The sequence below is a fragment of the Misgurnus anguillicaudatus genome, chromosome 20 (genome assembly GCF_027580225.2).
Source record: "Misgurnus anguillicaudatus chromosome 20, ASM2758022v2, whole genome shotgun sequence".
In the NCBI taxonomy this organism is placed as follows: domain Eukaryota; kingdom Metazoa; phylum Chordata; class Actinopteri; order Cypriniformes; family Cobitidae; genus Misgurnus; species Misgurnus anguillicaudatus.
This window is the reverse complement of record NC_073356.2, coordinates 10,179,116-10,323,294: the sequence shown is the minus strand read 5'-3', so window position 1 is coordinate 10,323,294 and position 144,179 is coordinate 10,179,116. Positions and strand designations below refer to the sequence as shown.

General features: G+C 38.4%; 3 protein-coding genes and 1 non-coding gene across 4 annotated transcripts; 2 read left to right on the top strand and 2 right to left on the bottom strand.

The window, feature by feature from the left end:
* Positions 1 to 4,121: 4,121 nt before the first annotated feature.
* trnap-agg (transfer RNA proline (anticodon AGG)) lies at positions 4,122 to 4,193 on the bottom strand. The gene has a single exon. It is a non-coding gene; the product is annotated as a tRNA-Pro (tRNA).
* Positions 4,194 to 30,085: 25,892 nt separating this feature from the next.
* On the top strand, positions 30,086 to 61,185 carry mfsd2ab (MFSD2 lysolipid transporter A, lysophospholipid b). Its single transcript, XM_073858086.1, has 14 exons — positions 30,086 to 30,356; positions 32,950 to 33,075; positions 34,446 to 34,570; positions 39,154 to 39,277; positions 39,374 to 39,452; positions 39,557 to 39,762; positions 39,845 to 39,935; positions 43,929 to 44,047; positions 44,163 to 44,248; positions 45,161 to 45,242; positions 45,354 to 45,466; positions 58,839 to 58,982; positions 59,287 to 59,463; positions 59,563 to 61,185. Exons 1-14 carry the CDS (start codon positions 30,267 to 30,269, stop codon positions 59,612 to 59,614), a joined length of 1,614 nt encoding a protein of 537 aa, XP_073714187.1. The 5' UTR covers positions 30,086 to 30,266; the 3' UTR covers positions 59,615 to 61,185.
* A 1,374-nt stretch (positions 61,186 to 62,559) lies between these two features.
* On the top strand, positions 62,560 to 72,413 carry yars1 (tyrosyl-tRNA synthetase 1). Its single transcript, XM_055219974.2, has 14 exons — positions 62,560 to 62,727; positions 63,055 to 63,125; positions 63,363 to 63,509; positions 64,994 to 65,169; positions 67,017 to 67,146; positions 67,261 to 67,341; positions 68,748 to 68,840; positions 68,927 to 69,062; positions 69,154 to 69,239; positions 70,617 to 70,752; positions 71,061 to 71,158; positions 71,267 to 71,460; positions 71,819 to 71,960; positions 72,045 to 72,413. Exons 2-14 carry the CDS (start codon positions 63,069 to 63,071, stop codon positions 72,153 to 72,155), a joined length of 1,587 nt encoding a protein of 528 aa, XP_055075949.2. The 5' UTR covers positions 62,560 to 62,727; positions 63,055 to 63,068; the 3' UTR covers positions 72,156 to 72,413.
* A 2,023-nt stretch (positions 72,414 to 74,436) lies between these two features.
* nhsl3 (NHS like 3) lies at positions 74,437 to 128,902 on the bottom strand. Its single transcript, XM_073858716.1, has 8 exons — positions 128,699 to 128,902; positions 126,467 to 126,762; positions 79,773 to 79,928; positions 79,650 to 79,690; positions 79,386 to 79,509; positions 78,969 to 79,127; positions 75,566 to 78,913; positions 74,437 to 75,477 (listed from the first exon to the last, which is right to left on the bottom strand). The coding sequence occupies exons 2-7, from the start codon at positions 126,702 to 126,704 to the stop codon at positions 75,597 to 75,599; spliced, it is 4,035 nt and encodes a 1,344-aa protein (XP_073714817.1). The 5' UTR covers positions 126,705 to 126,762; positions 128,699 to 128,902; the 3' UTR covers positions 74,437 to 75,477; positions 75,566 to 75,596.
* Positions 128,903 to 144,179: the final 15,277 nt, after the last annotated feature.

The window sequence follows — 144,179 nt, the reverse complement described above, 5'->3', positions numbered from 1 at the left end:
TTTGAACCTACTTCAAGTGTTTCAGCATTAGTGGGCACACGTACAACGTAAGCAATGACGTACATCCGAGTGAATGTGGGAAGTTAGGGAGGGAAGGTCATAAAAAAACAAACTGAAACGCAGGGTGAGTCTAGCGTGAAGTAATGCCAGCTTACCCCTGCATACCAGCTTACCCCTGCATGCCATGCCCCCAAGAGTAAAGTGTACCCTCTGTCCCAACCTGAAATCCGTGCTATGGAGGACTATATTTCTGAAGCTTTACAAAATTGATTTTTCCGATCATCTACCTCTCCTGCTGCAGGCGGTTTCTTTTTCGTAGAAAAGAAAGATGGAGGCCTGAGACCCTGCATTGATTATAGAGGTTTGAACAATATCACTGTGAAATTACCTTATCCTTTACCTCTTCTCCCTTCTGCCCCAGAACGGCTCCGAGAAGCAAAAATCTACACCAAGCTTGACTTACGCTGTGCCTATAACCTCAATCGAATCCGTGAAGGCGACAAATGGAAAACAGCATTCCACACCACTAGAGGGCACTATGAGTACCTTGTGATGCCGTATGGGCTATCTAACTCTCCCGCAGTATTCCAGTCCTTCATTAATGAAGTCTTCAGAGACCTCCTGAATCAGTACGTAATTGCATACATTGACGATATTCTCATTTACTCCAACAGTATAGAGGACCATGTCAGCCATGTAAAAGAAGTCCTGTCTCGTCTTCTACAGAACCAGTTGTACATCAAAGAGGAAAAGGGTGAGTTCCATGTTACTAAAACTGACTTTCTTGGCTCACAGGGAGTCGAAATGGACGAAAGTCAAGGCAGTCACTGAATGGCCCACACCCCGTACAGTCAAGGATCTACAAAGATTCCTAGGAGTTGCAAACTTCTACAGAAAATTAATACATAACTACAGCATGATAGCAGCACCTCTGACATCACTTTTGAAAGGCAAACCTAAGAAGCTATCCTGGAACCCCCAAGCAGAACAAGCATTCCAAAAGTTAAAAGTCCTCAGCCCCTATTCTGTTTTACCTCAGCCCCTATTCTGAAACACCCTGATCCAGAAAAGCAGTTCATAGTAGAAGTCGACGCATCTGACACAGGAATTGGGGCTGTTCTCGTCCAGCGTCACGAACCATCAAACAAGGTATACCCATGTACTTACTTCTCCAGAAAACTCACGTCGGCAGAACGCAACTATGATGTCGGAAACAAAGAACTCCTATCAATTAAGGCAGCCCTGGAAGAATGGAGACACTGGCTTGAGGGAGCTAAGCATCATTTCCTGATCCTAACTGATCATAAGAATTTGGAGTACGTAAAAGGAGCTAAACTACTCAACGCACGTCAAGCAAGATAGTCATTATTCTTTTTTTTTTACTTTTATTTTATTTCCTATTATCAAGTGCAAGATAGTCATTATTTTTTACCAGATTCAACTTCTCTATCACTTACAGACCCGGAAACAAGACTGGCAAGGCAGATGCACTATCCCGCTACCATGACCCTACACCCTCTGACCGCACCCCTGCACCCATAGTACCACCAGCCCACATCATCGCTCCTATTTCCTGGGATATCATGCAAGAAATCCAACTAGAACATCAACAAGACCCCATACCACCCGAATATGGGGTCTTGTTGATGTTCTAGTTGGATTTCTTGCATGATATCCGACGGGGATCGGCTCCAGTTTCTGGTTGATTGGGAGGGCAATGACCCTGAGGAAAGGTCCTGGGTAGCCTCAGACGACATTCTGGACCCCAACCTCATCTAGGAGTTTCACTGAGCCAGACCCGACCGACCTGCACCACATCCTCGAGGAAGACCCCGTAGAGTGCCAGGAGGCGCTCCAAGGGGGGATTCTGTAACATCAATACCGCCGCGCCACCAGAGGGAGCCCTCTCCGGAGTACTGACATGGCGCCGCCCTGTGCTTCTCTGATAATTTCCTGTCTTGCCTTACTTAAGCCTCAAGCTAGCCTAGGTCTAGCACGAAGTATTGCCAGCTTACCCCTGCATACCGAGCGTTATTCTAAGTGTTATTCTGACTCCCTGTTTATGACCATCTGCCTGTTTACTTGTTTTCTGCATTTGGATTATCCCTTGATATTGTTTGCCTGGATTGGACTGTCTATTGTTATTGACTTATCTGCCTGTCTCAGTTTACCCTGTCGTCTAATGTCTTGGATTTGTTTGCCAGATTGGTTTGTTTTAATAAACATCCGCAAAATGGACCCCGTTGTGTCTGCGTCTGCCTTACAATGGGTCATTTGTGTCGCCTTGCCTGGATAAAATAAGCGTCTGCTAAATAAATAATAGTAAATGTAAAATAAATGTACAGTCTTGTTCAAAATACTAGCAGTACAATGTGACTAACCAGAATAATCAAGGTTTTTAGTATATTTTTTTATTGCTACGTGGCAAACAAGTTACCAGTAGGTTCAGTAGATTCTCAGAAAACAAACAAGACCCAGCATTCATGATATGCACGCTCTTAAGGCTGTGCAATTGGGCAATTAGTTGAATTAGTTGAAAGGGGTGTGTTCAAAAAAATAGCAGTGTGGCATTCAATCACTGAGGTTATCAATTTTGTGAAGAAACAGGTGTGAATCAGGTGGCCCCTATTTAAGGATGAAGCCAACACTTGTTGAACATGCATTTGAAAGCTGAGGAAAATGGGTCGTTCAAGACATTGTTCAGAAGAACAGCGTACTTTGATTAAAAAGTTGATTGGAGAGGGGAAAAAGTATAAAGAGGTCCAAAAAATGATAGGCTGTTCAGCTAAAATGATCTCCAATGCCTTAAAATGGAGAGCAAAACCAGAGAGATGTGGAAGAAAACGGAAGACAACCATCAAAATGGATAGAAGAATAACCAGAATGGCAAAGGTTCAGCCAATTATCACCTCCAGGATGATCAAAGACAGTCTGGAGTTACCTGTAAGTACTGTGACAGTTAGAAGACGTCTGTGTGAAGCTAATCTATTTTCAAGAATCCCCCGCAAAGTCCCTCTGTTAAAAAAAAGGCATGTGCAGAAGAGGTTACAATTTGCCAAAGAACACATCAACTGGCCTAAAGAGAAATGGAGGAACATTTTGTGGACTGATGAGAGTAAAATTTTTCTTTTTGGGTCCAAGGGCCACAGGCAGTTTGTGAGACGACCCCCAAACTCTGAATTCAAGCCACAGTACACAGTGAAGACAGTGAAGCATGGAGGTGCAAGCATCATGATATGGGCATGTTTCTCCTACTATGGTGTTGAGCCTATTTATCGCATACCAGGGATCATGGATCAGTTTGCATATGTTAAAATACTTGAAGAGGTCATGTTGCCCTATGCTGAAGAGGACATGCCCTTGAAATGGCTGTTTCAACAAGACAATGACCCAAAACACACTAGTAAACGGGCAAAGTCTTGGTTCCAAACCAACAAAATTAATGTTATGGAGTGGCCAGCCCAATCTCCAGACCTTAATCCAATTGAGAACTTGTGGGGTGATATCAAAAATGCTGTTTCTGAAGCAAAACCAAGAAATGTGAATGAATTGTGGAATGTTGTTAAAGAATCATGGAGTAGAATAACAGCTGAGAGGTGCCACAAGTTGGTTGACTCCATGCCACACAGATGTCAAGCAGTTTTAAAAAACGGTGGTCATACAACTAAATATTAGTTTAGTGATTCACAGGATTGCTAAATCCCAGAAAAAAAAATGTTTGTACAAAATAGTTTTGAGTTTGTACAGTCAAAGGTAGACACTGCTATTTTTTTGAACACACCCCTTTCAACTAGTTGCCCAATTGCACGGCCTTAAGAGCATGCATATCATGAATGCTGGATCTTGTTTGTTTTCTGGGAATCTGCTGAGCCTACTGGTGGCTTGTTTGCCACGTAGCAATAGGGAATGTGCTAAGGACCTTGATTGTTCTGGTTGGTCACATTGTGCTGCTGTTATTTTGAACAAGACTGTATGTAATTAACTGATGGACCATTACACAGTTTCTATTATGTTTTTAGATAGTTACGAATCCGTTTGAATTGATCAATTATTCAGAATTAACTGGTAACTGCTGGTTTACTTAACCCAGATCTTTTTTAATATGCTTGCTAATGGTTAAAGGGCTCGTCCGGGATTTGAACCCGGGACCTCTCGCACCCTAAGCGAGAATCATACCCCTAGACCAACGAGCCACAAGTACAAATGCTGATTTTAATAGGCCTAGTACAATATTTGCTTTTATTAATCTTGTAACATTACTTGTTGGTTATTATTGTTGTTATTAATTCTTATTATTATTATTAATGAATCTTGACAAAATATACCAACTTCAATAACTTAGTTGAACCCATCAAATCACAAAACAAACAGTTTAGATCTGAGGTACTAGTTAATTATGTCCTATTTAAACAAGTACACTGGGTTCTTTATTTATTAGACTGTTCTCGTTAGCTTAGTGCACCACGACTTGACTTAGGAAGTTCACTAAAACTTACCCACACTCATATCCAGATAAATGCCAATGCCAATTGCATACACTAGATGGAAGCAAAATCTCACTCATTGCTGGACATTATAGTGTTTTTATGACGTCAATCTGTTTCAAGTGTGTTTTAGCTTCTAGTCCTGTTATACATAAATGTAAGTATGAAGAACATAGTCTTTGTTATTAATTTTAAAGACAGAACATTAACAAAAACAATAATTTTATATTATACTATTTAATTTTATATAATAATTTTATTTAATGTAAATATTTAAAATGTAATTCTCTGTATTTTTAAGCCTTACTTTGTTGGTTAAAAATGTGTTGTTTTTATTATAGACCACATGAACAGAATAGTCATGGGTTCCCATACTTTCATTTTCTCTTTTAAATTTAAAGCAACACTAAAGAGTTTTTGCTCTTTGCTCCCCCTGCAGGTTAGAAGCGTAATTGTTCATTACCATTGTCGTAAATACTGCAGCATAGCTGGCTCTGATTGGATTGTAGGTCTGCCGTAAAGCAAGTTTTTGTAGTTTTCACTCAAACTACAGAACCACGACCCGACGGTTGGAAACTTCTTTAGTGCGGTTTTGGCCGACAGAGTGTGAAAGTGCCGTTCACCCCGTTTCGAGTGGATGAACGACTGAATCTTTTTTGGAAACGTTATTTTAAGGTAAAAAAAAAACTCTTTGGTGTTGCTTTAAATTAATATCCTGAAATGTTGAAAGGTTTATCTACTTGTTGCATTACATTAATATTACATATCAGTAAAAATATGGTCATACACACTGTACACACCAGAAAGCAACACAAGGGACATTATGTAGGCCTTTTTATAAATAGATTAAAAGAACTGTGTATCAGGCTCAAAAATTTAAGGCTGATAGGAATTGAGCTGGGGGATTTTATCTCACAGTGTGTGCTTGTGAAAGACATTTAACCTCCTAAGACCTGGTGTCATATCATATGTTTTTGTTGTGTGCACCATAATACTAAATTCTGTGTAACTGGAACTGTTGTTGTACACCAACAAGGAGACTTACACTGCTTCATGTTCAAAGAAAAATATTTCTTAACAATTTGTCATTGGAGATGTACACTAAAATCAAGGAAAATTTTGATGTTTCATTTATAGTTTTATGTTATAAAGTTTTTCTTTTACCAGTTATTAACACAACAGCAAACTTTAACATGCAAATCAGGTTTGGTTATGACACCTTCAAACACAGGGTCAGGATGGAAAATAAATGACGGGGGGAATGATCATGGAGTTAAAATAGGGGAAGCTGTCAGTCAGACACAGATTTATGCACACACTCACCGCCATAAATCCAAACAGAGGGCGTTGTGGCTGATCCCAAATTTGAAAGAGATATTAATGACTTACTGTTAACTACTCCATATGATGATTCAGTGAATACAAATAGGTACTTGGTATTATATATTTAGGTGTGATATCAGATTTCAGCCTCAAACATTTTTAAGGTGTGGGTAAGTATACACCAGTGGTTTAAAATAAAGAACCCTAAATAGTCTCTACTTATCCAGTATGCATGCAGAGTGGACAAAATGCATTTATTTGTTTATAAATAAAAATACACATAAATAGTGTTGAATTGATTATAAGTATATTGTTATGGAATACCAGGGTACTAAATGCATACGTTGCAAGCTGACCCCAAAGGTCTCGAGGATAAGAGGTCTGCCATTAGGACCAAGATACAGCTCTGTAATGATGACCTTTGTTGTTGTTAAAAGATGACACGTCCCACATCTGTATTACCCAAGTCAGCCTGTACATTACAAAGGTCATGATATAAAGTCATATGGCATTAAGTAAACAAAACCAGCATGGCCAAATGTTTTGTATTTCGGACCAACAGCCACATAGACAGTTTTATTGGACTTTGATACCATTGGCAGAGATATTTTAATGGTGTATGTAGGTTAAGTCTGCCAAGGTTGCATTGCTCTTTGGCATCCTCTATCACACCCGAGTGTGAGATTAAAGCAGGCAAGATGTTGAACTTGAATGGTAGCCTGCATCTGAGAGGCCTGAGCAGGTGCGAAATCATTACAGAGCCTTTAGTACAGAACAAACTGCTTGTGTCATAACCAAATTTATGTGTTTTAATAGTACACGCTGTTAAATAGGTCTGCAGTTAAGCTCAAGATCAAAAAGATAACAGAATTAAGTGCCTTTTTGACTTATTTACCATATCACTGTTAAACTGTTTATTGTATGCGGTAACTCACTGGCAACGTGTTTAAAAAAACACTAGCCTCTTCTGTCACTCTCCCGACACTCCGAGGAGCGAAATCTTGGCGTCACTAGTGTTTTGAAGTCTTGAGGTCAAATTCAAATCTGATGGTCAAGCATTTATCCATAATCCCTTTCTTGTTTCTATCTACAATTCTCAATAAATTATTTTTACTGCTGAAAAACAATTCACATTTTGAAATTTGCTTCACTGCTAAAAGCATAACAAATAAAATGTATTTTATTTCATAGATATATTTTATTTTTCCATTTTATATGCTTTTATAACACTGTTTTTTCAACTACAGTAGCACTACTGCTGTTGTTTTACAGCAGTCTACCGCAAATTCAAAACATACAGTAAATCACTGTAAATTAAATTTTAATACCCATAATGCAATGCATATTACAGTAATGGACTGGAAAATAAAATGATGGTATTTTTCTGGGCATTTTGCGGTAAGTAACTGTAGAAATTACAGTTTCGTCTAACTGCATTTTTTTTTAGAAGTTAGGTCCTAATATTTACCATTAGGTACAGATATGGTACCAATATGTATGAGGTACTAATATGAACTCTTTGTGTCCAAAGCTGTACTCTTTGTCCGTGACAGCTGGGGTGAATACAGTATTTTATCAATTTTTTTCTGACAGTAAACTTAAAACATGCATGCAAACAAAGATGTATAGTTTCACTTTCAGTTTAGTTGTTTCTTTCTTAGTTACCCATTGATTTTGTTTCATGCGTATTGACTGGTATTGAATTGTGTATTACAATTATACAGTATGTGTCTTACTTGTTTTTCACTTTTTATTTAAAGGAACAGTATGAAACAAATTTATATCAATTAATCATAAATTTACCCTGATATGTCACTAGACATTAAGAAATCATTTTCATTTCAAATACTTATATTATTGACAACAGTGGTCTGGCCAGGATATTTAAAAAGTGGAGTTGCAGCCCTCAACTGATGTTTATGTTGTCATGTTGTGTATTGGCCACCAGTTGTGTGATTGCAGTACCAGTTTTAGCCACAAGTTTTGTGATTGCAGTACCAGTTTTGACCACAGTCCTACATACTGTTCCTTTAAGAAGAGCCTAATATTACTGTAATACAAGGCTATTCAAATCTTAATCAAACACACAAAAACTCCAACCATAATCAAACACACCTAAGCAAGCTAATCAAGGTCTTCATGATCACTAGACAATCACAGGTGGGTTTGTTTATGGTTGGAGCTAAACTCTGTAGTGCTCCGGCCCTCCAGGGTAAGATTTCAATAGCCCTGTATTACAGTAATATAATAGGCGCTTCTCAAATAAAAAAGTGAAAAACAAGTAAGACACATACTGTGTAAGTGTAATACACAATTCAATACCAGTCAATACACATTCCCCAAATAATAATGAATAGATCACACCCAGCAACCTGAAACAAATACATGAAACAAATCTCTTCAGGGTAAGAGTTGAATAGCCCTGCTGCAATACAAACATTCATGACTTCTGCTTTGTGATGTGTTTTATTATATCTGTAAGATGCTCTGAAGTAGGCCTATTGTCAAGTCTGCATACACATGCAGACACACCCACACCATAGATTTTCTTAGGAAAACCAAACAAAAATGTTGTACTAGTACAGTTGCAAGAAAAAGAACGTGAACCTCAATAAACTGGTTTCAGTGATTTGCCATAAAATGTGATTTGATCCTCATCCAGGTTGCAACAATAAACAATACAATGTGCATAAGCTGGCAACACACAAATAATTCTAATAAATAATAATACATTTCGTGTGTCTTTTTTGCAATGAAATCAAATGTATGTCAGAAGTGGGCAAACTGGATTGCTGTCCTTAAGAAGCATCAGCTCTTCCCAAGTTAAAAAGTAGTACACTTCCATAGTGTACTTAACGTGATTTATTTTCGCACACTAATTTTGTTCTTAAGATCATCTAAGTGTACTTCACTGTGCTATTTTTAGACTCCATAAATATGAGCTAAATGTGCTAAAAATGTATTTAAAAAATGTATTTAAGTACCACTTGTCTGAAAGTTGAGTTCAAGTTTAATACAAGTGCTAACTAAATACATTTTTTATTACAGAGATAGTATGTTAAAAGTGCATTTTGGTTCATATTCATGGTGTCTCGAAATGAAGAACAGTGAAGAACAATTAGATAATCTTAGGAAGTACTAAAGATGAATTTTTAGTTTATTAAGTACAAAATTAGTGTGCGAAAATAAAGCACTTTAAGTACACCATGGAAGTGTACTACTTTTTGACCTGGGTTATGAACTATGTCTCCCTAAAGATATCCAATTAAGGGCCAGATATACTAACAGCTTGCGCCAGCGCAACCATCATTTGTGGATAATTAGCTCCAGTGCTTTAAGTGGCCCAAAAGAGGTGCCAGTACTCTATTTTTTTTTTTTGCTAACTCGACTCCTATATTGAAGGGGTTTTATATTCAGCAGACAACCTTGTAAAAATTAATAAATCCTTTTATAAGTTTGTGGATTTGCTTGAGCTAGAAATAGCTACTGGACATAAATAAAATGTGCAAAAGGATTTTAAAAAATACCCTTAGAAAGAGCTAATGTAGAAACAGCCATTGAACATAAATAAAACATGCATTTTCAACGTGGTTAAATGCTAAAACTAGATAGAAAGAGCTTGAAAAAACTTTCAAATGACACCAAGACCATGTCTATGGGTTCAAGAATAACAAAATACTGGCCATTTGAAACTAGAAAGTCATCACTTTATTTTGTCCCATTGTTTTCCATTTTGCGGGTGGTAAAACTACTGTGCGCGTCGTTCAAATTCATTGAAATGTCGTTCACTGGTAGTTTAGCAATTAAACTAAATGTATATTACAATTTCAATAATGTTTTTACTCTGCACATCGCCTGAGGAAATCTGAAGTTGCGTCGAGGCGACAGCGGAGATTGTCACGTACCTACAAAAGGGTATTGGATAAAGATTGCGTCTGACCTGCAGCGATATCATTCTGACTTGGTGGGATTTCAGCCAGCGAGTCCTCTGATTCTGACCTTGTTCTTTTACTACTCAGAGTCTAAAGCCAGGAGGGCATGTATTTAAGTGTATTTAAGTGTTCATTGTATTTTCATTTTACCCGAGCAGCTTTGGTTGCGCGTTTCACACACAAACACACACCTCTCCAGACCACGTTGACACTGACTAACAGCAGCAAAAGCGAGGCATACACTTTTAACTTGTAAAACTCAAGGGTATATGGTAATGTAGTCTCTGGTGGGACAAATTAGGAGGCGTACATTGTGAAGGGTGCTCTGAAAAGCAGCAGCGCAGCCAAAGGATTAAATTAAACCTCTGATTTAAACAGATGTGCAAATGAGCGAGCGTTCAGGTAAGCTAAAAGCACATTCTGGGCGCACAGAGAGGTGGTGGTACACTCAAGAGCTATACTTGGAAGTGGCAGTACTGAGTAGGCCTACCGGCGCGTACCGGCCCACTTAAAGCACTGATTAGCTCTAAAAAGGCGTGGTCTAGTTATTTTTGTGACTGACTGACCTTATTGCATATGCGTTTTCCTTTTAGATGCAAAATTTAGGGGAGGAGAATATTTAAATATGATTCACGCAACGCAATTTACTAAGGTTTGCGTGTGTGATATATGACTGGTATTTGCACCATTATTTAACACCGAAAAAAGCATGTCTTAAATCATTTCGCCCTTGAAATGGCTGAAATTGTTGCTAAAAGAAGAAGCATCACATAGCACGCGGTACAAGGCAGATGATTGTTTTAACATGTAACAGTTTATTTGGAATGCCAGGGTAAAATATTATTCAAAAATATTGTTTGCCAAGCCATGTTATTTTTTATTTGCTGAAGTAAATAAATGAGTCACTAGGAGAAGTCACACAATACCAGACGTTTCAAAACTCTTTGTAAACTTTCCTTTTTTGCCCTCCGAGTCTTTTCAGTTCCATTGCTTCATTGGCTCAGATTACACACCCTGAATTTTCGCTGCAATATACTGTCAGGATCCTGCCGGAACCTTGTCTTATTTTAATGTTTAGTCCAGTATGGCAGGGTTCTGACAGTACAATGGTTTGTGTGGGGAATGCGTGGTCTGTATTGTAGATGCTAACCATGTATTTCCCGTGTCTTGTTACTTTTTACCCGATCCCTTACTTGTTATGATTTTCACCTGTTTCCCTCGTTAATTCTCCTTATTTAAAGTCCTTGTGTTTTCTGTTCATTACACGTTCGTTTTGTATCTTTGCTTGTGAGTATCCTGTCGAGTGCTTTTCTAGTGTAGTATATTGTATGTATTGGTAAAGTTTATTTTTTATTAATTTTATTTTTTTGTGTTTAGTCCTGGTTATATCTTGTTTTGTCCTGTTTACCCCTCGTGGGTTGTTGTTTTCTGTTTTTTGTCAAATAAAGTGTTCTTTGTGTGCCAAGAACGTCTGCGCTTGGGTTCATCTACCGGAATCCTAACAGAACGAACGTGTCTTACCTGAACCCAGCAGACTGTCCCATCATGCGGCGTGTGCAGGACCCCGAATGGTGGAAGTCAATCACCTCCCAGACCCTTGCGGGCAACAGCCCATGTCCATCCCAGGGGCAACTCTCCCTCCATGATTACGCTTTGGCCATTCAGAAGAGTAAGGGGAACTTTCCTGACTTTCTGGCCAGTGAATACCTGGTGGCCGGTCTCAAAAATCCTCCATCAGTTCCAGAACGGGAGTGCCTGGTTTCCCTGCCCTATTGGGAGATGGTGGACCGCCTCGCTCATCTGCAACAGTCCCGGGGTGAGAGGGTCTCACCTCAGACCAAAGTCAGCCCACTGCCTACCATTCCAGAGGGACTTGTTGTTGGAGTGTTGACTCAGGAGGGATCGGCGCCCTCTGTTTCAGCCCCCAAAGACTCTGTTCAAGTCATCAGCCTGCAGGGGAAACGCGAGCGGAGGGTTTCATGGGAGTCGACTTCTGAAGGGTCCTCCCCGGCCGCAGCATCCCCTGTCTCGGCTCTCCAGCCGGCGCAGCCTCTGCCTCAGCCTGCGCAGCCCCTGCCGTCTGCGCAGCCCACCGCAGCGCCCCCTGTCATGGTCCCTGTCTCGTCTCTGCTGCCGGCTGCAGCGCCCCCTGTCATGGTCCCTGTCTTGTCTCCGCTGCCAGCCGCAGCGCCCCCTGTCATGGTCCCTGTCTCATCTCCGCTGCCGGACGCAGCGCCCCCTGTCTTGGCTCCTGTCTCGCTCCGCTGCTAGCCGCAGCATCCCCTGTTTTGTCTTCATCGTCTGCCACACCCTCATCACCCTGCCCTTCCCCCTGGTCCTCAGCCACAATCTCACTGCCATCCAGCTGCTCATCTCCTGTCTCAAAGTGCTCCGGACCACCCTGTGTTTCCAGCTCACCCTCACCCTCACCTTTCCCATTTCCCCTCAACTTTCAAACTCTGCTCTGTTCCCCTCTGCCTGCCTACCCTCTGTTGCCCCCTCCAAGTCTCCCCGGTCTGCATGGACCCAGCCTTTGGCCACACCCCGGAAGCCAAGAATACCATCCAATTCTACCCGGCCTGGACCACCGTCTATTAACTCTGTTGTCCCCCCCCCCTTCCCTGTTATTTTTATTGTCACACCCCAACCCATTCGTTGTCTTTGCTTGCGTGCCTCTTTTGATTTTTTTAACGTTTTCATGGTTTTTGTTCAGTATGCAGTCTGTTTTTTCTTGTGTCTCTCCTTGAGGGTCACCAGGTGGCATCCCTTGAGGGGGGGTACTGTCAGGATCCTGCCGGAGCCTTGTCCTGTTTTAGTATTTAGTCCAGTATGGCAGGGTTCTGACAGTACAATGTTTTGTGTGGGGAATGCGTGGTCTGTATTGTAGATGCTAACCACGTATTTCCCGTGTCTTGTCACTTTTTACCCGATCCCTTACTTGTTATGATTTTCACCTGTTCCCCTCGTTAATTCTCCTTATTTAAAGTCCTTGTGTTTTCTGTTCATTACACGTTCGTTTTGTATCTTTGCTTGTGAGTATCCTGTCGAGTGCTTTTCTAGTGTAGTATATTGTATGTATTGGTAAAGTTTATTTTTTGTTTTTGTCAGTTCAATCTGTTTCTCAGTCTAGTAAGTGTTTAGTCCTGGTTATATCTTGTTTTGTGCTGTTTACCCCCTCGTGGGTTGTTGTGTTCTGTTTTTTGTCAAATAAAGTGTTCTTTGTGTGCCAAGAACGTCTGCGCTTGGGTTTATCTACCGAAATCCTAACATATACAAGGTGCTGAACTCAAGTGGTGTAGATTGCCGCACTTCATCGTCTCTGTTTATGTGCGACCCTGAACTAATTTGAGCTGCTCTTAGTAGATTGCGTTGGTCATTATGGAAATCAGCTGTTGCACCTGTGTTATTTAATTTGCGTTTTTTTATTACATAAACCCACAGATATTACCACTCCCATCAACGCTTTTTTGGAATTGCTCTCTCACACTAATTTGCCCCGTTAAGTAAATCTGGCCCCAAGAGTTATGGTTGAAATCCATAAGGCTGAAAAGTGATACAAAACAATCTTAAAATGTTTAGACATCTATCAGTCGACAGTTAGACAAATTGTCTAGATTTGGAGATAGTTTAATACTGTAGCTACCTTTCCTAGAAATGGGCACACAGCCAAGATGATGCCTAAAGCACAACGCAGAATACTCAATGCAGTAAAGAAGAACCCACAAGTATCAGCTAAAGGCTTAAAGACATCATTGGAACTGGCACACATCTCTGTTCATGAGTCTACCATACGTTAGTCTTTGAACAGGCATGGTGTCTATGACAGTACACCACGGAGGAAGCTGCTGCTCTCCCGAAAAACATTGCTGTGAGCCTGAAGTTTGCAAAAAAGGCACCTGAAACAAAAAGTTGAATTGTTCAGGAAGAACAAAAAGGGCACAGCTTAACAACAGAAAGCATAATCCCAACAGTGAAGTATGGTGGAGCGAACAGCATGATTTGGACATGCTTTGCTGCCTCAGGGCCTGGGCCACTTGCCATCATGACATCATGAATTCCCAAGTTTAACAAAATATCCAACAAGATAATGTCAGGGTGGCTGTCCACCAGTTTAAGCTCAGGAGTAGTTGGTTGGTGCAGCAGGACAATGACCATAAGCATTGAAGTAAATTCACCACAGACTGGCTTAAGAAACACAAAATGTGGCCTAGTCGAAGCCCATACCTTAACCTGTGGAATGACCTCAAGAGAGTGGTTCACACCAGACATCCTAAAAATGTTGAACCGGTTTTGTAAAGGGGAATGAGCAAAAATTCCTTCTGAATGATGTGCAGGTCTGATTCAGAGTTACTAAAAGTGCTTTCTTGAGCGGGGCACAAACTAACACAGGGTTAATTGTAACACGGCTACTTTACATATTTATACAGGGCCAAGCAATCTGTGCTTTTGTTCTTTTTTCTTACTGTCAGAAGATGATCTCCTGTGAATTTGTGAAAAAGTTTTAATGTGTTTTAGTTTAGATATTAAAAAAGAGTGTTTTGGAGGCATGAAAGGAAAATTCTTATGTTATCTTATGTTTTTTCAATTTCTGAGTTGGCTGTGTAAGTCACCAAATCCAACCTTATGTAAGGAATAATTGACAACGGCCCATTGAATTATAAGAAAATAATGCACAGCCAATGTGGTAATGCCTTGGGTATAATAACAAGATCAGTTAATTGAGAAAACAAACAATACACTTGTTCGGGAGTAGCTGTTACTGGCAGAGGATGATCTCACTTTAGAAAAAATTAAACTAGCTGCTAAATTAAACACAGCTAATGAATTATGTGGTGACATGATATAAGAATGCACACAAGTCCATGGGGCAGAGGCTGATGTAGATCACTGTTCAAGTGTGGACATACAGTATGCACAACCTTGAGTAAAATGAAAATGCTGTATTTGTGGTTCTGTTAGACATTCATCACGTGCCATTGACTGTCCAGCAAGGGGACAAACATGTCGACGCTTCCAAAAGCTGAATCACTTTGCAAAATGGTGTCTGTCTGCTTCAGTCCAAGCTCCTATACAACGAAACCCACAAGCCCTGCCATTATTCATTCAATCAATGCAAATTCAACAGGTTTTTCTACTTGTGACTCTTGTATTCCTCTGTTACTGGACACAGGGACTAAAGTCTCGCTACTCAATATGGCCACTTATGAACGTTTCCTGCCACACTTGCGCCTCCAACTGCCTTCTTTGAAACTGTTTGGAAGTTCTACAATTGACATTATTGGTCTCATACATGCACTTGTCCAGTATGGCAACAAGGCTCTGGGCAATTTCCCATTTCACTTTACACGTCATGGCAGCAACATCCTTGGACTTGACCTTTTTTGTACGACAATGAGGGGACTCAGATTCTCCAGCTGTATAACTTTACAATACAGTATACGTCAGGCAGGGACAACATAGTGGCCGACTTGCTGTCCCGTTCTCTATCATCACCTATTGCCTTCTGTAATGTGGCTGAGGACAAGGACCTTATTCAACTGGTGCATGCACTTCTTACAACTTCCGTGTCTTTGGAGGAACTCACTGCAGAGTCTGCTGCCAATCCCACCCCCTCTGGTGTCCGTAATATGCCTTTAATGGCTGGCCAGCTCAAATTACTCCCGATATCCAGCCAAATGCTTGATTGAAACATGAATTGTCATGCTGGAACGATACATGCCTGGCTTGCGGATACTGTGCCGTTATCCATGTTAAACTCATAGGGCGAGTGCTGGCTATGGCGCATGAGGACCATCTTGGCATAGTTCAACTAAAACAGCGTTGTAGGCATCTTGTATGATGGCCAGGGTTAGACAAAGACATTGAACAGCTTGTTCGGTACTGTACCCCATATCTTATAAGCGGGAAGACTGGCCCACCACCCACACGCCTGGGGTCCCTAACTTGGCCAACTCAACCTTGGCACCACATTCAGTTGGATATCTGTGGTGAACTCTATGATGTGCCCCATCATTTATGTTTCCTTGTAGTAGTTTATGATCTTCACTCAAAGTGGCCAGAGGTTGTACCTGTAGGCACTGTCAAGTCCGGTTCCATCATTGACTTTCTGGAGTTGCTCTTTGCCCCCTGGGGTTTGCCTAAGACTTTGACAACAGACAATGGCCCTCAACTAGTGTCTGCTGAGTTCACTTGTTACATTCAAAGCAAAGAAATCAAACACATACGAACCCATACAAAGATTCAATCAGTCACTGAAGATTGGGTTGAGAGCCCACTTTTGGACAAGGCTGCTCTTTTAATGAGGCTTTGTCTCAAACTCTTTTTCACTACAGAGCTGCTCAGCATGCCACCACTGGGGTATCACCAACAAAACTGATGCTGGGATGAGAGCTGGACTTACACTTCATAGAAAACAGCTCAAAGCACAGAACAGATACAATGTTAAGAAAAAGGCCATGATTCCAGTAATCTCTCCATTGGACTGGATGCAAGTCCAACAAAAACATCGGAAAAACAAGCTCTGCACTTTCTGGTCACAGCCTCAGCAAGTAAAAAAGCAGTTAGGTCCAGGTACTATGTTGGTTCTCGCTGGCATTGCCGGTTGGTTTAGGAAAGTACTGTGTCCTTCTGTGGTGGATCACCCTCAGGATGCTGTGCTTCCCTGCTCTTTGCTCAGTTCCTCATCCCATTTACTGTACCTCCAGCACTAAATCCAGTGACTCAGCAGGCAATGATCCAACCACCATCTGCAGTATAACAAGCCAAACCCACACAGCAGGAGACTCCTATGCAGATCCGCGTTCAAGTCGCCAAACCCGTGTGACTGTCACATTCGTTTTGGAGCCACACAGAGGATCAGCTCCGCCTCCGGCAGCGCCATAAATTCTACTGTCAAACAGCGGATCCTGAACGGACCCATGTCGGATCCTCGGACGCGCCTTTACTGAACGGTTAAACAATGCACACCTGTCAATCGAGACTTTCTTGCTGGGACTCGGTTCAGCTGAACCCTCTTTTGAGTAAGATTTATTGATATAATTGTGGCAGTAAACATTGTTTTTTAATCATCCTGTATGATTGGAATGACGTTGATATTAGGAAAACTTTAGCATGTTCACTCGTGGGTAATGGTTTAGCCCTAGCTGTGCATTATTAAGTTTACATGTTGGCAATTTTGGTGTAGTGTATCTGCCATCTTCTTTATAATGAAAATTAATATTTGGCAATTTAATCATTGTTTGACTCGGTTCAGACTCACGAGCCGTTTCTCAATGTCAAGGAAGGATCTTCGGAAGCTAGAATTTCGAGGATGCTACGTCATCGACGTCCGTCGAAGGACTGTTCCAATGTCGAGGATCCTCGAAATTTCAGCCAAGGACTGAGTCCTTCGTTCGAGAAATATCCCATATACAGGGAAGGATGCATATTTGTATCCTTCGCGCTCTTCACGCGCTGAAATCACCCACAATCCTATGCGCGCAGCACCGAAAGCACACCTTTCAATCACGCAATGACGTAATGACGTGCACTTGTTAGCCTGTTCCATTTAACGTGTTCTCCGAATGCTTAAAAGGAGCCTCGCCTAGCCTCTGAAGGAAGTGACTTGTAAGGACTAGTCCTGCCAAGGAAGTATCCTTGACATTGAGAAACGGCTACGGTCACACTGCAAGATGCCATGTGACCTAATCAGTGACTAAATGAATGCAGGTGTTAGTCAGAGCGACTGTGTGGTTGGTAAAGACAATCTTCTTGTCTGTTATTTTGAGCGTCTGTTAACAGGGTGATTTAACCAGAGGTGTGTAACAAATTCCATTTACAGTTTTGGGTAATTTACTCAAGCACATTTCTAGTGAAAAAAATTTAATTTTACTTCATTCGGTGGCGTTACTATGATAAGCATACTTGACTTTCATACCATAAACATAAACATCTGTCTGTTTGATTACAGGTGCTGTGTTCAACCTGGCAACAGATCGGGCAACGAGGAGACATGTAATGGGAGAAATGATTAAATAATAAAAAAACATTTTTGTTGTACAACTTGTCTTTCTCCAGTTATTCATTGTCAGATGTTTTAGCTGTGCATAGTATCACGGTGGATACCGTGTTCTGTGTTTGTATGTGTGCTGATTGTTCTCACCTGGACTCATCTGTTAATTACCCATCATTGCTGTTACACCTGTTACTCATTTAGCCTGCCTATTTAAGCATTAATTGTCTCTGGTCTTGTTTGTTGTTAGTTCATTGTCCTTGTTTGGCTGTCTTGGTTACACGTTTGAATTCCTGTTCCTGTTTTGACTTCCTGCCTGTCTTGCATTCCGTTTTGTGTTTATTTCATAAATCCTCTTTATTTGGTACTTGCACTTGTATCCTTTAAAATTACAGTCGTGACACACAGTGCAGCATTTCATTGAAGTTGTAGCCTAATAGATCAAGTATTTTATGTTTGCATTGACCTGGGCCTATAAAGCACTAAATTAGGTTTTGACCACAAAAATAATATTTTTTTTAACAAAAACAGAATATGCTATAACTGTCCATAAATGTAAATGGCAATTTTATATTTCCATTGAGTAGTAATTACTTTTGTACATTAAATTGATATCTTTTAGTGAAACTTTTCTGTTTGGCCTATTTACAATATTGTTAGGTTAAAAATACAAGACAATGCAGATTTAAGGTTCTATATTGCTGCAGTGGCCAGGCCTAGTGATAGTTTTGGTTTTATCCTTTAGTTTATCCTATTTTATCCTGCAGTAAGAACAAAAGGGTTTTTGAATTTGAAAGTAAGATAAACGGGTCCGGTCATGATAGCAATAAGCTCTGGGGCGGATCCGTAACGGAACCGCTCCGAAGTCAGTAGCTCCGGTCTGCATCCGTTGCGGATTCATCCCGGAGCTTGAGTCAGACTTTTAATGAGTCAGTTGCGGGTCCGTGGCGGATATATGAATCAATTTGCGCCACGGATCAACATTATCTGTCTGCACAAGCGGAGGCCGCAGTTTCAGGACTGCAGGTTTAGGACCCTTGTTTTTTTTAACAGCGCCATCTAGCGAAACTGTAGCCTCTGGTGGTGCAGGCAGATGCTACTCGAAAAAAGTGCCACCAATGCAGTATTTTCACCCAACTTAAACTACTTTTAAAGTTTTAGATGTTTTTAAAGGTTTATTACACCCAAATACTGCTTTCTTTATTGAAATTAAATCTGATTTTTAGGAATGTTAAGTAATTATTGGCTCTACGTTGCATTATTTAATAACTCATCGAGTAAAATAAACAAGAAATCGTGTACTTAAGCCTTTTTAGTCAATCACATATTCAAGTACAAAGGGAATACACAAGGATGACTCTGGGGGTAGATTTAAAATTTGTGTATTTATAAAATTATATATTGCAACAGTTGAATTTGAACACTTTACAATAAGGTTCATTAGTTAACATTAGTTACTGTATTAACTAACATATTAACTAACAAACCATAAGCAAAACATTTGTTACAGTATTTATTAATCTTTATTAAGCTAAATAAAGCTTTTAATTGTTTTTTCATGTTAGTTCACAATTCATTAACTAACTATCAAGTATTACTAATTGTTGAAATTAACATGAACAAATATTAATAAATGCTGTATAAGTGCAGTTTATCATTAGTCCATGCAACTAATGTAGTTAACTAATGTTAACTAATTAACCTTATTGTAAAGTGTTACCCAAATTTGTTCATGACGTGAACAACATAAGAACTGCATGAACAACGTCTTCACTGACTCCTAAGTGAGAGAAAGACAAAGAAATGAATGAAACCAGGAACATTTAGTTGAACGTTCAACAACTCTTTAATTTTTGATTTCAAACTTTAAAGATCTTAGTCACCACAGAGCACACACATTATATACGGTACAAAATTATATCAATCTTCATACCAAGTAATGTTCATATTTGCATACTGTTCATTACAGGATCAAAGGTTCTTGAAACATTCATGTCAATAAAGCACATCTGAGCAAATAATAATAGAGAGAGAGAGAGGTAAATAATATAAATATTAAATATTTAAAGCACACATTGTGATGTATGCAGCAGCAACTGGAAGCTCTCCCCTCTTTTTTTCAATTGTTTGTCTATGATTCGATTAAATTGCTCCACTTCACTGAAATAGTACATAAAGAACATAATCACTGATTAACAAAAATGCTGTTAAATAGTGGTACACAGTACAGTACAGTACAGTACACAGTACATGACACAATCTAACACGTGGTATTTTAACAGTCAATTATTATGATGGCCTACTGTTATGTCTGACTATAAAAATGTCACATGTCTCAGTCAACATAAAACCACATCTAAATGAAGAGGTACTCATAACATGTATTGTGTGGTAACGTCAAAAAGGCTGACTGTGAGCATGTGACAGTTAAAACATATTTATATTATTTTAACAAAAAAAACAAACAAAAAAAAACCGAGTTACTAACAAGTTTTTACAACCAGCATAATACAGTTTTCTTGTACTGTCACAACAAGCATTCATGCAACAGTTTAATTAAACGAATGTGCTAACAAGTCATTTACAGCATTAGGGGGCGTGCACACCAACGCTTTTATGCCCGCGGCCGGCGTATGTTTTCAATTGTTTCTAATGGAAGCTCTGCGTTTTTCAAATAAGCCAGCAGCTAGCGGGTTTTTTCGGCGCTGAAAAACGGCGCTCGGCGGTTTTTCCGCGCTCGGCGCTGAGCGTCCAGAGTTGAAAGAGATTCAACTTTGGGAGAAAAGCTCCGCTCATCAATGTCAGTTTTCACATGGCCGCCCAATCACAGTGCAGGAGGGGCAGGACATTACCACAGCAACCAACCAGCTCACAGCTGAAGTATCACAGCTACCAAAGCGCTCAGCTAAAAGTTTTGGTGTGTCCAGCCCCTTAGGGGGCGTGCACACCAACGCTTTTACGCCAGCGGCCGGCGCATGTTTTCAATTCATTTCAATGGAACCTCAGCGTTTTTCAAATAAGCCAGCAGCTAGCGTTTTTTTTCCGCGCTGAAAACCGGCGCAGAGAGTTGAGAAATGTTCAACTTTGGAAGAAAAGCTCCGCTCGTCAATGTCAGTTCTCACGCGGCCGTCCAATCACAGTGTAGGTGGGGCGGGACAAGTATCACAGCAACCAACCGTCTCACAGCTGACGTATCAGCACTACCAAAGCGATTAGCTGAGGAAAGCTGGCACTCAGCTGAAAAACAGCTGGCATTCGGCTTCCTCAAGGCGTTTTCAGCCGCGTTTAAAAGTTTTGGTGTGTCCAGCCCCTTATTCTATGTAAAGCACGTTGAATGACCTCTGTGTATGAAATGTGCTAACTTACACAAATAAACGTGCCTTGCCATATTATGTATGATGGATATGCATTCAAGACTATTTAGCAAATCACAATCACTTCGGCTACGTTAACTTTTCAATGAATTGCATCACGATTGTATTTAATTTTCAAATAAAAATTGATTCACATTTGATACTCACACTCTGCTTGTCATCCATCTTTGTTTGTCCTCTAGTTCGCTAGGTGGCGTTGTCACTAAAAACCTAGGGTCCTATAACTGCGGTCCTATGACTGCGGTCCCGAAACTGCAGCCTCCGCTTGTGCAGGCAGATGCTACTCCCACGGATGCGGAGCGGATGCAGCGCGAGGCCATGGCGGGTCCGCGATCCGCCTTCATTGCGGATCCGTCACTGCGCGCAAGTGGACGCCGACACGGGTCCGTTTCGCGGGTCCGTTCAGGTGTTGTATCGAACTCAGTTCCCCCTATGTTTCCCTTTAGTGTAGTGCTTTTATAGCGTTTTCATCACGTTACATTTAGAAAGATTAAAGATTTGAATTGGTTATACTAAAAAGGCATAATATCATGTATTTTATAATACAATTTATTAAATATTTCATACATTTGACAGTTTTCTATTAGGGTATTTTTTTTTTTTAAATATAGCCTGTCTTTTTCTTTTTTTTCCTTTACTGGTTGTTTTAAAAATGTAATGTTTGCATACATAATTAAATAAATATTATACATATAATATGATTCATACTGTAAAAATAATTGACTTACCAGTAAGAACAATACAGATACATTACAGAAATGCACACATATACATCTCAGTAGCCATTAAAACTTTAAATATATAAATAATAAAACCTATAACGTGATAAAAACACTACACTGAAGGGAAAAATAGGGGGAACATAGGGGGAACAGACTTCGACACAACACCTGAAGCCGCGATACCTCCGCGGCTGATCCGCCACGGAGTCCTTTTGCTGTGTGGGAACCTACCAGATCGCACACTTGGCCTTGGTGCTTTCAGCATTACTTAACTTGTTTTCATACTTAGTTCACCGGCAGGGGAAAGGAAATGTTATTATGGAAAAAGTTCACATTGGAAAAGTTCTAAACTGCAATAACCTTGTAGCCTCATCTATTTGGCACAAAATGATGATTTAAGAGCCTCTGGTAGATCTGGTGAGGAAAATTCAACAGCAGCTGGTGGATGTTTTCTGGTCGGGACAGCACCTGTACTATACCTGCCTATTCAGGAAAGAGGACAAGGACTTGTTGACATTAACTCTAGAATTAAACCATTTAGACTTCAGACTGCTCAGAGAATTTTATATGGGGAGGATGTATTCTGATCTAAAGTAGCATGTGTGCCCTTCTGAGGAGAGCTGATAACATGGGATTAGACCATCACCTGTGTCTCACTGTATCTCACACTAACTAGATGAATTTGACTGAAATAATTTGTTAAGAGCTTGGTCACCTTTCAAGATTTCTAGAGATTTTAATAGTGCACAGAGACTTAGGCTAAGGGAAGAACCACTGGTTTTTAACTCCACCATAGATATCCTTAGGTCAGAATCCCTCATTAAAGCTTTGTGGTCCGCTAAGATCGTTGGACATTTAATCAGTGAAGGAGGATGGATATCCACGGAAACCTTGGCCCTAAAACCGGACATGAGTGGCAGAGAAACTGGTAACTCAAACATGTGAGTCATCACCATAAGAGACTCCCTTTAGAAACCTTTAGACAGTTCTCACTTCTCAGAAATGACTCTCTCAGTTGGCACGAGAGAATGGCAGGAAATGGAGGGCAAATTGCTTTTTTCAGAACCCCTTGAACTGAGCTGTTTTGGTGACATGCAAAGGCGGCTCTTTATGTGTTGTGTGTTAAGGTGACACATTTTCACCCTCTTGGAAACGTAAAGGAGTCTAAGTGGCAAGAGGTCTTTGCTGCTGGAGGACCCTGTACAAACCCCCTATTGAGAAAAGGTCTGGAGACCTTCAATGGAGGATAGTGCATGGTACTGTATAATAGCTACAAACGGACACAGGGCAGACCTAGATCCAATTTTGTGGGCTACAATAATTTTTTTTTTACTTGTTTCCTAAATGTTTGAGACTCCTACTGCTGTTTGATCTATTAGAAGAGTATTGTCAGTCTCTGGGGGGGAGGTTACGCCTATATGTTGTATCTATTTTCCCAAGTACAAAAGGAGCAGTATGCTAGTTCACGTTTTAATGCATTTTTTGTTTGGCCAAGCAAAAAATGGAAATTTGGGTGTCTCGCAAAAGTAAATTTTTTGGCGCAGGATCAACTGATGTTATTTAGTTTTTTAGGGCATTACTGATATCAACAGAGAGTATGCTTATTATAAGCTTGTTGATGACTTGAAAACTTTCAGTCTCAAGTGGTGCATAAATCAATGCGTTTGTGAAATTGACCCTGATGCTGTCACGGAGGGAACCAGGAAGGAGACTGAAGGTAATTAGAAATGTTCTTTATTGAAACACACAGAGATAGAGAGCAAACAGGTGAGTATTGATGATAGGCAGTTCTGAGTAGGTAACAATGTCTCTATTGCAGGAGAAGATGACGAGCTGAGCAGACAGTAGTGATGGGTCGTTCGCGAACGAGCGGCTCTAAGAGCTGATTCTTTGTAGCGAACGAGCAGAGCCGAATCTTCAGACGCATGCAGGGGAGCCGGCTCTTCTAAGGGAGCCGAGTTAGAAGAGCCGAATCTATGAAAAGAGCCGGACTGCCATCACTAAATGTAGAGCCAGCGCTTGAGCCGGACTGCCCATCACTAGCAGACAGGGCTTGGTCAAAGAGCATGGGAAATTCCAGGTAAGTGAAGCGGATGCGTTTAGCAATCTTGTGATGACACCAGACGAGGACTGGGTGTGAGGTGAGGTATTTAAAGGGGTATGGTGATGGGAAACAGGTGGAATGACAACGAGTGGGAGGAATGAGTGATGATGTGGATGGTTCTGGTGATGGGATCCTGACAGATGGTTGTGTAAAAATGTATGTTTAAAGCAGTGGTTCTCAATCCGGGTCCTGGAGCACCACTGCTCTGCACATTTCGTATGTCTCTTTTATCTTACAGACTCTGTTCAATTCAATGAGATCCCTGCTAACGAGCGAGTGATTTGAATCAGCTGTGATAAATAAGGGAGACATACAAAATGTGCAGAGCAGTGGGCCTCCAGGACCTGGATTGAGAACAGGATTGTAATACTGTTTACAAATAAAAATATTATGAAGTCAAAGTCTCTCTCTCTCTCTATCTCTCTCTCTCTCTCTTTTTGGGTGGCATAGAAACCATTTTAATTTAATTTAATTTGTATACCTTTCCATGGTCTTCTGCCATGTTTAAGGCATATTGAAACAGTTGTACCTAAACACTTTTCATGCTTTTATGGTGGCCTAATTTCGGTTACATTTACATATTAGGCTTTTTAGTTTCGATTTTTATTGTATTGCCAACTCACCTGTATGTGGACAAATATAATTGCATATAATTATTTTTTGTTACAAATAAAACTCTCATAATCCATAACTACTGTAGATTTAACTTTGTTTACAGTTTTTCCTCAAACACTAAAACCCATTGGCTGAACAAAGTTGGCCTGTTCTCATTTATCTAATTGTGCAGTCTGTTGTCAATACCTTAAACCATTTCACATCATAAAACACAATTTGCAGATCTCACTTAGACTTTTTAGCAAAACTCCAAACACATACTCATTCTCAAAACACATTCTGCACTCTAATGCACATATCATGCATACTAGCGGCAACAATCAATTACAAATAGAGCACACGTGTCATTAGTCCCTTTCACACATACAGTCTTTACTGGTAATTTACTGGTAAATTGCAGTTAACAGATCATGTGTGAACAGAACCTTTCCGGTAAATCAGTGCTCCCAATTTACCAGTAAGACAGGTTGTAAGATTACCAGTAATTTACCGGTAAGCGCTGTGTGTGAACGAAAATTATAGGATTACCGGCATTTAGAACAGACGACGTCAGACCGTGCTGACAGCTTCGGGCCAATCATAGCGGTTTAATTCAGATGACGCGTTTTCCCCCGCACTGTTTACTGACGTTTCCACACACATGCTGCTTGAAAGTTGAGCACACCTGCAGTTTACATCCACATTTCTTCACCAAAGTTGTTAAAAACAGCTGACCGCCGAATTGCCGACGTCCTTAGCACGCCCTCTGTGAAGCCTAAAGTGCAAACAGTACTGTGGTTAAAAACGCATTTTCGGTTTGACGTCGTCTCATTCAATGTTGTTTGGTCATGAGCAACTCGCGACTGTTTACCACAGACGTGAAAACAACAAAATACGGACCGTGGATATGAACTACGTGGATTGTTTACAAATACAACACTGAGCTCGCCGCGTGCCACAGGTACTTCCGCTTTCTCAACGAATTTACCGGTATTTTGATACTGATGTGTGAATGATGTCTTACTGGTAAAATAACCGAACGCCACTGCGTGTGTGAACAGCACATTTTTGTATTTACTGGTAAATTCATTCTGGTAAATTCATGGTAATTTACCAGAATTACTGTGTGAAAGAGGCTAACATAACCACTTAAAATGGATTAACCTGTTTCAAATGATGTGACACAACCAATATAAGCCAGTTCACTGTTGTATACAGTAGTACAGTGCATTTTAGGCTGTATACTGTACAATGAACAAATTGTATGACCCTGAACATTGTGCTTTCCTTGTTAACAGTACTGACTGCTTTACAGTTTTACAGTATCACAGAAACAAAGGACAAGTTTGTGAGATGCAGGGTACAGTAATGTAAAAAATAGGCGTAAAATCCTTAGATCATCTCTCAAAAGTAAATTTTTACATTGGTGAACATGTCAGTCCCATCAAAATGGCAAGTCCATGTGTCATTGTTCATGAACAAGACAGTCAAAATGTCGCCATGTTGTCAATACCAAGTGTACACAATTATATGTGTCAGTATTTTTTGATGTAAACTGTGGATGAGTTTAAATTTTCACCTTTTTTTCTGTAAACAAATTACACAAATTGTGATTTTGGAAAAAAAATGTACAGTACAAATAAAAAATTACAAAAAATGACTCCAAATTTCAGGATTCACTTGACTTGAATTTATCGAATCAGTTCACATTTACAAAAAACCACGTAGAAAACATGCGTCATGCTTATAGTAACAGATTATGACACATAAATGTGGTATATATATGTGGTATGACACATATATATGGTCAACAATTTTGCATGACATGCCTTGCACAATGAACTAATTCCTAAATGTTTTGAGACTATTCAACAGAAACAAGTATAATGTATTTTTATGAAAATTAAATTGAAAATGCAAACAACAGACATTTGTACATAATCATCTGCTTGATTGGATCAATGCATTGGCAATATGTCCAGTCAATGAGAATTACAAAAATACTTCTCCCTGAAAACTGTTTTAAACGTTGTGTTTTCTATTTTCTGGTGCAGTGTTTACTCACTGTTTGATAGTGTATATCATTTTGATCACTTTGTTTATGGATTGAGAACAGTGTTTGATTTTGAACACAGGTAAACTGTTTTGGGGCGAAAGTTTCATTTTGCAAGAGGAGTCAGAGGTTTTGAAAATAGTGCTTGAAGATGAGGTTTTGTGTTTAATATTTTCAGAAAGTGGAGCAAGGTTTCAGAAATTGTGTTTTAGCAATTGAGATAAACTGTAATATATAAATTGAGTTAAATCGTCAAGCATTTGTATGACTTGCCTGACCCAAGCTGCGACTTGAATTGCTTGACATAAAGCATGGTGACCTGACTAAATTCTCACAAAAATTGACTCGGACTTGCTTGAGACTTGAAGGTTAAGACTTGAGACCTACTTGTGACTTGCACATGTGTGACCTACTCCCACCTCTGGTTGATTGTGTAAAAAATGATTAACTCAAAGGGGACATTTCACAATGTCTTTTGGGGACTTTTTTTAAGATGTCAAATAAGGCTTGTGTGTGAAGTTTTAGCTTAAAATATCATACAGATCATTTATTATGGCATGTTAAAATTAACACTTTGTAGGTGTGAGCAAAAATGTTTCATTTTGGGTGTGTCTTTTTAAATAGAAATGATCTCTGCACTAAATGGCAGTGCTGTGGTTGGATAGTGCTGATTAAGGGACGGTATTATCCCCTTCTGACATCACAAGGGGATCCACATTTCACCTAATTTTTCACATGCTTGCAGAGAATGGTTTACCAAACTAAGTTACTGGGTTGATCTTTTTCACATTTTCTAGGTTGATAGAAGCACCGGGGACCCAATTATAGCACTCAAACATGGAAAAAGTCAGATTTTTGTGATATGTCTTCTTCTTCTTCAAAAAAATGTATGATAAGAGCCAAAGCCAAAGAGCGTTTCTTTGTGCCCCACTCTCCCCTACTACGCTCTGCACTTTTAGGATTTAATGACATAGGTATTGAAGCAAGGAGTAAAACGCAAAACTGTCGGTATCAGATGATGTTATCCTAAATGACCAAATAACGGTATCGGCACAAACATTTTTATTGGTGCATCCATACAATACAGAGACTGTTTTAAAATGTTTGAAAATATACATTCAGTGAAATTCACCTAAACCTTTAGCTATATTGTATTTTGCATCTAATTTTAAATTTAAATAAACCTGATGAGCAAAACTATGCAAGGTGCCTGTACTTCAAAGCTATTACCACAGTGGTAACAATGTTCACATATACACACACAAAAGATACTCTGGCTTACTTGTGATTTTCCATAACACCTGTAGTTATGTATAGCACTGAGTCTTGCTCTCTTAACACAGGAACATTGGTTATTATGATCTTGACCAGTGCCCCCCGTATGTGAACAACAAAGTCATGTGAGCTGACGGAAAGAATGGTAGGAGTGACAGGAGGACTACTTCATCATGCATCACATGGAAATGAATTACAAGAAGTGAACGCTACAGAAAAATCACTAGTGGAACAATGGTTAAAGTCATTGGTTTCTTTATTATGAAACGCTGTCATGATTATAATAATAAGACATTGCATTCCTAACAAGAAGGAATGAGTCAATGTCATGTCAGGTTATTTCAGGAATTCTGGTTCAGTATTTGCTTTATGTGCTTATGTAAACAAGAGCAATGCGATATCTGAGATAGACTTTGAAATTTGTCATATTATTCCAGACAGGTAAATAAACGGTAGATAAAGATCGTGTCTTTAAAATAATAACAAAGGCTTTCACTGAATAAAATCACTATATGCCTCAACAGCATATTGGATCCGTGCTGATTCGGTCTTAAAGTTACATAGCCTTATAAATCTGCTTATGTTTGTGTTATGAATGTGAATTAAACAACAGAGGACAAAGAGAAAATCATTTATGTAGCTTTAAAAAAAATAACTATATTTAATTTATACAATTACAATGATACAATTGTAAATAAAAGGAAAATGTACAGGTTGAGAATAACATGAAAATAAGTAAATAACTTGTGACAGAATTGTCTTTATTTGGGTGTGCTCAAAAAAGTTGAACCAACTTGTGACGTTGGACCACAAGTCACACGGGTATATAGCAATAGCCAACAGTACGTTGTATGGGTCAATCTATTTTTTCACCCTCAGATTCCAGATTTTTAAATAGTTGTATCTCGGCCAAATTTTGTCCTATAGATCAATTGAAAGTTTATTTATTTAGCTTTTAGATGATGATTTCAAAAAATTGATGCATAAGATGGTTTACTTGACAGGTAACCTAACTGAAATACAGAAATAGAGAATGATAGTGTCCTATGCTATAAAGATAAACAATAAGGCCTAACTGTCTAACACTGTACCATACAACCCAATAGACTTTTATCTTATCTTCTGTAAACACACATAGATTAGCATGTAAACTTGAACACTCTTAGTGCGTGTGTGTGTTTTTAATGTGACGTTAGGGAACGCCCCTTGTTTACATTTACATTTGCATGTTTGTCTATGTTGTACATTATATCGTTGTATGTAAACAGCAGTACACACATGGCAAATTACTAGCACCCAATGACGGCCATTTCACTGAGATTTAATGAAATTATACATAAAATAAGCCCATACATCTATGTCCCCCCAAAATAGTGTTGCTGAAATTACTATGTACATGCAAAAATATCTGAAAACATTAATTGTCATCTTATGTCAATGGGCCTTTATTATGGCCAATAATAGAGTAAGTAAACAATTTTCACATTATAAACAATAGCAAGAAAATCACTTATATATAAAATAAAATTGAAAAATAAAAAACAAATAAAAATATAAAGTAATTCATAACACAACACATAATAAACATAAAATAATAATTAAATCAGATAATTATATAAATAATAAATAAAAGAAACAAAACTTAACATATAGTACTTTTGCTTTCATAATTTGTCAGAATGCGCGAGCAACCAAGAGGCAGAATGAAGAGACGTGCCTTGTATTGTAGACAAGTAGCGGTGTCTGTAAGTCAAAATGCAAAGGAGTTGTTGCATGGTTAATTGTACCAACAGAGTCAGTGCTGGGTGCCTGATGTTAACATACCAGTAGATGCGACTATTACGTTACTAGCATTATAATTCATACATGTATCACAGTAACACTGCAAAAATAAAGACAGAAAAACAGATCCAACTAAAATCAAATTTTATTTATACACAAACAATAAAGAACGCTTCAATAATTAAGGTTGTTGCAGTAGCGGACTCTCACCAATCGTGCTTTCTGCCTCCTGGATGCGCGCGCACCCTGTAATGTTTGTAGACAGGTGTCATGAGCAATTCAGTCCCCCTGGCATTATATGACGCATTTCAGCGTGCTGACGTCATATGGTACCAGCCCACTTCTAGGCATAGGTTGCGAAAATCATACGAGCTGAGGAGGAGGAGGAGGGGTGTAACCGTGTAACAAGAATGAATGAGTCGCTTTTGGGGAGTGTCCAGCAGCGCTTCAATTACTACACCCGGCAGATCCACGAGTCGTTAGAAACACAGGTTGATTCCAAGGAAACGGTTTAATCTAGCATCAATACCAGCGTTTACTGAGAAGCTATATAATTACATCATCATCATTATTCCGTTTTTGTGCACTTAAGAAGGGTGTACGCGATTTTATCCTAAAATCCTCCGGAACGACATGGCAAAAGGAGAGGGCGCAGATCAGTTCTCTAATGCGAGTCTCCTACAAAAACCCAGCACAGATGATGGGATCAAACTAGCAACAAAGGTGAGATGTTCAAAACGATTTATGGCCTGATTCAGTCATGATTTTTCTAGTATGCCTGTTTTAATCCATATGGAGCAGCCGCATTAACTCGCATTGTAGGATCGGCGGGTGCGACCGACGTGTCACCGTCTGGAGCGTGCGCACGCCTTTACCTTACTGTGCTGATAAAAAATGACAACGCTTACATTATATTTAACGAAAATACGCAATTTCACGCTACGGTCGAATAATTGAGTGTAACCACCGTACGGATTGTCCGTTAAATGACGAAATTTCAAAGTAACGAATTTTGCCGCGTCGCACGATAATCTGCGTGTCAGAATTTGAATGGGAGCCGCTCGCTGACTGATTTACTGCTGCTTTCTGTCAGTTTCTCTACGCAGTTTGTGATTTCGTTAAAATGTAACGTAACGTTTAAATGTAATAAAGTTATGTATACATGTGGGCATAAACGAACAAATTGTTGTACTTCGTGGTTTTAAAAAGGCGATTATTTTTGTATGCGAGACGTTTTCGCTTTCATAAACTCAGTAGCTCAACTCAATATTCCTGGTAAACCGAAAGCATTCGTTTTACCAACCGCACAAAGTCTTGGTGTGGTTGTGTTTATATTTAGGATAATGTTAGGTGTAAATATTTGGGTCTGTAACAAACCTCCCATGCATTGGCATTGCCACATCATCAGTATAGGATGCATGGATAATGTTTGGATGCCTGTGGTCAGTAGGAGCTTTATGGGAGTGTTTTTTTACTTTGATTTTACAGCTGAATGAGCCGTAGAAACCTTATATTTTCTGTCCTATATCTATTGACCTGTTTGAAACACCATATTAATAGTCTTAGTTTATCTTGACTATGGTAGGATAACATCACGATTATTATGATTCATCTGTTATTTTTAGCAAATGCACCTGTAGGGACTTGCCTAATTGAAAATATTTCCTCGTAAGTGGCTGTAAACTTCTTTCACATCCTAACAAGTGTTTTTGTCTCTGGTTAAGAATTCTTCACTGTATATAAAACAATGGTTTGGTTGCCTCTGCGCTGTTTATGTATTCATTTAGGGGCATCCACAGTACTGTAGTTCATTACATTGATATTGTGAGTACAGATTGACCCAGTGTCCACTAACACAGATGGGCATTGTGAGAATGTCATGTGCGGAAGGGGCAAAAGTCTCAAGGGTAGTCGCTGTGGTCTTTGCATTGCAACTTAAATGGTTTATTTTTGGAGGGTGCATGTGTCCGACACTCAGCTGTTATTATCTAGCACAGAACTGATTGGACATTTACAGTTACCCTATACAGGAAGAAGTATGGGAGTGTACAACTTTGCATGTGATGACTGATGTTTAAGTTTGTGTGCTGACGACAATCACAGTCGATGTTCTTCAGCGGGGTTTCTCACTTGAGGGCGATATCCTGACCCAGATATGAGCATCTGCACAAGTAGTGAGAAATGAGGCTATGTTTGGAGTAGGACCAAACAGCAAGTCAAGAAGAAATCCACCGTATTAGCATAATTGAAACAGAATGAAGACCCAACCCATTTAAACGTCTGGCCATGGTGTGACTGTTTACAAAACAATTAGGTTAATTTAAATTCCAACTGAGACAGTGACTACGTTTACATATTCAGAATAAGGTCACCAATTAGATTACTGCTGACAGCACATGTTTAAAAGTGTTAGTTCACTACAAAATTAAAATTTTATCATACATCACTTACCCCTGTGCCCTTCTAAACCACCAAGTACTTCAATTGTTTTTTAAGAACACATTTTTAGATATTTTTGATGAAAACTGGTAGGCCTGCGACTGTCCCACAGACTGCAGTTTGATTTTCACTAACAAGCCCAGAAAAGAATGAAAGACATTGCCAAAAAGGTCCATGTGCCATCAGTAGTTCAATAATAATATTATGAAGTGACGAGAACACTTTTGTGTGCAAAGAAAACCAAATGAACGATTTTATTCAACAATTTTGTCATTCAGTGCGCATCCACAGCCAGACTTCGGCGCATGCTGCTGACGTGACCTGCTGAGATAGTTGCCAGCGTACAGGCACAGAATAAAGAAAAAAGTAATTTGTGCATTTTTACGGGCTGTTTAAGTATTGTTCACAATGTTTGCATAATGGTTTAAATTTTTTAAAAAAAAGGAAAAAACAAATTCATTTTGGTACCAAATACAGTTTTGGGTGTTTAATTAAAAATTTTTTACGAAAGCTTCAAGTGCTGTTTATTATCTGTCATGCTATACGTGCCAATAAACATCATTAAAGTCATGCTCTCTTGTTAGTCTCCGAAGCTTGTTAAGTATGAGAGAGTCAGCAACATAATCCGAACCAGACTCAAGCTTTCAGAAAAGCTACGATTTTTTCAAAGCTGTTTTATATTATCGCAACGTGATCTAGTAATCTAAGCGACACAATGACAATGTGGGACCAACCAAGCCAATCACAGTGCAGATGGTATAAAGGCTACTAATTGCTATAATTTCTCACAATTTATGTTTTTATGTTTCTTGCAATTTCTGAATTTTCATGGTGCATGATTTAAGATTAGCTCTTGTATTTCTTTTTTTTATAACAGCATGAGCCAAAGAATCGTCTGTCAGTGTGCAACAAGTTGTGCTACGCCATTGGAGGAGCTCCGTACCAGATAACAGGATGTGCAATTGGCTTTTTCCTCCAGATCTATCTACTGGATGTTGCTTTGGTGAGTAGAGATAAACTTCAAAGCAATCCAGCTGCAGTTTTGTAAAGTTTAAGTGAGTTTTGAAACAAATTGAATTTAGATTATTGTTACATTGTGAACATTTGCAACCAAGATTCAATACAAGTAGTTAACCAGGTCATAACCAACGATCAGATTACTTATGTGAAACTAATTGTGACCTTCAGGGGGTATTGGGTTTCTTTACACCCCCTGACTACACAGTCCGAGACAGTATGTACAGCCACAAAGAATGGATTGTGCTGGGAAATGAATAGGTGGACAAAAGTCTCAAGCCATTAACTTTTCAGGTCGCTATTTGTAGTCTTGGCAGGCTTAGTGGGAAGATTAAAGAGCATGAGATTAAAAGCAGGACTGTTCTCATAGATCTCAACATTTATCATGTCACCAAGATCTACACAAGTTGCTAATGTATTTAGTACCACAATTAACAGCCATTGTGCAATCAGCAATGTTGGCAAGTGTTTTTATGGACGTAAAGCAGTTAAATCAGAGCAATTTGCTTGTCAGGTGCTTTAACGATCTTATGTGTCTTAGGGCGCACTCACACTATCCAAACCAAACCGTGCTCGGGCTAGTGACTAGTGTGATCGCTCTGTTCCGCGCCCGGGCGCGGATTGGTTAATCGCGCCGCGGCCGGGTTGCAGAGGTGGGCCGGAGCGCGGTTCACTTGGGCTCAGGCGCGGAAGGCTGTGGTGTGAGAGCAATCGCGCCTGAGCACGATTCAAAAGGTGAAGACGTCAGTTGCGCGACCACTCACCTTCATCTGCCTCCGTAAAAACCTTTTGATGCGAGCAGCGGGGTTACGTGATGTCCGAGCTGCACACGTGACAGATCCACTAAGCAATATGTTGACATGTGAGAGGGCTGTCTATAATCGCGCACCAACCGACTCTGAATAAAAAACACAGACTTATCATTACGGTGGGTTCCAGTGTTAAGAGAGATCTTTACTTCCTGCTTTTTTCAAAACAATCGCGTCTTAATGATGAAAGCGCTAAAAGAGTACAGTGTAAGTGTGAGCACCTGGGGGAGTAGGGAGGGGTGACAATCGTGCTGGGGCATGGTTTGGCTTGGTTTGGATAATGTGAGGGCGCCCCATGTGCTCTTCTTGTCTCTGTTTAAGGTTATCGTTCACATGTAGCATAGCCCTATAAAATGATAGTGAATACTTGAAAAGTTGAGTCATATCTCCAAATGAGGAAGTTGAGAATAGGATATTTTTTCTTTAGCACCAAAATAGATACACAGTACTAATGAAATATGTTTATATGAATATACATGTTTAGTATTTTGTCTTTTTTGCTTTTTAAAAGATTCACATTATAAAGTCATTCTCCTTTTATCTGTAGTTGGATCCATTTTATGCCTCCATCATCCTGTTTGTGGGTCGAGCATGGGATGCCATCACAGACCCCACGGTGGGCTTTCTGGTGAGCCGAAGCCCCTGGACCAGATTTGGACGAATGATGCCCTGGTATGTTTTTTTTTCTTGACTCTGATTTGTTGGATATTCTTCAGTGTAGACTTACACGTCTGAATGATTTCTCCTGGTCTTTTTGTACTTTGGTTCAGATGCATTATTCTCCCAGATCTATGTGACACGAGTCTGAATTGTCTTATTTGAGGATTAAGTTGCCTGTAGAAACTGTCTGCTTGTTTTCTATTGAAAACACAGCACCCTCTTTTGCTTTATAAACTGTTTTCAGAATTAATCTGTCCGGTCCGTCACTTGCTTTGTCTTTTGACCCATTTCTCCATGATTTGGAAATGTCAGGAGGCATAGCCTTCAAGTGAGAGTGCCAAGTGTGTTTGGTGGTGGGCAACCCCCCAGAGTCCTCATAATGGGGTCAAGGGATGTACAAAGAGAAGGAGGGGCTTTCTGGTCCACAGTAGCTTGCAATTGGCCAATTTGCATTTTATTCCAACCAACCAGGGCTGCGTTTCCCAAAAGCCTTGTTGGCTATCTATGGTCGTTGTTACCATTGAATCTATTGGAAATGCCAGATCTTGCGACTATCTGATCTGATTGATAGACCAGGTTGACTAGTAGCACTTTATCAGTGACCTCTTAATCAAAAAGATGAAGGCAAATGTGTGGTCATGAGCGCCAGCACCCACTGTCAAGGTCCTTTAAACCATTTGGTCACAGTAATGGTGGAAATGAAGATGCTTAGAGCATTCTTGAGTGTTTCTGCACACGATAAAGTATTGGGTTCGAAGGTCAAAGTTTCGATTGACCACAGTGGTTTGCTGCTACAAATGCAGCAAAACGATTGGCACAGGACTTAAAAATGCAACTTTGCAGCATTGCTTGCCTTGACTAGCGACTTTTAACCTTGTGCTCACTCGGCTATGATGTAGTAACATTGATGCTTGCGGCAATGGAGAGGTGTAGTTCATAGAAAGCTTCAGTGGTTCCTAATGCAACAATAAAGGGTTACAGGTTTGGTAGGTTTTGTTTGACATTCCAAACAACCAAGTTTTCCACATCACTGTTATCACTTGACATAAAAACTGCACTTCTAGTTAACACGTAGATCTCATAAATATAAACATAAAATTTTTATATGATGGGTATGTTGGTTTAAACATGACGTTGCCTGTGTCTAAGTCATTCCAAGACACATAAGTCCTTATATGAACTCCGAGAAAGGAAGTGCCGGGAATGGGGGATGGAGTTAGGAATGCGTCATTCTATTCTGTCTGAACTCAAGGCACGCAATGGAAACTGGCTGGAATCTGGCAAGAAAGTTTCAAAGACATTGAAGCACAATTAGATGGTTGTATCCTCTTAGAGTGGTTTATTAGATCCCTACGGATGCCTGTTTTTTTGTGGTGATGTCACATGCGAATACACAAGTGTCAGTTAGACAGGGTTGTTGTTATATGGGATTTGTGTAAGAGAGCAATGGGAATATTTCCCAGAAGGTCTTCAGAGAAAAGGTCCATAATCGAATAAAATTGAATTCCATGCTTCCCCTTTCACAATTCCTGGCTACGTGGATTTTTACTACTAATAATAATAATAACCATGTGAGATATGCTATTATAATCCTGGTGAGGAATTCGTTACTAAGGTTAGCAACATGTTTTGATGGCGTCAGTTATAAATGGCCAGCATCTATAAACATTTAACAGAATATTTGCTTAAACCACAATTGGTTTCAGGAAATTGTAAACCAAAAAAATGTGAAGAAAGAAATGAGTCAGAAAGAAGTCCAATCTTCCTTTTTTTCTTGATCGCTGAGATATGTTAAAGCATTGTAACTCAGCCCAAGATAGTATCTTTCATTCCATGATTAACGTCGTTGATACTATATGTTGTGAGTTCGGGAAGAAGACATTCCTGTTTTGTGTGTGTGCGTGTGTCTGAAGCATGCTTTGGGGGGGAAGTATGTATAGGGAATTCTGAGTGGTCCAACCCACAACACACCACTGCTGTGATCCAATCAGAATGAGAGAAGGCAAACCAGCTGAGCATGAAGTCTAAAGGCGGCACGCACTCATTTTTTTTAGGAGCAGTGGGGTTACTGTCGTTCATACGACAGTCACGTGAGATGCATAGTACTGTGTTTGTTACACGTGTACATTTGCTTAACCAAGAAATATGCTTTTTTGGTGATTTAGAAGATAAAATTTATATACATGATAATTTTTATGACTACTTTCATAGATATAAGATTTAGTTGTTTTAATCCATTCAAATAATTTAATACATTAAACCACTGTGAGGTTCAGCATTAATCATGTCATTTTATTGGTATTAGGGAGGGCTTTGGTTTGAAATAAAGGTCTGTTTGTTATATACACCAGCAGTCTGAAATGAACGATTATAACCCCCTGAATTGGTCAGTGCTTTTTTCGGTGAATTTGACTTTCACAAATGTTTACTAAACTTAAGTTTCCAATCCAAATGTAGGCAGTGTGGGCTGTTTTTTATTTAACTACGTTTGATGTTTTTGGGTGGGTTTGCTAGTTTTAAAAATGAACTTTTATTAAAGGGTGATTATTTTGTTCAGAGGTATTTTTACCAACATACAACACAAAGCATTGAGCTCTGGTACATTTTTTGACCATTTGTGGAACTCGTTACCAAACCTAGAAAAATTTGAAGGCATATATGTGCAAAAATGTCACCATTTCCCCTTTTGTGTGCTTTTCTATACGGATTGTGAAAGAAAAATCTGCGGTAATTTCTCAAAGATGGTGAAATGTTAAATAGAGCTGAAAGTACTACACCACTTAATGATATCTGTAAGTGTGATATTGAAGGAAAATTCAATAGCATGCCAAAACGCGATATTCGATATGGTATTCCTTTTAAAAAATCAATTTATATTGTATTAAAATATGTTTTTAAACATTATATAATCAACATACGTTTCATATTTCAGGGAAAAACATCACAACAACATAACTGTTTAGTTAGCTGAAAAATTAACAGCCACGTTTTACTGTTGCATAAAAGAAATGATTTAACAATGTAAACAAACAGACAAAAATAAAATGCGCACATACCAACTAACACCTGGTTGCCAGATGCTATATCATCCACATTGACATAAAACTTTAATCATACATTTCTTTTTAAAGTATTAAAATTAAAATGAAGAAAATTAAAATTAAAAAACGCGATTAACGCCATTTAAAAAAAATGAGTTACTGCCAAAATCAGTATTATATTAGGTCAGTATTTAAAAGTAAATTCTTAATTTACGCAAAATACAATATCGCCGTCTAATTCTGTCATCTTTTCTCCACAAATCACAGCGCACCATTCCCCACACACTGTAAACAAACAATGGCGGCGTGTTGAGTACACAGAATCCTAGTTTTCCTAATCTACTTTGTACTTCGTGATCAACAAACAAAAACTAAATAGTATTTTAATGGCATTGCTAAACCTTTGGTGGTTTTCTTGGATGGGAAAAAAAACTTAAGCCATCAAAATCTAATAATTTACATGAGCGGCACTCGGGAGACGGCCGCTTGTTCTCCCGACAGCATCAAGCTTCTGTCATGCTAACACATTGACCCCAGGGGATCTTATGAACAACTTTTATTTAACGCGAAGCCAACGAAAACCGCAAGTATAACCGCAGCAATGGCAGTGTAATTAATTTAAGTTGTAAAGTAAGTGTTTTGATTAATGCTATTATTTTTTTTTTATCAGTGAATACCACTAGTCAACTAAATGAATATAACATGACAAAGATGAATGCACATTTATATATTGATTCAATAGATTTGTAGCAATTTGAAAAAAACGTGTCATTTTGTGGAAAAAATAAATCGTTTTTATAATAAATCTTTGAAAATCAAGTTATGGATTTGAATTTTTTATGTTTTTAACCTAAAGATGCTATGTGAAAGTTTGTAACAGAAAATAATGGTTTTCACTTTCTTGGTATAGAATACAAAATGGATTTATTGCGTTTTGGAACCAAACTCTTCAAATGCTAATTTATAGCAAACCATCGCAATGCTTATCACGATATGCACGTTTACGAATTGCGCAACTCTAGTGGGAAGCATTATTGAAATGCCTTCAGTATTACACAGACTTGTAAGTGGTATAAGGGAAGCTTTGTTAAAGAGAAGTTGTTACTTTTAACTTTTTTGTGAAGTATTTTTACACAGCCAGTCATGGCATTTAGTTACAGTAAGAGAATGTGAAATTGAAATATGAAACATAGGAGTTAACACTGTGTCTCAGCATGTTGCCACACCTCACGCAACAATGGGTCTGAAGCAAAAACAGGATGTTGTGTGCTAATTGTTTTCCTTTATCAATTTCTTCCGTTTCTCAATGTATACAGCTGATGATGATGTCATTAGTAAAGGGAAGGAAAGCCATACTTGGTCTTTGGAATAATGCACTAAGTAGCAGGATGGGAAATACTATGCGACATATATTCCTTTCACATCTCCTACTCCTTTGATCTACCCTTTGAATTTTTTTGAAAGTGGTATATATAAAAAAATAATGTTGTGTCCTTTGTGCTGTTAAATGTTTTCACTTTGTCTGTAGTAAAACCATATGTCCTTTTCACGCAGGATTGTGGCGTCCACCCCGTTCGCCGTGCTATGCTATTTCCTCATCTGGTACGTGCCCATGGTTGACCAGGGCAAAGTTATCTGGTACCTGATCTTCTACTGTGGATTCCAAACATTACAAACAGTGAGTAACAATCTTCACAATAGCACGTGTGTTAGCTTATGTCATTTTGTGTGAATTTGCTCTTGACTTTTCCGGCATCTCCTGCTTCCCTAAACATGCTTCCACGTGCCGTACTCTGCCCTTACCATGTTTATCAGCTCCGATCAGAAGGAGAGGGATTCGGCCACAGCGTACCGTGAGTTTCCTTCACTACATTGTAGTTTTAAACATTTACAACTGGTTACAGCACCTAAGGTGGCAACCTGTTCGCATGGCTAACTGCTAGCTGTTTCACCTCAGGAATGACAGTGGAGGTTTTGGGTACGCTTATCGGCACTGCGGTTCAAGGTCAGATTGTGGGAATGGCCAACGCTCCCTGCATCCCTACCGGGGACCTCAACTCCACAGATCTACAAGTGACTCCTAGTGTCGACCTCAACTCCACGAATCTACTCGTGACTCCTAGTGTCAACATCACCGAGCCTCAAGCTTCGCTGGGAGATCTGGTAGGTTTTCGTTCGAGGTTGGCTGAATTACGGCCGTTATTGATACGTTGGTTTTTAATGTCTTGTTTCGATTGTCCCGCAGAGAAATGCCTATTTGATTGCATCTGGTGTCATCTGCTCCATCTATGTTCTCTGTGCCGTGGTGCTGTTCCTTGGTGTGAAAGAACAAAAAGGTACGTGCATGTAACACTGCAAAGCTGTGAGAGCTTGTTTTCTTTAGATTTGATTTTGATACAACACACAGGAATCACTTGGTTCCTTCGAAATTTCTCACGGGGATGAGTTTTGATTGCAGATGTACCTGCTGCTTTTCCACAGGGCTCATGTTGCAGTTTTTGCCCCACATGCAGAGTTCAGGTCCCAGTGAATGTCAGTGAATTAGCTTAGTGGGATGATTAGCTTTCGAAGCAATGGAGAAGGCCGTCCAAACTTTTGTCTCACATTTAGAGGAAAAAGAGTTCTTTTCGCTCTGGAATTGTATATACAAAAATAAAAAGCATGAGACAAATGCATAGACCTTTTTGTAGAATTGGCAAGCACAGATTTTCTTGTAAAAAGTGACATATTAAGCAAATTAGGGGGCCGTGTACACTAATGCGTTTAAACGTGTCTGACAATGCCAGGCGGATGCCAACTGTGGGCGCTTTGGTTGCTATAATACTTCTGTTTTGTTTATCAGTCGTTGTGTGATGTGCCAGTTTGTTGTTGTGATATTTGCCAGCTGTTGGCGGTTTTTTAACTGCGCAGCACTTCACTGGAAACAGACGCTGGCCGCAGGCGTAAAAGCCTTGGTGTACACGCTCCCTTAGTATTTGTTAAACCAAAATATTTGATAACAAGAGGAGATTACACAGTTGCATGATGAAATTTTAGCAAGACCCCACTTGTGCATTTGTCTAATGCTTGGAAATTATTCAAACACTGGCTGTCAAAGCAAGTTATATGCAAATATCTGAAAGGGGACCAGTCAAATATGAACCTTCTCAAAATAAGAAAAAGAGCACTGTGTGAATGTCATCAAGACCAAAAACTGCTAGCCAGGATAGTGAGGGAGAGAACCAAAAAATATCCATGCTACTCTGGTTACAATTGTGTTTGGTGTAGCACCATTAATCACTGTTTATCCCTCTTTTTTCTTTGAAGCAATGGAGAAGGCCGTCCAAACATTTGGCTCACATTTAGAGGAAAAGAGTTATTAGGGGTCAAGCCCCGAAGGGCACACTGATAAAGGACAGTCCAATGTGTCCCCACAATTTGGAGTCTCTATCTCTAACCCGCTAGCGCCACCAACAGATCAAAATTGCACAAGTTTTTGCCTATAAATTCTGATCCGTAAGTCATAGAAACTAAATTCTTACTTCCTCTGATTCCTTGGCTCAAGACGATTCGATTGAACCCTATGGCATCACTTTCCGTTATGATTATTATTCATAAAACCTACTTTTCTGAACTCGTCCTAGAGCTTTTGTCTGATTGCCATGAAAATCGCTATGTAGCATCTAGAGACACTCATGGCAAAAAGTTATGGAATTCGCGTCGATTAAATTTTACGTAAAGCGTACTAAAAAACGGATTTGAGGCTGTATCTTCGCCAAACTTAAGCCTATTGACACGACACTTGGTACTTGTGATGCCAGTCAGGAACTGAGGATGAATGCAGAGTTTTGTCACAGCGCCACCTAGTGGTCAGACTTATGCTTTACACATCTATAACTTTGGTTCCGATCAACGTATTTTCATGGGACTTGTTTCTTTGGAGTCCAGAATAGTTGCCGAGTCCAACGACATCAAACATGCCAGAATTTTCCTTACGGTTAGCCCTGCGCAGCAAAATGGCGCTTAAAAAACACACGTGAATATCTCCGCAAGCGTTATTTCGATCGACTCGAAAACACCATAGGAAGAACAACGTATTACCTTCTGAACAAAAAAACTCTATTGGCGTTATATTAAAATTTCCACCAGAAATGACCTATTAAGCAAATTAGGGGGGCGTGTACACTAATGCGTTTAAACGTGTCTGAAAATGCCAGGCGGATGCCAACTGTGGTCGCTTTGGTTGCTATAATACTTCTGTTTTGTTTATCAGTCGTTGTATGATGTACCGGTTGGTTGTTGTGATATTTGCCAGCTGTTGGCGGTTTTTTAACTGCGCGGTACTTCCACTGGAAACATATGCTTGGCCGCAGGCGTAAAAAAACCTTGGTGTACACGCCCCCTTAGTATTTGTTAAACCAAAATAGAGGAGATTACACTACTTGCATGATGAAATTTTAGCAAGACCCCACTGCCAAAGCAAGTTATATGCAAATATCTGACAGGGAACCAATCAACTTGAACCTTGTCAAAATAAGAAAAAGAGCACTGGTTATCCCTCTTTTTTTTTGACGCAATGGAGAAGGCCGTCCAAACTAGGGATGCACCGAATATTCGGCCACCGCAACAGGAACCGCGACGCGCACATGCTTGTTTGAAGCAACATGTCTGCGTTGTGGATGTATTTAACCGCAAAACAGCGCTAAAGTGAGCAGCTTTCTGTACACACAGAGGCACATGCGGTTGAATGTGTCCGGTCCAGACGTGATCACAGTATACCCTTCAAAGATCAGAACTCTTGGTGTGTAAACTTTAGAGAGAGTCGCGCTGTGTCTCATACTGTAGTCCATTAACATTAGGCGAATAAAGCAATGAAAAATGTGTGCGTTTTTATGTGGAGCGACTGTTGCGCTGTTTGGGATTCGCCCTCGGTCTCTGTGTGTGCGCGCACGCGCGTTTAAGTGCCCTCAGTAGTGCACACAACAGAGAGACTCGTTTCAAAAACAAGCGAACATAAAATCTTTCTGTTATTGACAGGGCACATATAAACAAAATGATCTCCACAGTATTCTTTAATAAAAACATTTGATTATGTCTTAAGTGTATGTATAGATTACAGTCAGAAACCAGCCTGTGCTTATTTGGTCTTAAAGAGACCGTAACGTCAATTAAACTACTTAAATCTGTGTCATTAATGTTAATCAAACAACCCAAGACAAAGAGTAAATCACTTCTGAAGCTCTAAAAAATAACATGAATATATTTAATTTACACAACAAAGACAGTGTTATGATTCATTAATTTGATTTCTGTACCTAATGTTAATTTCAGACCTTATTAATGTACAACTTTGTTCTTTTTTATAAATGTTTGCAATTTCTTTATTTGTTATTAGATTTTTCCCACACCCTTTTTGCTGATCTGAAAAATAATCCAATCCGTGCCTCAAACACTGTAATGTGATCCGAAGCGTGAGTTTTGTGATCCGTCACACACCCCTGGTAAAGTTAGTACACAGTGATAGCCATAAATGCAATGGCACTAATAATCTGCATAATTTCTTTCGGTGTTTCGGTTTTGGTTTTTGGCCTTGGTTTCCTCTTTCGGTTTCGGCCAAGAATTTTCATTTCGGTGCATCCCTAGTCCAAACATTTGGCTCACATTTACAGGAAAAGGGTTATTTTCGCCCTGAAATTGTATATACAAAATTAAAATACATGACACGCATGCATAGACCTTTTTGGAGAATTGGCAAGCACAGATTTTCTTGTGAAAGTGACTTATTAAGCAAATTAGGGGGCGTGTACGGTAATGCGCTTAAACATATCTGAAAATGCCAGGTGGATGCCAACTGTGGGCGCTTTGGTTGCTATAATACTTCTGTTTTGTTTATCAGTCGTTGTATGATGTGCCAGTTAGATAGTTGTGATATTTGCCAACTATTGGCATTTTTTAAAATACGCGGCACTTCCACTGGAAACATACGCTGGCCGCAGGCGTAAAAGCCTTGGTGTACACACCCCCTTAGTATTTGTTAAACCAAAATAGAGGAGATTACACACTTGCATGATGAAATTTTAGCAAGGCCTCACTTGGCATTTGTCTAATGCTTGGAAATTATTCAAACACTGGCTGCGAAAACCAGTTTTATACAAATATCTGACAGGGAACCAATCAAATTGCACCTTGTCAAAATAAGAAAAAGAGCACTGTGTGAATGTCATCAAGACCAAAAACTGCTAGCTAGGATTGTGTGGGAATAACCCAAAAAAAATATCCATGCTACTCTGATTTCAATTGTGTTTGGTGTAGCACCATTAATCACTTCCCTCTTTTTTTCTTCTGGACAGAGACCTGCAGGGTAAGGTCCGAACCCATGTCGTTTTTCCAGGGTATCCGTATGGTAATGGGATACGGTCCATACGCCAAGCTGGTCATGGGCTTCCTCTTTACCTCTCTGGCTTTTATGGTGAGTTTCGACGTTTCGTGCACCTGCAGCCATATGGGTTTATAAGCATCATGGGCAGCCATGATTTTATATATTTTTGCTAAAATGTGATTTGCTAAAATACATTTTTTTGCAGCTCCTGGAGGGAAACTTTGCACTCTTCTGTAGCTACACCTTGGGTTTCAGAAATGACTTTCAAAACATCCTGCTTGTCATTATGCTAAGCTAACCTCATGTATGATTTTGATGCAACTACCTGTATTGTAATTATAGAGGGCATGGTAAACAGTAATACTTAAATGTTTAAGTTAAATGAATAGATGCTTTTTAAAATAGGGTAGTAAACGGTGTGACATCCAGGAATGTGATAAAACTTTGGGTGTGTCACAAATCAATACACTCCTGTTTTAAGTCGTTTGGGCACTGATCTACTGTCTCAATCGCAGAATAGATCCTGTCTGGTCTGTAAAGTCACAATGTGTTATTGTGAAATCACAGACAGGGATTATTACAAAAGAAAAAAAACATTACAATGCCCCAGAAGGTGAGCAAAGCACTTAACCCAAATTGCTCCCGGGCACTGCAGTGATCCCTGCCAACTGCTCCGGATGTGTGTGTTCACTACTCATTGGGATGGGTTAAATGCAGAGGTCACATAAGTATGCGTTTTATACTTGACAAACACATGTCACTATCAGAAAGTACTAAATATAGTTCAAATCAAAGTAGTGCTTCTAGTTTTAGAAGACTGGAAAGTCGTCTTTTCATGCTTTCGTTCATCTGCAAGTTCAAAGGTTTCAACTGTAACCCAGGCTTAGTGAGAGTCATTGTGTTTATTCAATGTTTTGTTTTCTATGACAATAATAAGCTTCATGGATTATAAGCTTAACTTTACATGAAAGTTTAAGCACGCATGTGGATCGCCACAAAGCGACTGTGTCGTCAGTGTAGGAAGGTGTGTAAGGATACACACCGTACTCGCAGATAGGAAGTTGTGCAAAGACGTAATTTTTGTAAGAAATCCAAATCTTACCTAATACCCATCTATACAAACAAGTCTTTTTGTAAGATTTTTGCCAATGTGTAGATACAATCTTGTTCACCTGTGATTTTTTAAATTTCTCCCCTCCAGCTCTCCGCCACACTTGCTATCCCATTCTGGCAGTGGTTCCTCACAAAATTTGGCAAGAAAACGGCAGTGTATGTTGGAACGACAGTAAGTATTGACATTGTTTTATTAAACTCAGATTTAGATGGCGCATACAGGCCCACAGTGGCATCTGCTGGCCTGTCATACAATATCTGACAACTTGTATTCTTATTGCAGTCTGTGGTACCTTTCCTGATCTCAGTCGTCCTTGTGCCAAGCAATCTTATCGTGATATACATTGTTTCCTTTGCTGCTGGAGTCAGTGTTGCTGCAGCCTTCTTACTACCCTGGTAAGTGCCTCAACTTAAAGGGGACATTTCACAAGTCTTTCTTAAAATGCCAAATACGTTTTTGGTGTCCTCAGAGTACATATGTGAAGTTTTAGCTCAAAATATCATATAGATAATTTATTGTAGCATGTTAAAATTTAGGGATGCACCGATACCACTTTTTTGGAGTATGAGCTTTAGTCATATAATTTAACAAAAAAACAAGGGACTAGTTTGGAATTAAGAACCATTTATTTAAAATGAAAAGCATGTTGTATGCAACATATTACAGAATAAATAATTATAAAAAATTTAAACAGTGACAGTGCAACTCAAGTATTTTTTTCAGTTTGTTGTAAACTCTGCCACTTTGGACAACACGAGGCATTAACCCCTTACCCGCCACTCAAACATAGACATTTCTCAGACCGTGGAATCGATCCTCGGTATCAGGGGACTTTTAACGAGTACGAGTAATTTGTATCGAGGCCGATACCAGTATTGGTATTGGTGCATCCCTATTAAAATTGCCACTTTGTAGGTGTGAGCAAAAATGTGCCATTTTTGGGGTGTCCTTTAAAATGCAAATGAGCTGATCTCTGCACTAAATGGCAGTGCAGTGGTTGGATAGTGCAGATTAAGGGGCGTATTATCCCCTTCTTGCATCACAAAGGGAGCCAAATTTCAATGACCTATTTTTTCCACATGCTTGCAGAGAATGGTTTACCAAAACTAAGTTACTGGGTTGTTGTTTTACACTTTTTTTTAGGTTGATAAAAGCGCCGGGGACCCAATTATAGCACTTAAACATGGAAAAAGTCAGATTTTTGTGATATGTCCCTTTTAAATAGTACATTTGCCTTTTACCACTACTTAAATCCATCGATTATCCCAACATGCAATACTAATTTTAATTTACTATAATAATATTATTAATAATAGTAGTAGTAATAATAATAATAATTAAAGCTGCAAGCAGCGATGGAAGGGCCCTCGCACGCATGTGCACCGCTACCCTATGGCATTAGTAAAGCAATGAGCCAGGGGGATATGAATTTAAGTGGGTAAATATAGGTGGATATTTAAAGGAAAATGGATGTGCCACACCGCCTGTGTGCTGCAGGTGGCGCTATGACGGTACCTGATTATTGTTATATTGACGTGTTCAGGCCGGGACCCCTAACAAACTTGTGAAGTCTGGGGCAGATCGAACAATGTACTCCTGATTTATAACAGCTTCCTGTTTCATTGTGAAACATCACACTTTGCCAGGCCGCCATGGACACACCCTTAAACGAAAAGTCAAGATCTTCACAATTTATCACCACAAAGGGCTTAAGATCAATCTGACCAAATATGATGATGATTTGATTAAATCTCTAAGAGCAGTAAATCACAGCGTAAAACATGGTATTTCCTGCTACCTCTAGGTGGCGCTATGACTGAAGCTGAATATTGGCATTGAAATGTGTTCAGGCCAAGACCTTTATCAAACGTGTGAAGCGTGGGGCAGATTGGACATTGTATACCTGAGTTAGAGCCACTTCCTGTTTCATGGCGAAAATGCTGAAATTTGTCAGGCCGCCACGGACACACCCTCCGACGAAAAATCAAGATCTCCGCAATTTAACATTGCAAAGGCCTTTAGATGAGATTGACCAAATATGACAATGATCTGATTAAATCTGTAGGAGGAGTTCGTTAAAGTATGAAGCCTGGAAATGACCAAATTTGCACAAAAATCAAGGCAAAAATTAAAAATGGCTGACTTCCTGTGGGGTTTAGAGCTTTGCTCCAAGAGACTTTTTTGTAGGTCTTGGGGTGATAGATGATCCTACCAAATTGCGTATCTGTACGTTTTTCGTAGCGGGGGGGCTGTTTTCATGAAATTTTGCAGGTGGCGCTATCAAGCCATTTCTACACGCCCACTTCTGGCGCCTATGCCACATGTAAATTTTCGCCACTTCTGACATGTGTGCAAAATTTCATGAGTTTTCGAGCATGTTTCGCCCCTCAAAAATGCGATTCACTTTGGAGAAGAAACGGAATAATAATAATAATAAATATAGCTGCAAGCAGCAATGGCGGGCCCTCGCACGTTTTTTTTACCGCTACACGGTGCATCCGAGAAAACGATGCACGGTGGGCAAGGGCATCAAGTGGGTAAAATATCAGTGGGCTATTTAATAATAATAATACCTTACATTTATATAGCGCTTTTCTCAGTACTCAAAGCGCTTTACATATGAACGGGGGAATCTCCTCAACCACCACCAATGTGCAGCATCCACCTGGATGATGCGACGGCAGCCATATTGCGCCAGACCGCTCACCACACACCAGCTTATTATTTAATGTTGTTTCTGAGCCATTTGGGGACTGTAGGTAAAAGAAACCCCACATTTTAGACAAACAGGTGCACTGGTGAGCCACTTAAGAGACACGCCTATGTCTGACCTTTTTGTCAACACTTAACAGCCGAAAACTCTGATGTGTGCAGAGATGTATAGTAACTAAGTAGAACTACTTCACTACTGGACTTAAGTACTAAAAGGCTGTATTTGTACTCTACTGAAGTATTATTTTTTTCCTACTTCCACTTTTACTTCAGTACACATTTTCGATGAGTTTAATACTTTTACTCCAATACATTTTTTATGTGCTGCATAGTTACTCGTTACACTCAAATGTTACAAATCATTCCAAACCTACATTATCACTGCCGGAGCGGTGATACACATTAGAAACACACACAGATTGTGGTCTAAACCAATAGGAGATAGTGAAGAGCGGACCCCTCCCTCCCTCTCACTCACAAATATGAGCCGCGGTTGTGGACAAATGTGAACTGAAGAGAGAACCAAAGTGCACGAGAGAGACCGATAGAGAGAGAGAATTCGCGAGAAAGGGCGAGTGTGCGCGAAAGAAGGAAACCTAAATACATTGAAACATCTTGTACCTTTACCTATTACCATTACATCGACTAATATTTTATTAATTCTGAATTCTCTATTGCCATATTAGTTAAATTAATCTGAACATTCCTGTCCTTGTACTCCTGCTACAGCCAGAGCAATTGTGAGTGTCATTTAGCTTAAACATTTGAAATAATATAAACAATATTATAACTTTTGACTGTTTTCTTTAATAACTACATTACACAATACTTGTACTTTTACTTTCAGTACTTGAGTAGTATATTTTAAAATAAACTACTTGCAATACTTAAGTACAAAACATGTTTAATACTTCAGTACTTCCACTTAAGTGGTGTGCTCACTTTTTTGATAGAGCACTTGTACTTTTACTCAAGTCTGGGTCCCTAGTACTTTATACATCTCTGGATGTGTGTGCCAAATTTAAAGTTCAACTAAGCACCCCAAGAGCCTTAAACATGCCTGAAATTAAAGTAAAGTTTGAAGCGTTGCCATGGGAACAGCATTCGAGATGTCTAAAATTCCTTCGCAATTTATCATCTACAATGTCTCGGCATCATGTTGACCACTTCTGGTGTCAATCGCATGAATCCCATACGAGGAGTATTTAAAGGTTCACAGCATGTAACTGTCAGCCTTAAATATGTGTAAAAATGAAAGTAAAGTTTGATGCATTGCCATGGGAACAGCGTTTGAGATATCAAAAATCCCTTCGCAATTTATCATCTACAGTGTCTCGGCATCATGTTGACCACTTCTCGTGTCAATCGCATGAAAATCCTAGAAGGAGTATTTAAAAGTTAACTGTATAAAACTGAAAGGCTTAAATATGCCTTTAAAATGAAAGTAAAGTTTGACGCGTTGCCATGGGAATACCGTTTGAGATATCAAAAATCCCTTCGCAATTTATCATCTACAATGGCTCGGCATCATGGTGACCACTTTTGGTGTCAATCGTATGAAAATCCTAGAAGGAGTATTTAAAAGAACATTGCATGGAACTTTCAAAAAAATCCAGCTTTGTGACTGACACACTTCCTGGCGCCTGCTGGTGGCGCTATACCCGGGAGTCACAATAGGCACATCGATGCGATCGGAATCTTCAGATGAACAAACACCCCGCGTGTCATTACAATAAGACATTTTTTGCCTTAGATATTAGACACTTCCTGTTTCTCTGATTTCGCCACAACTTTGTCGGCTCGCCATGGCAGAACCGTTCGAGATATCAAAAATCCCTTCGCAATTTAGCAAGTCCAATGTCTGGACATCATGTTCACCACTTTTGGTGTCAATCGCATGATTCCTCTAGGAGGAGTATTCAAAAGTTCAACGCATGCATTTTTTAAACAATCCAAAATAGCTGACTTCCTGTTGGGCGGAGCTTAAATGTTAGAGGGCGAAAGTTGTTCGGGTCGATGAGATCTATATGTCTACAACTCTCGTACATGTGCGTAAATTTTTGCCCGATCTGTGCCCCAATGTTTGTTTTTGAATTACAGGGGGCGCTACAGAGCCCCCGTGCCACGCCCGTGTTCCAGCCTTTGGATTTCTGCAATGACGGACGACTCTGACGTCTGTGCCAAATTTCAAGAGTTTTCGAGTATGTTAAGGCACCCAAAATGCCCAAAAGTGTTAAAAAAAAAAAATAAATAAAAAAAAAAAAATATATAGCTGCAAGCAGCGATGGCGGGCCCTCGCACGTATTTTTACCGCTACACGGTGCCTCCGAGAAAACGATGCACGGTGGGCAAGTGCATCAAGTGGGAAAATATCAGTGGACTATTTATGTTGTTACTGACCCAATTGGGGACTGTAGGTAAAAGAAACCCCACATTTTGGACAAACGGGGGCGCTAGTGAGCAACTTAAGAGGCACACCTATGTCTGACCTGTTTGTCAACACTTAACAGTTGACAACTCTGATGTGTGTGCCAAATTTGAAGTTAATCTAAGCATGCCAAGAGGCTTAAATATTCCTGAAATAATAGTAAACTTTGATGCGTTGCCATGACAACAGCGTTCGAGATGTCAAAAATCCCTTCGCATTTTATCATCTCCATTGTCTCAGCATCATGTTGACCACGTTTGGTGTCAATCGCATGAATATCTTAGAAGGAGTATTGAAAAGTTCACTGGATGCAACTGAAGGGCTTAAATATGCCTTAAAAATGAAAGTAAAGTTTGACGCGCTGTCATGGGAACAACGTTCGAGATATCAAAAATCCCTTCGCAATTTATCATCCACAATGTCTCAGCATCATGTTGACCACTTTTGGTGTCAATCGCATGAATATCCTAGAAGGAGTATTTAAAAGAACATTGGATGGAACTGTCAAAAAAATCCACCTTTGTGACTGACACACTTCCTGGCGCCTGGTGGTGGCGCTATACCCGGGAGTCACAATAGGCACATCGATACAGTCGGAATCTTCAGACGAACAAACACCCCGCGTGTCATCACAATAAGACATTTTTTGCCTTAGATATTAGACACTTCCTGTTTCTCTGATTTCGCCATGAATTTGTCGCCTCGCCATGACAAAACCGTTCGAGATATCAAAAATCCCTTCGCAATTTAGCAAGTACAATGTCTCAGCTTCATGATCACCACGTTTGGTGTCAATCCCATTAATCCACTAGGAGGAGTATTTAAAAGTTCACCGCATGGATTTTTTAAAGAATCCAAAATGGCCGACTTCCTGTTGGGCGGAGCTAATATGTTAGAGTACGAAAGTTGTTCGGGTCGATGAGATCTATATGCGTACCAACTTTCGTACATGTGCGTACATGTTTGTCCGATCTGTGCACCAATGTTTTTTTTTTCATTACAGGGGGCGCTACAGAGCCCCCCTGCCACGCCCGTGTTCCAGCCTTTAGTTTTCTGCGATGACGGACGACTCTGACGTCTGTGCCAAATTTCAAGAGTTTTCGAGTATGTTAAGGCACTCAAAATTCCCAAAAGTGTTGAAAAAAATAATAAAAAAAAAAAAAATAAAAAAAATAATAAAAAATATAGCTGCAAGCAGCGATGGCGGGCCCTCGCACGTTATTTTTCCGCTACACGGTGCGTCCGAGAAAACGATGCACGGTGGGCAAGGGCCTCAAGTGGGTAAATATCAGTGGGCTATTTAATGTTGTTACTGACCCATTTGGGGACTGTAGGTAAAAGAAACCTCACATTTTAGACAAACGGGGGGGGGGCTAGTCAGCCACTAAATAGACACGCCTTTATCTGACCTTTTTGTCAACACTTAACTGCCAACAACTCTGATGTGTGTGCCAAATTTAAAGTTAATCCAAACACGCCAAGAGCCTTAAAAAAGCCTTAAATAAAAGTAAAGTTTGACGCGTTGCCATGGGAACAGCGTTCGAGATGTCAAAAATTAATTCGCAATTTAGCATCTCCAATGTCTCAGCATCATGTTGACCACTTCTGGTGTCAATCGCATGAATATCCTAGAAGGAGTATTTAAAAGAACATTGGATGGAACAGTCAAAAAAATCAACCTTTATGACTGCAACACTTCCTGGCGCCTGGTGGTGGCGCTATACCCGGGAGTCACAATAGGCACATCGATGCGATCGGAATCTTCAGACGAACAAACACCCCGCGTGTCATCACAATAAGACATTTTTTGCCTTAGATATTAGACACTTCCTGTTTCTCTGATTTCGCCATGAATTTGTCGCCTCGCCATGGCAGAACCGTTCGAGATATCAAAAATCCCTTCGCAATTTACTAAGTACAATGTCTTGACATCATGTTCACCACGTTTGGTGTCAATCCCATTAATCCACTAGGAGGAGTATTTAAAAGTTCACCGCATGCATTTTTTAAACAATCCAAAATGGCAGACTTCCTGTTGGGCGGAGCTAATATGTTAGAGTACGAAAGTTGTTCGGGTCGATGAGATCTATATGCGTACCAACATTCGTACATGTGCGTGCATGTTTGTCCGATCTATGCACCAATGTTTTTTTTTCCATTACAGGGGGCGCTACAGAGCCCCCCTGCCACGCCCGTGTTCCAGCCTTTGGTTTTCTGCGATGACGGACGACTCTGACATCTGTGCCAAATTTCAAGAGTTTTCGAGTATGTTAAGGCACTCAAAATTCCCAAAAGTGTTGAAAAAAATAATAAAAAAAAAAAAAAAAAAAATAATAAAAATAATAATCCGAGCAAAAACAATAGGGCTTCGCACCTTTCGGTGCAGGCCATTCTGGCCTGCTCCTCGGTGCTCGGGCCCTAATAATAATCCGAGCAAAATCAATAGGGCTTCGCACCTTTCGGTGCAGGCCATTCTGGCCTGCTCCTCGGTGCTCGGGCCCTAAATATAGCTGCAAGCAGCAATGGCGGGCCCTCGCACGTTTTTTTACCGCTACACGGTGCGTCCGAGAAAATGATGCACGGTGGGCAAATGCATCAAGTGGGTAAATATCGGTGGACTATTTATGTTGTTACTGACCCATTTGGGGACTGTAGGTAAAAGAAACCCCACATTTTGGACAAACGGGGGCGCTAGTGAGCGACTTTAGAGGCACACCTATGTCTGACCTGTCTGTCAACACTTAACAGTTGACAACTCTGATGTGTGTGCCAACTTTTAGGTTAATCTAAGCACGCCAACAGCCTTCAATATGCTTGAAATAAAAGTAAAGTTTGGGGCATTGCCATGGGAACAGCGTACGAGATATCAAAAATCCCTTCACAATTTATCATCTACAATGTCTCAGCATCATGTTGACCACTTCTGGTGTCAATGGCATGATTATTCTAGAAGGAGTATTTAAAAGTTCACTGCATGCAACTGTAAGGCTTAAATATGCCTTTAAAATGAAAGTAAAGTTTGACGCGTTGCCATGGGAACAACGTTCGAGATATCAAAAATCCCTTCGCAATTTATCATCTACAATTTCTCAACATCATGTTGACCACTTTTGGTGTCAATCGCATGAATATTCTAGAAGGAGTATTTAAAAGAACATCCCATGCAACCGTCAAAAAAATCCACCTTTGTGACTGACACACTTCCTGGCGCCTGGTGGTGGCGCTATACCCGGGAGTCACAATAGGCACATCGATGCGATCGGAATCTTCAGACGAACAAACACAATGCGTGTCATCACAATAAGACCCTTTTTGCCTTAGATATTAAACACTTCCTGTTTCTCTGATTTCGCCATGAATTTGTCGCCTCGCCATGACAGAACCGTTCGAGATATCAAAAATCCCTTCGCAATTTAGCAAGTACAATGTCTCGACATCATGATCACCACGTTTGGTGTCAATGCCATGAATCCACTAGGAGGAGTATTCAAAAGTTCACTGCATGCATTTTTGAAACAATAAAAAATAGCCGACCTCCTGTTGGGCGGAGCTAAAATGTTAGAGGGCGAAAGTTGTTCGGGTCGATGAGATCTATATGCGTACCAACTTTCGTATATGTGCGTACATTTTTGCCCGTTCTGTGCCCCAATGTTTGTTTTTGCATTACAGGGGGCGCTACAGAGCCCCCCTGCCACGCCCGTGTTCCAGCCTTTGCCCCGACCTGATGGCCGACGACTCTGACGTCTGTGCCAAATTTCAAGAGTTTTCGAGTATGTTTAGGCACCCAAAAGGCCCAAAAGTGTTAAAAAAAAATAATAATAAAAAAAAATATAGCTGCAAGCAGCAATGGCGGGCCCTCGCACGTTTTTTTACCGCTACACGGTGCCTCCGAGAAAACGATGCAAAGTGGGCACGTGCATCAAGTGGGTAAATATCAGTGGACTATTTCATGTTGCTACTGACCAATTTGGGTGCTGTAGGTAAAAGAAACCCCACATTTAGACAAACGGGGGCGCTAGTGAGCCACTAAATACACACGCCTTTATCTGACCTTTTTGTTAACACTTAACAGCCGACAACTCTCATGTGTGTGCCAAATTTAAAGTTAATCTAAGCACGCCAAGAGCCTTAAATATGCCTGAAATTAAAGTAAAGTTTGAAGCATTGCCATGGCAACAGCGTTTGAAATGTCAAAAATTCCTTTGCAATTTAGCATCTGCAAAGTCTCAGCATCATGTTGACCACTTTTGGTTTCAATCGCATAAACATTCTAGGAGGAGTATTTAAAAGAACATCACATGGAACTGTCAAAAAAATCAACCTTTGTGACTGCCACACTTCCTGGTGCCTTTTGGTGGCACTATACCCGAGACTCACAATAGGCACATCGATGCGATCGGAATCCTTGGCCGAACATACACAATGCGTTTCATCCCAATAAGACATTTTTTGCTTTAGATATTAGACACTTCCTGTTCCTCTGAATTCGGCATAAATTTGTCGCCTCGCCATGGCAACATCGTTCGAGATATCAAAAATCCCTTCACAATTTAGCAAGTCCAATGTCTCAGCATCATGTTCACCACGTTTGGTGTCAATCGTATGAATTCCCTAAGATAAGTATTTAAAAGTTCATGACTGACACATTTCCTGGTGACTGGTGGTGGCGCTATACCCGGGAGTCACAATAAGCACATCGATGCGATCGGAATCTCCAGAAGAATAAACACACCGCATGGCATCACAATAAGACTTTTTTTGCCTTAGATATTAGACACTTCCTGTTTTTCTGAATTCGCCATGAATTCGGCGCCTCGCCATGGCAGAACCGTTCGAGATATCAAAAATCCCTTCGCAATTTAGCAAGTCCAATGTCTCGGCATCATGATCACCACGTTTGGTGTCATTTCCATTAATCCCATAGGAGGAGTATTTAAAAGTTCACCACATGCGTTTTTGAAACAATTCAAAATGGCCAACTTCCTGTTGGGCAGAGCTAATAGGTTTGAGTACGAAAGTTGTTCGGGTTGGTGAGATCTATATGCGTACCAACTTTCGTACACGTGGGTACATGTTTGCCCGATCTGTGCACCAATGTTTTTTTTTGCATTACAGGGGGCGCTACAGAGCTCCCTTGCCACGCCCGTGTTCCAGCCTTTGCCCCGTCGCAATGACGGACGACTTTGACGTCTGTGCCAAATTTCAAGAGTTTTCGAGTATGTTTAGGCACCCAAAATTCCCAAAAGTGTTAAAAAAAATAAAAATAATAATAATAAAAAAAAAAAAAATAATAAATTCGAGCAAAAACAATAGGGGTTTCGCACCTTTCGGTGCAGGCCATTCTGGCCTGCTCCTCGGTGCTCGGGCCCTAAATATAGCTGCAAGCAGCAATGGCGGGCCCTCGCACGTTTTTTTACCGCTACATGGTGCGTCCGAGAAAACGATGCACGGTGGGCAAGGGCATCAAGTGGGTAAAATATCAGTTGTCTTTTTAATGTTTTTTCTGAGCCATTTGGGGACTGTAGATAAAATAAACCCAACATTTTAGACAAACAGGGGCACTAGTTAGCCACTTAAGATACACTCCTATGTCTGACCTTTTTGTCAACACTTAACAGCCGAAAACTCTGATGTGTGTGCCAACTTTAAAGTTCAACTAAGCATGCCAAGAGCCTTAAACATGTCTGAAATTAAAGTAAAGTTTGATGCGTTGCCATGGGAACAGCGTTCGAGATTTTGAAAAATTCCTTCTGAATTTATCATCTACAATGTCTCGGCATCATGTTGACCACTTCTGGTGTCAATCGCATGAATCCCATACGAGGAGTATTTAAAGGTTCACAGCATGTAACTGTCAGCCTTAAATATGTGTAAAAATGAAAGTAAAGTTTGATGCATTGCCATGGCAACAGCGTTCGAGATATCAAAAATCCCTTCCCAATTTATCATCTACGATGTCTCGGCATCATGTTGACCACTTCTCGTGTAAATCGCATGAAAATCCTAGAAGGAGTATTAAAAGTTAACTGTATGCAACTGAAAGGCTTAAATATGCCTTTAAAATGAAAGTAAAGTTTGACGCGTTGCCATGGGAATAGCGTTTGAGATATCAAAAATCCCTTCGCAATTTATCATCTACAATGTCTCGGCATCATGGTGACCACTTTTGGTGTCAATCGCATGAAAATCCTAGAAGGAGTATTTAAAAGAACATTGCATGGAACTTTCAAAAAAATCCAGCTTTGTGACTGACACACTTCCTGGCGCCTGCTGGTGGCGCTATACCCGGGAGTCACAATAGGCACATCGATGCGATCGGAATCTTCAGATGAACAAACACCCCGCATGTCATTACAATAAGACATTTTTTGCCTTAGATATTAGACACTTCCTGTTTCTCTGATTTCGCCACAACTTTGTCGGCTCGCCACGGCAGAACCGTTCGAGATATCAAAAATCCCTTCGCAATTTAGCAAGTCCAATGTCTCGACATCATGTTCACCACTTTTGGTGTCAATCGCATGCATCCTCTAGGAGGAGTATTCAAAAGTTCAACGCATGCATTTTTTAAACAATCCAAAATAGCTGACTTCCTGTTGGGCGGAGCTTAAATGTTAGAGGGCGAAAGTTGTTCGGGTCGATGAGATCTATATGCGTACCAACTCTCGTACATGTGCGTACATATTTGCCCGATCTGTGCCCCAATGTTTGTTTTTGCATTACAGGGGGCGCTACAGAGCTCCCTTGCCACGCCCGAGTTCCAGCCTTTGCCGGGTCCTAATGGCCGACGACTCTGACATCTCTGCCAATTTTCAAGAGTTTTTGAGTATGTTAAGGCCCCCAAATTGCCCCGAAACGTAAAAAAATAATAAAAAATAAAAAAATAATAATAAATCCGAGCAAAAACAATAGGGCTTCGCACCTACGGTGCAGGCCATTCTGGCCTGCTCCTCGGTGCTCGGGCCCTAATAATAATAAACCGAGCAAAAACAATAGGGTCCTCACACTTGTGTGCTCGGGCCCTAATAATAATAATATATTTTATAAATATATATTTTTTTATATTTTAAAAACAATTGCAGTTTAACATTACAAGAGCCAAATGTTAATAGTTTAACTATGAACATTACACAAAAAAGTGCAACTTCTTTTGTTTATTACTGTTTAACTTTCATAAATTGTTACATTTCAAGTATTCACAACATATAGCCTTCTCCTATTGACTAAAATTGCACTTCCTGTTTTCTTTTTTTAATATTTTAAAGACATTTAGGCTAAATCGCCTTTCGATTGTACACTACATTCAGAAACGACTGTCTGAGTTTGCCCCCTAGTGGCAGTTGTAATGAAATTTCAGTTTAATTGTAAATCTGTGTCAACATGGGAGGGAAGCTCATTCCAATGCAGAAGCCTTTAATCTACGAATATTTTATACTTCTTGATTACTGATAAGTAAATTATTCAGTTTTAAAGGATTCAAGTGTTACTGATTAAGAAAATAAAAAAGGATTAATAATATGACCTTGCAAACAGTGTTTTGATTGGAACACACAGAAATACATCACTTCCGGTCGGCGTGTCACATGTGGTGTAGTCGCACAAGTTTAAATTTTTAATGGATCCAAAGCTTAAAACGGATTTGAAAATTACACATTCACAGATTTTCTTCACCTCACGCAGCCCCCTTTGCGACTCTCTATAGGGAATTAATGACTTCCATCGTTTGTGGTATACAGTGAAAAGGCAGCTTAATGCTGCGTTTACACCAACCGCGTTTGAGGCATCAAAATCGCGTCTAGTTTGCCGCTTGAACAGTTTGAATGCATTCGCTCGTCTCGAGCAAAGTAGACGCACGGAAAAAGCAAGCATTTGACGCGTGTCAGAGCCGAAATCCGCTTCTTGTAGGAGGGGCAAGTGCTATGCCGTTGTCTGTTTGCAAGATGGTTGATGTTGATTGTGCATTTATCGAAAGTTTGTATTTGGTCACCTTAATATAGGAAAATAAATGGTGTGGGTCGATAAACGTCACTTGACTCAAAAGTGAAATGTGTATTTACAACTTACCAGGTTGCCCGATGTCCTCACTGACACTCTTCCAAGCGAGGTCCTTTTAATTCCTGTCTCTATAGAAATAAGAACTTGTGTCGTATAGCTCCGGGTGACTGCTCACGGACAATGTCAAGCGTTCCTTCGTGTTGAATGAGTGACTCCGGCCGGGGCTGCCGCCACAGCAGCAAGCAGGCTCCTGATTGGTTAACGCAACGCGAAAATCCCAAACTCAAAGTTCAAATTTTTCAACTCAGCCGCAAATTCGCGTCAAACGCAAAATGCACAAAAAGCACCATTCGCGCGTACCGCACCATTCCACTAGATGTGCTAATGAGGCAGAATCGCATCTATCGTGCCGCGCTAAACGCCTCATTCACGCCGCGAGACCTCCAGACGTGCGTCAACGCGTCTTCACATTGACTTAACATTGAAATCACTCGCGCTTGACGCCTCTACTGAAGCTGGTGTAAACGCAGCATAAGGGTTGTTACGAAATATTACTAGAGTTTACTGTGGTAAACAATATGTACACAGTCAGTGCACAGTAAAAGACCTTGTATATGTTTCTGTTTTCTCAGGTCCATGCTTCCCGACGTGGTGGATGACTTTAAAATCCACAATCCTGATTCTCAAGGCCACGAAGCCATCTTCTACTCATTTTATGTGTTCTTCACCAAGTTTGCTTCTGGAATTTCTTTGGGAGTCTCGACCCTTAGTCTTGAGTAAGTCGCCACAAACATCTCCATATTATAAATCCTATTTGAAACCACACTATAGGCAATCCTGCATTCTTGTATGAAAGATCCAGGCTTGATTCATTAAGACTTTTTGTTGAATTCTCACTGTATGTTTCTGACCCCTTGACTTTAGATGTAATGCGATTAGCCCCTCTTATTGAGGTACCGGTGATAACAGTGTAACATGTGAGACTTTCAATCACTTTGTGATCGGTCATGAGGTTGGATTTATCTGGATGAACATAACACACTAATTTATTCCCTCTCTCATTTCTTCTCTTTGAAATAGCTTTGCCGGCTATGTGACAAGGGGTTGCACGCAACCTGCAGAGGTCGATATAACACTGAAGGTCCTGGTGTCGGCTGCTCCCGTATTCTTCATCATTATTGGGTTGATAATATTCATCAGCTATCCTATCAATGAGGAAAAGAGACGGGGAAATCGCAAATTACTTGAAGAACAACGGTAATATCATCTATACAGCACTTACATGTCACTTTATACTTGTAAAGTTAAGTCTTTACCGGCAATTTTGTCTAACTCGCCTTTATTTATTCTCTTTAGGGAAAATGAGGTCGACTCCGAAACAGACTCCACAGAGCTCAATGCGATTTAATAGCACTGGAAAAAAAACACTGCTATTTGCCTTTGTTGGTCTGAAGTAAACGGCGTAGAGTTTTTGCTTGCTTTGAACCAACCATGCGTGTTGCATTGTGGCCAAAAAATGTCCACTGGGCACCCTGAAAGACAGCCTTTAACATCTTTAACAAGTAGTACAAAGTGCCTTGTCGTTTCCAGTGCTTATGGACAGTATTTTACACAACACTTAAAGTTGACTTGTCCGTTTTGTGCTGCTTGCTGGATCTTTCAATCCGGCCATCTTTTGATGAAAGCACGAATTCTGATCTGCACTAACTCAATCTAGGGTGGGACACGTCTTTGATGAAAGAAACTTGAAACTCTAAAAGGGTTTTTGATATGTAAATACAAAATGTAGTGTATTTTGGTCATTCTATGGAAGGTACGTTTTGGGAGGAATGTCTGTGTTGACTATTTAAATTATTATTTATGAATACCTGACTATATTCTCGAGCAAATGTGAAACGGTGGGAGTCGAGAGTGTGGTTTGATAACATCAAATATTTTATTCATTACTCATTTCCGGGTTACTCGTGAGGCAGGTTTTCTTCAGTGTACATCAGTCTTTTTGCAGATATATGTGTTTATAATGGGATGCACTAGGGGATAAACGTCCCAAATTGATATTTCTCAATCTACTCCGTATCTGGACATGTGTCAAAACTGTTGATGGTAGATGAGATGGTAAGAATGTGAAGCCATCAGATCTTATTCAGTGTACGTGGGGTTAAACTGTATGATCGGTTGCTTCTGGTTTGAGGCGAACAAGATTATTTAAGTATTTATTACTTCCATTTTAAATCCATGTTGGTTTGAATACATTTGATTCTTCCATCTTAGTTTATCTTGTTTAAGGGCCTTTGTAAGATTAAATGAGGGCAGTTTGAATAGAGCTGCAGAACAATTACATCTAATATATCATTAATTCCTATGGAAAGCCAATTATTTTGTTTACAAGTAATGCTGCGTTTTATGTTAGATGTAAAGTTAACATGAGCTTTGGTTTTTGTTTTGTTTGGTGTCACTGCCCTTTTTAGTGTCCATATGCAGTTGTCCCAAAGTGCTTCTGTAAGATATTTGTTTTATTATTGTACAGTTTTTGGCAGATCTCTGCTTGCAACTTCTGTGTCAAATATTTGAATACGGAGTGTTTTCCTAAAATGTGTACAGTATGTGCTGCTGTGATATAAATGTACATAGATCAAATAAAGGTATGGATATTTTTCATATTCTTGAACTACTTGTAAATACATGTATATATGATGTACATTAAAATCTTGTCAGTGCATAATTTCGATGTATTGTCATTTTATAACTTGTGCAAATTTTGCATGGATGAGTATGTTGGTATGTTGTTGTAATTCTTATTAACACAGGTTTCGGAAAAAATCTACTGACGTCTGATATCGCCAAATACAGTGCGTTTATTTAACAGCTTTGCTAATGATGGTAAATAATTGATTTGTTTTTTAGATGGGAGGGATTGTCCTTATTATTTAAAAGAAGCTGTTCAAATGTTTAATAAACACTAATTATGGTTTAAAAGTCTTTGCTTTGTCTTCAACGTTCAAACCCTATATCTGACCATGTCTGTAAAACAGGCTAAAATCTAGCCTCATGATCTTATTGAGATTTGGAAAATCAAAGTTTGTTTTCACACATTGATTTCAATTGTTGACATGACCTTGCTATATCATTATTTTATTGAGGTTATTTATAATTATAGTACTTTAGTTGTCGTGTCTAACAGTTGTAGTTAAAGTTGTTGGTATATATATAACAACGATTTCATGACACACAATAAATAAAATCAAAATGACAAAAATAAAATGCTAAAATTGTGAGATTAAGGTCAAAGTATATATACAAAGAATAAAGTTAGCAGTACAAGAATTGTGAAATTGTACATTTTTAGCCTTTTGTGATCCCAAAACCAGTATTAATTCAATTTTCTGAAATTTAATAAGCTTTTCATTGATATTTGGAAATCTATAAGAAAATCGAAATATGGAGAAAATCGACTTATGGTCCAAATTAAGTTCTTGGCAACATCCGCAGTTTTTATATTTTTACTGTAGAAAATTGACAAAATATCGTAAATATCGATTTTTGCCATAAAATAAAAATCTATATTGTTTGCTATTGCTACAAATATGCAACTTAACAGGGTGGATTTTCCAGACAGGGATCTTAAACCAGGACTAGGCCTTATGTTAAATTAGAATATTTAAGTCACTTTTAAAAGCATAATTTATAAATAAACAATGATGGTGCGCCTCTTGAGACATAACACTCACACTGATATATTTTAAGATATGTCAGAGCAAGTTGTTTTAAGACAACACTAACATTTAAGTTAGTCTAGGACTAGGCTTAAGCCCTGTCTGTGAAAATGCCCCATTAAAGGGGTAGTTAACCCAAAAATGAAAAATCTGTCATCATTTACTCACCCTCATGTTGTTCCAAACCTGTATAAATGTCTTTGTTCTGATAAACACAAAGGAAAATATTTTGAGAAATGTTTGTAACCCAACCATTTGTGGACCCCATTTTACTTGCATATTATTATTTTTTCCTATTATGGAAGTGATATAGGGGTCCATGAACGGTTTGGTTGCAAACATTTCTCAGAATATGTTCCTTTGTGTTCATCAGAACAAGGGGATTTATACAGGTTTGTAACAACATGTGGGTGAGTAAATGATGACAGAATTTTCATTTTTGGGTGAACAAATGTGTAAATAAATGTTTTGGGCGCCCCCTGGATGACAAACTCAGCACAAGATTGTCAATCGATTACTCTTCCTAGCGTTGAATAGCTCGACAATAGATTGTGCAGAGCTGATGCAACACTACCACAACATAGCAACATATTTTGAAAATACAAACTGCTTTATTTTTAACGACAAGTATTTAGTATTTTTTCTTTATAAATGCATATGAATTTACAAAATAATGCATTTATAAGTAAAACAATATCCATAAGTTGTTATATCACTCCCTGCGGACTTTTATTATGAAATACGTGATGAAATAATCTTACTACAGGAAGAGATTGACACCGGCACACACGCTTCTCTGCGACCACCGGTGAGTTTAATGTATTTGTTCATACGGCTTTATCATTTATTATGACTAATGTCCTTTAAATACGAAGTATGATTTTAAACGGATTTTCACCTGCTCATTAACACGATTCGTTATTGAAATGTTTAATTCAGATATCAATAGTTCATTCATAGCAGTCGTCACCTCATCTGGAGTGGTTGGTCACTGTAATTTTGCGTGTACAGTATTGTTTGACACATGGCTGCCACCAATACACAGTTTGTATGGTGTGTTCATTGCGTGTTAGTTAAAGATAGAGATGCAAATGTGCTGGTTTGCTAAGGCTTTCAGTTTCAAATTGTCTTGCAGAGGCAGAAGACATCATGGGTGAGCAGCTGAGTCCTGATGAGAAGTTTCAGCTCATCACCAGAAACCTTCAGGTGTGAGAACCTCAGCATCCATCTGTTATCTTCAATTGTTTGTCAGACTCAGACCCAGCGCATTATCTGCATAGAGTACTGTGTTTTATTTTTGTATGGTAACCTGTAACAGTAAAATGTATTAAGTCTGATACTTAAGATGGTCTCACCTTGGTTTTAAAGTTTGTTTGTTTCATTCACATTATGCAACATACTACCCTAAAAACAAAACAAAATAATACTGATATTCTTTTTTAGGAGGTTCTTGGTGAGGAGAAATTAAAGGAGATCTTGAAGGAGAGGGAACTGAAGGTTTACTGGGGTACAGCAACTACAGGCAAACCCCATGTGGCTTATTTTGTTCCCATGTCAAAGATCGCTGACTTCTTAAGAGCAGGCTGTGAGGTTTGTCATTCTGCATTGGTTCAAGTTAACCAAGTTTAGTCCATAGGTTGTAGACTCCTAGTTTCCTGGACATTGCTTATCCTAATCCCATAGGACTTAAAAAACATTTTGTATTGACATATCTTAACATATATTAGTGCCATTGTTTTGTCTCAAGATGTACACATGTGTTGTTATTTGTAAGCTTTGCTTGTAAAACCTACTTAAATGTCCTAGGACATGGATTAGCTTAAAACAGGACTAGGCCTTCGTTTAATTAGGAAATATAACTAATTTTAAAAACATGTCTTACTAAAAACATTACTTGTGTACATTTTGAATTAATATAAATAAGACCTGGTCCTGGATTAATCTAAACCCTGTCTGGGAAACTGCAATATCTTAATGCACGTACGTTTTGTTGTACAGAATAAGTTATGGATATACATATTTTTGTTATTAAAGTCCCCATGAAATCAAAACTAACATTTCTTATTTTTTTAATGTAATATGGTTTCATTATATAAAAATGTATCAGTGTTGGTTATTATTATTATTTAATTAATGTGCCCTCATAAACATTAATCAAAATCTGAAAATGTACTTATGCCCTCTTGTGGCGATCATTCTTTGATGACATCAGCTAGACGTCTTGGGTGGGAGCATCCGTTAACTCCGCCCCTTTAACTGTCAGTCTACATTTCAGAATAAAACGCCTACTTTACTATATCCAATCAATACACAGTGGAAAAAACACAAGCCACGCCCACTGCTTTACTTGTGTGATATTCTGTTTCTCTCTGAAATACGCCACAGTACGGAAGTAAAGTTGATCGCGACTAGGTATGGGAATTGATAAGAATTTAACGATTCCGATTCCATTACCGATGTTGCTTATCGACCCGATTCCTTATCCATTCTCTTATCGATTCTCATTGGGTGAGGGAATAAGTAGAAATTTGTATGTTTGTATTAACTCGCTTTAATATCTGTTCAGAAGATACAGAACAGAGTATACACAAATTATGTGTAGCAACCTCAGAACAAACTTAAAAGTAGGCGGGCTACATCTTAAAGTGAAGTCCAGGGACCTATAGCCTAGGGCAGTGTTTCTCAAACAAATGTGACAGGACTTGGAATTAATAAAACAGAACTAGACTGACATAAAACATGCAACTTTTGGTCATGCATGCATTTGTTATTTTCTTTTGCTCTGCCCACCATTAATTATAACCAAACTTTGGATTGTTCTGCCTCGATGCAATGTTTGCTGCGTTCTAATCCAAAACAACACAGCGTGTGTGACGTCATGACACATATGCAACGAGCGGAACCGATAAGCGGAATCGTTAAGCAGGCATGCTAACGGTTCAAAGAAATCGTTCTCGTTCACTAGTTCTCGATTCCCATCCCTAATTGCGACTTCCACTTTATGGGGACTTTAAAAATCACAATGCTACACATATCAAAGCATACATTTATCTCTTCTTATTTGTTTTCTTTAGGTCACCATCCTCTTTGCAGATCTTCATGCCTTCCTGGACAACATGAAGGCTCCCTGGGAGCTGCTGGAGCTCAGGGTGAAGTATTATGAGCAGATTATCAAAGCCATGTTGGAGAGCATTGGAGTTCCTCTTGACAAGCTCAAATTTGTCAAAGGCACAGATTTTCAGCTCAGCAGGTAACAGCATGTTAAATGTATTATGACTAGGGATTCAAGTCACATTTATAAAAGCTACTTAAAGGCGGAGTCCACGATGTTTGAAAGCCAATGTTGATATTTGAAATCACCGTAACAAACACGCCCCTACCCCAATAGAATCTGGACCTTCTGTTGATAGACCCGCCCCACACATACGCAACCCGGCAAGGATGTCGGTTAGTAGACACGCTCCTTACTGCTGATTGGCTATAAGTGTGTTTTGGTAGTCGGCCCGTCTCCTTTTCCAAAGCGTTTTTCAAACATCGTGGACTCCGCCTTTAAATTATCGAATTACTTACTTTTAGCTAAGACTGCACGATTGTAAAAAAAGAATCACAAAATCGATTCATACATAAATGCGATCTTCTTTCTAAATGACAGCATGTACAGTATTTCCCTGTATTCAGATGCTGCATTCACATGTTTATGTATTTACAACAATCCAAGATGCTGTATAAGTCAAACTGGCTCACACTTACACAGTGTAAAACCAAACCCTATTCATTCACCAATCAGACATGATAATTTCTGTCCTCTATCTTTCTCATTTTCTCCTTTATGCTGTCACTCATGTGACGTGTAACAAGGCGGCAGACCTAGTAAACACATAGTCGGTTCTATATCTCGGGAGATATTGGGTTTAAGATTAGGTTTGGGGGTATGATTAGGATGAAAAACAGCGGTTCTGACTTCGGATACAGCAAATGTGAATAAATGAACCAAAAATCAAACAGTCCCAGACAAATCCCAAATGCATTTTTCATGTATTTTCCATAATGTCTGTGTGAAAAGTGCTATTGTAACATACATGGGTTTCTCCCTGAAGCCTCAAAATGTTGATCGTTTAGTGTTTAAAGGTCCGGTTTCACAGACACTGCTTAAAAGGGGGCATATCATGAAAATTTGAAATTTTCCATGTTTAAGTGCTATAATTGAGTCCCCGGTTCTTTTATCAACCTAGAAAATGTAAAAAAGGTCAACCCAGTAACTTAGTTTTGGTAAAACATTTTATGCAAGCATGTAAAAAAAGGTCATTGAAATTTGGCGCCCCTTGTTATGTCAGAAGGGGTTAGTAATACCACTCCTTAATCTGCACTTTTCAACCACGGCACTGCCATTTAGTGCAGAGAGAGAAAGAGAAACTAATCGACAGCACAACTGAGTTTCAATTTCAAATAAACCACCATCATTGCGATCAGTGTTTGCATTTCATCAGCTCATTTGCATTTTAAAGGACACATCCAAAAACGGCACGTTTTTGCTCACACCTACAAAGTGGCAATTTTAACATGCTATGATAAATTATCCTTTAGGTGTTTAGATCTAAGATTTAGGCATGTTTATAAAAGATGCTTTAACGTCTTAATTTAATTAAGGCCTAGTCCTGGCTATAGCTAAGCTTTGTCTGTGAAACCGGGCCTTAGTGTTTTTAAAGTTTTAAGGTTGGCCACTTGGAGTGTACAAAAAGCACAGGTACTATTTATTTTAATTATTTTTATTTATTAATGTTAGTTTATTTTTAACAGCGCACACCGCACAGATTTGAAGTTACTCATCTTAAGAGATCTAAAATAAGGAAAAGAAACTTTTAAGACTGTTAGTTGAGTGCAATAAATGTTTTTGTTGGAAAAAAAATGAGAATCGTGTGGGAAAATCGTGATCTCATTTTCCACAGAGAAAAATTGTGATTCACATTTTCGCAATGATTGTGCAGCCCTACTTCTAACTTAATCTAAAAAAAATCTTTGCTGTGAAACCAAGGCTTTATTTTTGTAGGTGACACATGCCGATTTAATGTCTATTCATGTCTTGTTGGTCCTCTGTAGAGAGTATACTCTTGATGTGTACCGGCTGTCATCCATGGTTACTGAACATGATGCCAAGAAGGCAGGTGCTGAGGTGGTCAAGCAGGTTGAGCATCCCTTACTGAGTGGTCTGCTGTATCCTGGACTACAGGTATGCAGGTCATACTTTGATAGACTTTGTATATCTCAGTTTCTTTAAAGAGATCTGTACTGTTTACAAAAACTACATATGAAGAAAGTCTAAGATTGTCTTAATTCCCCTCAGGCTCTGGATGAAGAGTTTTTAAAAGTGGATGCTCAGTTTGGGGGTGTGGACCAAAGGAAAATCTTCACATTAGCAGAGAAGGTAGATTTGGAGTATGTACACACTTGGCAGATTAGGTTTGATTTAGTGCTGGGCAAAGATTAATCGCGATTAATCACATACAAAATAAAAGTGATTTTTGGCATAATATATGAGTATGTGCTGTGTGTAATTATTATGTATATATAAATACACACACACACACATTCATGTATGTATTTAAGAAACATTTAGATGTGTATATATATTTATTTATATTTTTATATATTCTATATTAAAAATAAATTTAAAAAATTATATATAAGTAAAACAATTCTGAAATGAATATATGAATGTGTGTGTGGTTAAATATACACAATAATTAGACACAGTACACGCACATATATTATGCAAAAAATCACTTTTATTTTTTATGCGATTAATCGCGATTAATCTTTGCCCAGCACTAGTTTGATTTAAACAAACTCTGGTGCAATTGCTTAGTTGGTGGGATTTATTTAGTGAACACTGTCACCCGAACCTTGGTGCGCACCAAACAAGTGGACGGAGACCTCTAAAGTCCCTGTCTGCTTCTAAACGCACTATGGTTTGATTAAAATGTGAACACAATATGGACCAAGATGTGACCTCAAAAATCATACAATTTGTTAACACGGGACGAACGTTTATTATATATTCGTTAGTGCATATAAAGGAGGAATTCCTGGTGCTGTTTTGATTATTTTGACTCTCTTATAAGCTCTTGGCAAGTTTACAGTACTCATATATTACCGTACTCATATATACAGTACTGTGCAAAAGTCTTAGGCCACCATGCCACAATTAGATTTGTTTTTTTGCAATGTTATATTGATCATATATAATTGTTTCTCAGTCTCTTTAATAGAATAAATAAAAAAAATAAATACAGGCAAAAGTATATAGTATTAATAACTGTATAAAAATGTAAACTGAAGTGTCAAGTTTTTAGGGTAAACTCCCCTTCCACTTGAGCATTAGCAGGAAACTGCAGGATCTCTTAAACCTAAATAAAATAAAATCATTTTACTTTATTCTGCTCAAAAACGCTCAAGATGTGTTTAGTGCCAAGATAGGTCACACCACCGACGATGCCTAAAGAAGACATTTAGTTTTGTAAATTAATTTTTTTATTTTTTATACATATTTCCTGTATTTTCTGTTTGTATCTTAATCAAATAGATTGAAAAATAAATATGGATGGACATTAAAACTTCTAGAACAACAAGTCTGGTGGTGGTGACCTAAGACTTTTGCACAGTACTGTATATGCATACAATGAGCATATGTCATAAAAGCTGACCAATCAGGTTGTGACGGTATCCTTATGCTTTAAGGATTGGTTTGCTGTTAAAAATGCCAGTGAGAATTAATTTATGCTATTTGTGTGTGTAGTTGACACGGATATTTATATAGTTTATCCTTTGCAGTATCTGCCCTCACTCGGTTACACAAAACGCATTCATATGATGAACCCGATGGTGCCTGGACTGACTGGAGGAAAGATGAGCTCCTCTGAGGAGGTATAGTACATGCTACAACATTTAAAAGATTTATTATCTTCTTATTTAAATGATTTAAATGAGTCAATTCTCACCTTTGACCTCAGGAATCCAAGATTGATCTCTTGGATAAGAAGGAGGAGGTGAAGAAGAAGCTAAAGAAAGCATTCTGTGAGCCTGGAAACATCCAGAATAATGGAGTCCTGTCTTTCGTCAAACATGTGCTTTTCCCATTGCACTCCGGTGAGATTTACGCTAATAGTGTACTTGTTGTTGTTGTTGGACACATATGTTGGTTAGCATTGCAAGCATTTTTTTTTCTTTTGTCTACCAGAATTTGTCATTAAAAGAGATGCAAAGTGGGGAGGTGATAAAGTCTTCACAGACTTTGAGGAAGTAGAAAAGGACTTCGCTGCAGAGGTATCTTATCACAACTCATGTTCACCTAACAGCACACATATTAAAACCAGGGCCGGATTATCCATAGACGGGATTGGGCGAGTGCCCTGGGGCATCAGCCAATTGGGGGGGGCACCAAGGGCTCCAGACTGTGTCCAAAAAATGTTTTTTACAAGTACTTGCGCAATACAGAATGTGCAATCGTGTTTTTAACCTCTCAATTACATAAAGCGTTAATCGTTTAAAGGTGCAGTGTGTATTTTTTAAAAGGATCTCTTGACAGAAATGCAAAATAATATACAAAACTACATTATCAGAGGTGTATAAAGACCTTTTTATAATGAATCATTATGTTTTTATTACCTTAAAAAGAGATGTTTTTATCTACACACACAGAGGGTCCCCTTACGTGGAAGTCGCCATTTTGTGCCTCCATGTACAGAAGCCCTTAACGGACAAACTTTTTTTACTAAGTTGTCTCCGTTGATGACATGTTTTTACGATGGCGGCTACCATAGTTTCAAAAGCGAGGGGTTAGCAGTGGATTGATCCGTTGGTTGCAATTCGCAACCTCACCACTATATGCCGCTAAAATGTACACACTGCGCCTTTAATGTCACCATGCGCTCAGTTGAATCTACTGATGGGTCGACACAGTCAGGGGCTACAGTGCTCCTAATAACAAAAAAGTTAGTCTGGAGCCCTGAAATAACTAGAATAAAATAAAAAATTCTGGGGGGCACAAATGTGGTCACCCTGGCGCACTACACTGTGTTAATCCGGGCCTGATTAAAACATATGATTCTTTTAATATTCACGTTTCTCACTAGTTAATTTATTGCACTTTTCCACTGCGTGGTACGACGTGGCTCAGCTCGCTATACTGCAGCTTAGTATCACTTCAGAGTGGGTGTCATTACAGACTTATAGTTGTGCCACATCTACTGCTGTAACATCATCGAAAACATGATATAAAACAAATGCACAACACAGGGAGGGATGGAGCACATCGATGGTATGGTGTTCCTAATTCTCGGCATGTGAATGTTTTTCACTGCTAAAAAGAGTTTGGGAATGTGTACAAAGCACAATTGACGACATCACTTTGTTTTGCTCTGTGATTTTCAGTGTTATGCATCATGTTTTTTCATCGTGAAATCCATTTAATTTTTACCCAAATTCCGTGACATTCCGTGTTGTACAGTAAATTCCATTTTATGCTTGTATTCCATGATTCCGTCCACGTTTTTCGCATCGCAGAAATCATAGGGCCCTAGTATTGGTATGCCTTGCTTGAAAAGAGTACCAGGTACTGTACACAGAAAAAAAAGTAATATGTACTGAGCTGTACCATGCAGTGGAAAAGCACCATTTAAACACAATACTGGTGTCCTGCAGAAAATCCATCCTGGTGACCTGAAGGCCTCGGTGGAGGTCGCCCTGAACAAACTGCTGGACCCCATCAGGAAGAAATTTGAGTCTCAGGAGTTGAGAAACCTGACAAATTCAGCCTATCCAGGGCCCTCGAAAAACAGTGAGTGATGTAACTACAACCCTCATCAAACACACATAAAGCAGCTCGTGCACATCTTCAAGATTACAGTCAGGATGGTGGCCTTGTATTATATTGCATTGTATTGTATAATATAATAACAATGTTCTCGATTGTTGATCATTCCTGCATTTGGCAGATTCTTTTATCCAAAATCACATGCAAGCAATACATTTTATTAGTATCTGTGTTACCTGTGCATCAAACCCATAACCCTTTGCGCTGCTAATGCAATGAGCTACAGAAACATTTACACATTATCATGTCAGTTTGTGTTCTTTGCTCTTCAGAAGCAGTGAAGGGGAACCCCAAACAGACAGCAGAGGAGGAGGAGGTTGTCCCGTCCAGACTAGACATCAGAGTGGGCAAAGTCATCAGCGTGGAGAAGGTAAGCCAGCACTTGTGTTTATAACTCTATATGATTCTTCTAATGAGAGATCAGTTCAGCAGTCCAAAGATAAACATCAGAACCCTTACAAAAGTCTTCCTGTAACAGCATCCAGATGCAGACTCGCTGTATTTAGAGAAGATTGATGTTGGGGAGGAGCAGCCTCGGACCGTAGTGAGCGGACTGGTGGCTTACATCTCTCAGGAGCAGCTTCAGGACCGACCTGTGGTGTTGCTATGCAACCTAAAGCCCCAGAAGATGAGGGGGATCGAATCTCAAGCCATGTTGCTGTGTGCTTCAATGTTAGTATGTTTACGTTTACGCATTTGGCAGATGTTTTATCCAAAGCGATGTGCATTACAAGCTCAGCGTGTTTCCTTTTCTTCGCAGAAGGTCTGCATTCTTTAAAAATTAGCAAATAAATATTTCAAATCAATATTTAATGTTCCTTACCTTACTTATGAGGCTAATAGTCGTGTAATAAGCGGGATAATGTACAGGCAGCGTTTGTTATCGCAAAATAAGACCCTTAAGTGTGATACAAAACCCTCCGGTTCACGGTCGCAGCTTATTTCTGCAATAACATCTGGCTGCCTGTTCATTATCCCTTACTTAGTAATTCATTGTAATTATCATCATCTTAAATTTCAATGTTTTCAGTGAAGGAGATCCCAGGAAAGTAGAGCCTTTGGATCCACCAGAAGGTTCGGCGCCGGGTGACCGCGTTTACGTCGAGGGGTTTGAGTCGGGCAAACCGGATGAGGAATTGAAACCAAAGAAAAAGGTGTTTGAGAAGTTACAGGTATGTCGGTTTCATATTTTTAGACTTGGACATTTATTCAACAAATTCTTACTCTTATCTGTTTAATATCTGTGATTTCTTCAGGTGGATCTGAAGATCTCAGATGAGTGTGTTGCACAGTGGAAAGATAAAACCCTCATGACCAAACTAGGACAGATCACCTGTAAAACACTGAAGGGTGGAAACATTAGCTAGACTCTCCTCATTGTGTTTCTCAAAATATCTACCATCAACAATCGGTTCTCTAATGTCTTCATGGATAAATATAGAATGTTTAGAATATATTAATCTAAAAATAATGGTTAAGTAGCCCAAAACACACATATTTCATCCATATCATGCTGTAAGACACGAACGTGCTCGTCTGAAGGAGGGAGTTTCATTTCTTTTATCAGTTTCTAAAGGAATCTGTCTGCTCTTAAAATGCTTGATTAAAGGTAATGGAAACTTTAACTCATCTTCTGTATGTATTTGTCTGTAATTAAAAGTACTTGCATTAAGCACAAGCAGAACACTTCATTATAATGTTGTATGTTTTAACATTAGTTAATGCATTAATTAACTAACAACCAACAATACTTGTACATTATTAGTTAATCTTAGTTCATGTGAATTATTTTTTAAAGGTGCTGTAGAATGGAAAACTACCAAGGAGGATTGGGGCCAAGCTAGGATAGAAAAATGAAACCATCTCAAGATTGAAATGCGAGAATAAAGTCGTTATTTAACTTGAATCAAGTCGTTATTTAACGAGAATAAAGTCGTTATTTAACGAGAATAAAGTCGTAAAATTTAGAGCATGAAATATTCAGTTTAGGCTTATTCTTTATATTGTTGTGCATTAAGAAATAAATACACTAAATTCACTACACACTATAATATACTATTAATAAACATGTACGGTCAAGCAGAAAAGCCCAGAATGTGCTCGTTTTCATTGAAGGAAACAAACGTGCCCTTTAGCGGTTTATGCTCTTATTCTTAATCTTCTGCCTGTACACAGAATGTTTTTATTAATTAATCAAATTTTATTAGTTTACCCTACCCAATTAACAAAACCCATTATTCATCACGATATTCTGTTCATTGCATGCCTGTTTTATTAAGGTGTGCATCGAATTTTGTTCGTTCACATTATCCCCCCCCCCCCCATATTGCCTTTTATATGAGGAAGATTCCTTTCTGAGCGCATCTCCCTCATATTGTTTTATTAATAAGATTAATAAGAAGGTATAATTTGGTATCTGCTTGTTCACATCACTCCAAACACGTTAATGTAAAAAGATGACATTATTATCAAAATATTACAACTTCTCGTTACATTACGACTTTATTCTCGAAATATAACAACTTTAGAGTCGTTATTTAATGATAATATTCTCGAAATTATATTCTGACTTTTTTTTCTCGTTGAGTGGTGACTTTGTTCTCGCATTTTAATTACTTTAATCTCAAGATGGTTTTATTTTTTTATTTTAGCTTGGCCCTTATTCTCCTTCGTATTTATCTATGCATATATATGAATAATACGATTTTTGTACATGGTAATGACATATTGTTATGTAAACCTTAACATAACACCAACTGTGATGTTACAGTCATGATGTACGCCCCAACATTAAATTACACATTAAATTAAGTACAATGTGGTTACAATGCTAAAAAGAAAATTGTGACTGCTGAGTTAGCATTATATGCTAAATGCTATATGCTAACGTTTAGGCTGAAATTCTACTATTGACGTTACAGTTACGTTTTGCAGGTTCATACTGAAAAAAAAAACACAAACTTACCACTCAAAAACGTTCATTAAAAATCTCCAAACTATTGATTGTTCCTCAAATTCTGTTTCTTCGTCTGATACAGACTAGAACATAAGGACTGTTTACACACACACACACAGAGCTACTGAAATGAGCTGCTCTGAGAAACAGCCAATCAGAGCAGAGCTCAACATTATTATTCATGAGCCTTTCAAAATAGGTAATAACAGACCAATTCATTCTTAAGGCAAAGCCTTGGTTGTTAATGGACATGTAAAAACATATATGGATCATTTTTGCACTTATAAAGTCACATACCTTCTATGTAGATATCAGAGGACAATTTAACATTATTTTAATGCATTCTTTGGCACCTTTAAGCCAAAAGTTGTGTTTTTAAACATCAATTAATGCACAATAACATAAACAATTGTGTTGGCATTAACAAGTATTTACAGTTGCCAAAATATTATATTGTCCATTGTTAGTTCACGTTAGCTAATGCATTTACTAATGTTAACAAGTACAACCTTATCATAAAGAGTTTCTGGTGATGTGCTGCATTTTGTTTGGGGAACAAAACACCGTGTACATAATTTAATTATAATACATGCCTTTTTTGCATGCTTGTACATTTTATTATGTATTATTTTATGATGTAGTCATAGTTGTTGAGAAACACTGGTCAGCCAAAATAAAAAGTCATACAATGGTAAATCTATAAATATCTTTAATGCATATTTCTTTTAAAACAGTGTAATTATTTTCTTCACTCCTGTTTTAAAGTGAACAGCTACTAAAGTGTTTATATATACTATATACTATATATTTTTACATCAGTCCTAGAGGGACCATCAGTCATCAGTATACTTTCACTGCTCGCTGGTTCAAACAGAAAGTAATGCAGCATTTTAGCTCACAAAGTGCTTGTATCTAATGGACAGTAAATGTGTATTGTGTCTATATCGTGTTCTCAGTTTTGAAGTTAACTTGATAGTTCTGTACATGTGAAACTATATATTTGCTAGAAGCAATTTCTGAAAGGCTTTGTGTCAATTGCAGTAGCACAAAAATTTTCAAAATTGTTAGTACAATCAACTTTCTTTGATTTAAAGCTAGAATCAGTGTGCTTGAGAAACCATATAAAGGATATTTGGTAGAGATGCACAGATACAAAATGTATGTGCCAATATCTATATTAAGTTACTTAGCACGATATCAACCTATACTGATAGTTTTGCTTTTAACTCGTTGTTTCAAATTATGATGTTGTGATTGCCATCTGATGATCTGATGTGATCATCGGCTATTTTTAAACTATTGATCAATGTCCGATAGAGGGAAAAATCCCTCTAATCTGCCAATATCGATTATAGGCTGATATTTCGGTGCATCCCTAATACTTGTCAGGAAATGATAATACAGGGTTTTATATTTTTTTGCACAATTGCTGCCACTAGATGTCGCTTCAGTCTTGCGGGCATAGCTGTTGAAAATTTACAAAGTCCATAAGCACATCCACCATAAACTCAAAGTGACTTCTCAGAGCAGACAATTTAACATTTAGAAAAATAGCTGTAACAAAGCTATTATATCAAACGGGTTACGGAGGAAAACTTTTTGCATACATTTGAAGGCCATTTCCAGGCTAAGGCTTTTAAGACAGGTATGGTACCTGTGGATCCCTAATCTAAATCTCACTTGCTTTGTCTTCAAACACATCAAGCGTCTTCTGCGTCCCCTCTTTGCGCTACCTAAAAAGAAATGTTATCATAACTGTTATTTATTTATCCATGCGCCTCTAATTTCCACCTCTATTTCATTGCATTGAAATAATCTTACTTGCTTCATCTTGGCTCATTGATGCTTGTGCTCACCGACCAGCAGGATGCACAGCATCACCATTAACTCGTACTATTTGTTCGCTTGTCAAGCTCTCTGTCTTATCGGTTGATGTGATCTCTGGCTTGTTATAAGGATTTAGTCCATGCACTGGTTTCTTAGCAACAGGTGGTGGCACCTTAATTGGCTTTTTTGTGCCGTTTGTAATCATCATCTTGGCTTGATCGGAAACCTGCATTATCTCTGACTGAGCGCCGGGAGATGTAGGTGTTTCAAGGACGACTTTTTTTGTACTCTTGGAGAAGATAAAACTGGCTGTTGACGCAGGAGACAATGGTAAACCGGTGCTAGCAGTTGAGCGTGAATTAAGCATTGCTGGTGCTCCACCGGATGACAGAGCAGCGGTCTTCATACGTATGGCATCTTGTAGACACATGGAAGGGGCTGTGACCGTGGTAGAGGATGTGGGTTGGTTCGATTTTAAAGTCAAGGATTTGCGAATAGGCTTTTGGGGTGTAGTGTGAATACAGATTTGCTGATCCTTTTTCGTTGTAGCCTCAGTGCCTGTTTTGCTATCATCGTTTACTTGATCTTCAAGATTTACAGCTCGTAGTCGCACCATCTGAAGTAAAGAAGGTGTGACAAGGGGGATGTTGGCATCTTCTTTTGGAACTGGTGTGTTCTTGTGTCGACAAAGCAGTTCTTTGTTTCTGTCGTCTTTGTTTACTGGGCTTGGTTGCCTTCTGATGTTGACAGTAGATGGGTCTTCCACTGGCAAAGGAGGTGCAAGAGGCACAATATTAGACTCTGCCTGAGGATCAGCTGATGCTTGTTCGGATGAATCGTGTGCTGACGTAGTTGACTTTGGTGGATGTTCATCCTGTGAAAGTATAGACCTCTCAGGAGAGTCAGCTTGGTCCACAGGTAAGATGTTGGTGCAAGATTTTGGCTTGTCATATTGCCTGACATCCATAACCGTACTGTTAAGTAGAGATCTTTTTGGCAGAATGGTAATTATTTTCTCTAAACCACTGGCCGTATCAGAGACTGAGTTGATTTGTTCTTCGCATGATTCTTCAAGACCCTTTTCTGAGAGTGGCTCATGGATAAATGAAGGAGGTGGTGGGGGAAATTCGGGAAGTTCATCTTGCTCCTCAAATATCAAGTCAGCTGAACCATCTATGGGTGGCGGTGGTGGAGGCCAAGAAGATTCCAGAGATGCAGATTCTACCTCTGTCTCGTGCCTATGTTTCTCCTCACCAGGTGCTGGAATAGACACTCTAGAGGGTGACAATTGTTTAGTGGGTGGTGGTGGTGGGTGGTGTGCTGGAGGTGGAGAAGGGGGTGGAGAAATGCCACGGACCTCATGTACTTCTATATTTAAAGTTTGCATTGATTTTTGATTAGTAATGTCCTTTACAGTGCAGTGTCTTTGGTTCTCTGCATCAGTTTTGTAACAGTTTGCAGTTGAAGTATTCACTTCAGAGTTTGGTTGATCAACTTCAATAGTTGGTATCTTCTTATTAGGATTTGTTTGAATACCTTGTTCCTTTTGGTCATCTACATTTCTCTGCTCCTTTGTTTCTGGACCTTCTTGTTTACTTTGTTCATTGTGTAATGTTGATCTTGTTGCTGGATGTTCAGCCACCATTTGTTCATGCACTTGTTGTAGCACTCTCTCATTTTGCTCTTCCAATACATATTCTTTGTTCTCTAGTTGAGACACAGCGCTTGTTTCTTCTAAGGTCTGTATTTCTGGAATGATTTGCGTAACATTATGCACTAAATCTGTGTTTTGAGTTTCACCAATTAATGTCTCTTTCGGTTGCTTTTGAAGTTGATCTAACCTACAGAGGTTTGGACCTGGGCCACATAACAGTTCAAATGTGCGTTTATTGTGAATCCAGGTTTCAGGAGGTGGGGGAGAGGGGGCCTTTACCTTAGGTGGAGGTGGAATGTTAAACCGGTCCCTAAGGGTGATTGTTGGCTGTGGGGATGTCAATTTATTTTGTGCTATTGTAACAGGAGGGAAGAGCTTTAGTGGCTCTGATGGAGTGGTATTAGTTTGCATATCGTGATGTGTGGCGTCTGATGTGACTGAAGACAGAGACGTCATGGATGAAGAAACTGAGACCACTGGGGAGGTCTGTACTCCTGTACATCTTGAATGCTTAGCGCTCCTATTTCCAGGTGAGGATGGACTGACCTCTTTAGGGGAATGTGTTGGTGTGCCACTCTGACTTGAGTATCCACTCGAAGGAGACAAAGTCCTATCAAATTTACTTTCACTAGATGTTATTTTCTGTGGAGATGAACTACTTGATCCCGCTTGACATCCAGTAAAAGCCTGGTCAGGACTCCCTGGACTGGACTTTAGAGATGACTCTAAGCCTTTTGATGAGTTCTGTCTATTGTTTGGTGCGATATCTTTGAAATCTTTTCCATTTACCCAGTCCTTTGATCTCCGCTTGAGTTTCTCATGGTGCAGAGAATAGGTTCTCTGTGGTGGTGCTGGTGGTAGTTTTGTCTTCATCACAGAGAGGCTACGAGAGCACGGACTGCTGCTTCTGATGTTTTCTTCTGCATCACTCAATGCCTTGTGCTCCACTCTCTGCTTAGTACTTGTATTACTGTTTAAGCTTGAAGCGTGTATGTCCTTTGGGTTTACATCAGAGACTTCTTTGGTGCCGTCAGCAACACAAATTGGTGAACCATTTTCTTTTGAAGAGATTGTGGAGGAGTTGGAGACAACAGTCTCTGATGATCGTGAATGGCTTCGCGTGGAGCTGGTGCTATTTGGACCTTCACTTCTTCTACCTCCCGACCGTGAAGAAGCTGGGCTAGCTGTTGAGCTTCCTTTGCTAATGGCACTGATGCTATGCTGGCAGAGACCGTGATTAATTTCGATTATGTCTATTGCAGCGGGCAGAACTGCGTTTGGAATGATCTTGGATAAATACGTTGCTTGTGGTGAGATGGACATGACAGGACCTTGAGGCTCCTGTAGTAAAGTGGAAGTGATCATGCCTGGCACAGCCAGAGATTTAGGCCTCTGCAATGGGCATATTGGTTTCCCCAGCTTTCGGCTTACTGACATGTCATCTTGATAGACAGACTGGATGTGTTGTATCAGAAGCTCCTCATCTTTCGATGTCTGAAGAGCCTCAATATTTTGCAGGTGTACCCGAGCCCCTTCATGATGTCCTGAAGGAGGTTCTCCATCAATTGTTGGGATCACAATTCTGCCAGATGAATCATCTTCACTGAATTGTTCTCCGTTTGGAAGCTGTTGTATGGTTCCTCTTGCCATATCTTCATAGAAACCAAACAAAGTAATCATTCTTTTAACTTTTGAAAAATAGTTAATCTTATATAAAAGTTTCTTTTTTAAGGTCATGGTCAGAAACTGAATTGCAAATGAAAATAACACAAGCATAGTTACTAGTTCCCATATCCAGTTCTTTTTGGACTTGCTGTGGAATGCCCATAATAGTTGTTCTTCTGCTTCTCCTCCTTGTCCTGTCCAACCTTTTAACTGGATTTAAGGGCTTAAATGTGGAACCTACGGGAGGATTAAATACAAGGAATAAACACCAAGAGTTCCCAAACCTAACCCATTCCCTCCAGGTGTTTTGAAAAAACACATGAAATCTAAGTTGTAGCTGTTATGTTTTGCTACTGCACCTTCCCTATGTGTCCTGTAGGAGGCACATGAATACATTAAACCACAATGCACATTAGAGAAGAGCACAAAACAAAAAGAGCTTGTATGTGTCACTGAGTACAGTTTATTTTTAGGCCTTAAGTCAGCGTGATATACCTTGCCGTGTAAGCACTGGACGAGAAGACACTGCTGAGGCAGAAGACGCTGAGATGATTGAGTTTCCAGCAGTGCTGTTAGTCTCCAATGATTCATCTCTATCTCTTGAGCTGGCATCTTCTGGCTATGGAGGAGTCAAGGGCAGTATAGGATTGAATTATTAACAACACAATTTCTACACCTTTATGTGTCTAAAATTCTTAAAAATTATTGTTCAGTTCACATTTCATCACATTTATTTCTCAGAAATAAATAAAAACGTACCAAACTCTGATCATCCTGAAAATCCAACCCATTTCTGTGCTCTGCATGAAATAAAGAAAAGCACATGTCATACTGTAGATCATTATGTTGTTGTGCGTTTGATGTAATGGGGATAAAGCTCACCTTCCTGCTGTAAGATCTTCAGTCCTTCCTGGGCCTCAGTATGTAGATCTTCTAGGTACTGAGGCCTACAGCCCTCAATGAAAACATTGTCCTGATGGTGCTGAGACGCTGTATAGTGTACACTTAGCTTTTTCTGATCATCCTGCTTTTGCCCTGCTGAAGAAAGAAAAAGCTGTTGTTGGTCTCAACATGAATGCAGTTTTTCTTCTTCGGAACATGCGGTATGAGATCACCAAAGAAGAATCATGGAAAATTCAGTGTCATCAAATCACAGTCATCCAAGTCTTTCTTGGTTAATTGTTTCCTTCAAATCAAATCAAGATGGTAATGCATGTGCAGTGAAGGTTTTGGTGGAAGGGCACGTCTATATTCACTTCATTTTCCTATAATGCAAGTGTGTGCGTGACTAATGTAACTTGGCACGTTCTTTCTGTGCCCAACAGGAGCACCTGTAAAAACTAAACTGTAAAAATAGTCAAATCAACATATATTTTTGTAACTTTTAACTTTGTCAACTTATAACAAGTCAAAACTTAAAATACTTGGTTGAATTGACTTGCAAAACCAAGTTGCATTAACTTCATGCTGCATTTTTTTTCTTTACAGTGTGGCATTTGGGCAGGAATTAGTCACAGGGTTGTGTTGTAAGTACATTTCCAACAATCCAAAAGCTGTCACACTCACACTGTGACCAAGTAATCTCTCCAGCTCTTTAACACCAGATTACCCTTTGCGTTTCTGGTTCTGTTTAACATATCGAAATAAACGTATCAAGTCTGAATCTTATGTTACAAACAAAATAGATGACTTTATAATATAATTAACAGAAAGAAAGACAAGTTTTTGTGATATTTGGCCAGGTGAATCTTGGACAATGCACCTGATGTTCCTCATCCACTTATACACAGACTGATATGTTAACATAAACATGGTGTGGTAATGGTAGGGAAGGCTAAACCTACTAAAGAACAGCACGTACCAAATACTTTATAAACTTGATCAGAACAGGGCAAGCATGGAACCGTCCAAAGTGATCTCATGAGAATACGTGTGTATTTTACTTACGTTTTAATACACACTGAAACGTATAATATCGACATATTGACAGAATGAATATGTTAATTCTTTACATATTAGCAGCTTTACCGGCATACAGTTTTGTACATACACTGTAAAAAATTTCTGCAGAAATTACAGTTTTACTGGCAACAGTTTGTTCAAAGTTAAATGAACATGAAACATTTTCAGTCTTTATCTTCTACAGTAAGTAACTGGCAACCAGCTGCATAATTACAGCTAATGTTTTACAGTGTATTCATAAATATTAAAATTGTGGGCATTGGCATTGGCATTTCTTACTCATATTCTTGACATTTTTTCAGTCATATTTTCTGACTTATTTAAGACAGTTTACTCATTTCCTTAATAAAATGTTCATGACAATATTAAACGAGACTACACATTAAAACCTTAAAATGAATAACGTTTCTGTAATCGTTTAACCATTTTGTTATATTTAGTTTGTTTGTCATAACACACAAAAGGCATTTTCTCCTATGCAGTCTTTTTATATGCAATAATAATTATGCCAAAACACAACATAAATTCACAAAAGATCTTAATTTTATTCATTTGCAGTAATCTACAAAATTAATGCGATTGCGAGGAACACTGACTTTTTATGTATATATGCGGTAGCCAGTGAGTTACTGTAACTATCCCCATTACAGTACCATAACTGTACATATTTTTTACAGTATGATGCCCTTACCGCAGTTCCATTTTACAGTATAATACCCTTACTGTAACCTAGTTTTAAAAATATATTCCCTTAAAGGGGAATCGAACCCGGGTCGCCCGTGTCGTAGGTCTGTAAAGGCCGGGGTATACCTTTTTTCCGCGTCCGGCTTCCGCGCAGCTTTTCGAGTATACTCCCCGCGGCTACACGCAGATGGTCGCGTTCAACACTATACGCAATACAAATGATTTCTTATTCAAATTATTAGTCTAACAGGCTGTCAGGGCAGCACTGATTTGGCGACATTTACAGTACATGAAAACATTAGGATAGGTGAAGAAAAGTATCTGATCCACCATTGCAAACACAGTTTAGTACAAACAACAAGACAACAAAGAACAGGAATCAAACAAACATGCTCCAGGGCTTTCTGATCTTGGAAGAAGTAAAAGTTAAAGAAGAAAAACGATAGTGTGTGTGCAAATGCTGTCTATTTCCTTTGTATAATTGTTTATAGTGGAGTGCCCTGTCTAAATATTTTCACGCGCATGCGCTGTTGTACGCAGACTGTACGCACACTGTCCGGCCGTGGACCCTCTTGATGACGAAAATGATGTCATGCGGACGTCCCTATTATACTTTCGGCGTAACACTACCACGGTGCCACAGGGTCACTTGATAAAAGTTGAAAAACTACAAAGTGTCACTTTAACACCCGTCACACTGATCACATTGACGTTGGCGCACAAGCTTTTCAAGACTGTTAGCTAATACGAAAACCAAAGCAGCTTGTTTTCATTTAAATTCAGCAAGAAACACCCAGAGGAGCTAAATCTTGGCGCCACTAGTGTTTTAAAGTCTTGAGGTCAGAGTTCAAATCTGACGGTCAATAATTCATCCATAATTATCCTAATGCTGTTGTTTTACAGCAGTCTACCGCAAATTCAAAAAAATACAGTAAATCACTGTAAATTAAATGTTAAATGTTTTGTGGTAAATAACTGTAGAAATTACAGAAAAAAATAAAAAATGATTAAGTCTAACAGTGAACAGATCCAACTTCAGCCCTTTATTTGAATTCAAATATTGCGCATTAAGAAGCTTTTCAACACATTGCTTTACGGCAGTAATATCAAACGCTTATTGGCTCTTGCGTGCTATGTCATAGATTTGCGACATTGCGAGTATTGACATAAAGTCATACTTTGAGTTTCAATTCCATTATACCTTAATTACCACATCCAAAAGTCAAATAAGTGCCTTAGAAACTGAACTTTTGAATTATGGAAAAGCACCTTTTGAAGTCTGGTATATTTGTAAAGTTTAGGGGAGAGTGGGGCAAAACTTAAGGGCCTATCATTACTCTGGGCTCTCAAACCAAACAGAGAGATGCCTAATTTTCCTTATGCACCTCCTGACTTACTTGGCATGAGATAACAACAGTTGTAATGCCTCAGAAAGCATTGTTATTCACAGTGTTTTTAGGACAGGGACTTTCCCTTAGAAATCAACTCCTCATTTACTCTTCCAACTCAGTCATTTATGCAGATTTCTAACGGCTCACTGGGTATCAACTTTTAAGCTCCTTGTCTAAGTTCACCTCAGGGGGGTGTCAGGTGTCCCGCTGTTCACTGCAGGCATTGTGATGCTATAGAAAATCACATCACAGACTGAAGGTACAGTAAGTGCACTGTAAGAGTCCAATTCACAAATCACTCATTTGATATATTTTAAAAGAGAAATACATAAAAAAAAGTTTACAAACTGTGACAAAGTCTGTCCCAAACTTTTACCAGCAAATGAACCTCATATCTCACGTCTATATGACAAATACTCAAGACAGAAACAAACTGATAAAAAGTATTGACTTAACCTTCATTCATTTCTCAATGCACAAGACTAAAACTTTTGAATCGGAGATAAGGAGCACCTGTTACAAACACACACAGAGATTTTTTACTCAATCTCTTTAGCACATAGCTCTCATTGTATAAGCGTAAAATGGGACATTTGTACATCTGCACCTATTTTGTTTAAACAAGTGCTTGCAAAGAACTGCCGGTCTATTATTGTACTAAAGTCTAGATAAAAATGAGACTAAGCTAGATCAACATTGAAAAGACATTACATATATACTAATTGACAAATGTTTCTTTAATTAACTATTACGTTTTCTTAAACAGTGACAGGACAGCATTTTGTCTACTTACCCTTCTTGAAGATGGACAGCAAAGACCGAACGTTTGTACTTATGAAGACCACCATGTCAATCTTTTGTTAAAAACCTTGACAGAGATCGCTGTGGTGATCTAAACGTGTCTCTAACTTCATCACTTTTAACCACCCGGTTCTGCAGTCACACACCAACTGACGTCAACAAGCTTTCTCCCGTGAGTTTAGTAAAGGATAATCAGGTTAGACACAATGAGCTCCACTGTGTGCCACCAATCCTTTAGCTGCCCTCATCTTTTCCTCCCTATCTCATGTCTACTCCCCTTTTCTCCTCCCGGGCTTTTGTCGACATCTAGCTGTGTGCTGTCCCCCCAATGTGTTGGTTGTTTGTCATGTACGCCAATTGAACTTCGGATTCTTCTTGATGGGGAGCCTGGCTGTCTGATCTGCCGCCTAAAAACCTGCTTGGAAACATGCCACACCAAGATCAGAGCATCTGCTCTCTATACTTTGACCCAGACTGCACAGAGAAACCATCTGGCAGATGATGTGTGATGCAGGGTGAGGAGCAGGTCTTTAAATGTAAACCAGACCCTGACGTTCTTCCAAACTGATCTCACAGGGATAAGTTGGCTAATTCATACTAAGTGAATCGTACAAAAACTAATACCGCACCCCTAAACCCAACATCACGGGCAAACTTTGGTTGTATGAATTCTTACGAATGAGCCACCTTGTAAAATACATACAAATACATGCCATTAGATTGTTGTGTATACACTGTAAAAAGTGAAATGTTGGATCAACTTAAAAATTACTTCAATTAGGAAATTAAAAAAAAAAAAAAGTTAAAAAAAAAAGTTAAAAAAGTTACCAATTGAAGTCATTTTTTAAAGTTGAACCAACTTTTCACATTTTACCATGTAGTTGGGTTTATACAAACACAGTCACAATGAATTTGAAATGATGTAAGTGGTATTTCTGGAAGCATATGTGGTCATAACAACCTCTGAATGTGTTATTTAATTTCTTAGTGTTTCCAAGCTTGGTGCTTCACAGTTTTACTGATCATTACATCACTTAAAAGATTTGGTCAGTACTTGGGTCAAATTTCACATCTACATCTCACTGTTAATCTTGGAAACAGTATTTCCCATAGTTTATGTATAGTAGATCTGCTACAGAATCCTCTGACCTCAGATCTTCTGCTTAATGTCCACTGAAGTAAAACTGACAGCAGTGGAAACCAAACATGGGGACGATTATGCCAACATAATACACCACAATATGCCTTTCATGGTTTGCTTAGAAGAGTGGTTCAATGGTATTTCATGCAAACATTCTGACTTAACACATTTGTAGAGTTGTTTCCTCATGCTAAACGCAGGCAAAGTGTCAAAAAAAGCAATTGGATGTGTTACAGAGTATTTCTGTGCCAAATGCACTTCGCCAGGGTTCGTACAAGTTTCGGAAAGTTTTTTTCAAACACGGGTCCAGCTGACATTTCAGGGGTTTCTATACGTTTTACTCGGTAACGATCTGAAGAGAAAACACAAAAGTGGCGTTGCATTATCACTTTTTATTCCATATTTATACAAGCGTTTTGGGAGGGAATCTGCATGCATATGGTGACGCAAAAGTATATGATGTTCGATGTAGTATGCACTTCAGGCGGCTAGGTGGCAATGTGAAGCAGTGACGCACAACAACACCAAGTCCACGCGCCTGCGTACAACTCTTGTCCTTGTTCTCCCAAGTCTCGTCCAAAGCCGTCTGGTTTGCCTACAATTTGATGGAGGTAATAATAATAGCTGTGAATATTTCGTACAACTGCTGAAAAGGCTCTTGTATATTTATCAGAGCTGCTATGGCAACTTGAAGGTCTGACGTATGGAAATAATCCGACATGTTTGTTGTTATTTTCTTGAACTGGCGCATGCCTGTGACGTAAACACGTACTCAACGAGAGCCACTGTGAGCAGACTTTTGCGTTTTAACCCTTTAGACGGGAATGCTTTTTTAAGATTTCCACTCTGGAGGGTGGTTTCACTTTTTTGCATTTTTAAGCCCCAAAAATGCCGTCGCTGTGTAAACGAAAAGCACATCCGATAAAATATTTTTACGTTTTCACCCTCGAGCGTTCTCGTGTAAACAGAGCCTAAGATTTTATGCTGGCATAAACACCAACAGAAGTTGAATGTTCCTTGTATCATGCTTTACATGACTGTTTGTGTGAGTCTGATCAGATACACTGCCACCAAAGAAATGTTTGTTGCTCAATATATAACCTGCACAGATGCAGTTTTTTCCACCAGGATCCACCTTTAATTCATTTACAGTACTGTGCAGAAGTCTTAGGCCACGATACCACCATTAGATTTGTTGTTTTTGCACTGCTATATTGACCACATATAATTACTTCTCAGTCTCTTTATTAGAATACAACCAGAAAATATAGGAAATGTGTATGTAGTATTAAAAACAGTATGAGCTGAAGTGTCAAGTAGTTAGGGTAAACTCCAGTGTTGGGGGTAACGCATTACAAGACATGTGCATTACGTAATAATATTACTTTTCTGAAGTAACGAGTAAAGTAACGCATTATTTTTAAATGTACACATTAATATTTAAGTTACTTTTTTTAAAAAGTAATGCAAGTTACCTTTTCAGTTTAATTAATTCGATAAAAAAATGATGTACTGAATTAAACTAAACAGTCACATTATGCACTCTATGCGTACACGCCTGTGTGGGAACAGTTTGAGGCAGAAACTGAGATGGCAGGCCAGAGCTCGACATTTTTGTGATGACATGTTCAATTTCTAAATGCAGAACTATTGAAAGAGATCAATGCTGCGTCCGAAACCGCCTACTTCCATACTATATAGTACCCGAAAAGCAGTAGGTGAGGCGAGTAGTATGCGAAAAGTACCCAGATGACCTACTACTTCCAGTTAGATTTTGCAGTGTGCATACGATGGACACTTCGCTATCCCATGAAGCCCCGGGAGAGGAGTTATCCAACGAAGAAGAAGAGGCATGCGGTTATGCTTGTTCGACTTCATGCGGCGCTGCAAGAACCGACAGCCGGATGACGTCAAAGTATTGCGAGAGTGAGACAAAATTAGACTTCGTATGATTTCTCTAATCATTCTCATGGTACTTTGACGTCATCCTGCTGTCGTCTCTTGCGGTGCTGCATGAAGTCGAACAAGCCTATTGTTTTCGCGCTGGAATGTCATGACGTGATGCTGACGCATGTCACGTGATGTAGCAACATGGCTGATGTAGTACGTCCGAATCTTATTCATACTATACAGTAGGCTACCTACTGTTTTAATGGCAAGTAAGTTGGTACTGTACAGTATGCGGTTTTGGACGCAGCCCAAGACTCGGCCAAGAAAAAGTAACACAAAAGTAACGTAAGCATTACTTTCCATGAAAAGTAACTAAGTAAAGCAATTAGTTACTTTTTTGGGGTGTAACTTAATATTGTAATGCATTACTTTTAAAAGTAACTTTCCCCAAAACTGGTAAACTCCCCTTACACTTGAGCAATAGCAGCTGCAGGATCTCTTTAACCTAAATTAAATTAAATCTCTAATTCTAATCAAATGACTTCAAGACTTCAGTCTCCTCAAAAAGCTCAAGATGTGTTTCGTGCCAAGAGAGATCACACTAAATACCGACTGATTCCTGGTGAAGATATTTCTGAAAATTGTTTTGGTTTATAATTTTGTGTACATATTTCCTGTATTTTCTGTTTGTATCTTAATAAAAGAGTGATGGGCATTTATTAAAACAACAAAGCTGGTGGTGGTGAGCTAAGGTTTTTGCACAGTACTGTATATTTGTAAAATTATATGTAGCCCTATTGTATTCTTTAAGCCTCACTATGACATTGCAAATTAGCTTGATGCTAACTCTGACAAAAATGTATCAATCTTCAGTCTAGTATTGAATGATAGTGTATTAGGGCATCTTCTCATTCTCTCATGTGATGACGATGCATTTTTCTGTTCTCAGCAGTCTCCTGATAGATTGCTCATGTATCCGGTTTATTTTAGCCTGCCGTGCAGTGCACCATCACCTCAAGTCATTAGCAACGGGAGGGAAAAGCCACCTTTATTTCCTAAGCTGTGATTGAGCTTTGTCAGTGTTCACAGCTGCTAAGTCCCTTGGCGTTCAGCTACACCTTCTGAAAACCTTCTAGCAGTAATCCTCATCAATACTTGCTATTAATAGCATGCGGAGTGAAGACACTGTGTGAGTGTGAGTATTTTGGCTTGTATTACACACAATGCATCTCAGATGATGCTCTATATTATTTATGTCCCAAAATCTTTATTGTCAGTACTCTGTAATTGTACTAGATAAGAAATGTGCACGAACCTGGATTATAATAAGCTCACAATGCAGGCTCTTCACCTAACATGTGTGCAGCAAAGCATGGTGCCATAAGAAATGTTTATATTCACTTGCACTGAAAATGTAGACATCCACAAATTAGATTTAATGTCCTGTCAAAGTGGTTTTTACTGTAAAATGCAGTAAAAAAAATCATCTACAGATGCATGCTATTGCTGTGTGTGTAGTACACTGCCATCATAACAGACAGATATAATACAAGATCACCTGATATTACCTAGCTTTACTGATATTAGAAAATCAGCTTTATTATTATAGTTTCCCAGCAAAAACTCATATATATGTTGGATGTGTCTTGTAACGCTCACCCCATGTAGTGATTTTGTCACTAGGTTTTGTGTGTATATGTGCATATTTGTTGTAAGATGTTATGTTGACACTCCTGCTATTTAGGGTCTGAGCAAAATTAGGGCCAATCCCATTTCTCTGTCTCCCCTTACCCCTACCCCTTAGTTTTGCACGTTCACGTGAGAGTAAGGGCTATCCCAATTCTCGTTTTGATCAAGGGGTAGGGCTAAGGGCAAGTGGTAGATACCCCTTAAAACCAAGAATTTCCGCGAGCTTACTTGAAACTAAGGGGTACCCAGAATACACTGCGCAACCGGCAAAAATGGCGGCCAGAGCGTCCAGAGAGTCCCATAAATGTAAGTATTTTCGGCTTAATAATTAATTTAAAAATTATTAACGTCTTGTTTTGTGCTCTACACAGTCCTGTTCATATATATTTGAATTATGTTCTTAATTTAAATGTTTTAAAATTTCGCTAGTTTGCTACGCTAACGTTACGTTGCTGATTTGCACAACATTCCCGTATTTCTCTTGCTGATTTGCACAACATTCCCGTATTTCTCTAACTAGCCATGAATGGACTGCATGCTTGTATACAGTTTTAACTGGCAGCCAGCAAACGACGATGTATGATGACGTATCCGTAACCAAGCGGTGTCTCATTTCATAGGGGTATGTTTTCACCCCTAGCGCTTAACACTTGGTTTTGAGGGACAAGGGCTAGGGGTAAGACGAAGTGGTAGGGGAAGGGGAAAGGGTAAGACAGAGAAATGGGATTGGCCCTTAAGCTTGAAGACCTTGTGAAATCAGAATTAAATTATGGCTGTATTAGTTCACGTCTGTTAGCTCTGAGGCCACCTGTGTTAAAATACACTAATAAAGTTAACACATTTATTTATAAAAGCAGTCTTTCTCTTCCGGAAAAACAGCCCTTAATATGAATGACTCATCAGTGGATTGTTGCTTTGACATAAACTGCCTGTTGCAAAAATGACTATAAGTATTGGATTAAGCATTAACATAACCTCTTCCATATATAATTTTGAAAAAAAATGTCAATCCTACAGCAAAAATCTGTTAACTGGTTACCTAATGAAAACCTTAACATATACAGTTAAAGGCTGTAATAGATTTAACAAAACATTACATTGAATTTAACGTTAAATAAAGGAAAATGTACTGTTTTTGATTGCATAAACAATATTTTATGGTTAAAATCTTTATAGGATTATACATGTATTTTTACTGTAAAATCTAAAAAGTTAAAAATCCATGATGTCACTGTAAAATTTACGGTAAAATCAGTGAAATTACATTTTCACAATTCCCTTCATGACTCTCCACATTTGATGATATTTTATTTAAATAATTATGTTTCCTCTTATATTTGTTACGAGTTATGTACATTTGGATGGTTTATGTTACAATTTGTTTTGTTTAATTAACGTTCATAACACTATTTTCATGTCACATGTTACCATCATGGTTTTTTGTATTTGTGTGAATGACACTGTCATCTCTTACATCTCTACATGTATTGACAACAATCTATGGAAAGGCCACTTGTGATTGTCCAAATGGTCGTCCATTTTACCACGTGTTATGGTGGTATGCTGTATATCAGTTAATAAAATACACGGTTAAGAATTGTAAAGTATACAAAACTTTGTAGTGAAAAATACAGTTATTAAGACTTTGCTGTAATGAAAAAAATACCACCGTGTTTTTCACAGTTAAAACTGCAAAGTTGTTTACATGTTTCCTATATTTTTTACGGAACACTGAAAAAAATGATTCATTGAATTTAATCAATTTTTTTAAGGTAAGTGGTTGCAATCTATTTATTTAAGCTACATTTAAACAAAAGTTTTATATTTTGTTTTACGTTACTAATCTTTTTTGTTTAAATGTAGCTTAAATAAATTGATTGCAACCACTTACCTTAAAAAAATTTATTAAATTCAATGAATCATTTTTTTCAGTGAAGTTTTCTGCCAACCAAAGCTGCTATTTGCCATAAAAATAAAAGACCACTCTAAAAAAATGATGTGTTAATTTTTTACACATTTGTTGTGTTATGCTATTTAAAACATTATGTGTAATTTTGTGTTGATTTTGTGTAAAAACGTCACAACACAGGTTGTATTAAAAGTAGAAAAAAAATCTCTGGTATTGTTGTTCCAATAATGCCACAGAGATGTGTCTAGTTTGGGCCAATGCATTTTGTGTGTAGTCCCAAAAATAACACAGATCGAGTTGTTTTTAACACATCCGTCTTTAAATGAGTTTTTCCAGAGTTGAGGGAGCGTTTGACTATTTTCAGTGTCTGTTGACCCTGTTTGGCTTGAACAGAGTCGGTCTCTCTCTTTATCACATCTAATTACTTATTAGCAAAACATCTCCAGGCAACAGGCAATTCAGAGCAAAACAACGTCCATTACTGGGTCATACTGCACAGATCATTATGTGGCTGTCATTTCCGCTCTCCATTTGTGATTCAGCATCATTCACATAACGAAGTTTCAGTCATCCAGAAGTTTTAAAAGCAGTGCCATTAAAATCAACAGTGAGAGATGTACATTTCCCCAATGGGCGTGAAATCCTATTTAATACTGTAAGTTTGTGGACAAAACCTTCCCAGCAAACAAAACAAAGCAGAATGTAACCAAAAACATGTAAATATCATAGTGAATATTCTTCCTCTGTGGTTAAATATTCTCCCTCACACATGCCAAGTACAAAACACAGGAATTCTTTCAATTATATTTTACACATATACCATCTACTATGTACTTTTTGTTTTTATGATGCTTTGATGTTCTTATCCTGGATTGAAATGTATTATTCATTGGTCAGCTAAAAACAACTAGGCCTATTTAACTCAATCTTATGAAAACAGTTGCACTACTGTAGCTACTCACACAAAGAAAAAAATATTTACAAATGTCTTATGCTATTCATGGGCATATATATTCTTAAATCCATACTTTTAGCAAACTGAAATACTGGATTCTTTCCATTATGTAAATCATTTATTCAGAAACAGTTTAATGTATAACTGTGTCAGCTTCTAGCCTGTCGGGTACTTTAACAGCATGACCAAAAAAATGTTTGCAATCTCCTCTACCAAAACACTTATTGTTTAGTCTGCTCAACCTAAAAGGCATTTTTTATTACAGTATTTCCCTTGTTTATACCCCAGGTCTCGTAACCATCATTTAACTATTCACCCCATCCAATGACTCTAAAAAAATTACTATAGACTTCTAGAGTTCTCACCCTTGTAAAGAGTGCGAGTGCAGAAATGTAAATAATTTAACCAGATGTGTAACATCAGTCCAGCATTACCCCACATCTTAAAACATGAACTTAAAGGGAGAGTTCACCCAAAAATGAAAACTCTATCATCATTTTCTCCTTCTCATGTTGTTCTAAACCTGGATGAATTTCTTTATTGTCTTCAACACAACAGATATTTTGATAAATGATGATAACCACACAGTTGATGGTACCCATTGACTTCAAGGATAAACAAATACTATGGAAGTCAGTGGGAACCATCAGCTGTGTATTTAACTGTGTACATCATTTATCAAAATATCTTTTTTTGTGTGTGTTAAACAGAATAAAGAAAATAATACAGGTTTGTAACAACATGAGGGTGAGTAGCCTAAATGATGACAATTTTCATTTTGGGGTGAACTATCCCTTTCAGCTTGCTGTATGATAGGCATAAAAATATATTGTTCAAGAAACCATGAAAGAAAATAGACTATTTAATATGATAGGAGGAAAGGGAATTACAATGAATGCATGTGCCAAATGTTCCAGTATAAAAATTTAAAGAGATACAGATCAAACAATGAGTTTTCAGATCGAACAATGAGTTGCCTTACTGGTTTGTGTATTACTGTATCAAGCTCATAGCACAACAAAGACCAGTTTTGTTTTGTAATGGACATAGTGTGATTCTGATACAGAACACACACAGAAACACACACATCCTTCATTGATACTGGTGAGTTTTCTAAAAGCAGACACAGATTCGCTTTTTGATATATTCAAGAATGTTAATGGGAATAAAGATGTTTTTGAAATACTTTAAAGGAGGCTAATGCACAATATAGCCTCGAGACTTTATTGCTGTATTTTATGTCAGATATCCCAAACTTCCAGCCTGTTCACAGTTTGATAAAAAAACAGATTAATAGTGGCTAAATATCCGATTATAGGTGCCAAAGAATGCATTAAAATAATCTGTTGAATTGTTCTCTGATATCTACATCGAAAGGAATTTGGCTTTATTAAGTGCACAAATTATCCAGAGATGGTTTTACATGTACATGTATTACCTTATTTAAGGGTCATGAATTATAAGGTTACTGTAACATCACTGTTGGTGTTATGTTGAGAATGGCTTTTTTTCAGTGGTCTTTTGCATGCATGAGGTTTACATAAGAAGGAGGAAACAATCGTGTTTGAGTCTCAAGATATGTCACTACCATGTACAGAACTCTTATTATTCATATATGCCTATAAATACAGTTTTACACCACCAACTTCTGTTTATGAATATGTAAATGTCTACTATCCAATCAAATATGCAGTGCCTATCTGCTTCAACACAAACTGTGTGATGAAGTGGGTCATGACAGCAAAGCAAAAGTAAATGTGCTTTCTCATACTCATTGCCAGGGCAGCCATGCAGCGTGAATGTTAATGCTGAACTCTTAACACTGATGTGAACAGGTAAGCAGGTCAAAAGCTGGCTAGGCTACTGAAAACTGCAAACATCAGCTTACTGACCTTCTTCATTAAGAGAACTGACACAACAACACAAAGGCTGATGAGAGAGAGGGCTTTAGCAGGATCTAAACATACTTAAGTGATGTCTATTCAAATACTTTCCCTAATTTTAATTTAATATGCAAAACAATTATGGTGGGTATCTACATTAATTTCCCCCAAAAAACGTAAACATACTATATAACTATATTTGGTATGGGCATCTTTGAAGAGCTCAGATGCAAAAGTCGCTAAATACCATCTCTTAAGGGGATCGCACACCGGCCGCGCAGCTCAGCGCCACGCAGCGCCGTTCTAAAAAAATCGAACACATTTTTTCTATGAGTATACGCACACCGGCGGCGCCAAAGCTGGGTGTCCGCGCCACCCAGCTTTGACGGAAGTTGCTCAAATCCCTGTCGCGCCACACAGCGCCACTCACATAGTTTAACATTAAATAACATCATATTTGTCCCAAATCATTAATGATTAACATTGGCTGCTAACGTATATTTAGCATTTTGAAGTAGACGCTATCTGACGAAGCTCACGCTATTTAATGTGCTCTTCCGGTTTACAATACCTCCGAGTTGTCCTAGACGCGACTCGACACGGCGCAACGCTGAGCTGCGCGGCTTGTGTGCGATCCCCTTTAAAATGTTCTCAGTCCAGGGGCCTCATTTATACAGCGTGGTGGTGGACAGATTTGATCGTAAAGTGTGCGTACCCAAAAAAACACACACAGCAAAGTACATATTTATAAAAACAGTTTTTGACATAGAATATGCTTGTATAATTGCTGCAGGTTTTTGGAAATATAAGCTATTCTTGCTGCTCGAAAAGATTTAAACATTGGCAAGCGCTCTTTTATATGTCAGTGACATTAAATATGCATCACCTTTTTAACTCTTTCCCCGCCCTGTGACGAGTTATCTCGTCAATTAAGAGAAAAAGCTTCCCTGCCAATGACGAGAATATTATCCACTAGGTGGCGCACTTCCGGAACTTATACAACCCAGAAGTAACTCCTCATGTGAAAGAAAAATAACTAAGTGTATGTTTTAAAGATCGCTCTGCATCTGATCTCTATCAAAAGTCCTTCGCAAAAATGAAATTATCTCAGCTTTTTGCTCAAAAATGTGTGTTTTTGAAGAAACCTACACATATTTGAGACTACTAAAAAGTAGTAAAAGTCCCCTAGTGCACAGAAGAAGAATTGAATAAAAATGGCACACATACGTCAGATTTCAATTGTTGAGCTGCAAGGCTTTTTTACCTGGTTAAAGGTTTACTGAATGCACTTAGATGGTTTTGCAGTGAAAGACTGTCAAGTGTGTTAAATACCAATAAAGTGACTAAATTTGTGAAAATACCTCAAAATGAGTGCATCAGGTTCCACATTTAGACACATTTTAGAAAGGGCTCATACTTTTTCAATTCTGCCTAGTGCTGGATGTTATCAACACAAACAAAAGCATATTTCAGCATATCCCTACTGAAAGATCCAGCTAGGGACCAGCATAGGCTGGTGAGCTGGTTTTAGCTGGTCCCCAGCTTGGTTTTAGCTGGTTTTGCTGGTGTAGAAAGCTGGTTTTGCTGGTGTAGCAAGCTGGTCTAGGTGTGTTTTGGTCACATTTTAAGCTGGTCTACACTGTAAAAAATTGCTGTTAAAAAACAGCCAAATTTAACAGTATAATTCTGTTTTTTAACAAAAAGAGAAATATACTGTTAAATTCTGTGTTCTGTACAAAAAACAATTTTCAGAATAATCTGAATTTACAGCCCTGAGAGTCCACCGTTAAAGACTGCGTCCAAAATCACACCCTTCACCCTTATTCACTATTCCCTACATTAGTTTATTAATGATCCACCTGAAATTAAGTCAATGAGTTCAGAAACTGAAGCATTAATGATGGACATCTGCTGCTAAAAAATCACTAAAGAAAACATAAACAAAAAAAGAGAAGACATGAGCAGAAACATTTACAGACACAAAGACTTAGATGAAAATTAACTAAAAATAATAGAAAACAATAATCCTCTCCATATATCACTAGAGGAGAATTAAACATTTCCACAAACACCATTACCATCTTCACTTATAAACCACTTTGACTTTATTTCTGTTATACATCTACAAAAGTTCTTACTATGAACAAACATGTGTTCACTAGACTTTACAAGCATTTTCTTTAAAGTCACCATTATGGTGATCACTGTTTTCATTAGTTGGGCTCTTGACTTGGTGTTCAGTCTGGTTGCTGTAACTGTGTCTTTATGATGCATGTTTGTTATGCCAAAGAAAACCAAGAGATGATAGAGTCTCATGAGGTTGGGTGTCTGATTATTGATCAGTAGTTTATCTTGCCAGCCTTAAGAAGCTTAAACATAACAATTAATAGTACTTAGGGATGTTTATGATCGAGTATTTATTTACATATTTGAATCAGAATCATTACAACTATTATTATTACAGTAATTTGATATCTTGACAGAATTGTATACATATGGACTTTGGTGAACGTGAAACCCTAGCCCTCAGCTGACACACACAGACATCAAGAATCAGCGTATGATTCTCAACTATGGTGACAAAAGAAAATGGGAAAACAGTTCATCTGCATAATTTATTCATGCTGCAATGCATGCTGGGAGTCATGAATGAGTTTTCTACTATGCTGATACCCAGCATGCATTGCAGCATGAAGCTTTTCATTTGATAGTCACCATTGTTGAGATTCATAGCCTGATTCTTGATGTCTGTGTGTGTAGTTTACTTGTGTTTTTTATTTCATTTATTCCCAATGTTTTTAAGATTCCTCTGGCTACCTCAACACTCAGTTTCTGTCACATTATAAGACTACTACAAAGAGTTTCGTACCATCTAACCACTTATGAGCTTCTGTATAAAGTCAGTCAATTACTTTTAACTCGTGACACTAACACCATAATGGTCATTAGTCAGTGATAATACTTTACTTATACTTTTTTGCCATATTCAATGTCTTTCAAATCACATTGAAAAGGCCTGAATAAATATAACACCAAAGGGCAAACCCAAGGATCAAGAGTCCTACTAAGGCAACCGCTGATCACGAGAATGGTAACTATTATTTAGGGATCAGACTATTAGACTACAGCTGTCCAAACTCAAAACAACTTGCACTGACATATCTTAAAATACATCAATGCCCTTTGTTTTGCCTGAAAATGCACAGAAGTAATGTTAGGCATGTTTGTTAAAACTAGTTATATTTTCTAATTAAACTATTCCTGGTTTAAGATAATCCCTGTCCAGGAAACCACACCTTATGATTTACTTCTCAGTAAGAGCTAATGTACATTTAAAATAAAATCATACTGGTTTGTAATAAGTGAAGATGGTAATGCTGTTTGTGGAGTTGTTTGATGATCTTCTTGTGAGATCTTAGGAAATCTGAGTAAGTTTGAGTCTCATCTAAGTCTGTAAGTTGAGTTTCTGCTTGTTTTCTCTTTAATTCGGTTCTTGTTCATCTTTCATTCAGTGATTGTGTTTGTTAAAAGCAGCTGTTCATCATTAACTCAATCATCACTTCATTATCTCATTAATTTCAACATTGGGTCTGTTTCTTTTACTCTTTGTAGTGTGGACACATTAAGCAGTGTTCTTTGACACCAAGGATTTTCCGATGGGGGTTAAAGGGTTAAATGTGTAAGATATAAAAACACAGAATGCTAATGTTTTTTAACAGTCCGAAGGAGACCGTAAAAAAACAGTATCTTGCTGGCAACCAAGCTTCCAGTTGATTACTGTTATTTAACAGAATGTGCTGTTAGAAACAGAAAACCTAACAGTCAAATTTGCATACAGAAATATGTTAATTTCACACAGACATTAGAGAAAAGTCCTTGTATTTTGTTTTTTAAAGGGGACATATTATGAAAATCAGACTTTTTCCATGTTTAAGTGCTATAATTGTGTCCCTAGTGCTTCTATCAACCTAGAAAATGTTAAAAAGATCAACCCAATAACTTAGTTTTGTTAAATCATTTTCTGCAAGCATGTGAAAAATAGGTCATTGTAATTTGGCCCTTATTGTGATGTCAGAATAAATTAATACTGCCCCCTTTATCTGCACTATCCAACCACAGCACAACCATTTAGTATGGAGAGAAAGAGAGAGATAAAATATTTCACAGCACAATTGAGTTTCAATTGCAACAAACCACCATCATTGTGATCAGTGGTTGCACTTTATCCGCTCATTTGCATTTTAAATGACACACCCAAAACGGCACACTTTTGCTCAGACCTATTTTAGACTTAGTTTTCATCTTAAAAAATCATGTGAACTTAAAAACTGATCAGGGGATTTACACAAGATGATAATGTGAGATACGTCTTAGTGTTTAATGCTCTGTTTTGTTAGGATTTGTCTCAGTTTTTGGGTTACCATTGTGCTGAAGAGTAGTGTGGTTGTTTAGGTCAAGGATGGTCAGTAAATCATTGATGTTATACTGCCTGTTGTTTTATTTTAAAGCAGTAATTGTGTAGTTTACTTGTGATGAACTACATGAGATTTGTGTGAAAGTTTAAATGTTTGGAGTTCAATTTTAGAAGTAATATTGGTTTTCAGTGGACTCAAATGAATTAAGTTCACAATACTAACACCACCATGTAAATATATCTATTTATAAACTTGAATGGATCCTGCTATTGGTTTCCTAAATGAAATGAGTTGCTTTCAGGGCATTATAACATTAACATACTGTTAAAATAGGGGAGCTGTAAATTAACGGAAGTAGAACTGTATTTAACAGAGGCAGAACCGCTGTAGATAACACAAACAGTACCATGCTGTTAAAATAACAGTTGACTGCTGTAGGTAACAAAACAGTATCATGCTGTTTTTCCTAATAACAGTATCCCGCTGTAAATTAACAGTACAATGCTGGCAACCACAGCTTCCAGCATAATACCGTTTTTTTACAGGGAAATTTTTTACAGTGTAGCTGGACTTAGCTGGTCATGCTGGAATACCAGCTGTCCCACCAGCATGACCAGCTTTGTCAGACTGGGAGGACCAGCGTAAACCACCTTAAACCAGCTAAAACCAGCTGAGACCAGCTACCAGCTTATGCTGGTTTTGGCTGGATTTTTCAGTAGGGATCTTCAACAACAACAGAATGACATTGTCAAGGATTCTATATGATTCTTGAAATAAGTGCAAGTTTTCTGCAGCTCAAGTTAATAAAACAAACTCTGATTTCCGTGTTGAGTCAGAGAACCAGTTCAGTCCTGAGTGGACTGGTCTGGGTTTAGTGTAAGGGAATCCTATTGAAATACACATAAACACGTTACCAATTGGTATTCCGTGTATGTATGAATTTCCATATTCTGTCACAGATTATGCTGCTGTTTTTTTGTACGGCTGCACTTCAAAGGAGGATATGCAAACTCCTACTCTACTCGACTCTCCCAGATTTCAAAGGGATTAGTCGGAGTGCTGCTTCTGGTATGATGATAAATTGGATATCTTTCCCACCACAGCCTGTTGCTATGGAATTATTAATTATAACATCCATAATCTCCATCAGTAATGAGAGTGAATCCTGGAGAGCAGTTTCTCATCAATGTTTGGTCTCATAGAGGCGGAATGTATCAGACGCTGCTGAGGTTTTATCTGCAAGAATGTTTCAAAATAGAAAGATACTATTGTACAAAATCAAGAAATGTCAAGGGCAACCTAACTGAACTGAGGCCCGAAGTGAGAGGTGGAGATCACAGACCGTAAGAAAATATCTTAACCCCTTCAGACCTGATTTTTTAGGTGTTTAATCAGTGTGCCTTATTTTCATTGGTTGTTTAGCATTTTTATTTGTTTTAACTACAAAACATGTCCATTCCAGTGGACGCAGGGTCTGAAGGGGTTAAACTACTATATTAGGCAAGTCTTATGCTGCATTTACACCAGCCGCGGTACACGTGGTAAGCGCGGCGCGAATGGCGCGGAACATGTGGAAGGCGCGGCGCGGATGGCACTGTCCGCGCGAATTGAGGGTTGCCGCGGGAAACGCGCAAGTTGAAAAATCTGAATTTCAGCGGATTTCTTCGCCGCGTTAACCATGTAGGACCTAGCTGTAGTAGTGACATGATTACAGGAAGCGAGCGGAGTGGCAGAGTCTCAGCGAAGTCGCAGAAGCCCCTCCCATGACGCAAATTTCTCGAATTACTATAATTTCACGCGCGAATGAAGCAAGTGAACTCAAATGTTCAAGCGTCCAACTACGCGCCAATAGCGCATTTTTGCTCCCTCTACCGTGGCTGGTGTAAACACAACATTAGCCCCTGTCCCTAGTGGCACACTCCGGACTTGTGGACTTCTTCAGAGTCCACACTTTGATGACATCATGTAGTGCAGACCTTAGGGACCCTTGACGCGAGTCCAAGAGGGCGCACCAGAGTCGCTTTTTGGGACAGACTTGAGTGTCCGGCTGAAATAGGAAAAGAAGTTGCCCATCAGTGTGAACTCCTCCCTTCCGTTGTCTTATTGGTCTAATTGCTCTTTCACATGGATCTCTGGGTTGGTAAAGTGCGCAAAGCCTGCTGCAGTGCAGGCTTCGCCGCAGATCACATTAAGGATTCAAGGGGGCGCTGATGAGCACACTTCGAAGTGTAAAAATGACTACGGACTCGTAGACTAAGCGAAAACGTGCAATTTAAGGCCACGAGACCGAAAGTCCACATGAAGTGCGCTATTTGGGACAGGGCCTAAAACATCTTTACCGAATTCAAACTTAAAGGTGTAGTGTGTTTTTAGCGGTATCTAGCGGTGAGATTGCGAACTGCAACAAACCTCAATTTCGAAACGCAACAAGAAGCTACGATAGCCAACTCCGGACAAACATTTGTCTCAGACAACGTAAGGACAAACTTTATTCTGTTGAGCAGTTTGTCTGTTTAGGACTACTGTAAACACATGACTCCATCTTTCATGTAAGGAGACCCGCGGCGTATGTAGATAAAAACAGCTTATATCATTATATCATTATGTAAGGTCTTTATACACTACTGATAGTATAGTTATGTATATTATATTGCATTTTTGTCAAGATATCCTTCTAAAAGTTTGCACCTTTATCTACTCTACTACTTACCAAGATTTTCTAGATCCAATATAGATAACTGCTACTATCCATCTTCATGTCTACAGTGTTTACCCAACCATGGATTTTAAACAACCCATCAGTTTTTATAGTGTATTTACAGCCATATAACACCATTCTCTTCTTGAAACATGAATATATTTTATAAGTAGCTGACATGACAGCTGGGTAATATCCAGCTTTATTAAACAATTTTGATAAGGTTTACTGTATGTTGTACGGTACAAGTTTACAGATGTTATACAGTATATAAACACAAAGATGTGTTTATACTAATGTCTGTGTTTATACTAATTCCTGCTATGATGTTAATTATTTTGGAACCATAACCGAAGATGTCTTAATGACTCTAGTTTTGGATATTGTGTAACCATTGCACAATATTACAGCACTTATTCTTGTTTTGCCTGCTGAAACTAGATCATAGTGATAATGGCGTTCTTACGAACGGCTGGATTGGACCACATATGGTAACAACAGCGACATACTGAACAACAAGTCTGCATTTACTGCCAAAATTAGAGGATTTCCCATCAAACAAAAACACAAGCGCTCTGTTTTTCTCCGTGACTGTAATGCTATTAGAGACTGAAATGTTTTCTTTTCTCGCTCTGGAGTTTACTAAAGGGCAAATGGGGCTCTTGATGTAACGTGTGCCAGCTCACACAGGATGTTCAATATTCAGATCTGGTAGGGGCAGTGTGACATTTTGACTGTAAACAAGGATACAATCTCTCAAAAACATTGTTTATCTCATCTTCTTATGTTTCTTTAGTGTGAGGATATACAACAACAGTCTATAGAGGTTAAAGGTGTTTGCAGATCTGTACCACTAGGGCCCAAGTCCTAATACTTCTGCATTCACACACATTCTGTTATTTACAGAAGAGACAACCGCATTCTATAACCAAACTTACACCTATAGATTTTTGGGATTTACAACTGTACATGAACAGAACCGTACTGACAACTAGTTGTCCGTTACTATACATGCGTCAGGTGTGAATAGAATAAGGGCTTGACTTTTTTGCTTGTTCATACAGAGTGTAGTAGCAGCAGTGACTGTAATCTGCTAAGTGAACACAACATATCCAGATTCACACCTGTAAGTAAATGTGGTTGTCAATCCTTAAAACGTACACTGTTAACCCTTGCTGTAGATTTCTGGGTAAATAACTGTAAAATTGGCAGTATTTAGCTTTAACATCGGTGAAAGGTATTTTACTGTAATATGAGGTGCAGTTATGCTGCACTAATAATAAACTACAGTAAATTACTCTTTGCACCAATTAAGGAAAATAACTGTAATATTATCTGGTAAATTACTGGCACACACACATACACAGGTGCAGGTGTCACCAATTTGCCTTGATAATCTTGTTTGTTTACTCGTGCTGTGTTGAACAATATAATAGTGGATTTGTATGTTTTAAAGTTGAAAATAAGTAAGTAAACTGTTAAAATATTTGTGAGTGTCTTCACTCTTAAAATGAATGTGTTAAATTAACACATCTTGTGTCTAGTTAAGGACAACACACCTAGTGAGTTGTCCTTAAATTAACACATCTCTGTGTCATTTTTAGAACACCACACTTTGTGCCGCTTCAACCCATCCCGTGCCGTCCCCCCCATTTATATGAACTCTAAATCAGCACGAAATGACACACAATGTGTTAAAATTAACACATAATGTGTTAAATAGTTTAACACAAAGCAATGTGTTAAAATTAACACACCCTGGATGTGTTAATTTTAACACCTTGCTTTGTGTTAAACTATTTAACACATTATGTGTTGTTTTTAACACATTAAGTGTCATTTAAGTTCATAAAAAATAAAAGGGACAACACAAGATGTGTTAAAACAACACAAAGTGTGTTGTTCCAAAAATAACACAGAGATGTGCCAAACCAAGGACAACACACCAAATGTGTTGTCCCCAACCAGACACAAGATGTGCCAATTCAACACACCCATTCCAAGAGTGTTTAAAACACATAAGTTAAGGTTCCAAATAGCTTCCTGATTAGAAAGTTTTTAGTATCTCCTATCAACGTTAACCCTTGTGCATTGTTCAAATTCACTGCCCTTTCCTGTTGTTCGTGGCCAAAAAATGCCACGAACTGTTGTAAAAATGTATCAGATTAATATAAAAAATATTAATCTGTTAATCAACCTCAATACTGATCAAAATTACCAAATATTTACAAAAATTCCATGATTGTAACTCTTTAAAAAGTTTATAAGTGAACTTCCCAAATAAGTATTTGGAAAAAACACAAAATGACTTATTTTCAATATAAAAAGTGATTTTGGACTGGATTTTTAAAAAGCCTTTTCACAGTCTTGGGCATTTCAACGATCAGAAAAAACATTGGCTTTGATGAATTTTTAGTTTTTGTGCAGCATCAGATTTTTTTTTTCCTCATTTATGGTTTGTGGTCATTTTTGCCCCATTGACTTCCATTATAGCAACATTTTTTTGATTGCAAAGCCATTTTTGATTGATGATGGTTTTTCTTTTTGCAAAAAGGTAAAATTTGTAATTTTTACTGTTGATCACCATGTGGCACCATTACCCCCTCAGCAGGCCTGTGCAAAAAACTGAGCTTAATTTCTGGTTTCTACTTCGTGTTATATGAAGCATTTTTGTTAATCCTTGAATTGTAAGAATATAAGAATGTCATTAAAATTATGTTGAATAACTGCAGGTTTGGAATAACCTGAGGGTCAACGGTTACAACGGAGATCTTTTTTTTTTTTTTTTGAGGGTGGGATTTGACATGATTGTCTTATGAGTGTCTTAAAAGAATTTGTCTATTACACTGAAAGTAAACCACACAATTTGCCGTATGTGTTTTTTTTTTTGCTATGTGTCGCACTACCAATAAATAACCTGAATGTTATTTGATTGCATTGTTTTGGAGTATGATTTTGTTAGTTTTGGTTTAACTGTCATGCAGTGGCAGTGTTTTTTGTTTATATTATTGCTTTTTGTTATCTTATCTTATTTTGCCAATTCTACAGAAAATTTGTTCTGTTTAGTTTAATTTTGCGATTCCTTGTGTTATGTATTTATCTATTGTCAGGATCCTGCCAATGAGTCTTGTTTTGTATTTATATCTAGTTATGATGGCAGTTTGGAGTTCTGGCAGTCCAATGCTCTATCAATGTGGAGGTTCATGCCTTGTTTATTGGGTCATGTGCCTTCGGTGTCTTGTCTCTTGTCCCCGCCCCCTCGTTCTCCTGCTTATTAGTAATCATTGGTTTTCTCCCATCACCTGTTCCCCCTCGTTATCTTGTTTGGTTTTTTTCTATAAAATGTCATTGTGTCCTTAGTTCTGTGCAGGTTCGTTTTGTTTTGTTCTCGTGTTCATGTGGTTATCTAGCCGAGTTATCTTGTCAAGTTTAGTATTATCTATCTGCTTACAGTGTTTCATGTCATGTACACCCTCGTGGGTTTTGTTATATGTTGGTAAATAAAGTGTTTTCTGTTTTCCCCGACTTTGTCTGCGATTGTGTTCATCCGTCCTCTGATCCTGACATCTATTGCCACAGTTATAAAGTGTATTTGTTTAAATATTTTGGGGTTCTTTCTCCCTTTTTAATAAAGTAACATAAAAAAAGAATCTTTCAAAAGTTTTAGAGTACCACAATGAGTACAGCATTTTATATACTATACAGTATTATACCTGAAGCATGTGGTACTGTACAGTAATTAACTGAAATCACTGCTGCCAGCCATCAACTGTAATGCCTAACCTACAGTATAAAACTGGCAACACTGTTGCCAGTAAGACACCGTAATGGTACAGAGACAGTAAATTACTGGCAACACTGTTGCCAGTTATTCACTGTATTGTCATAGACACAGTACTATACTGGCAACACTGTTGCCAGTAAGTCACCGTTACAGATGCTGTACAGTAACTAGCTGGCAACAGTGTTGCCAGTAATTTACTCCTAAAAAGCCTGGTAAGGTTTAACAGTGTAGCTTAAAGGTGGGGTATCACATTTTGAAATATGCTAACGGTAGCCGACTAGCAATGAAATCATGATCCCACCCTCCATTCAAATCGCCATCCAAAGTCATGCCTCTTTCAAAACACATGAACACGCACAGATCAGACGGTCACATCTTATGTCTCATTCACCAGTGAAAAAACTTTGCAGTACAAATTGAAAAACATTACCAAAATAACCAACATAAACAACTGGTTTATGCCTTCGAAAAAACCTTCTGATGCGTGCAGCAGGGTTACCTGAATGTATGAGCGACAGATCGACTAAAAATGTCATAAGCACGTGAAAGCACTGTTTGTTATTGCACCACAAACGACTCCAGACGGGCTCCAATGTTAAGAGAGCGCTTCACTTCCTGTTTTCTTCAAAACAATCGCATCCTAATGACAAAGGGTGCTTGGGCTCGGATCGATAAAAATACAGTTTATAAAACGGGCAGTTCTGGTTCTTCATTCTGATTGGTTGAAACGCGTTCTAAGCCGTGATAAAATACACCGGTAACCTCACGGTTCAGACCACATTACATAGTATCACTGCGCCACTGTTGCTGCGTACTGATTTATGAGAATAAACACAACAGTCTTTAATCATATTTTTAATTTGTCTACAATTGCACAATTAATGGCGATATCCAAATAAATGTCAATAAATACTGTTTAGTCATTTCGTCAATAAAGAGAAAACGTTGTCTGAGGAGTTTATAACTGAAGTTCATACGCCCGCTATTATCCACTGGGTGGCGATCTTTCCCAACTTAAACACTGACGCATTCACTCAAAACACCGTGTACTGTTCATGTCTGAATCTGAGGATTTCTTACTAAAGTTCTTCACAAAAATGGAATTATCTCCGCTTTTAGCTGAAAATTTGAGAGGTGATAACTGATAAGAGAACAAATTAAGGTAGGATGAAACTTTTTTTTGTTGTTGTTGTTGTTTGAAAGCGGATGGTCTGTTCTTTCATTTTATATTTATGTTTATTTAAAGAAGATAATTTTTCTGTAAGGCATTAAACTAAAACCGGGTGGCAACTTAAAAAAAAACGCTGACGGGGAAAAAGTTCAGCATTCTTACAAGCATATTTGATCATCACTTCAACAGCACAATATAAATGTTAATGTATAAATTAGATGAATGGTGATTTATAAAATAAACACCACCGTCTTTAATCATATTTTCATTGTATCTTTGCTGCGTCTGTGTTGTTTGTGAACTGCGCTCTGTTTCAGTCACACTTGATTCTGAGGAACTACTTTGTTTGGCGGAAGAGTAATATTTATACTAATATAATTACAACTTATTTGTGTTTTATTTTATAAAATCCCGCTAACTTTATGCATATGAAGTAACCGTTTTATAAACGCAATAAACCCCTCGAAGCGTTGGGTTACCAGTGCACTCTACAACAGCTAAGGGGGTTCAGGCACTCCGCTTCGCGTCGTGCCTAACAACGCCCCTTAGCTGTCATAAAATGCACTGGTAACCCACTGCTTCTTGGGGTTTATTGCTTTATTAAATGCGTGCTTCTGGGGCAGTTGGGAGGAGGGACAATCGTACAAGGGCGCAGTTCAGTTCAATATAATAACCAAAGCAGTCTCGTTAGACATGCTGTTTTACAATTTTCATCTTACTGTGATGTCACACTGATAAGCCCCGCCCACGGCCACTGACTCTTGCATTACCATAATTTCCACCCTCAGTGAGTTGTAGGATGTCTGCCATATCTCAAGAGTGAGATACTATTGTTTCAATCTGTATTCACAGGAAATCTATTTTAACTAAAAGTGCTCACTGTCTCTTTTGGTAAGGGAGTGAGGAGCAGTAGCTTATTTACATTTTAAGGTACAGACACGAAAAAAAGCGTGTTTTGCTCTAACCCAAATAAGGGCATTGAATGTTTCCATTCTTCTGGATGTATTATTCATTCTTCCCCAACTTTTATATCTACAAATGCATGTAGGAATAGCAGAAAATGTCTTTGTACACAGTTTTTTTTAAGGATATAAATCCACACTGTTCCCTGCATATGCAATCACTGAGTATCACTGAGTTGAACACACTATTACTAAAGATATGCCACATTGTTAAGTCTGGAATGTGTTCAGCATGTTGCAAAACTAAAGAAGCGATACTGTGCAAGGTCTAAAAATCTCATCTGAGGTGCATGGCTACATAGAGTATTAGCAGAAAAAAATCATATCGCCAAAGCCTTCCTATTCAATTCCTGTTTCCTGATAGCAGTTAACCCAACCCTCCCCCAATCCCAGTAGAGATCACTGCAGCCGGGTTCAATTGGAAAACCAATATGTCAGAGAGTTATGTCCAAGTGTAAATCATCTTTCACGTGACTACAAAAGAGATCTGCCACTATTGGATTTCTCACCATCTTTTTACCATTACTGATTCAGAATCAGAGCCTCTTCTCAGTTAAGGTGCATTCATTGGCTGCATCAAAGTGGGGTTCGGTTACAAGAACGCACTTATTTCTCTCCCTTTAATATTTAACCTGATATCAACCATTAGCCACACGTACACAGCGCCATTTCTCTCGGGGTCTGACCCCTCTGTTGTGTATTTTGCTCAGTCACGCGTAAGCAGATAGGCTGGTATGCTGGAATGCATTCAGATTCAGCTCTTCTGAATAAACCCAGCACTATGAATGAATAAACTATGCGCAGAAGACAATCCCAGATGGACATGCACAGCACCTCAATACAACCCGTTTAAACGGATGAACTGTTTGGTTTTCTCTAACTTATAATTAAAAAAGTGCTCATGAAGCATTTGAAATATAACTTTACTTTCAAGAAAAGCATAAATACACGGAAAACTAACGATAAGACACAATTTTTATACAGTACAGTAGTGGCTAAAGGTGTCCAACTTTCAGCTATTGACATCTTTGCTCTATTCAATATTTTATTAAAAATGCATTCAACATTTTGTATACATGTTGCATTGTTGTGTTCGGATGTAAACTGAAGCTCAGCTTTAAAAAAATTTAAGAAAGCTTAGCAAAAAAAAAAAAAAAACACACACAGGCAAAGTTTATAAAAAGATACAGGAATATGCTACAAATTATTACCACAAAATATGATCAACAAATTAATAAAAGATATAACTGTAGTCAATGCTTTATTACCTGTAAGCTTTTTTGTTTATATGCATATTGTTTTGCCAAATTATTTTGTACTATACACCTGAAATTTTGATGGTTTGGAGGCATTTAAAGACAAATATTGTACAACTTTTATTGTATAAGACATCACTTTTGGTGCTTCTGTAAATGCCTTGAGTTCATTTTCTCTTTCCACATTCCCTGATGCTAAGACATTTTGATGCTGATGCTTTAGCATCTCGTGGGGTCACAAGTAGGGTACATTGCATAGGATGTATAGGGAATTTTAAAATTTCTTTCCTCTTAAAGGGATAGTTTACAAAAAAGTAAATGTATCAATTATGTACCTTCAAGTTGCCTACAAACCTGTATAATTTTTTTTTGTTTTGCTAAACCGAATGAAGATATTTTGAAGAATGTTAACTCTTTCCCCGCCATTGACAAAATAACTCGTCAATTAAGAGAAAACGCTTCCCTGCCAATGACGAGAATTTCCGGCTTTCCGCAATACCGCTATTATCCACTTCTGCAACTTATACAACCAGAAAGTAGTGCCTCACGTGAACGAGAAAGAACTCCGTGTATGTTTTAAAGATCGCTCTGCATCTGATCTCTATCAAAAGTCAGATTTTTGCTTAAAAATTGGGTGTTTTTGAAGAAACCTACCCATATTTGAGAGGTGATAAAAAGAGAACTTAAAGTTAGGATGAAATGGGTTTTTTGTTTGTAAGCAGAGGGTCTGTTCTATCATTTGATATGATGTTTGTTTATATATTTAAAGAACAACATTTTATGGAAGGCATTAAACTTTTGTGAAAACCATGAAAAATGCTGGCGCTGGCTGGCAACTTTTAAAAAAAAATGCTGGCAGGGAAAGGGTTAATAATCAAACAAATATGGGGCACCATAGTTATATTGTTTTTCTACTACTGAAGTCAATGTTTCCCCAGATCTACTTGGTTACAAACTTTCTTTAAATACTTATTTGTGTTCAGCAAAACAAAGACATTTATACAACTTGAGAGTGAGTTAATAATGACAGAATATTTTTTTTGGCAAACTATCCCTTTAAAGGCAGGGTCCATGATCATTGAAAGCCAATGTTGACATTTGAAATCACCTAAACAAACACGCCCCTGCCCCAATAGAATCTGGACCTTCATTTGATAGACCCGCCCCACACATACGCAACCCAGGCAATGATATCTTTTAGTAGACACGCACCTTACTGCTTATTGGCTACAAGTGTGTTTTGGTAGTCGACCTGACTCCCTTTCCCAAAGCGTTTTTTTTTTTAGAAATCATGCAATCCGCCTTTAAGTACAGATCTCTTGTATTTCATTAAGACACAACCGATACAGAGATGAAAGTTTTTTTGGAAGTCAAACATGCGTCTCCCTCAGAATTGCACTTTTGATTTCATTTTCTGTTTGAATGAGCGTCTCAGCTCTCTGGTATGTTCCCTTGTGATTTTATATGGCAGGAAACGGTAAAGCTATCTCACAAAATCATGTTGATACTCTTCTACAGTATTTATCTGCACATAAATACCCCCCCCCCAGGTTGTATCTATAATGTGCTCTGGAAATGAGAGGTTGCTTACAAGTCTGATAGCTTAATAATAGAGCTGTGATGGTTGGGTATTTATGGCATGAACCTGTTTATTACTTCACTAGAAAAGAGGAAAGCAAGTCATAAATGAAGGACCCAGGACAGTTTTACTGCATTTTCCCATTCTAGTAACACACCCATACCTCCCAGTCTTTAAAAGAACAGAGGAAGCTATGAAACACCTGGATACTTTCCCTCCCACATCGACAAAAACTGGGACACACATTCACAAGCTCTCTGAATTCCCACAGTACCAAAAACAGATATCAACAAAACGAAAGTATCATACAGTTCTTCTCTTTTAGACATAATTAGTGTATAATAGACATATTTCATACACTTGGTCACAAATATACAACTTGTAATTTCGTAATATTTCCTTACCTGCTTTGAATATATCCACATGTTTAAAGGACCAAATGGACTTTACTTTTCTAGTTTGGTGAGTGTTGTTACGGCTCGCCTGGTTCTTCTTACTGTTGGAGTTCCCCATGGCATTAGTCTCAGCCCCCACCGGTTTCCACAATCCCAAAACATGCACGTGTTCCACATGTGGACCTTCACCTTCTTACTTTATCCGGTGCATTTAAATCCCTCTTTTTAGCTGTCACAGCACGGACAGAGATGTCCTGCTCTCAGATGCTCTTGCGATCCAGTGCGTGTGTGCAGCGCGCGAGTATGTGTGTATGAGACCCTCCCTCCTCGCCTCTCTGATTCACAAACACCATCAGTCACAGCTCACTCCCAGCAGTAAGAACATGAGGAAGGACGGATATCGGCTTGCTTGTGTCCACACATTTTAAAGCACTCTCACATGTTTACTGCCTGCGGTTTAACTGCAGTGAGTTGATCAGCAATTGTCTCTTTATAGCTTTGCCTTCGAGGCTCCATACGTCAGTTTACACGACTGCCTGCTTTTATTTCTTCGCTCTTCATACACTGATTCCCAAGGACGCCATCTGAGAAATGTTTTGTTAAACTGAAGGCCAGTTAGTCTCATGCAATCTGTCTATAGATATTATATTTCACCCCATAAGTCAAAATAAGTCAAAGTTATACAGATTTTTTTTAATAATAAACAAATTTGACAGGAGAATGAGATTTGCTGTGCATTACGGTAATGGAATTTAGCTTTGTATTGCATTATGATAATGAAAACTGGAGTTGAAAATGTGCTTTATAGTCCTGAAATGAGGTTCATGCAGTGCTCTGGTGTCACAGTCTTGTGTTTGTCCCCTCAGCTTACTGTCTTTCACTTTGTCTTTCACTGTTTCTCTATCATGTAACCTGATATTTCATTTGACTCAGATCTATAGCGTGAAGTGCATAACCGATGAGCAGGATATCAGGCCATTACAGCTACTCTAACTGTACTCCAATATACAATAAACAACATGAAACATTTGAATAATTTGTAATCAAAGGTTTAAATTGAATTTATATCTAGATAAACAATGGCCCTGACTCATGCATTTTTTAGCAGGCTCTTATGTTTAGGTTCAGTAATTTCACTTTAATGGCAATCAAAAGGTTTTAGACATATAGTGGCGGTTTCCCGAACAGGGATTAGACTAGTCCTATACTAAAATAAACATGACATATCTCAAAATACATCAGTGCCCTTTGACCTCTGCATTTAACCCATCCAGTGAATAGTAAACACACATATTGAAAGTGGTGAACACACAATCACCTGGAGCAGACTATCTCTGCAGCACTCGGGAGCAATTGGGGTTAAGGTGCCTTGATCAAGGGCACCACAGTCGCACCCCACCGGTCATGAACCGGCAACTCTGGGGTTACAAGACTGACACTCTCTTCCCAGACACTCCTAGAAACACTATCTACATTACATCATCTGTTTCTCACTACTGAGTTTAGCCCTATATCACAACAAACCGTTCTCAACTACCACACAGTCAAAAGGGGGGGCCATATGTGCACTTTTTGCCTGACACAGCCTGGCCAGGATTTCGGGTGCGTCCTCCGGATGTCGCATTGGTCGACCGCATACATCATCAAGGTTTAATATTTCAGGTTCTAATTAAAAAAAACAACCGTTACGTTTTAAGTTAAGAATAAAACTATAACGATTGTATGTCTTAAAGGATTAAGCTATTTTCTTTAAAAAAATCCAGATAATTTACTCACCACCATGTCATCCAAAATGTTGATGTCTCTCCTTGTTCAGTTTCAATGGAGTTTTAAAGGACTCTGAACGATCTCAAACGAGGCATAAGGGTCTTATCTAGCAATATGATTGTCATTTTTGACAAGAAAAATAAAAAATATGCACTTTTAAACTACTACAACTTATCGTCTATATCCTTCCTGTGATGCGCCAGAGCGACCTCACGTAATACGTCATCATGGCGAAAGGTCACGGATGACGTATGCAAAACTACGCCCCATGTTTACAAGTGTAGAGAAAGAGGACCATTCAGACATTGTTGTATGTGGAATGATACGAATTAATGCCTTTGTGTCAGTTTATTGTTTAAAATGGTCCGCAAATGTGCGTTTCATATATGTAACACGTGAGCTTTCCACGGCATTACGCAATTGCGTGAGGTTACGCTGGTGCGTCACAGGACCGAAGATAAACAAGAATTTGTAGTTTAAAAGTGCATCTTTTTTATTTTTCTTGTAAAAATGACAATCGTTTCGCTAGATAAGACCCTTATGCCTCGTTTGGGATCGTTTAGAGTCCTTTAAAATGAGTTGAAAATGCAATTTTAAACTGTTTTATGTTTGGGGTCCATTAAAGTCAATTAAAATGAGAAAAATCCTGGAATGTTTTCCTCAAAAAACATAATATCTTTTTGACTGAACAAAGAAATACTTCAACATTTTGGATGACATGGTGGTGAGTAAATAATCTGGATTTTTTTAAAGAAAATGTACTAATCCTTTAAGGGAATTAAATCTTAATTTTATAATGTTTTAACTGAAATGTGAGAACCTCGATGACGTATGCGGTCGACCAATGCGACTTCCGGAGGCCGCACCCGAAATCCTGCCCGGGACGCGTCTGGCGAAAATGGCATGTATGGCTACCCTACAGTGAAACCATCACCATCGCACCTTAAAGATATCCTTAAACATACTAACACAAAAGCGTAACCACTTTAACATTTTACCATAGACCAAATCCAGTTCTAAAGATACATTACACAGCAGGTTTGTCTAATACAAGCATACATCAATTTACAGACACAACGGGGAGTATACCGCAAAAAGCTTTCAGATGATTTCATCACAGGCTAATGGCTAATATTGCCATTAGCCATAAAATCTTTATAAATTGATGTCACTCTTATATTGCTCAATGCATTAAGCTCAGAGAGGCTTTCTAAATCGCTATCACCCCTGCCATTCAGTTCAGCTCATCTGAATTCTGTGGGTTTAGTCTTCTTCAATGAAACCTGCGACTGTGCCCTGGGACGAGCAATGGAGGTTTGTGATCTGAAGAGAGGAATTTTAACTGACAGGTATGTGATGCCCTAAAGGTATAGTAATATTAAGCATAGCATGAAACCATAAAGTATGTCAAACTATGTGAAATTGAAAAATACCTAAAATGATACTGCCCTAAATTGTATCTCACACTGTAAATATGTAAGATTTAGTTTATATTTGATTAAGAATGACATGGTATGTATTTATACGATTTCATTTGCCACTGTTTTGCCATCTTTCATTTTTGTACGATTTACTTGCGCCCCTGTGACGTTGGGGTTAAGGTTTGGGTTTCATTATTGTTTTTTAATAATAATCGTATGTATGTATGTATATGATTTACTTTTGCCCTTGTGACTTTGGGGTTGGGCTTTCATTGTTGTTGTTTTTTATAATAATTGTACATATTTATACGATTTACTTTTGCCCCTGTGACTTTGGGGTTAGGGTGGGGTTTCATTGCTGTTTTTTTATAATAATTGTATGTATTTATACGATTTACTTTTGCCTTTGTGACGTTGGGGTTAGGGGTGGGGTTTCATTGTTGTTGTTTTTATAATAATGGTACGTATTTATACGATTTACTTTCACCCCTGTGACGTTGGGGTTAAAGGTGGGGTTTCATTGTTTTTTTTATAATTATCGTACGTATTTATACTATTTACTTTAGCCCCTGTGACGTTGGGGTTAAAGTTGAGGTTTCATTGTTTTTTTTTTTATAATAATTGTTCATTTTTGTACGATTTACTTTCAACCCTATGAAGTTGGGGTTAGGGGTGGGGTTTCATTGTTTTTTTATAATAATCGTACGTATTTATACTATTTACTTTAGCCCCTGTGACTTTGGGGTTAGGGGTGGGGTTTCATTGTTTTTTTTTTAATAATAATTGTTCATTTTTGTACGATTTACTTTAGCCCCTGTGACGTTGGGGTTAGGGGTGGGGTTTCATTGTTGTTGTTTTTTATAATAATCGTACATATTCATACAATTTACTTTTGCCCCTGTGACTTTGGGGTTAGGGTGGGGTTTCATTGTTTGTTTGTTTTTTTACAATAATTGTATGTATTTATACGATTTACTTTTGCCCCTGTGACTTTGGGGTTAGGGATGGGATTTTATTGTTGTTGTTTTTTATAATAATCGTACGTATTTATACGATTTACTTTAGCCCCTGTGACTTTGGGGTTAGGGGTGGGGTTTCATTGTTGTTTTTTATAATAATTGTTCATTTTTGTATGATTTACTTTCACCCCTGTGACTTTGGGGTTAGGGGTGGAGTTTCATTGTTTTTTTATAATAATGGTACATATTTATACGATTTGCTTTTGCCCCTGTGATTTTGGGGTTAGGGGTGGGGTTTCATTGTTGTTTTTTATAATAATTGTTCATTTTTGTATGATTTACTTTCACCCCTGTGACTTTGGGGTTAGGGGTGGAGTTTCATTGTTTTTTTATAATAATGGTACATATTTATACGATTTGCTTTTGCCCCTGTGATTTTGGGGTTAGGGGTGGAGTTTCATTGCTGTTTTTTATAATAATTGTACATTTTTGTATGATTTACTTTTCACCCCTGTGACGTTGGGGTTAAAGGTGGGGTTTCATTCGTTTTTTTTTTTTTTTTTTACAATAATTGTATGTATTTATACGATTTACTTTAGCCCCTGTGACGTTGGGGTTAGGGATGGGGTTTTATTGTTGTTGTTTTTTATAATAATCGTACATATTTATACGATTTACTTTTGCCCCTGTGACTTTGGGGTTAGGGGTGGGGTTTCATTGCTGTTTTTTTGTACATTTTTGTACGATTTACTTTCACCCCTGTGATGTTAGGGTTAAATGCGGGGTGCATGATTTTTGAAAAACACTTTGGAAAAGGGAGTTGGGCAAACTACCAAAACACACATGTAGCCAATCAGCAGTAAGGGGCGTGTCTACTTACCAACATCGTTGCTTTTAACACATATTTATAACAATTTCATCAGGCTCTAGAAACATTTAAAAATGAACACAAAGAATGGCCTTCTCAGCTACCGTAGTTGCAACTCTTGCATCATCAGAACTGTTCAATGCATCACCGTTTCTGTAAAAAAAAAAACATTTCGCAACGTTTTGCCGGCGCTGAACGCAGCCCTGGGTTGCGTATGTGTGGGGCGGGTCTATCAAAGAAGGTCCAGATTCTATTGGGGTAGGGGCATGTTTGTTTAGGTGATTTCAAATGTCAACATTGGCTTTCAGAGATCATGCACCCTGCCTTAATGGGTGGGGTTTTATTATTTTAGTCTTTTTATTATAATCGTACGTTTTTGTACAATTTACTTTCGCCCCTGTGACGTTGGGGTTTCATTGTTATTTTTATAATAATCATACTTATTTGTACACATTCAATTCAATTCAATTTGTACAAATAAGCCAACCTGTAAAATACATAAAAACTTTTGTGAGATCTGGCTGGTTGTAATCCAAACAATCAGCGCAAAAACATCTCTACATATAGTTTGTTTTGGAGCATCCCTCCTCCATCCCATTGTCTCACTCTCTGCTGGTTTATCTAACCCAGTTAAGCAGGGTGGGTAGGTTTGGGCTAAAAATCAGACAGCATGCCCAATAATCATTATTTTACAGTTTGATTACATGTTAATGCAAAATTGTGAAAAGCATACAATATGAAACATGACCTCTGGTGGAGATACACATATCCTCTCTGCCCAATAGTTCAGCTATTTAAATATCCATAATATAAACACATGTAACCCTGTCTGTGAAATCCATGCTAAAGTCTCATGATCTAATAAAAAGGAAATTGCAGGTAGAAACTTCATTACTGGCTACTATATGGATTTTTATGGTTATTTATTCTCCTTATTAGCTCCATCACACGCATGACGTATTTTATAGCATACACGTGCAGCTCTGAATGTGATACAGTGTGCACACTAACATACAGTACTAGAGTTACAAAACCATCACCACAAAACCTTTTGTATTCGCTCCACTATGTGTTTTCACAATCTTTATCAGTGACCATACTTATAATGTAACCTTCATTTGTTGTACCCTTAATTTAACCACCAGAAATCATGCATCTCACTGCTAGTCATACAATTTAAATCATTAAAATGAGTTGGCAGAGTTTGAGGTGTTAATGGACACTGTTGTCAAGGTGAACTTGATTTTCCTGCACCTCTAGAAACTAAAATAAGCAAGACCTCCATCTGTGCATGAGTAAGCATGTGTATGTGAGCCAATACATAACTGTGTCTATTTCCATGTCATTACATTTAACACTATACTCTATTAAAAAATCTTTGTTTAACACACGTGAACAAAAAAATGCAATATATGCAATTTTAAGCAATGGAAGTAGATTCCATATGACTTTCCCTAAATATAATGTCATTATCTTGTAATGACATACAGACACTGATGAGGAAGATAAGCATTTTGCTCCACACTGCCCTCTTGTGGTTGAAGGTGGACCTACAAAGAGGCTGGTTAATGCATTACATCATTGATACGGTAACTCAAAACCAGCTGTACTTGCTGTTCTCAGGAATACAAAAAGAGTGAGAACATTTTGCTAAATTTAACAGTCAAATCTGCAATTGTTCTTGATTTGCTGGGATATTGCCATACTGGAATGAGGGATGTAATCCGATCGGCCTCAAGTCAAATTTCATCCACCTGCATTCCACCAGATCCAAGAGTTGGCAGACCCACAGACAATTTACCTGCTGCCAATCAGCTCTCCTGCACTCAAGAGGATCTGCTTCTCTATTATTTTTTATTATTATTTAAAAAAGATATATATTTTTTGCCCTTTCATGAGTATTGCTTCTTAAAAAGTTAGGTTAAAAGAAATAAAGAAAGAAAAGACAAGGTTAAATGTTAAAAAACCTTGTCTGAATCTTCAAAGCGTTACTGTGTGTTCATTGTTCCCAATCTTCATTCCTAGCATGCCTGCTCAAAGGTTTAGATTTATAAAGAGTGCAGGTAGAAGAGGCGCAAGGTCAAGACAAAATGATGAGTCATCATAAGCCATTATAAGAATTGAAAAGATAGGCTGCGTCTGTCTCTAAAACACTGCCTTCCGAGGAAGGCATAAACATCCAAATCCAATGTTTGACTCTTAAGATACTTTCATCGGCTTGTCCCACAGTTCTTTGCGTGGGATGTGATTTGTCGAGCCTGGTCAAGTTTGAAAATATAAAATGGTGGCCACGAAGGTCCTGGATCACAATTGTAAAGGCGGATTGCATGATTTCTGAAAACGCTTTGGAAAGGGAGTCAGGCCAACAACCAAAACACACTTGTAGCTAATCAGCTAATCAGGTGCGTGTTTAATAAATGACATTGTTGCCTGGGTTGCGTATGTGTTGGACGGGTCTATCAAAAGAAGGTCCTGATTCTATTGGGGTAGGGGCGTGTTTGTTTAGGTGATTTCACATGTCAGTAATAGACGGTTTCAGCAGTAACAACATAAGCAAGCGGCTGTCATGGTCCACACGTAACTTCTGGTAAACTCCGCTATGAATAAATAACAACAAAGTACTTTAAATATAGTTTATTAATATAACAAGCAAAAAAACAACACATAGATTACATTGGAAACCAAAACATTTGTTATTTTCGACGAGATCAGTTTAGCAATAGTCAGACCATTAAAAAAACAAAACCGGAAGTAAAGTTCGGATCCAGACATGTATCGCATCAGCGCACGTGCGTCTGATGAAACCGTCTATAGGCTTGTTCAACTGCATGCGGCGTTGCAAGAGTCAAAGTTCCGCGAGAGCGATTTAAAAGCAAACTCCTCCGTATGATTTCGCAAATCTCTCACGGTACTTTAACGTCATCCGAGTGTCGATTCTTGCGGCGCCGCGTGAAGTCGAACAAGCCTATTGGCTTTCAGAGATCATGGACCCTGCCGTTAATGTAAATAAAGTACAAATTTTACTTTCTACACCTTTCAATTGCATTTCTAGAGAGAAATTAGTAATACAGTTTTCAAATATGGGATTAGTTATCGCAAAGGCTCTGTTAATATTTTTGCGCTACCTATGAAGGCTGTCCGAGTGCATTTCCCAGAGCTGCCTCCGAGGTCAATGAGTGCGTTTACATGCACAGAATAAGCAGATAGCTAGCAAAAATCTGCTTATTATAGAAAACTGTTTTCATGCGTTTACATGCAAATCAGTAAGCCGGCTATGCAGACAACTGCGTTTACATGGGACTTGGAGATTTGTCAGGTTTCTCACAGGCAGTGACCTCACCGCCTGTAGTACATAATAGTCAGTCAAAAGCTGATTGCATATCCGTCTTATACTGTTGTATCTCTTCTCGTGTCTGCAGAACCTGTAAATGTGACATCAGCTTTTATTTTCTTAGTTTCTCTGTCAACTGCTTGTCACGGTTAATCCGTGTCATGTCTTGTCTCTGTTCCGATTGTTATCACCTGGACATTCATTGATTAATTACCTGCCTCATCACACCTGTTTGTCATTTAGTCTGTGTGTGTATATATACCTCTGTCTTCTGTTTGCTCACTGTTGGATCATTGTCATTGATACCCTGTCTGTTCCTGTGTTAATGTTCCTGTGTTCCTGCCTTCACCATGTCTGCCCTCGTGTTTTTATTATTAAATGTTATTTATTTTGAACCTTGCGTTTGCGTCCTGTTCTTACAACCCTTCCGTGTCGTGACAGAATGATCCAGCCCAACTGGACGCAGCGGGTTCACGGAGGGCGGCTCCCCCGGGAGTTTCGTCGGGGGGGAGTAGTGACATCGGGGTTCATTCCCCATCAGCCCCGATGTCTCTTGGGGACCACCGTGAGCGATCGCTCGCTCCTGCGGGAGTAGGATCGGCCCAGGCGGTCCCCCAACGGTTGAGTCGTCGTCGACGGTCCCTCGGAGGACCACCATCCTGCTCGCAGGGGGATCCGGAACGGACCACGCCTGATCATTTCCCCGGGGTGGCTACCGAGGGTCTCCGTTTCCGCGAGGGGATGGGAGATGATTTCCGGGGGCATCTGATCGTCGACGATTCCCAGGAGGGGGGTAATTCGTCTGCCTCGGTTCTCGGAGCGATCGCTCCGGTTCTCCTGGCGCAGTCCGGCCAAGCGTCCTGTTGGTCTCATCCCGGCGGCTGCCAGCTTCGCCAGGGTCCCCAAGCCCTCCACCCCTCCCTTGGACTCTCGCTACCAGACTTTGTTTTTGTTGTTTTATGTGAGTGTCTGGTAGCCACTCGTAGAGGGGAGGGTAATGTCACGGTTAATCCGTGTCATGTCTTGTCTCTGTTCCAATTGTTATCACCTGGACATTCATTGATTAATTACCTGCCTCATCACACCTGTTTGTCATTTAGTCTGTGTGTGTATATATACCTCTGTCTTCTGTTTGCTCACTGCTGGATCATTGTCATTGATACCCTGAATGTTCCTGTGTTCCTGCCTTCACCATGTCTGCCCTCGTGTTTTTATTATTAAATGTTATTTATTTTGAACCTTGCGTTTGCGTCCTGTCCTTACAACCCTTCCGTGTCGTGACACTGCTTTAGTCAAGCGGAGACTTTTATGCGTTACTTTGCGCTTCTGCGTCTGACGTTTATCTTTCACACACGGAGACATGCACACATGGACAAAACCGTGAGAAAGCTGGTTAAGGTGTTTACATGCCACGTGAAATCGGGGTACTGAGCAAAAAACTACCTGTGCCAATCGGTTTTTGCTTACGCCATTTATGGGCTTTCCCCGATTACAGAAAACTGTTTTACGCGTTTACATGACCCCACACGTTATCAGTTTATTAAGTATAATCAGTGTAAGACTGTGCATGTAAACGCATTAATTGCCTTATGAATCAACGTCAAGGACAAGGTTTAATCAACGTTAAATTACCTTTCGATTTGGCAAATTGAATCAACATTGATATCACGGCATTGTCTCACTTTCAACATGGGGGAATTAAGGTTTTTGTGTCAACAGCAAATTAACGTTGAAATATGCATTGATTTTGCAAAATGAATGAATATCTCTAAGCTTACGTCATGTACTTCCTCTAGATATTCTCAGATCTGCCAAAATACTAAAGTCCAAAATCTAGAGATTACTATACGAGTTCCCATCAAATTTATCCAAATACTTTGAGCTACTTTGAGTTTAAAGCTCTATTCTTGTACTGCATATTTATTTATTTTTCTTTCTATTTCTGTTTTTCAAACCAAAAAAGAGCAATAAAATCTCACTCTGGGGACGCAGTGCTTTTCGAACGGCATGTTGTGTATGGAATGAAAGCGACTGGAATCTTTCCATCCACTATTTTATTAATAGAAGTAAACAATCAGATATGAATATTGTGAGGTTACCATGGCAACAGGAAATTTCCCCACACTGTTGTTTGGGATTATAGCAATGAAGTTCGGGTGTGTCATCAGCACCCCATGTCGAGATTGTGTGTATGTTTGAGTTGTTGTCAGACGGTCGGGTGTAACCATCATGACCCAGACTGAGGCCAGAAAACTTCATGACCTTGGCAGCTTTCTTTCAGAAACGCACTCCTCAATTTTGTGTTAACTCTCATGAGTTTAAAAATCTTTTTTTTGTCCAGTCACACTGATATCGTCCTTGTTTTTCACAGTTAGCCTACATAACACAGCCGAGCTTAGAACTTTTACACAAGTGGGAGCTGTGAAATTATGTGAAATCTTATTATACACTATCAGAAAAAAATGGTCAATAAATGTTCCCAGGCAGAAACTGCGGGTAGGCTACTATTTGGGTACAGATACATTTGGTACCATTATGCACTTTTTGATACCAATATATACCTCTAAAGAAATATGACCTCTTTAGGTACTTTATGAAAGAGTACTAATACAGTGGTAGCTAGGGATCATATTTTGACCATTTAGTTTCCATTATAAGAGATGTGTGCAACAGCCTTCCTCACAGATTTGTGCAATTAAAAATAAGTCTTTATGCTTTCTTATGCATGTAAATGCAAAAGGTAAGAGAGGGCATGGTTTAGATGATCAACAGGTGTATCCATTACTGTGAGTTACCACACACACAGTGACACATGAGATGACCTATTGGACCTTGCAGGAAGGATGCACATGTAAAAGTTAGTTTTCATAAAAACCTGATGCTGTATAGATGCAATGAGGTTGCGCTTTCATCTATATTTACATTTATGCATTTGCCAGATGCAACTTACCGTGCATTAACATTCCTTTACATTTCATATGTTTTCTTTGAATCAAACCCTTGAGCTTGTAATTTTTAGCACTCTGCTTGACTGGTTACAAGTTAGCAGCTACAGAAACAACAGATGTGTGACTTTAAAGTTGTCTGAGTTGACAAGTGTTCGGAAAATTTAATTGCTCCCTTTTGTTTCTGTTCTTTCTGGGGATGTATATCAATGTCCCCGAATGCCATTAAACATTCACATGTTCTTTATTTCTGAGCTATTATGAACGGTTCATGTTTCATTGAACCACAAGTCATGACTCTGTATTGGCATTTGAGATCATGGGTAACAGATGTCTAGCCATTACAAGAATGATCAGCCCACTTCTTCATTTGTCATTTCCAGTACATCTGAGATACATCATTTTGTAGTGTGAATTTTTTCCTGTTTCCGGTAAAGACAACTAAGCATTCTTAAAACAACTTTAAACGATATGTTGTTGTGGAGTCGATTCTCAGGAAAAACACATTATGACAAAAAAGCACTAAAATCTAAACAATTTGTTTGGTTTTCGAAAAAATTTTATTTCTTTGGAGACATTTTTCTTAAGCAAAAACATAATTTAAAAATATGAGAAAAACAAGAAATGAGAAAAACTTTTTAGATTTTAGAAAATATATGGTTTATTAATAATAATAGTATAAAAAAATGGGAGAAAGAAAATCCAGCGCGTGGTCGCCAGTTGTTCTCGCCATTGAAAACGGAGGCACGCTTAAACTGCACAGGAGCTTTAGCGCGGTAGCGCTTACGGCCATTCTCCGATCGACTCGGGTTTTACACACAATATTAATCAGACTTGGGACCCGAAGTAATTTAACTATGACTGACCCGGACCCAACTGACCATTTCAAATATAAACAGGAACCATACGGGCCGCAGGTGCTCCGTGAAGTCCTCTAATGGTAAAACTCTGCTCAAGTTCAGAAACATGAAGGATACAATGGGACACGAGCTTGTTCGCGTCGCACCCAATTCACAGAGAGCACGTGAATGCACACCGAACTCATCAGGTCGCACACAAAATGCCATTATTAAAGAGTGTTATCATCACGGAAGAACAAAAAAGACAAAATTTTATGCCAGATATACTTGGGCGCTTGTTAATATACCTGGACGGCCTGCCCAAGTAAAGTCAATGTGTGGGAAACACTGCACACTGATAAAAAAGCACTAAAATCTAAACTATTAGTTTGGATTTCAAATTTTTATTTAATTGGAGACATTTTTCTTAAGCAAAAACATAATAAAAAATATGAGAAAAATAAGAAAAATAAAGTTAATTGGAAATATATATTGTTAATTCCCTTAAAAGATAAAAAAAATCATCATCTTTTGTATAGGTTATTATGGAGTAAATGTGTTTTGCTTTAATACTGTCTGGATACTTTGCTGAAAACACAACAAACCCCTGATAAAGAACATGGTTTTGAAAGTTTTTGACTTTGTTCAAACTGAGGCCCTCGGTTAAACAGGAGTGACGCAAGGGTTTAGCTCAGCACAGTTGGGCCTCCAGAAATGTCCTGAATCAGGACAGTCTAATTGACTCACACTTCATGCGATGAGCCCAAAAGCAGTGTATCGCTCTCAAATAGAAACTCATAAACATAAAAATACAATCTACAAAGAGAAATAAACTTTGTACACTCACATTTAGGTATAAATTTGAGGTAACAGTATGCACCTTTTTAGGTACAAAAGTGTACCAGTGACGACTTTTGTACCTTCTTGTAACTTTTTTCTGAGTGTATACAATGAATAATCTGCCACCAAACAAGGAAATCAAGGCAAGCAACTGTATTATTTAGACCTGTTAAGATTGAACAAGCCCTTACCCTAAATATTACCTCATGCGAATCTGATCCTAGATCTAACCCATCTGATTTAAAATTTCTACTTGGCAGACAACAAATTAGGTGAAAAACACTAAAGGAAGGACCTGAGGCTTATCATAGACTCTTCTGACCAACCATGACACCTTAACCCTGCCACAGACAACCATTTACTGTATCAATTTACCGCAAAGGTATAAAGTACACATGAAGTGCTGTTTGTGTGCCTCACTATCTAGACGTTTTGTTTGTAGAGATTGTGAAACAAAGATTAAATAGATACAGGGGCAGAGAGAAAATGAGAAAGAGAGAGGGAAAGGGAAGTTATTTTAACAAAATAACTTTTAAGAAAAATCCCCCCTCAGTCATCTTTCTGTTTCAATAAAATGTCTAGTCTCGCAGACCTTTCAACACTTTGGCAGCATCTCTATCCCCGGCACAAGTTTCAGCATTACATGACTAGAAAATGCTATAAATCAACAAGTCCAAAGCGACAATATGAGACTTATTTGAATAATATATTATTTTGATGTCCAGCTAAAGTCTCTAATGTCTGGTAACTCACAGACTTTGGCATCTTAAAATCTACATGCTATTTCTGAGTTATAGAGTAAGTGTGAGACTTGTGGGGGCAGGAAGAGAAAAAAATCCAAATCTGAGCACTCTTCTGCTTTTCTGGTTTGACATCCACAGTAAAGTGGCCTAGCAGGTTTTAGAGTAAATGTCCAGAAAAGACCTCAGAAACCGTCTAAAAAAAGGCCTTTGCATTTCCTTAAGAAAAACCAAGGATGAATACTATAATTGGTATCAGCAGATAAAAGCATTTTTTCCCACTATATCACATCAGCCCCTTGTTTGAAAACAAATTATAGCTTGGCAATCAAAAGGGGTGGGAAAATGCATCAGAACTCATACTGTGAGATTATTTTGTATTGGGTCACAGTGACATCAGAATTGCAGTTTGTATGCTCTGCACTTCTAGGATTTTCCGACATTATAATTTGAAACAATGAGTAAAAACTATCGTTATATCGGTTTTGGCAGATGTCATGCTAAGTAATTGAATATCAGTATCAGCAAAAACATATCTATGCACCACTAATAAAAACAGGGGCAGAGTGACAATCGGGAGAGTCTGAACTTTTCCCGGTGGGCCGGTAGTGTTTTGAGGCCGCGAGGGCCGGTCTGATAAAGTTATACATTTTGAGTTATATAGCAACCCCATATGGGGGCCTGATGTGCGGCCGCTTCCCGCTGGTCAAACTGTGCAGCCACTCTGCTGAACAAAGTGTTCGGCAGGTCCAACCATGTCTAGGATTTTCAAAAGTATAGGGGGATCAGTGAGCGGCCCCTCCCCAAATGGCATAGTCTGTCGGCCTTTGATGTAAAAAGCTGCCAAACGCCTATTTATTGCAGTAGGCTACGTAGGCGGTCGGATCCTTCAAGCAGATAGACTATTTGATAGACTAGTAAGTCTGGATTAAGGATGTTTAAAATCTCTAGCCTGGTGGTCAGGACATGAATGGATCAAATCAGCAGATTTGCAAAGGTTTATTTATCTCCACATATATCATAAATACAAATTAGCAGGGTAGCTTTGCAGGATAGCCTACCACATTACGTGATTTCCATATTATAGACGAGATTATTCAATGGCAATATGGCAATAAATATCCTCACAACATTATTATTTCTCAAAACTTTGACAAAAATTCTTTTTAAAGGAACTATATTTTTACAGTTATTCAAAGATGCACACAGTATTCCGCATATGATTTGAATATTAGACGAGAGTATTGAACGAGACATCATTTGGACATTGTTTTTTGGGCTGAATAAAGTCATGGCCTTCATTTAGCCCCTAAAAAAACAACGTCTAAATGATGTCTTGTGCTTGGTGGGATAGGCAATGAACGTCTCATATGGCAATAAATATCCATACATAACTTAACATAATGAAATTAATAAACAGACAAAGAAGCATGATTGACATGTAAATTGTATTATTATTACCGGAAAAACAGCAATATTACTGAAGTAAACTCTGAGGTAAATGCGCCAAACGCTGTTAACTGCACTAATAAGTCTAAATAAGCAATAAAAGTAGAAAAAACATTATTATCTCTTAAAACTTTATATGACAAAAATTATATTTAAAGGAAATATTCTTACAGTTATTCAAAGATGCACAAATTATTCCATATATTATTTCCTGTTTATGAGAATGTTCGTCTCTGGCCTCGCTCTGTTATGTAATAGCTGATTGACAGGTGCACATCCCTGTCCTTTAAACAGGTATCATTTTGTATAGTTACTCATTTAGGAAAATTAGCCATGATTTTATGATTTTATTATTATTATTATTATTATTAAAATGTTTTTTTTTTTTTTTTTGCAGATTGATTACGATTTGTATTACCCTAGTAATTTTTTTTACCACGGAGGGCCGGTCGTTTTTTTGGTCCCACTCCGCCCCTGAATAAAAAATATAGTCCATGCATTCAAACAAATTAAGGTAGTAAAAAGGCTTTTAGTATTACTAAGAGGTTGCTGTTATATTTTGGTTAGTTGTTAAGATAGAGAGTTTATGGTTGTTGTACTGAGTAAGATTTACCAGCCTATAATTGGTTTGGCACTATCAAATTTCAGCCGATTGTTTGAAAACAGCCAATAGTCAGAGCTGATTTATTATCTAGGCAATCAAAGTATGAAAAACGTGTCAAAAACAAAATTTCATGACAATGACAACAAAACTGCCATTTGTAAGCTCTCCATTGCTAGATTTCACAACAAAATTTGAAACAATGTGTAAAAGGCAGAACCATCTGTATCAGTTTTGGCAGATGCCAATTTAATCTTTTAAATATCGTACAAGACCACCATGGCCTCACAAATTTCTGTGGTATAGTCACAGAATATTTTGTTTGTTTATCCGTATCATTTTCATGGATCTCTGTGAAAATGACGCATTTTTCGTGTCCGTACCATGGACTTTATTTTCCTTGTAAATTTCATGTATTGGTTACTCAATTGTTTTTCCTATTTTTTTAAACCATTGTCACTTGGGTTTGGGGTTAGATTTGGGGTTTGGGTTAGGATGTCACTTTAATTATTGATTTATACTATTTTTTCCTCATTTTTAAACAATTGTCACCTGACGTTGGGGTTACAGTTGGGTTTGGGTTAGGATGTCATTTTATGTAACAGAAAGTCGTTCTAACCCCAAACCCAAGCGACAATAGTAAAAAAATAGAAAAAACAATTAAGTAACCAATACGTGAAACTGACACGGAAAAGAAAGTCTGTGGTACGGACATGGAAAAATGCGGAGATCCGTGACAATGACACAGAAATTCGTGACATCAGGTTGACAAAGACATATATCTTATAGAGTACTGAGTAAATGTAGCTTGAAAGCTCAAAAGGAATCTAAATAAAAACCTGTTTTCAGAAAGAGCTGCTCTCAGAAACTTCATATCATAGCACATTACCAGTATTTTATCATTTCAGGGGAAAAGTCAAGGCCAAAAATACAAAAACAGGACAGCAACCAAAACACAACAATACACTGATGATCAGCCATCGCAAAGATGTCCTCATGATTATAACATAATCTTGCTAGTAAATGATGAAAACCTATTCAAATAATAAAAATAAACCTTGGCACCAGACAAACTGGCACCAGAGATCGTAACTAAGACCAAGTTGCTATCAGTGAGACCTTTTCTTCTATGTTTTGGAAATCATCAGCTCTTTCTTGACTGGCATCAACTAATCCATATCTTCAAAAACAAACCTGTTAATACTTGATCAAATCAAGTTTGTCAGCAAATGTTATAAAGTTTGTGCTTACCTTTACATGGCTCACCACTGGGATGAATCTGATTGGTTGCAGTGCTTTCTCCGTTTCGTCCACATGGACCTCCTGTCCTGCTTTGCCCATTGCTAAGACTCCTCTTGCGTTTGCTGCCTTTGAACCAGCTGAACGCCCGGCCCAGCGATGAGCCTCGTTTCTTCAAACTGGCTTGCAGAGCGAGGATCTCGGTAATGTCTTTGGGCACCAGATCCCCTGCAGAGCTTCTCCTTGACATCCTTAGGTCTACAAGCTGTAATCTCCAACCAAACTGCACCTGTATCCTACTGAAACACCTGCATTGACATCAAAAGAGAGAAGAAGAAACATTTGATATAAAAAATTTACTTTGTCAAGTAAAACATTTTAAATTTTAACTTTTTTTGGAACAACGTTGTCAGACAAAATGTTCTGTTAAAGTACAAGTTCTGTGTTTTACACTTAAAGCCCTGTTTTGAGATTGTTTATGATGAAATAGAACTGTTTTGACTAATATTTGGACATATGAGGCTGGCCTGAGAATTTTCGGTTTCTGTGGTATCACCCTAGCCTGGCTCCGCCCTCCTATGTGCTTCCGCTTAATTTTCATTTCGCTTCAGTACTACGTCTGGGACTGCTCTGTAGAGTTTCGTTTTCTCCTGCAAAAATCTGCAGGACCAATCAGCGAACAGATGGGGGTGGCTAAGAATGATGACGTTGAGCTCGTGCATCAGTTTGAGTTGTAGTTCAGTAATAGCAGCGGAGAAAGACGTGAGAAAATCTATTCGGTCCGTTGTTGCAAAACTGCCGAATATACAGAAGTTCAAGCCGGAGCAAGAACCAGGTTTGCTAAGTTTTGTTTGTCTGATTATTCTGACTTGTTGTTTCCGGCCGGTTTCGGTGCATGATATACGTCACGACCACACGTTAGCGATCGCCAATGGCAGATCCTGAGTGACTCTGGGCAGATACAATATTTTTAAACTTCAACAGAGGACACTCCTTAACTGAAGTAACGCTTTTCAATGTAGCGTGGCCAGACTCTCTGTACAAATGAAATGAATGTACGACAGTATTGTTGGACCAGGCTAGTATCACCCCCCACCCTCACAATGGCTGCATAGGTGCTCTGGAACAATCCTTCCTAAAATGCTTTAACTTTCGTTTACAAAGACGTGAAACTCACCGAGTGGTCAGGAGTGTTCACTGATATGCTAACACAAAAATCGCTGCATACGATGCTTTCTAACAGGTGTTTTAGCATTCGTTGTAATCTTGTGGACCCATTTTTCCAAACGCCTCACACCCGTACATTCTTCCGCTGAGAGCTTGAATAATAGACACTCCAGCCCAGTGGGTGGCGATAATCCGCCTTTGCCAATTGCAAGAATACAAACAATGTTCCCGGGCCAGCAGCATTCTTGGGCCAGCAGCATATGTCCAAATTTCAGTAAAAAACATTCTATTTCATCATAAACAATCTAAAAACAGGACTTTAAGTTTAAAATACCGAACTTGTCCTCCAAACCCAAACCTGTAAGTATTAACTACACCTACACTGTCAAAAAAATAGTTAAGAAACACTCTTAATAATGATGATGATGATAGTAATAATAATAGTGGTTTATGATATAATAATAATAATAATTCCCTATAGAAACAGAGACATTTAAAAAAATAAAGTTACTCTGTCCAGAGATGCCACACATGTGTTTTGTATCAGGTACATACATGCATGTTTTAACGCCAGCATTCATTCGCTAATGTTGCGTTTACATCCTCATTCTCTAACAAAAATTAATTCTTGCTAAACCTTTAAATCATAGTGAGTCATAGTGTGAAAACTGTAGGAATGGTAGACAAAGCAAAACTAGAAGAGTGCGTAGGTTAAAAACAAGCTACCTTACGCAAAAGCAGGCAGTGAAAAGTTCCTCTGTGAAAATATGCAGAAGTAAGTCCAGTACATACAGCCCACACCAGATTTAGGCAATGAATTCCGTCTCTTTATTCCTTGTAACTTTGTGACAGATCGCTTCTTATGAACACATCTGTGCTGTAATCTGACCAGCATCGAAATCTCTGGATACACTCTTTATGAGTAATACGCATACACACCCCCAAATTCCACATATATATAAAGAGACTCTCGCAAACCCACAAACTTACAAAACAACTCACAGCATTTTTTACGTTCACAAAACACACACTTTTAAATAACCACACACACAAGTGCACAAAAGCTCCAGAGGGTACCTTGCTCTTCTTTCTTGCCTCTTTTGTTCCTCTGTCCCGGGCTGTGTGTCTTGTCTATACTGCAGTGCTGTGCTTTCTTGTTTGTTCAGCTCTTTTTGGGTGAGTGGAGCTCCATGCTGGTCTCTCTCTCTCTCTCCTGTCTGTTTCAGTTGCTGGTGACCCTTCAGCGCAGTGCAGGAACTGCAATACACACGTGCATAACTCCCAACTGTTTCACAATGACAAGCTCCCTCCCTCTTTCCCTCCCTGGCTACCTCATCTCTCTCCTCTCTCTCTTTACTCTCTCTCTCATGTCCCAACAACAATGTACACTGTTTCGCTTCTCTACACCTTCACTTATTGATGTTAGACATTGTTTATCCATTCCTGCTGTTTTTACACCTTATGCACTCTTTATGCACTGTCAGAAATAATGGATACCTTTGCACATAAAGAGTTCATGTAAGTACCTTTAATATAAAGAGTGCATATTAGTACATCAATTAGGACCTCTCCAGGGTAGCATACTACCCCTGACGCTTGTGACCTTAGACCATTTTTTCCGACTGTGTATCATGGGAAGAAACACTATGCCGTTCCCCTAAAAGGCCTCTCTTCAATTCAGAAGCACTGACATAAGGGTGAGAGGATGTTTTTGTATCGGGTATATGACAGATCTTAGAAAATAAACTCATGTGCCAAACTCTCTTTGTCCACAACAGGTGATTTATGAGCACTTGAAACCTAAGATGTAGCCTATCTTCTGACACGACCAACACACAAGGAGGCATGTCGACTCTGTACTCACACAAACACACACTAGGAGACTAAGTCTAAGAGTAAAGGAATATATTTAAACAAGAAAAACATGTCCTTTTTTAAAGAGTGGCTTTGTGGTCAAATACTTTTTGGGGGCTGCTGTGCACTTTGTGCTCTGGTAACCAGTGGCACCGGTTAGATGAGCGTATGCATCTCTTTAATGTACTAAGGAACACCTCAGTGCTTCTGAGGAATTTTCTGTTTTCTGTACTTTGAGAGCTGGGTAACCATGAATTTGTTACTTTCGTTCTTGTACAGAGCAGAGAATCTACAGAAAGAAAGTTTAAGAATAGCAAAGCTAATACTGATGTCATATCTTAGGGGAATCGGTGACAGGGGAGCTTATACTGACCTCATCTGGTTTCATTTGCGATGCTGGCTGACAGAGTTAGTTTAGAGATATATGACTGCAACTCAATTGTTAATAGTTTAATGTTCGCTACAGTACACTCTAAAAAATGATGTTTTTTTAACCTAGCATTTGTGTCAAATGGGCAAAAGTTGGGTAACGCTTTATTTCGATAGTCCAGTTTAGACATTTTACTAATTATAAGTAACTTTGCAACTACTTATCAACTACAAATCTTTAGAGAATTAGTAAACTGTCTGCTTAATATCTACTAACACTTTATTGTGATGATATCTCAACAGACATTCAACTGTCTAGAAGTATGTTTGCAGGTGCATGTCAACTTACTCGACTAACCCAAACCTCTTCTCTTACCCTAACCCTTACAGGGGCGGTTTCCCGGACAGGGATTAGACTAGTCCTAGACTAAAATAAATGTAAGAGCTGTTCAAACTGAAAACAACTTGCATTTACATATCTTAAAATACATCAGGGCCCTTTGTTTTGCCTCAAAATGCACACATGTAATGTTTTTAGTAAGGCATGTTTGTTAAAATTAGTTATATATCCTAATTAAGCAAAGGCCTAGTCCTGGATTAAGCTAATCCCTGTCCATGAAACTGCCCCACAACACAGTCTACTAATACTCTAATGACAATTAGTTGACGTAAAGTTGAAAATTATTGAAAGTTAGTTGACATGTAGTTGCAAAATTATTTATAGTTAGAAGAATGTCTAAAGTGGACTATCAAAATAAAGTGTAACCAAAAGGGGTTGAATTAAATTAACCCAAAAAATGTTTAGATTTGACACACTGATGGGTTAAAACAACCCAACATTTGGGGTTTAAACAACCCTACAACCAAACAGGTTGGGTTTGTCCCTTTTAGACCCAACACTGGGTTGACATTTTTAGACTGTAGCTGGTAACTTAATAAAAAATTTTTCTGATATTTTTCCGATCTACTTCAAATATTATTTAAAAAAAAATATATATATATATATTGAATAGGCATGGGCCGGTTACCGGTTTCAAGTTATACAAACCCAGTCTCACGGAGTTGCGTATAAATAGCACGAAGTGTAAAAATCGTGCAGTACATACGCCCACTAGAATAACATCACACAGTGCTACACTTATAGATAATATATTTTGTAATATTTTTAACAAGAATATAACAGGCGGTTTATTAGTGAATGATGTTAGTGATCACTTACCAGTGTTTATGGTATACGATCTTAACTGTAAATTATCTAAAACTGTACAGAGTGAATATTACCGTAGAGTCATAACTGATCATTAAATTATAGCACTGAAAAATGAATTGGCAAACCAAAATTGGGAACCTATTTATCAATTGTCAGATGTAAATGTGGCATTCGATAATTTTCTTGATATTTTTATTACACTCTATGTCACACATTGTCCCATCAAAAAATGTACAACAAGAAAGCACACAAAAACACCTTGGATAACAAAAGGGCTTGCAAACTCGTGTAAAAAGAAAAATCTTTTATATAAGCAATTTCTTAGGTATAGAACTAGTGAAACTGAACAAAAGTATAAAATATATAAAAATAAATTAACTAGCATATTGAGAGTAACTAGGAGTGAATATTATACTAACTTATTGATTAATAAGAAAGATGACATAAAAGCAATTTGGAAATACTTGAACACTGTTATTGGTCGTGGTTCTAGCAGCTCATGTTATCCGGAGTATTTTGTAGAAAATGGTACAATTATACGAGAAAAAACAGTGATTGCGGACAGATTTAATAATTTTTTTGTCAACGTTGGACCTGAACTGGCGAAAAAAATTCCATCTACAAACGAGCACATTAAGGGACTAATTGATATAAATTCAAATACTATGTTTCTCGTTCCAACCGATGAGAGGGAAGTTATGAAAGTAATTAAGAATTCCAAAAATAAAATATCCCAAGACATATATAATATTGACATGAGGATTGTTCGTAATGTTGCAGAAGAAATTATAAATCCATTCACATATATTTGTAACTTATCCTTTCAACTTGGTCTTTTTCCATCGCAAATGAAAACTGCTAAAGTCATACCAATATTTAAGTTAGGGGATAAACATTATTTTAATAATTATCGGCCTGTTTCCCTTCTGCCACAGTTTTCCAAAATTTTAGAAAAATTATACGATAACAGACTCCGGAGCTTTATCGATAAACACCAATTATTATCTGATTGTCAATATGGGTTCAGGGAGAATAGATCTACATCACATGCATTAATTGATTTATTGGAAGAAATTACAGATGGTATTGAAAGAAATAAATTTGTTTTAGGAATCTTTATTGATCTCCAAAAGGCTTTTGATACCATTGATCATCAGATTTTAATAAAAAAGATGGAGGACTATGGCATATGGGGAATAGCAAAAAAATGGTTGGTGAGCTATCTAGACGACAGGAGTCAGATTGTTGAGGTTGATCAATTCAGATCAGGGTTTCTAGAAATAACTTGTGGGATACCGCAGGGGTCAATACTTGGACCAACTTTATTTTTAATGTATATTAATGAAATATGTAGGTTATCAGCGAAAATGAAATGACACTAACATTATTTGTACTGATGACAACTTGGAGCAACTTTTGGCCTCGGTAACTGTGGAATTGGTAAAGTTAAAAACCTGGTTTAATATTAACAAATTGTCATTGAATTTGAAAAAGACAAAAATCATGTTGTTTAGTAATCGTAAATCTAATACACCTGTTAATATTGTTATTGATGACATACATATAGAAAAGGTTCAACATAATATATTTTTGGGTGTTATAAAATGGCGCTTTTCCATTGCATAGTACCCCACGGTTTGGTTTAGTTTGGGTCGGGTCAGCTTACTTTTGGGAGCTTTTCCATTGGGATCACTTCGTAGTACCCGATACTTTTTTTCGTACCACCTCGGTTGGGGTTCCAAGCGACCCGAGCTGATACCAAACGTGACGCATAAACACTGTAGTTCACTGATTGGTCTGAGAGAATCGTCATCGGCGCCGTCATCCTATTATGTAAAATATTAGCTTTAGCTTGCTGCTAGCTTGCGCTGTCTCGAGCAAACATGTTGTCATCTGTGCTCTGTTTTAAGTTTCCAAACACCCTTTTAGCGATTAAAAACATCCACAGGTTGTGAATCAGGAACACATAAAAGTTTTTTCCAGACTTGCAGTTGGTGGCGGCACATTCGCGACGTGCACGTCAGTATTATTTATGCTTTAATGCAACTTCATTGAGGCTCAGCGGAGCGCCGTCGACAAACGCCACGGGTGTTTGAACAGAAACTGTTATGTGAGACAGATGTAGTTATAAACGCGATGTGCAAAGTAAACTTCTATTTGTGGTGGCCAATTTTAATTTTGTGGCGGCACATTCGCGACGTGCACGTCAGTATTATTTATGCTTTAATGCAACTTCATTGAGGCTCAGCGGAGCCGTCGACTGACGCCACGGGTGTTTGAACAGAAACTGTCATGTGAGACATAGGTAGTTTTAAACGCGATGTGCAAAGTAAACATCTATTTGTGGTGGCCAATTTTAATTTTGTGGCGGACTGATAAATAAATAAATGTATGGGAATGTACAAGGAGGCTGTCTCTTGTATGATGTCACAGCCGTATGCAGCGCAAATATAACGACACGCCTATAATTCCTCCCACTGCGAAGTGATACTAAACTCAATGGAAAAGCTAACCACGCCAAAGTGAGGTGAGCTGACCCGACCCAAACCAAACCAAACCGTGGGGTACTATGCAATGGAAAAGCGCCAATAGATGAAAAGATTTCTTGGAAACCCCACATAAGTTACCTGAGGACAAAAGTGGCTAAATGTGTTGGAATGATGAAAAGATCATGTAATTTATTGAATATGAAAGCACGACTCTTACTGTATCATTCCTTTATTATGTCATATTTATATTATTGTGTTGAAATCTGGGGAAACTGCTATAAAACCCACTTACAGCCCTTGATTACTCTGCAGAAAAAGGCTATCAGGATTGTTTCAGGTGTTCACTATAGACATCATTCAAATCCTTTGTTTGTAAAGTTGGATGAACTTAAATTGCAAGATGTGATTAATTTTAAAACTGTTCAAGTTATGTTTAGGGCATCTCAAAACTCTTTGCCTTCTAATGTTCAAAACTTATTCCATGATAGAGATGCTCATCATAGGTACACATTAAGAGGAAATAAAAATAAATACTTGCCGAATTATAGAACCACTCTAAAATCTATGTGTATCTCAGTGCGGGGAGTGAAACTTTGGAATGATTTGGAGGATGAATTAAAATCATGTTCAAATATAATTAAATTCAAATATTTATTTAAAAAAAGAGTACTAAAGAAATATATAGAGCACAGAGAGTGATGCCCTCAGCATGATGCCAGTGGTGAGAGGGTGTAGGGTCAGTGAGTGTTTGGGCCAGTGTCTTTTGTAAGTATGTGTGATGTTTTGTTTTTTGCTTGTCTTATATCAATATATAGTGACAATTGTTCCCTGTATGTGTTGTATTAGAATATTGTTGTTGTTTTGTTTTTGAATTATTTTGGTTGTATATTGTTTTGTATTGTATTTTCTGTTGAATGTGAAGGGTTTGGAATTATATAAGCGTTTGCTTCATCCACTCCCTTTTCAAACCATGCACTTTTATAATATGTTGGTTATGTTGCCTGTTATGTTTTTTTGTGAGAAAATTTAGAATGCAGGTTTGAAATAAACAAACAAACAAACAAACAAACAAATTCCACTTTGGCGTGCATATGATACGGCAGTCCTTCCCATTCACTTAAACGGTGCCTCTTTTTTTGTCGTTTTATTGATTGGTTTCTCAATTTTGTTGCAATTTTTTTACCATTTTCGCTTGGGTTTAGGGTTAGAACAACTTTTTGTTATATAAAAATGACATCCTAACCCAAACCCCAACTCTAACCCCAACTCCAAGCCACCATGGCTTAAATATAGACAAAAACATGGAGAAACCTGTATATTAAATAACCTCATTAAGCAAATCTAAAATCTAACCCTAAACCCAAGCGAAAATGGTTTGAAAAACAGAAAAAAATTGAGAAAGCAATAAATAAAACTGCAAAAAAGATGCACCATTTAAGTGAATGGGAAGGACTGGCGTATCTGCACGCCAAAGTGGAATTTGGCGTATGTATTGCACGATTTTTACACTTCGTGCTATTTATACGCATCTATGTGAGACTGGGTAGGGTATACCGAGGTTTTAAACAGTCAAGGTTTCAAAACCACTAAAATGTTCTGTGATACCGTCTCCAAGATATGAGCTGTGTTCATACAAAATTAATTAAATCATTTAGTCATGTGATTGATTTGATGTTTATATTAATATATTACGAAAATATTATATATTTTTTGGAGCATATTATAATTTAAAGGCTTTATTTTTACCTGGCATTTGAAAATAACACATTTTAGTGTTGCAATGGCAATACCGCAACACTGTGAAACATGGTATTTTTGTTAAAGGTTATCATACTGTCAGAATCTTATACCGCCCCATGCCTAATATACACACAAATTTTGCTTCGGTATTTATTATTATTATTATTATTATTGTTATTTATCATTCATTTGGTGCACTCTAAAAAATTATGGGTTATTTTCAACCCAGTGTTGGGTCAAAAAAGGACGGTTTAAGGGTTTTGTCATGTGTCTTGTGATAAGTAATTCATGTCTTTATTGGGTTGTTCAAAGTATGATTGGATTAACAACAACCCAGCATAGGTTTATTTATTAACCCAACATGTGTTCTGTCCGATATTTACCCAGCATTGGGTTAAAAATAATATAATGTAATGTAATGGCTCTTTTATGTGTTCTTGTCTTGTTCTTGTTTTTTATTTTTATATTGTTCATTGTCATGGTTGTCTTTAGTTTCCCTGTTCCCTGATGTGTCATGTCCCTTGTTTGTATTTCCATTGTCTTTTGTCAAGCCTTAATGTTAATGTTCTACTGTTGCGAAGTTTTTTTGCCTTGCCATGTCATTGCCATGTTTGTATTCCTGTTTTAATAAACTTTTGTCATGTGTGTTGCTCTGCAAAAGTTTGGGCACCCCTGACAATTTCCATGATTTTCATTTATAAATATTTGGGTGTTTGGATCAACAATTTTCTTTTTGATTGATCAAATAACTGAAGGACACAGTAATATTTCAGTAGGGAAATGAGGTTTATTGGATTAAAAGAAAATGTGCAATATGCATCAAAATGAATTTAGACAGGTGCATAAATTTGGGCACGCTTGTAATTTTGTTGATTTGAATACCTGTTACTACTTAGCACTGATGAATTGGAACACAAAATTGGTTTGGTGAGCAAGCCTTAAACTTCATAGACAATCATGAGAAAGGATATTTAAGGTGGCCAATTGCAAGTTGTTGTTCTCTTTGACTCTGCTCTGAAGAGTGGTAACATGGAGGCCTCATAACAACTCTCAAATCACCTGAAAACAAAGATTGTTCAACATTATGGTTTAGGGGAAGGATACAATAAGTTAGCGCAGAGATATGAGCTGTCAGTGTCCACTGTCAGGAACATGGTGAAGAAATGGAGAACCACATGCACAGTTCTTGTTAATGCCAGAAAATATTGGAGAGTCAAAGGCGAACGATGGTGAGAATGGTCAAAAACAGCCCACAGACCACCTACAAAGACCTACAACATCACCTTGCTGCAGATGCTGTCACTATTGTTCAACAATTCAGCGCACTTTGCACTTTGATGCAAAAGAAGCCTTTTCTGCACACACGCCGCAAACGGAGATGTGCAAACACACATTTGGACAAGACAGCTTCATTTTAGACTACGGTGCTGTGGACTGATGAAATAAAGATTGAGTCATAACAAGAGGAGTTCTGCATGGTGGCAAAAGAGCACAGTGTTCCATGAAAAACACTTGTTTCCCACAGTAAAATTTGGTGGAGGTTCCCTCATACTGTGGGGCTGTATGGCCAGTGCCGGTACTGGGAATCAGGTTAAAGTTAAGGGGTCGCATGGATTTCACTCAATATCAGCAGATTCTTGAGAATAATGTTGAGGAATCAGTTACAAAGTAAAAGTTACACCAGGGCTGGATATTTCATCAAGACAACGATCCAAAACACTGCTCAAAATCTACTTGGACATTTATGCAGGGGAACAAGTACATTCTGATATGTTCTGGAATGGCCATCCCAGCCTGCAGACCTGAATATCATTGAACATCTGTGGGGTGATTTAAAGCGGGCTGTCCATGCCCGGCAACCATCTAACCTAACTGAACTGGAGATGTTTTGTAAGGAGGAATGGTCCAAAATACATTCACCCAGAATCCAGACACTCATTACAGGAAGCATCTATTCTAGAGGCTGTTATTTCTGCTAATTGAGGCTCTACTTAATATTGATGTGATTTTTCTTTTGAGGTGCCAAAATTTATGCACCTGTCTAATTTTGTTTTGATGCATATTGCACATTTTCTGTTAATCCAATAAACCTCATTTCACACCTGTTGTGAGCCACGCCACGTCATGTTTTTTTTGTGTTTTATTAAACTGCACTTGGGTTCTCATTTCACTCACGTTAAAGTGGAATCATTACATCAGCAGAATTTAGAGTGCTGTAAGTTGCTTTGGATACAAGTGTCTGCCAAATGCATTCACGCATAATTTATATACAAATCACAATAGATCAATTTCTTTAAAGTGATTAAGACATTTTGGCCATATAGGACATTTCGGGACAAGTTTAATTCACACATTGAATCAGGACCACATTTTAGTTACATACATAAACATAATGTCTCTTTTTTTCTGATATGTTATTTACAGCCGGTTGATAATGTGCACTCAAAAAAAATAATAATAATACATAGCTAAATATTTACTGCAACTACTTTCTTAAAGAGACTGTTCAATTCAGCTGCATTTGCACCATACAGGTGGGGTTCCCAAACTTTTATATCTGTGACTTACTTAGAGAAGTTGTAATACAAAAATACACATTTATTTTCTGAGTGAGTTATTTGCATTTTCCTTGTCATTGTATGAATGACCTTAAAGGTGCAGTGTGTAATTTTTATAAGGATCTCTCGATAGAAATGCAAAATATTATACAAAACTATATGATCAGGGGTGTATAAAGACCTTTCATAACGAACCGTTATGTGTTTGCTACCTTAAAATGAGACGTTTTTATCTACATACACAGAGGGTCCACTTACATGGAAGTCGCCATTTTGTGCCGCCATGTTTCTACAGAAGTCGTTAACGGATAAACCTTTTTTACCAACTATGATATGTTTGTCCGGTGGCAGCTAATGTAGCTTCTATATGCCTTTCAAAAGCGAGGGGTGAGCAGTGGACTGAACCGTTTGTTGCAATGTGGAACCTCACCACTAGATGTCGCAAAAATTTACACACTGCACCTTTAACTGCTAATATAACTTTAATTGCAGTACAGTAATGTAAGGGATAATGTATAGGCAGCCAGTAAATAAGCTCGAAATAAGCCCCGACAGTATGCCCTGACTTGTATTATACTAAATGGGTTTATTTTGTGATAACAACCGGCTGCCTGTACTGTCAGGGTTAAGACGGGAAACAAGAGAACTCAATCACAGACGTTGTCGGGGAGTGAACTTTGAAATTTTATTGACATAAAAATGGAAAACAAAAGCCCACGTGGGGGCAAAAACTACATAAAACATGATACTAACAAACACTGACTAAACATGATAGACTAGACACTGATGAACACATTAAACTGAATAAACGAAGAAGACTTGCAAAACATAACACATTTGATGACAATGAACCAGCACAAGACAAGAGACAAGAGGAGATTAAATAGGGGAACTAAACAAGATAACGAGGGCAACACAACACAGGTGAGAGGGATGAACTGATAATGAATAATTAAAAGGTAGAACAAGGGGGCGGGGACTAGGGGCAGGGACTAGAGACGAGACACTAGAGGCACATGACCCAATATACAAGGCCATGAGCCTCCACATGAAACAAGAGACTGTCAGAACCCTGCCATCACGATAAAACATAGATATAAAACAAGACTCTCATGGCAGAGTCCTGACATGTACATTATCCTGCTTATTACACGGCTATTTACCTTATTAGGAACATTAAAAATAGATTTGAAATATTTTATTTGCTCATTTTTAACAAATGCAGATCTTCCCTTAGGAAAACACGTTTAGTTTCGGTTTTAAGATAAAACAAATGTCACAAACACACCATTTGGTTTAATAATTTGTAAAAAAAAATTATGTCATATGTGTTATTAAAAGACATATTTATATTTAATAAACTTTATTTGTCAAAATGATTTGTAACCTTGTGTTATTAGTTTTGAGTGGTTGTTATCTGCGAATAACAAACCTGCAAATGTTGCAACTGGCCAATCAGAATCAAGCATTCCAACCAGCCGTGTTATAAGGTAAAATATCAAAACCATTGTCACTGCCAGTCATTAACCTGACAAAAATTTTTTTCTGCACATCACTTAAGTGAGTTTGTGAGACCCGGTTCATCCGGCTTTGTGACCCACAGTTTGAAAACCCCTGCCATACAGTATGTGAATTAATTAACTGTGCATACTGTTAACAGTAAGAATATTAAATACTATTTTTAAGCAAAAACATCAGGCAACATTTCATTGTGTGTAAAAAACAGGGTGCATCTGTATTATATTAATTTTAGATTGTAAAATGTCACTAACCAAACTTACATCCTTGTCAGAAGACAATATAAAATGCTTTTTTGTCCTGTGTGAGTCTTATATTAATTATACTGTAGGTACATTTTTTGGATTTTTTAAAGATTTTTTCTTCCTCTTATGCAAAGCCAACAACAAAAGAGACACCAAACTTTACAGCATCAATTTAACTAAGGCATAAAACGATCTTGTCTGGTACATCTCTTATAAAGTTTAATGTGTTGATCAATCCATTTTCCACCATAAGATTATCATCACATACCGGAAAATTGAGTCACTTAAATCGTAACCACAGATAAGGTAGACATATGTGTCAGGATGTATATCCAGAATGACCTAATATGCTCTGTAAACAGAAGACTTATTCTCTGAGCTTGTTTAACTTTCTTTCTCCTTTGAAAAGCACAGATGGAGATCCTCTGGCCTCTTCTCTCCACACTGAGATGAACCAAATATGGTCCAATAAATCAACACTGGGGATCACAATCCAGAGCATTTTTTCTACGGTCATAAAGTGAAGTTACAGTACATCCAAACTTCTTTGATTCTCAGACAGACAGCAAAAAAAGGATAATTGCTAACATTGCAGAAACACAAATTGCATATCTTTATTTCAAAGATCCCTTATGTGTTGTTCTGTTATTCCTCTCGTAAGAAGAGAGAGAGAGAGAGAGAGAGAGAGAGAGAGAGAGAGAGAGAGAGGGCTAGAAAAGAGTTGTGGGGGATTGGGTGGGGTTACTGTGAGTCAGACTTAAATTCAGTCCGAACAGATTGAAATGTTTAAATGTTGCTATAGAAACTATGGTGAAAACAGTTATTCCCTTGGCTTCATAAAAGCCGTGTTGTTGTGAATATACGGTGCTGGAGCACTGTGGTACCACACATAATCATTAACCATCAGAACTAACTGAAGCTGGTTTGCATAAAGAAAATGCAACATTTCCTCAGTTGAATGAAGACAAACCAAGCCTGGCTCAAGGTTATTACTATTGTTTGTGTAAATAGTCTACAGCTTCGGTTCTTTGGTATTCTGCAATAAATTCCTGGTAGCCATGGATACCTACAGTACTCTCCTCTTCTGGTGTCTCACTGGGCTATGAAGAAACTTAAAAAACTATTTAAATTGTTAACCACAGTCTGTTTAACATTACCTCTTTTAGCCAATCAGAGAGAGAGAGAGAGAGAGAGAGAGAGAGAGAGAGAGAGAGATTATGAGTTATGATTAATTTATGATTCATTAATTGGAGCTGTTTTTTATGGATTTGGAGCTTTAAATGAATATTAGAGACAAGTATATACTGTAAAAAGTGATAGGTTTAATCAACTTCAATTGGTAACACCTAAAAAATGTAAGTTTGGGAGTGAAGTGAATAAACTTGCCTATAACGTTATGGCTTTGAACCTGTTAAAAAAAAACAGAAACTTTTGATGCTTTGCAAGGAACAGAAACGAAACCAGAAACTTTAAAAAAATATATGTTCCGGAACAGAATCGTTTATTTAAAATTCAATAGTTCGCCTGCGCATTCAGATCTTAATGATTAATGGTAAACAAACTTGGCTTGCTGTCCTCGAAGGGAGCTCTGTAGCTGAGCTCTGAACCTTCAGAGAGAGCGAACCTGAGGCTGGGGCTCGAGCCCCAATTTCAACCCACCCTTGCAACTGAAATGCACAGAGGAAGAAAGAGAGCAGTGAAGGAGGAGATGGGGAGGAGGAGGGATGCCGGAAAAGCTGCAGTTAGACCCAGAGGCCAGAAGGCTTGCCACCAGCAAGTAGCCTACTCAAGCCCAAGTCTCTAATGCTCAATCATAAAAGGTAAATATTGTAGGCAACCAAATGTTTTTTTTAAATACTAATTAGAGGTGTAACGGATCGCAGTTGATCCGTGATCTGTACAGATCACGACCCACTGTTCGGCTCGCATGCGATTTGCAGATAAGTACGCAAATTTAAATAGGGTGTGAGCTGATTTTTGTACGTGTTTCAAAGGCTTGCAAATGTTAACACTTAACTCTTTCCCCGCCATTGACGAGATATCTCGTCAATTAAGAGAAAACGCTTCGCCGCCAATGACGAGATTTTCCGTCTTTCCGCAATACCGCTATTATTCTTTTATTATTCCGCAACTTTTTAAACCCGGAATTATTGCCCTATGGCAAGCTGCTGCATGTCCGTGTCTGTTTTAAAGATCGCTCTGAATGAGATCTCTCCGTCACAAACATGGAATTATCTCAGCTTTTTGCTCAAAATGTGGTGTTTTTGCAGAAACCTACCCATATTCAAAAGCTGATTACAAAAGAACTCCTCAAGGTAGGATGAAACGTTTTTTTTTGTTTGAAAGCAGAGGGTCTGTTCTTTCATTTGGTATATTGTATGTTTATATATCTGAAGAAGAACATTTTTTGGAAGGCATTAAACTTTGGTGAAAATCATGAAAAACGGTGGCGCTGGCTGGCAACTTTTTTAAAAAATGCTGGCGGTGAAAGAGTTAAAGGCAGGATAGGCAAGAATTATCTAAAAAAAACTTTTTACAAATTTGTTTAAACTGTCTTTATATACCAACACATAAGTAAAAGGTAAGTACTCTGAAAAAGAGAGTATAAAAATCGAGTGTCTGTAGACTTCTTACGAACTATAAATAGTTTTTTGCGTCATTTTATGTATTGTTTTCTAGTTTTTTTTTTCCTATTTTCTTGGGGTTAGAATCACTTTTTGTTACATTTTTAGACATCCTAACCCAAACCCCAACTCCAACCCCAACTCCAGGTGAGAATAGTTTTAAAAGCTGAAGAAAAACATGTAGAAACCAATACATAAAATTACATCCTAACCCAAACCCCAAATCTAACCCCAAGTGACAATGATGCGATTGACATGAAAAAGACATTCATGCTCAAGGCACGAACAAGACTGAAATAATAAATTAAAAACACTTTTCGTGACTATACCACGACTTGCTGTGAGGTCATGTTGCAGTCACCTGTCATTTCAAATGCACGTGCACTTGAAGTTCAAATAGATTTGATTGGCTGTCATTGGTTTATCTTTCATCAGTTGGAAAAAAAATAGCTCAGAAAGTGATCCCAACGATTTTGTTTATTGTATCTTTATTGGTTTAGTTTTGGTGTGATCTTCGCTATTCTCTTTTATATAAAACGATTTTTAAAACTGCTGTATATTTTTTATAGTTGTTATTGTTATAATGTGAATGGCCTTTTACCAACTGAAGTAATTTTTTACTTTACAGTATAGTATAGCTTAATAAATACAACAAATGCTCTATTATAATGCTCTTGTCTGTTGTATTTGGTATTCAACAGGATCTGTGGCATTCCTTCACAGCAACAGTCTGTAGCTTAAACCATTGGATTAACAATGTAAAGGTCATGGGTTCAATCCTATGGAACACACCCTGTAATGCACACCAGCGTGGTAGAGGCGGAAAAAACGCACAATTCGCGCTTAGTTGGACGCTTGAACATTTGAGTTCAATCGCTTCATTCTCGCGTGAAAGCCGCGAGTGAAATTCTAGTCATTCGAGAAATTCATGCGGAAATTCACATCATGGGAGGGGCTTCTGTGACTCCGCCACTCTGCTCGCTTCCTGTAATCATGTCACTACTACAACAAGCTCCTGATTGGTTAAAGCGGCGCGGAAATCCACCGAAGTTCAGATTCCCGCGTGCGTTTCCCGCGGCCACGCTCAATTCACGCGGAACGCTCTGCGCCTTCCACACGTTTCACGCATACCGCGTGTATTAATCCGTGTAATCGCGCCTTTGCATTGACTTAACATGTAGATCACCGGCGCTTGCCGCCTCTACCATGGCTGGTGTAAACGCAGCATAAGAATGACTTGTTGGTTTAAATTAAAAAAGTATGTTGCCTTTGTTACCTTTAAATTTTGAGTTAATTTAACAAAAAAGTTAACTCAGAAAAGTTTTGTAAAAATTGTTATATCAACCGTGAATTAACAAAAAAATTTAAGTCAACCAAGTAACTTACTTTTTAAAGTTGAACCTTTTTTTTACAGTGCACATATTGACTTTTATTCACTGAGAGTACGTCCACACGGAGAGGCATTTAACTGTAGTGTATACGTAACAATTTTCTAGCGTATCGGTGTTTCGTCCAGATGGATCCGGTGTTTTGGGAGCCTTTAACCGCTATTTTAACTGTGTCCCAGAGTGGATGAATCTGAACAAGACACTCTTGTGGTTTCGTGTGTACAGCTAATCTGTATATTCTGTCATATGATGATGTCATTACCCCACGTCTTGAGCCTAGTGAGACACCACTACATCACGTAACATCAACAACAATGACGGACTACATGTTTGTGTTTGTGCTGCAGAAGGTAGTTATCTTATTAGCTATAATAAAACAAAATCTTCTGCTGCTACAGTGAGCAACAAATGATTATGGACAACAACAAGGTTTATGTGCATGCTATAGTCTTCTTCATTTTTACTCTTTCTCTGTGGTAGAAATGCATCAATTTGAGGTGTTTTCAGTGGTTTCAAGATGTTTCTTCAGACGGCGCCATGTTTACTGACTTTTTTTAGAACGA

What these genes read in the sequence shown, in the direction of transcription:
- nhsl3 (XM_073858716.1), bottom strand. Translation starts at nt 126,704, where the DNA reads ATGTCAAGGAGAAGCTCTGCAGGGGATCTGGTGCCCAAAGACATTACC. An exon ending in CAGTGGTGAGCCATGTAAAG is followed by an intron (nt 79,929 to 126,466) that starts GTAAGCACAAAC and finishes TTCTTTCTTCAG; the next exon opens with CAGGGCAAAAGCAGGATGAT. An exon ending in GAAGATCTTACAGCAGGAAG is followed by an intron (nt 79,691 to 79,772) that starts GTGAGCTTTATC and finishes TATTTCATGCAG; the next exon opens with AGCACAGAAATGGGTTGGAT.
- yars1 (XM_055219974.2), top strand. Translation starts at nt 63,069, where the DNA reads ATGGGTGAGCAGCTGAGTCCTGATGAGAAGTTTCAGCTCATCACCAGA. An exon ending in TCCAGGGCCCTCGAAAAACA is followed by an intron (nt 70,753 to 71,060) that starts GTGAGTGATGTA and finishes TTTGCTCTTCAG; the next exon opens with AAGCAGTGAAGGGGAACCCC. An exon ending in AAGTCATCAGCGTGGAGAAG is followed by an intron (nt 71,159 to 71,266) that starts GTAAGCCAGCAC and finishes TTCCTGTAACAG; the next exon opens with CATCCAGATGCAGACTCGCT.
- mfsd2ab (XM_073858086.1), top strand. Translation starts at nt 30,267, where the DNA reads ATGGCAAAAGGAGAGGGCGCAGATCAGTTCTCTAATGCGAGTCTCCTA. An exon ending in ATCCTGCTTGTCATTATGCT is followed by an intron (nt 44,249 to 45,160) that starts AAGCTAACCTCA and finishes TCCCCTCCAGCT; the next exon opens with CTCCGCCACACTTGCTATCC. An exon ending in GTCTCGACCCTTAGTCTTGA is followed by an intron (nt 58,983 to 59,286) that starts GTAAGTCGCCAC and finishes TCTTTGAAATAG; the next exon opens with CTTTGCCGGCTATGTGACAA.